The 141,158-nt window shown below is 50.7% G+C and overlaps 4 protein-coding genes across 6 annotated transcripts; 2 read left to right on the top strand and 2 right to left on the bottom strand.

Annotated features, from left to right (window-relative positions):
* The first annotated feature begins 1,327 nt into the window (after positions 1-1,327).
* Positions 1,328-9,228, top strand: Atg5 (autophagy protein 5). Its single transcript, XM_037224779.1, has 7 exons — positions 1,328-1,495; positions 3,614-3,792; positions 4,246-4,331; positions 5,054-5,164; positions 5,509-5,633; positions 6,459-6,671; positions 8,129-9,228. Exons 2-7 carry the CDS (start codon positions 3,637-3,639, stop codon positions 8,242-8,244), a joined length of 807 nt encoding a protein of 268 aa, XP_037080674.1. The 5' UTR covers positions 1,328-1,495; positions 3,614-3,636; the 3' UTR covers positions 8,245-9,228.
* Positions 9,229-20,498: 11,270 nt separating this feature from the next.
* Positions 20,499-29,718, top strand: LOC119101435 (pyrroline-5-carboxylate reductase 2). Of its 2 annotated transcripts, none has more exons than XM_037224772.1 (6): positions 20,499-20,829; positions 23,871-23,899; positions 25,452-25,634; positions 26,256-26,380; positions 26,812-27,065; positions 28,121-29,718. In XM_037224772.1, the coding sequence occupies exons 1-6, from the start codon at positions 20,763-20,765 to the stop codon at positions 28,231-28,233; spliced, it is 771 nt and encodes a 256-aa protein (XP_037080667.1). In that variant the 5' UTR covers positions 20,499-20,762; the 3' UTR covers positions 28,234-29,718. The 2 variants fall into 2 exon arrangements, with proteins under 2 accessions (XP_037080667.1, XP_037080666.1); XM_037224771.1 differs by lacking the exon at positions 23,871-23,899 and adding an exon at positions 24,058-24,131.
* Positions 29,719-30,596: 878 nt separating this feature from the next.
* LOC119100090 (protein RRP5 homolog) lies at positions 30,597-34,555 on the bottom strand. The gene is made up of 5 exons (XM_037223203.1): positions 34,469-34,555; positions 32,607-33,624; positions 31,227-32,558; positions 30,957-31,082; positions 30,597-30,785 (listed from the first exon to the last, which is right to left on the bottom strand). The coding sequence occupies exons 2-5, from the start codon at positions 33,618-33,620 to the stop codon at positions 30,597-30,599; spliced, it is 2,661 nt and encodes an 886-aa protein (XP_037079098.1). The 5' UTR covers positions 33,621-33,624; positions 34,469-34,555.
* An 11,042-nt stretch (positions 34,556-45,597) lies between these two features.
* DIP-beta (Dpr-interacting protein beta) lies at positions 45,598-118,730 on the bottom strand. Of its 2 annotated transcripts, XM_037224412.1 has the most exons (10): positions 118,620-118,730; positions 92,665-92,725; positions 77,996-78,102; positions 70,425-70,610; positions 69,954-70,140; positions 64,310-64,397; positions 63,746-63,786; positions 52,421-52,540; positions 49,189-49,359; positions 45,598-47,504 (listed from the first exon to the last, which is right to left on the bottom strand). In XM_037224412.1, the coding sequence occupies exons 2-10, from the start codon at positions 92,714-92,716 to the stop codon at positions 47,191-47,193; spliced, it is 1,266 nt and encodes a 421-aa protein (XP_037080307.1). In that variant the 5' UTR covers positions 92,717-92,725; positions 118,620-118,730; the 3' UTR covers positions 45,598-47,190. The 2 variants fall into 2 exon arrangements, with proteins under 2 accessions (XP_037080307.1, XP_037080308.1); XM_037224413.1 differs by lacking the exon at positions 118,620-118,730 and having other exon boundaries at positions 92,665-92,966.
* Between the last annotated feature and the right edge of the window lie 22,428 nt (positions 118,731-141,158).

Consider the following 141,158-nt stretch of genomic DNA (forward strand, 5'->3'; position numbering starts at 1 on the left):
TAATTCGCTGCCATTTACCTGTGCGCGTAACGATACGACAGTCCCTGCGACCGCTGGTGTCGTAATTGGCGCCTCGCGGACGGCACTGCGGGAGCGGTCGCACCAGAAGTCACCGATCACACGTCCACCGTTAACGCAGCCGTCGTCGTCGCAGCTACCGCTACCGCTAAAGCCGTCGCCGTCGCCGCCGCCGCCAAAAGAGGCGAGGCAGTCGCTGCCGCCACCGCTGCCACCGGAAACGAGGCAGCCGCCGCCGCCGCTGCCACCGGAGACGAGGCAGCCGCCGCCGCCGCCGCTGCCACCGGTGACGAGGCAGTCGCCGCCGCCGCCGCTGTCACCGGAGACGAGGCAGCCGCCGCCCCCGCCACCTGGACTGCTGTTGCCACTCGACGATATGGCTACGAACAGCTGTAGGGGCGGGAGATCCCGGCGCTCACAACGTATGCGCCCTGGTTGTTTGATACACTGGGCAGGCGCACCAGATTGCCTCACCGCCCGTTGAAGCACGCGACCCTCTCAGACCGGTCATGCGGACCTGTCTTGCGGCCCTGCACGAGAACGTGCTGTCCGGTACAAAGGTCCTGTGCAACCTGATGTTGGCGTGGCAGGGCTGAAACTCTGCTGCCGTGGGGTTGCATGAATCCACCGACCCTGCCATGCCTCGGCGAAACCCGTGACTCGGTGGTCCCGGCAACCCGGTGATGTACCGCCAGGTCACCACTGTAGCCAGTGGTCTTACAACATGCGGGCGGGCGAGCGGCCATCTGCACGTGAAGTGTTGCGTAGCTTCAGGGGACCGTGCGGCATGCGCTCATGTCAGGTGGGCTCGTCCAACCACAGCCATATGCGAAACAAGGCCACCCGGTCGGTCGCGCAGGCCGCGGCGCATGGGCCCAGCCGGTCATGAATTCACAACAAACGCCTTTCGGGGCAGCGTGGCGAATTAGGGCTTATCTGGGCGGTGTGGCAAGTCCGACGGTCGAGCGGTCACATTGCAAGACTCGAGGACTTGGGCCTCTCATTTTCCTTCTGCAGACCCTGGAGGCTACGTTCCTGGAGCAGCCTGGCCTAAATCACTTCTGAAAATTGGTTGGTTGATTAGTGGCAATAGCCTTTCGAACTCCGCTTTCAAATGACAGTTTAAGAACTCCCTAATGATGACCAAACCCAGGCCAATCGGCCAGTCAACCCTTACCTTGACAATAGTTGCAAATGCCCGCTTTCGCTCGATTATTGACGTTATGCGACGCCAGTCAGCTGCATACCAGTGACGTCACTAGGTCGCTGCTAGCAAAAGGATCTTTGTTGCCGTAAATTTTTGAGTTGTGATTTATTCATACCTTGCGATATGCGCTATGCGCTGGCCCGTGCGCAAGGCCTTGTTCACTAAATTTGTAGCGGTTTGTACGGTTCGCCAGTGGTGGTATGCGCTTTCCAGTTGAACTCTGAGTTAATTCGCTCAGATTGAGGAAAGTCGGACAGTTTCCATAAGCTGGTACGCCTTTATTCTATTTTGTCTGGACGTTATTCAAACACCATACGATCATCGAATCGGCATCCACAGTCTTTAACTTTGTTCTTTATTTCTTCACTTATTTTGCAGCGTTATGGTTTTACAGCTTAAGCTGGGTGCTGGTATGTGTGTAGGTCTTGTGTATGCCGCACATGTGCTCTCGCAGATAACCGTACTTTGTTCAACATGTGCTGTCTTGTGCTGGTGTACCTGCTAAATGTCATTACATACCTGAACCATTGATTATCAAGCAGTATGTGAACTTTGGTTTTGGCTCTTGGGGGAGAGAACAAAAATATTAAAACCATGGCTTGTAGTGAGAACAAAATAACAAGTAAATTTGCACTGCAATCATAGCTGGCACTAAAGAACATTCTTTGGCAGCAGATGGCAGCAAACACCTTGCTCTAGCAGGTCTCACTGATTGCCAAAGACCATTAACAATTGGCTGCTTGCAGTTCTTAAATTTTGTAGCTTCCTGATTAAGTGCTTCATTCCTAAGTCTCTGCTTGCACCTGCTGTATTTTTTAAGCTACGGAGCTGATGAAAAGTTGTTGATATTGATAATTCTTTTGTAAAGGCATCAGTCCCAGTAAGGGCTGATAGAAGCAGATGCTTAAAATGTTGTGCACCTGTTGCACCATTCTCCAGAGCATGTAGTGTTAAGTTTATGACCGAATTATCATGCAAGCCACAATATAAATAGGAGCATCTGGGGCATGGTAGCTAGTGCATCCACATTCTAGCCAAGGTGCAATCTTTCTCACCAAGAGGAAAGATTCTGGGGCAATGTGATACCTGCCTTAGCTTTTACTGACCTAGATGTACTTAACTTGGGAACAAGAATGCAGTTCCATATTTAGCTGGATAGAAAGCTAGCCCCTGCCCAACTTTGAGAAAAAAAGCTTGGTCAAAATCAGGGAGAACATGGTTTGCACCATTTCTTTGGGTGAAACATTTCTCTGCTCACCCGCTCCACAAAGTTAGGTGCAAAACTACACCACTTGGGACATCAGTCTGCTGCAGGTCATGGTACACATTGGTACCTAATGTTAAAAAAGAGCATTGCAATACAGGTACACCATTTTACATTCGAGGTACAGCCACAGCACAGTGCTGGTATATCTCCTGTGTGAAGAAAGAAGGTACTGGAGGGTTGTCATCGCAAGTGGGAACTGGATCCATCTCCTTGTGGATGATGGGATTTAGGAGTTTTGATATGTTGCGATTCTGTTCGTTGGTGACATGTGTGCCCCTGCATTGCATAGCGGACGCCCTGTTGCGGGTGCTCGTGTGTCCGGTAGAAGTGCAGTAGCGTTGGTTGGTCTTGATGTTGGTTGTGGATGAAGGTGTGGAACAGTGTCAGTTTATGTATGTCTCCACGACTTGATAGTGCTCCATCTTAAATTGTTCAACAGTGTGTGTGTGTGTGTGTGTGTCTCCACGACTTGATAGTGCTCCATCCTAAATTGTTCAACAGTGTGTGTGTGTGTGTGTGTGTGTGTGTGCGCGTGCGCGTGCGCGTGCGCGTGCGCGTGCGTGTGCGTGTGATGTAAAGTGCGCTATTGACTAGTCTGGATGCTCTGTGCTGTAGTCATGCAGGTCTAAGGGTGTCACTGGTTTTAAAATCATATATTATGTCACAATAGTCAAATGAAGGAAAAATGTACACTGTGTATATGCCATGTAGATATATCGAGGCAGAAGTCACGATGGCGGGTAGAGAGGCCCAATGGCCATTTTAGTTTTGGAGATGGTGTCACCAACATACTGATGGGTCGGGGGGGGAGGAAAGTCAGTAGATATCGTCAAACCAAGCTGTGTTGGGCTTGTAAGGCAAGGGATTCGTTGGCCATCAAAGGCCAGCTGTGAAGGGTCGTGTGTGTTTATCTTGATGAATGCTTGTTGAATTGTTTCCTTAACGTTGAACGTGATGGGCCAGTGTTTGCCGAGCTCTTATATGCTGCGTGAGTCGTGTTGGAGTGACACTTGTGTGGCCACGTGATTTCCGCCATGGTGCGCTGCAGCGTCGGCCGTGCTGGCATGGTGTCTCCTGTGGCGGGAGGGCCCGTCTGGACGTCATGCGTTGGTTCGCTGCAGGCGTGGTGAGCTGGGCCGCAGCCATGGCGGAGGACCGGCAGGTGTTGCGGGACGTCTGGGAGGGCCGCGTGCCGGTCTGCTTCCGCCTGGCTGACAGTGAGGTGCACACTGTGTCAGTGCCGGAGCCCTACTATCTGCTCGTGCCCAGGATGACCTACTTCCCACTGGTCATTGACAGGGTATGCACCATTGTTAAAATTGTCTGATTTCTGCTGATTTTAAAAGTGGTCAGTTCCTTCTGTTCCAAATTTAAGAGAACACGTTGCTTTGCTTCTGTATGGTTATGCCATCTGCTGATGGATATGTGGCTGTCTTTTTCACGGGTCACGGTCAGAAACCTATGGGGCTTTCGCGGAAACGTTTTGCTTATCTTCCCGTCTCAGGGGTGGCGCTAATTGACATAAGTCATGGTATCTATGACATGTAATTGGCATATATTCATAACACGTGCCAGCGGTTGTTCGGATATGCTGTGGCGCATGAGATTATGACACCTGGAAAAGATAAACCCCTCCTCGAGACCCGTGATGTGATCGCCGTCAGGACGAAGGCACATCGGCAGCGTTGGTTACAAATGTGTTCTTGAACGCCTACCCGGGTGATGTTCTGAGCTCCCGTGATGCGGTCGGCAGGTGCGCCGTCACTTCTCGCGGAGTGTCCACCCGGACCACCAGGGCAGCGACGTGTGGCTCGAGTGGGACGGTACCCCCCTCAAGTGGTGAGTATCTCACACGACGAGACGGCCAGCGTCATGGCGTAGGCCGCTGGCGTCCTCTGGAGCGACCTTTGCGTGAAACATATGCTTCATCCCCGACTTGGAATCGAACGCCGGTATCGCATAATATGCAAATGGCATGCAAATGGTTATTCCTTGTCATGCGTGCAGAAAAATTCATTTCAGCCAAGTTAGCTGGCATTTGTGCTCAGAAAGTTTTTAAGCCACCCTGGTTTTCTTCTTGTTGGTCATGGTGGTACGTGCCTGCCATCGAAAAAGTAATACAGTCTGAACATTTTCATTGTATGATTTCTGAGAACAGAACTTATGCTAGCCGTTGTTTGTCGTGAACTCTGACCCCATCAGTGGATCGTGAATTTCAAGTTTAAGGGCAGACTCGTGCGGCGAACGTTTGCTGTTCCGCAATGCTCGGCACGGTCCGTCTTGCGCTGTGACCTCGTCTGACCTTGAGCGGCCGTTAGTACAGACCGCAGGTCACTCCAGTCAGAGGCAAACTGTAGGTGCCAAGGCGACTTCAACCCACTCACCCCGCCGCAGCTGGGGTGGGAGACAGGGATTCCCACCGATCGAGCCGTGAGGGCGGACACGTTCCCGTCTATGCATTGTGTTCAGATCTGCTATGCTTGCCCCATGCTGGCGTGACCGGGACATGTGGGCCCGTGGGTGCGCGCCCTGGCCTGATGTCCGGATCACGGGACCTGCAGGCACCAGCCGGTGGGCCTGCAGTTTGACCTGCTGTGCACCGAGTCGGCGCTGCCCTGGCACCTGGCCGTCCACTTCACCAGCCACACGGACGAGGCGTGCGTCATGAAACGGTGCGTGCAGAATGCTCGTGCTGCCGGATCCAGGGGTCTCCGCCCCGGCACACATCCTGAGGGGACGGCACATCTGCTACCAGTTTGTCACGGCCCATGACTGACGTCATAAGAGCTTCCCAGGCCAATCAGCTGCCATGTCGATGGGACGGTGACGCGGAGTCGGCAATTGTTTGTATTTCATCATGTGACTTCCAGCTGATATTTTGTGCTCTAAGTGGAAGGCTGCGTACAACATCGTGAATCTAGGCTCATCTTATCAGATTCCAGCTCCCTTTGCATACGCCGGCCGGATAGTCCACCGATGTCGAGACCGATTACAGGACCAGGTTTTTCTGCCACAGGGAGGCGCTGGAATCTTTCTTCTTGTCATCGGTAAAGGAGGCCGACCAGCTGAAGCACAAGGGCGCTGTGATGTCGTCGCTGGGCAAGCGGGACCACAACCAGCTGTGGGCCGGCCTTGCCAGCGGTGGGTCCGGCGCGTGGCCTGCGTTGACTGACGGGTGTTAGCGTGCAGCGTGCGGGGCCGGCCGCCTTCGCGCCGTCTCGTCTCGGGCGGCTGTGTTCGTAGACAATAATGGGAAGGACACTATGAAGTGTTCTTTATGTCACTACTGCGCTTGAATTTCTCATTTGTTCACAATGGGATTCTACGGATGTGTCGTGACCTATGGGAGGCATCACAGCTCGCTGGGAACTATACACCGTCTGACTCCGGACTGCTTGGTCCTACCCCTCCTGGGGACGGGCCCTCCCAGGGAGGGGGGGGGGGGACCGGGCCCTCGGCCCTGTCGGCCCGACCGCGTCTCCGGCGCTTGGGGTCCTCCCCGGTGTCGGGCCGTCACTTTCCTCATCAACGCCGGGGAAGGCCTGGCGTCGGCTCGTCCCGTCCCGCCCTGACCTGACTGACCCCGTGGGCCTCCATGAGCTCGTCCCGCCCTGACCCGGCTGATCCCAGGGCCTCCGTGAGCTCGTCCCGCTCTGACCTGGCTGACTCCGGGGCCTCCGTCGGCTCATCCCGCCCTGACCCGGCTGACCTCGGGCCCCCGTCGGCTCGTCCCGCCCTGACCTGGCTGACCCCGGGGTCCTCCGTCGGCTCGTCCCGCCCTGACCTGGCTGACCCCGGAGGCCTCCGTCGACTCGTCCCGCCCTGACCTGGCTGACCCCGGGCCTCCGTCGGCTCGTCCCGCCCTGATCTGGCTGACCCCGGGCCTCCGTTGACCCGGCAGACCCCGGGCCCCCGTCGGCTCGTCCCGCCCTGACCTGACTGACCCCGGGCCTCGGTCGCCTGCAGACAAGTTCGACCAGTTCTGGTCGGTGAACCGCCGGCTGATGGAGGCTCCGCCGGAGGAGCGCTTCCGTAGTGTGCCGGTGCGCCTGTACCGGCCGGGCCAGCCGTACGTGCAGCGGCCGTACAGCCCGTGCGCGGAGGACGGCCAGCCGCACACCCTGCTCGACATGATCGGCCAGCTGGCGCCCGAGCTGGCGCCGGAGCTGGCGCGCGCAGGTCAGATCCGGTGGCTGCCTCCAGGGCTCCTCGATAACGCCATGTTGGTATGTTGATTGACGCCATGTTGATCACACACAGAGGGGAATTGTCGCCATAAGCACAGTTTGAAACGCGTTTTGGCAATATAGCCCACTGTTTGTGCTGTCGATTGTTATCCGGATAAGTCCTTTGGATGATCAATGGATACAGTTGGTTTGAATGCCTTCCGGGAACAGCTGCAATCTACTGCGGCATTCAGGCGCCTTTGGCTTTATATAAGCTGTACACTGACTCCAGGTACATAGGATGCTTCATTCGTCGTAGCGAAGATGGTTGGTCTTGAATCATATGTATTTCGGGGGGGGGGGGCTCCGCACGTCTTCCATTATTTCGAAATGTATTTTACAAAAAGCGTAATGCAGATATAACGATTATTATTATTATGCCGAATGCTAGATGACAGGCCGCAAAACGGCGACATGCCGTAATGGTTATCAACTAGATGGCGACACCTAAAAATTTAACCGTAACTTAACGTCTTTTTGCCTCGCCTCGTCTCGCCTCGCCGCCACGCCACGCCACGCCGCGCCGCGCCACGCCACGCCACGCCACGCCACGCCACGCCACGCCACGCCACGCCACGCCACGCCACGCCACGCCACGCCACGCCACGCCACGCCACGCCACGCCACGCCACCCACCACACCACGCCGTTCCACGCCGCGCTGCGCCACGCCCCGCCCCTCCTAGCCCCGCTCATTTCACCTCAACGGACCTCACCACATCGCCTCACCCCACCTTACATCACTTTGGACGTGTGATGTCGCAACGCGCAACTCATAACGTGCGATCTTTCTTGCATGTTGCCATTTTGCAATCCGGCATTTTAACGCGTTACCCTTTTAGCATGTCATCTTGCCCTTCACCATTTCCGCCTAGGCTCTTGCAGCATTTCGCCTGCTGGCCACCTTGGCAGATTGGTTTTTCGCACGCCGCTATGTGGCATTTGTCAGCGTGCGGCAAAAGGACCCTCGCCCACTTTGTGCCTCCCTTTTTTTCCGAGCGCTGTCTCAAAAAGCACCCCCGCCTCCCGCCGATTTAAAACGGTCTGGACTTGCACACACGTGTGTGATGGGCTGGGACGCTGGCGAGCCTGGTGTTGGTGGCGGAGCTGTCTCGGACCGCCAGACCAAGCTGCCCAGGCGTCGCGTAGTCGGTGTCGTTGGAGGAGGCTGCCTGATTTGTCGGCCTTGTCAGTGACGGACGCTTGGACACAGGCAATGGACTAAGTCAGGGGCGGTGTTGGTCGCAGCATAGCGTAGCGGGCTGTGTGTGTGTGTGGGGGGGGGGGGGGGGCGACGTGCGATGTGCAGTCTGACAGATGGGGCCGGTGCAGCGGAGCGCGAGCAGCGGGCGGAGCCCGGCTCCGAGCCCCGACTGTGGTAGGGTGCGCTGGTAACCGGCCGTGTCGGCAGGCTCGCCCCGCGTGATCCTGCACGGCATCACGCCGGCCCTAGAAACGCCCGTCCAGTGGCTGAGCCAGCACCTCAGCTACGCCGACAACTTCCTGCACATCGTGATCCTGGCGTAGCTGCGCGGGCGCCGCTGTGTGGAGCCGGCGGGGGACACTAGAAACGGGCCGCCGGCGCTCTGTCCGGCCCTGCTCCCAGCTGGGGCTGGAGGCACTGGCCGGGTGCACCGTCGGACATGCGACGCCCGCCACTGCGCAGGCGCGGGACGTTTGGCGTGCCTGATTTGTGTGAACCTTGAGCACGGGCAAACGAACGCTGGGCCGCCGGAGAAGCTAAACACTTGTTTTCGGTGATATGACTTCCGTTAAGGTATGCGTGTTTTGTTTCATGTTGCGGCGAAGTTTTAAACGACCATGAACGCAAGCGATAGTAAAATGATAGTCTTTGCAAGGAGCCTGTCCCGGAAGAGGGCTCGGGCCCCGAAGGAATTCCAACGTAGCGGAATGTATAGTGGCATACCAAAGCGGACGTCGCAATTGGACGTAATATATTTAGTGCTTAATTCGACCTATGTCCCGTAAAGCCCCTGAGGTCCCGTGCGATGTTGGGTGTCTGGTCATATGGTTCCGCCCAGGTTTGCCAACGTGTTCCGCAAACCACGTTTGTCGGCTTCCTGCCCTAGTTCTATCAGCCTAGGGTAGCACAACAATGTTGTATACCTTTCGTCCCCATTTTGCCATTTTGAAGGTAGTCCAAAGAAGTGAATGGCTGTTTTTGCTTGCGTTGCATGAATTTCTTATGAGCACGTCATCTCATGTTGGGACGTTTCTCTTTCAAACTAAGAGGAGCTGGGTTGCAAGCTGGTGGCTGGAATCCCTCAGCCTAAATACTACCCGCGACACTATTCCTCAGATACGGCTGGATCGCGTTTTGTCTAGCGGTCAGCGAAACCAATTTGTGTTTGGCTCCTTTTGTATGTGATTATCGCGATAACATATGAATACAACGGTGCATAGAAAAGGGGGCAATGCACGCGTGATTCCTGTACGCATATGTGTATGCGTAGTTTTATGTTACCACGTGAAACACTACTGTAAATATACTTTTGCTTATTAAACTGTTGGATATCACCGTGGGCTTTTCCTAAGTGCCGCATGACAGTCAACGCAATCAGTGCCATGCGTCAATGCGCTTTTCCTAATATTTGCCTAATAATCCACGCAAAATCAATGTAATTGTCCATTCAAACAACGAGGTGGCACGCTACGTTTGGCATTTACTATGAACATAACATCCGCGCAAGATAGCGGGTAGTTTTTTATCAAGGTGAACGCAACATCCGCGCAAGATAGCGGGTAGTTTTCTATCAGGGTGCGTGGAGCAGCGGGGCGAGCTCAGAGAAGCAAGAAACGGAGGATAACGCGGAGAGACGTACGTATATATGGTAGATAGATCAAAATTCTAAAATAAAAATTTATAGACAAAGGTAATGAGATGAAATAGATCAAACTTAATGGTAGGACATTGGTGCGCCCGCGCGGTCATACGCAGACAGCGGAGCACGGCAGCTCTACGCCGAGCATTGTATTTGACCCGGGCCCACGCGGTCATACGCAGACAGTTCCACGCAATGTTTGAAAAGCGTCGTGGAGGAGGTAGCTGGAGACCACCAAAGGCGTACATTTTCTGTGGGTGAAAAAAAAATTTCGAAAAAGTGCCAAGAAGCACCGGGACACGCACACAGCAGATACGAACAGTGCCGAAGTGAAGTGGTAAACACGCTTGCGTTATCGCCGTGCGTCCGGGAAACCAGCGGTGCGGGGTTCGATTCCCTGCGGTGCCCGCCCTTCCTGCCAGGGGGAAAGCCAGGCGCCGCGACATCGCCTCAGCGGCTGAGTGCGTCGTAAAGCCCCAATAACGATGCCATATCCGGCCATCCACAGGCCCCTCCACTCAAAGGTTGCAGTGTGGACTAGGGCTGGTAAAAGAGCATCTGCTGGTGCCGCCCGAATCTTTGCGGGCAACATCGTCCCTAGCAGTGTCACTCAGCATCATTTGACAATGAAGAACATGCCCAGAAGCGCAACAAGCTCTCGCCTCGATTGGCAATCACTGAAAGCCTCTCTCATCAGAGTCTTCATCATCAAAGTCTTCAGAAGAGCACGGCTGTGAACTACACCGAGTGATCTTCAGGGTGTCTATTTCAGCTCAATGCCCCATACAATGTAAAATACTCCCTGTACGCTCCACCTTCGGCTCGATTTCCCTCCCTCGGACGCGAAAAAAAAATGGCGTGGAATCTCGACAGCAGGGGCCGATGAACACATGCCAGAGTTTGAACCGGTGGCAGCTGGCACTCGGGGATAAAATCCAATATTAGGATCGCATCGAGGCCGTGTCCCAGACAAGAACCTTGTGCAACCAGCATGCTCTACACCATATCTTGGGCAGGCCTCAAAACCAGCGCGACACGTTGGGGCCACACAGAGCTTGCGTGGCCTAGAAAGCGCCTTTCGCCGCACCCCAGTAGTCGGCATACATCTGGCTAAACCGGTTTTCTGCGCTGCCTGAAAAAGAGGAATAAGTTGGGTTTCGGGTTGGGCTTGGGTTGAGGTGAAGGTGACTGCGAAAATGCTGGACGGGAGGTAGTGATATTGTGCTGGAAGAATGCTACATCGGGATCACGGACAGGTGGGATCACAGAAGTACCCAAAAGACAATACCGGTTATTTCACGTACATGTTTCTCGCTCAGCAAAATAATTGTCGATGGATACGGTCGCGAACCAAGGTACAAGACTGCTACATATTTTGACGAGCCGAGGTGTCCAAAGCTAAAGAGAGGGTTCCACATTTCTATCACTGAACTGAAGTAGCCATCTTGGGGGGCATTCTGGGCAGTCTACAGCCCAGCCCTTCTTAAAACCTGAATCCCTCCAAGGCTAAGAAAACTATTGTTATCGAGTCGTTCACATCAGGCGTTCGTCAGCAGAATTTCGATACATAACAGCCATCAATTGGCTCTCAATCATTGCTGTGCAAGGTGCGATGACGCAATCAAATAATGACAGGTGGAAAAGCATATTTACTCAGCGGAGAAGTGTTGTTGTCTAGAACATTCTTTTCCACTTAAAAGTATGTCATGGTTATAAGTCAGCTTATTCATCATATATGGAGTTCGTTTCAATATCTTCAACTGTAGCACATTTCCTGTATTTCTCGCCATTTAAACTATAACACATGTGTTTCCACTAACTTGGCGCAATTCAACTAGAGCTTAGTCTAGCTATCTCTTTTATCCTTTATAAAAATAACCTCGACATGACGTTTGATTCCAGCGCGCCGAAGGCGTGATATTTTGTTGTAGTTGGAAATCATGAGCTCGTCGCTGCAAATACCATGAACCATAATATTTGAGGAAAAACTGAGCAATTCAACCTTTTTAACGAAAGCATGCCGGTGCTTGGCGGTTTCAGGCAACTTAAGCCGCATATAAATTTTGACTGAACATTGACAGTCCTAAGCTATCTCGCACGTTCCATAATGGCCGAGGAACCCCTGTACTGCCGTCAGCTGCGCAGCCAGGGCCTTGGCAAGGGCACACAGGGTTGACATAGGGCTCTTCGATAGTGAAAGCCCCCCCCCCCCAAAAAAAAACATGGCCGGAAATGGCCGATTTCTTAGTTTGGTCACGTTCTCTTTTTACATATATTTTCATTTTATCTTCCATTACTGAAAATAAACCCACCAGCTATGACCAGAGCAATGCAGTCTGTGAACTGAAAACCGCACTAATATGTAATCAGCTGCTTGAAAAGATTGCATAACACAAAATCCCGGCGCTTTTCACTTCGCAACAGTTCAGCTAACTCTTTGCTATTCTATAGCACTCAGCAGTTTAGTCAGAATTTTATCTGGTCTCTACAGACATATTAAGGACACCGCGAACGTTGATTGCATGTCGAAATGTGCCAGCAATTTGTATGAGCATGGCGAACCATGTTTTCTTGGAAATGCTCAGCAATCCGTCAGAATCAAATTGCGACACAAATTACGTACCGTAATTTTGAACACGCGCACTCACACATCTTAGCAACGAGGACTTCGCTGCCCGGCGTTGCAGTCTCCATAGGTCGCTCAGTGTGATTGATGTGATCAGTGTGATCAGTGTGATAGCCGTGGTACAACGGTTGTACAACTGTAAAACAACGGTACAAAATCATACAAGCCGTGGCCAACAGTTGAACGAAAATGATGACGCTCCTGAAAAGCTCCCCTGAACGCCTCAAAATATCAAATCTTACATTTAGAATGTAGTCTGATCGTATATTTTACCTGTGCGACTTCTAGATTGATGATAGAAAGGATCGGCATTTAGGGCACCGCAAAGTGGTGTTAGAATCTGGTGGTGGAACTGGAAGAATGGGGAAGACTTCATTTTTTCGCGTTGCTGTAATTGTCAATCTGTCTAGAGGACAGCCTTGAAGTTGCAAAAACAGATACGTCCAGTCTAATCCTTTAGCGGCGCGAGTTAATCTTGGCATTCGGAGCCACCATTTCGTGACAGTCGTCGTTTCCGCGCGCACGGCGCCCTCCGCATGGTGTCGGTTGAAGTGGTCAACGTCGTTTGATTTTACGAAAGTTGCAACCCAGGCCATCGCTGTCCTTGTCTCCCTAGATCGCGGGCAGGCAAGCTCAAACATTTTGATGTAATTTGTTTCACTAGTCGACTCTGCAAATGAATGAACGTTCTCGGGCAAACATGGGTGGGCTTGTTCGTTTTTTAACTCATTTTGACCCCCACTCTATTCAGCACTAATAAGACTCCTCATTTCATCCTGGGTAAAATACCCCCTGAGTAGAACACTAGGGCACATATTGTTTCCGGTCAAGGGCTGAAAGGCCACTCCTTCCCACCACGGAGTGTCTTCCGGCTGCTATTCTGGGGACACGGGGTGGGATTCCCTGGTTGATCCGGAGGCCCTTAGAGGGATACATGATATCACATTTGTCCACCCCTTGGCGTGGGAGGCACTCCGACCGGCGCAGCCGACCTCGGATCAACGCAGGAACCCTCATTGACGCAACAGCATTCGTGATCGTCGCAGGTGGCCCAATAATTGCCACATAGTCTCCAGTTCGGCTTAACGGGCCCATGCTGGAATTGGTTTGGAGGGACAGCCGTTCGATGCTGGGAGCTTTGACTCGCACAGAACCCTTCCATGGTCCCAATGTGAGCCCTCCCCCCCTCCCCCATCGTAAGTTCTCATGAGTCCTTTCAATGTGAGAGGGCCCCGACCAACGTGAGATGCCCTCTGTCGTTCGGGGTCCCGTCCTCGCCCACGCGGGGCAAATGTTTCCCTGACCGAATCGAGGCTCCTTGTTGACACAGAACAGCCTGTCAGGCACTGTGGGCTTTGACCGATATAGGAGCCCTGCACTATTGCAGGAACCTGGACCGATGGAGATATCAGCTCGGTGTTGTCTCTGCTTGGAAACTGGGCCCCCAGAGCTCAGCTCGACGCGGAGACGAACCGAGCCCCCAGGGCACAGTTCGACGCGGAGACGAACTGGGTCCCCAGGGTTCAGCTCGACGCGGAGGCGGTTGTTCAGTGTTGGTGATTTCCCCAACCTGTGCAAGAGGCCCTTTAACTGACATTTGAGATCACGGCCATACGGGAAGGGATCCTTAATATGACCTTCAGTCAGGCTTTCGGGCCCTTCAGCCATCCAATGGGGCCCTTGATCTTTCATCTCAAGAACCATCGGCCTCTCTTCAGGCCTCCTAAAACACCGCTCTTAGCCGATTCGGGGCCACTTGCCGCCACAGGACTCATGTTAGCCTCCACAGGACCACTGCGACCCCTGACCCACACAGGGACCTCTCATTGTGTCAAGACCCCAAACATTGCGAATCGCGGGCCCGGCCTTGTTCCTGATTGGGAAATAGGCTCTCGGGTTCAGACTGACAGGAAGCCAATTGTTCGGTGTTACTGTTCTATAATCAACTTAGACACCCGTATTGTCTTAGGGGTCCTCAAACGGTCCAAGAGAACCTCTGACTTTTCGGATCACGATCCCACGGGCTGCGATTCTTTATGTGACCTAAAGCCAGTCCCTCGGGCCCTTATGCTCTCCAACCGGGTTCTTGATCATTGGTTCTGGTGGGCCTCCCGGGCCCCTTTCGGCCCTCATCAAACACTGTCATTGGTCGGCTTGGGGCCCACCACGAACACAGCATCCTCCGCTAGGCACTGTGGGCCCCTGATAGATAAAGGGGACTCGACCAGTGTAGATCGCTGGCCCGGCTTTTAAGCTGGTTGGGAAGTGGCCCTTCAGACCCACACCGATATGGAACGGGCTGCGCGGCACTGGTGGTGCCTGTCCAACATATACACTCACATAAACTCAGGGTGTCCCTGATCGGTGCAAAGGGCCCTCTGACCGCCATTTGAGAGTCTGTTTCCGGAGGTCGGGGCCCGAGCCCCTCGAGGCTCTTCGGACCTCCTCGCAGAATCTGGCCGACTCGGGACCCTTTCCCAACACAGACCCCCCCCCCCCCCCGTTAGCCGCTGTGGGCCCTGATAAGCGCTGGAACCCCAACTTATGCAAGTTGCATCGCATCAGCTATCTCAAGCGTCTGCAAGGCCATCAGCCACCCGAGAAGCTGACATACAATTCAGAGTGATGCAGCTGGAGACAGCTTAGCTGGAGCGTTGACTAGCCCAAGAAAGGGAGGAGCAAAACATGCAGATGCAGCGCAAGTTGCAAGAAGTGAGAGACGCCCAAGCCGCAGCTGAGTTACGCGCACAGCTTACTAAAGCTGCTGAAGATCAACGAGCTGAGACAAGAAGGACGACTTCACTGGGGAACTTGTTGATCGGGAAGCCCAAGGGGCTCATCCTGATCTAAGTGGGCAAAGGAGAGGTTCGAACAGACCTCAGCTTCTGACGTCCGTTGGTGCTTCGGTGCCTGTTGATCGGGGGACCCAAGGGGCCCGCCATGACCTGCATCCAAACCGCCCAATTCTGACCAGTGCCCTACCACCTGGCCCAGTCGGTAGCTCAGTGCATGTGAGCTGGGAGTCCCAAGGGGGACTCCCTTGCGCGTCTACGTTTTATCACAGCATCCCTCGTCTGTTCTTGTCCAAGTTTAGCGGGAACCAGCAGAGTGACCGAAGTGGTTTGCTCTGTTCAAAACACTTGTTCACGATCAAGCCTCCCTCACCTTGGCTGAAAAGATGTCACACCTGCAAGCTGCAGTGACGGGTCTTGCGCAGCATACCACAAGTGGTAAGTTGCATGATGGTAATTTGCATGATGATGGCCTGATGGCACTGGAGGACCGTTTCGGACACCCGGAGGACATTGTGCATGCCAACCTGCGAGACATATTCGCCTGTCCCGCACCAGCCTATCTCGATCCAGTGAGGATCGATTGTCTTCATGCCACTGTCCAATGCGCAGTCACCGTTTTTCAAAACCTGGCTTACCATGGTGATCTCCATGGTATCTCCAGACTAGCTCTATATCTCCATCTCCAGACTAGCCACAAAAACCCTAGGCGTGTGGTGGAGAAGCTTCCGTCAGAGTTGAAGCGAGTCTGGTGGAAGCACATCTTGAACTTGGATATACCTAGTCTTATGCATTTTGACGCCTGGTTGCGCAAACAGATGAGGGTAGCGCTCAACTGCAGACACGTGGCCGTGTCTGAAGAGCCAAAAAAGGCGGTAACTGAGAAGAAGCCTATGAGGCACATGCAGCCGTGGCAGGGTGAGAAGAAGGCAGTCGTGCGAACTACTCTGGTCACGGAGGCTATGACCGATGGCAAGATCTGTGCAAGCTGCAACGGGCAGCATGAAGTAAGAGTGTGTCCTGCCTTCCTGCGGATGACGGTCGACGACAGAGCCCATTTCACTGCCAGTTCTGGCTGCTGCTTTTTCTGCCTGAAGAAGGGACATAGTGTTCACAATTGGCACCCCACAAGGTCATGTGGTATCGATGGCTGCAAGATGAGGCACCAAGATGTGTTACATGAAAGCAGAAGGGTGGCCCTCCGGGCCAACCGTGAGATTTTGTGTCCAAAACCTGAAGGCAATCGTATGGTGCCCGCAGCCTCACTGGAGAGCGATGCTGTAACAACTCTTCTGCAGGCCGTACCGGCCACCATCATCGGCAGTCACGGTAAGTCCGTGAAAGTTCGTGCTTTACTTGACCCTGGCTCTCAGGCATCCCTGGTGTCAGAGAATGTGATGACACAGCTTGATCTTCGTCGAGACCAGCAAAGACTTCGGTTGCAAACTGTTGAAGGACATGGTTCTGGACACAGCTCGACGAAACTGGAGCTGGAGCTTGAGACATCATGGGACGATGGTACCAGGATTATAGTTCCCGAGGTCTTCTCGGTGAAAGATATCAACGTCACAGTCCCTCGACTCCAGAACAAGAAGCCCGAATGGAAGCACCTTCAGGACCTCGATCCATCAGACCGTGCAGGGAAGAAAGTGCAGCTTCTACTCGTTGCCGATGTGATCAAAGCTGTTCTTCAGTCGGAAGTAAGAAAATGCAAAGCGGTCAACCGGCGTGCATCAGAACCGCTTTTGGATGGATCCTAACTGGTTTCTTTAAACAGCTTCGTACCAGAGAGAAGGCACTAAATGATGTTCTTCAGCAAGATGACAGCTAGTGATGAGATGTCAGCAATGCTCCAAGAGTGGTGAAGCACAGAATCATTTGAGAGCAAGTTCGGTGATGCAGACGTCAGATCACAAGACAACATCAGAGCAGCTCAAATCATGGAAAGCACCACGCGAAGACTGGACAATAGATACGAGACGGGACTTTTATGGAAGAGTGACGACGTCACCTTGCCGAACAACAAGACAGTGGCAATCAACCGACTTGGGTCTCTGGAGAAAAACCTACCGCGCCAACCACAGAAAGCAGCAGCATGCAGAGAAGTGGAGTCCATGGTGAACGGACGACTTCTTACATACGTCAGGTCTGACGCCACTGATATCGAGTCGCTGACGCCGAATCACCTCCTGCTCGGATGTGCTAGCGTCAACATGTCACCAGGAGTTTTCCAGCCCAAGGAGATCAACAGCAGACGCTGCTGGCGTCAAGCCCAAGTCCTGGCAGACCACTTCTGGAAAAGGTGGAGACGAGAATACGTGCCTACACTGATGCATCTTCAGAGGTGGCTCCAGGACATCAGAAACCTTCGAGTGGGAGACATTTTATTGATGATGGAAGCAGATTTCCCACGAGGATTTTGGCCATTGGCTCGGGTCAAGAGAGCGTTCCCGGGGGCGGACGATATCGTTCTTTCTGTGGGGTTGAGGTCAGCGGGGGGGGGGGGGGCACTTACCAGCGCCCTGTCACCAAAGTATGCCTCTTGGAGGAGGCTGAGTAAAGGCATGCTGTATAAATCATTGAACGAGTTGAAATGCTACTTAGATGTGCTTGCATTGATTGTGGCTTTCCAGCCAACCATTCATGACTGGTTATCCTTTGTTTCCTTTCTTTGTTAAACCTTTCCATCTGATGACGATTTCAACATTCGTGGCGAATGAACACGCTGCAACGGATCGAGACATCGCCGATGACGTCCGGTCCGACCCTTGGCAGGTCGTGGTCGGCTTCGTGCCCCCTCGCAGGGACGGATAAGCCTACGTGTTCTGGCGACCTCAGATTACAGCGCTGATCTTCCAACGACTGATGTCGATTTGGGGGGTGCATCAGCGCTGGCGGGTCCGGTCCCGACGGGTCATGATGGACTGCGTGCTATCCTACAGCCGAGTACATACGGTGGGCACTTGCGGGCGTCTTTGAGCTCTACCTTTCCAGCGATCGCCGGCTGCTGTCGCCCGTTGGGGCACGGAATGGCCAGCGCGGTTCCCGGTATCTCGCCGGGTCTGCGGCCGTCGCTGCGCGTAGGTCGACTAGGGCTTCTGTTCGGGACCATGGCTGTGTTGCGAACGTGTCGCAGTGAACATGGTCTTGAGCAAGGGCGAGACTCCTTACACAGGAAATGATGCAGAGGTGTTTGCTGTGTTCGAAGATGTATTGTTGCGTTTGCTAACTGGAGTGCCCCCTCAACAGAGGTGTGCGCGGGGAACACCGGGGGAGGATGCTGCGTGCACAACGGTTGCGTCTGCGCGCTCTGTAGATGGCGTCCGAACAGAACGATAGATGGTGCAGCGACAAGGACTGCCGTCAAGTGGCGCCGCCTCGCTGCGCGGCCGTTAGTGTAGTTAAATGAACCCTTTTGCTTCGGGGTCAGATGACATGGCGAGTGGCGCGAAGTTTGATGTGCGCCGCTGGAAGCCGCCTGTTTCGTCAACGGCGATAGTAGGAACAGCTTTGAAAACAGCAAGTATGTAAGAGAAAATACAAATGTCTCAAAGCCCTTTTTCCGCCGACGGTGACACTAGGGCCGTTATAAGGTAAGACACGGAAACACTCAATGCTCAGCGGACCTCTACTTTGATCGAAGGCTCTCTCCCTTAGGTCTCATTCGCGGAGAACCCTTCACTCCTATCGAGGCTTGTGTTGTTAACCTGCCCGTGTGCTCTTGATCGCACAGGGGTATTGATTTATGGTCTTGGATAATTCCCTTTTGCTCAGAGGGCCCTGGGCTCTGGTCGGGGCCTTACATGGCAGCCTGCCGGGACACTACCGATCGTTTAAGGGGCCATCACGTTAGTCTTGGGTTCTTCTTGCTTGCTGTGAGGGCCCTATTCTTGCTGACAGGAGCCACTCTGTTGGCTTACAGCACCCATGATCGCTCAGGTTCCGTCCCTATTGGCCTTGGTGCCTTCGACATAGAGAAGCAGTCGAATATGCGCCGATGAATTTTTTACGCCCAATTGCCGAACGTAATTGTACATGCCGTCCGCGTCGTATATGTCACGTCCATTGGCTATTGAGTGTGTGACATTTATTATGCTAGTGCATCATTTTCTTGAATATTTTGAGTGCTAGGATATGTTGTACTCCTTTATAACAAAGGAACAATTCTGCATCAGTCATCAGCTATCGGTTGATTGAATCGTCCACCCAGCTAGCCGTAAATACATAGGCTCGGAATGAAGTCTATGCTTGGTCTTGATGGTTCTTAGCAGCTAAATCAAGTTTATTTTGCCTGTTGTTCGGAAACACTTAACATGAAAATCACGGAATTTAATATGACCTGTAGAAAATGGGTGAACTCTATGCGTGTGCATGCGTGGCACGCCTGGCTTTATAGGGCGGTGCACAGTAAGATGGGTTTTCATAATTATTAGATGAATGAGTATATTAACATATATATATATATATATATATATGTATGTATATATATATATATATATATATATATATATATATATATTATGTATATACATCATATGCAACTTGTCTTAAAATGTAATGAGCAAAATGCAGAAATCCTTTTTTTGGAGGGGCCCAAATTCCAGGTGGCCCCACAATGTCACGTACCCCCCCCCCCCCCCCTCGACGAAATCCTGAATCGGCCCCTGCCAGGCATAACATTTAAGAGCGACAACAACCTCCATCTCTACCTCCTCCACCGATCATCGGGCTTGCTTTCCAGAAAACAATTCCTGAAGTACGCGATGAGTTTGGCCCCTCCACTTTTCGAAACATTCCTAAGCCTATGCTGCTTGGGAAATAGGCCCTCAGGCCCCTGCCAACACGGAGCCGACTGTGTTTCTGATGGTGTCCGAACGACATATGGGCCCTTATCGACTCAGAAGGTCCCCGATTAGCGCGCAGGGCTGTCTAGGTGGCAGAGTGCCCGGCCCTGTGAGCAGGGGCCCTGAATCCACCGACCGGCTTTCGGGCGATTTGGATCTTCAAATCGGACCCTTAATTGGAGAAGGTCCCGAGAGGCCCGAAGGGCCCCTCAGAGCCTAGGAATGAGCGGGGACACATTAGTTCCATGTTCCACTTCTATCTGTATTACTGACTGGCGTCATCGCAGAAAATTTGGAACCGTAACTCGTGAAAAGAGATGCAAGAATGATGCCTGATATCGGTTTTGTAGCAACACAATCCTCGATATATGGATGGTCGCTGTGCCTGTCGCTGTCGCATCAAATGTATCTTTCAACATCTTTAGTTTAAAAGGGAGAAAGTCAGAATTACCATCGGGTGCGCAATGAATATCATGGCCGAAGTGGCTACCAGCCCCAAACTTTTCTATAAAGATAAATAGCTGACGGAGTTTCCAACATTCCCAAACTCTTCTCCTCTTTGTAAAGGTTTTTAGCTGGCATCAACTGGAAGCAGTCGCTGGACAACTTCATGTGGCGCACCGGGGTCATTTGTTTTGGAAAATTTCCACAGTGGAAATTTCCATTGGGGCCGCCGGTGTTACCCGGGGCGGGAGTTAGATGGGAATCGCGATAAACACGTGCGAGTACTTGTACCTGGCCTCGAAGTGCACCGGTGTATATCTTTCGGTGATGTGGACACGTGTGCATCGCTTTTTGTGCGCTTGTGAGCCATCATCTACTTTGGCTTTGAAGCAGTTTGTATTCAATAAGTGACGAGAATTGAGAAAGCACAGAAAGTTAGTCTAAGTCGGTATTTTTATCGAAAGATTGCTTGTTGGTCCAAGCTTCACTCGGCGAAATGAAGGTTGGATTTCTTGGTGCAGGAAAAATGGCACAAGCCCTTGCCAAGGGATTTGTTGCCGCAGGTAAGAATTCATGAATTGATGTTTATGCTAAGCCTCAACAAGTTTTTCCTTGGCTGCTGCAGTTCTATCAGTAAAATGTTATTGCTTTGGTAGCTACTTATTGTGAGGCAAGTACCACCAGAAGTCAGTAAGCAAAGTTGTCTATTGCTGGATGCTTATGTGACATCTGTGACATCAGTGAACTGAACCTGGAGCAGATACGTACTATACCTAGTGCACTGAATTATGAAATTAATCTGCTTGTGATGTTTTGGGGAGGCAGTTTGGCTTCACATTATCTTAGTGACAATAAATATTTGCGAGCTTCTCCCTGTAGGCTCCATAATTGATAATGCACATGGGTCTGTGTGCTTGAAATTTGTGATGCACATTGCTATGTAGGCTCTGAAATGGAAAACAACTATGCTGCTAACTTAGGGCTCACAGGTTTTTTTCTGTTTGTGACTGATAGTGTTGCCGGATACCTTTGCAACACCAGTATTATTTGGCACAATATGTATTTTCAAGTATGGCCTGACACTGTTGTAAGATATATAGCTGTGTACCAGTTATTATAGCCAGCTTAGCAACACATTTAGTTTTATTGTAGTTTCATGTGAGACATGATTATCAGTTTTGTAAGCTTCTCTAGTGTGTGTGAAACAGTTCAATCAGGTGAATGGAAAGACATAATCATTGAATTGCAGGCCAGTCCATATTTAATTTTTTATTTGAGCCAGTCAGTGTTTAATTTTTTCTATGCATGTTTTTGTGTAATCAGGGTTGGTACAGTTTTTGTACAGCATGGTTTAAATGTTATGGACAGCTGACATATATATCATAAGCCCTTTTAGTGGATGTGGGATAACTGAACCATTGTCAGATCCAAGACAAACATATGTGTGGTTCATTGAGCCAGTCTCATCAAATTGTGCTGTCCATCCCAAGAACTCAGTCAGTTAGAGAACCTGCCATCTGATTTACCATCTGTGATGGGATGAGTTCAACCTGCTTCCTAAGGTGTTCACCAAGCCCCAGCCCGGCCTATTCTGGCAGGGTCCGTATCATATTGAAGGGTGCTGTGGTCAGGGGGGTGATCAAGTCGGTGCTGTTCCCGTTGATTGGAGCTGCCATGACTCCCACAAGTATAAAATGTATAGTTTCACCCCCAAAATCATCCCAAGAGGTGATGTTGACAATGTTATCATGAGGTCCTACATGATGTACATCACATGAATGATAACAAATTTAACTGCAGCACCACAATCTACACATAGGACTGCACGGAGAACTGTTACATACACCGTAATGCGCCCTGTTTACGATCGCTATCATATGCTTTATTGTGCATTCACCGTCGCCGCCATGGTTCGAAGCGCAGGCCAGACCCGTTCTCACGCTGTGCGGGACACATCCGGTCATGCAGTGGAGTACTCTAATAGCTATCCATGAACAATCGCACGTCTGGTCCAAGGTGGGGATGGCGTCTATCCCAAGTGACGAGCTATGCACGGCGCCAGAGCACCTGTCATTCCGCGGCCTGCTGTAGTCTCCACACGGCGCCGGAGCAGATGTCCTTCTACGGTCCACTGTAGTCTCCACACGGCGCCGGAGCAGATGTCCTTCCCCGGTCCGCTGTAGTCTCCACACGGCGCCGGAGCAGATGTCCTTCTACGGTCCACTGTAATCTCCACACGGCGCCAGACCAGCTGTCATTTGCCGGCCCGCTGCAGCCTCCGTTCAGCGTCAGAGCAGCTGTCCTTTCCCGTTTCGCAGCAGTATCCACACGGCGCCGGGGCAGCTATCTCTGTGAAGATAAAGATGAAGGATGCGTAGTTTTTGGCCCAGAGCTTTGCTGTTTCATGCCTTGTGTGAAATAGCCACGGCGTTTAGAAATTGGGCGTTTTTTTAGTTCCCGTCGAAATGATAAGTTATCAATGTTCTTTTTGTATTTGCTGACGCTTTTGATCGTACAAAACTACGTGATCTTGCGGACACGATGGTAATAAAGAGCATTAACACGCGCCCGGGCGGCCCGCTGGATACCCTTCGCTCGGGTGGGGAGGTCAATCCCCCCCCTGAGACCTGGGGAACTAAGAGAGCCAGAGTCACGAAATTTACAGGGTGTGTTGAGCTGTACGTGAACTCACTTCGGGCAAAGTTTCAGGTTCGTAGGTCATGACCTTTGGGTCAAATGAGGTCAAACAAGGTCCAATTACAGGTTGGTCTTCAAAGTGCCCCCAGCACCTAGGTAACCGTTTCTGTGCAAAATTTCACATGCTCATTTAAAAATTGAGACCTTGTTTGACCTTTTGAAGGTTATGGTAACCAAAATCATACAAGCTGCTCTGGGTTTTGCATTTGAATAAGCGACAAAGATTGCGCTAAGCAGTATTTTCCAAAAAAAAACAAATGTTGACCTGGGTCATTTTAGGTCGGTGATCTATTCTGACCTCTAAATAATCCGTGGAAGATGTATTATACGGTTCCTTGCTATCAATAAATTTGAAATGAGCACCAGAAACTACATCATACAGCAAGCCCTAGGGTAATAAAACAGGCTGGTTTTGACCTTGGTCTTACTTTCATGCCTGACCTTAGGTCAGTTTAATTTGCTCATTCAGCTGTTGTGTGGCCTAAGAAAGCATCTCAGATATGTATGGCTTCGTCTAACACTCCGTTGTTGGATCAGATTGAACGATTCCCTGGAAATTGACTCCGCTGAAACCATGGCCTGCCTTTGACCTCCAATAGGTCAGCGACCTTACAAAGTATGCCTAAATTTTTTATGTAAAGCGATACGCTTTTTAATTTTCTATAGCTGTGCAAAATTTGGCGCGGATGCGTCTTGCCGTTCGGAAACCGTTCCGGGAAACCTTCAGGGGCAATTTGACCCCCCCCCCGAGCGCGCGTTTAGCCTTGCATAAATATACATTTATGCTGGCGTTTCTGTGAGAAATTGTCGTTGGATAGCTCTTATACATGCCTTTTTTGAGTATATTTTTACGTGCTTTTGAGTATTTTAGCATCAACTCGGGTTACTCTGAGATCTACATTTTCAGAGAAACTTCTCAATTGTTGCGTGATCATGGTGAGTGAACTATAGTGGGTTTTGTGCATTTTAAGCGCAAAGTATTGCTTTTGCACATCCGTACCTCATGTTAGCTCATTTAATGCCTGCTTAAAACTGAAAATATATTCGGTGATCCCCTGTTTTGCCCGTCACTGACATGTTCATGTTCCATCTAGGTTTAACCAAGGCAGAGAATGTCATAGCTAGCTGCCCAAAGAGTGATAATTACCTCTTGGAAGACATGAAGAAGGTATGTGCCGTTCTGATTTCTGGTGGTGGCTGTGTGGCTTCAGGTGGTTTGTGTTAGATACGTTACATTACAGCACGCAGCGCTCTCTGGGGACGCGCTGAACCGAGCACCTGCATGGTCGTGTTTAATCTGTTGCTTTCGCTGCTTTTAAACTGCATGCGCTCTAAGTGCCGTGGGGATGTGTAGCTTCGGGTACCAGGACACAGGCGAGGCCCCAGTGTAACTCTTGCAAGTTTGGGCTTGTCAGCTATCCCGGGCTCCGGGAAGAACGCGCAAGACGTGAACAAAAACGCCTTGGACGGCGTCGTGACGCGTTTCCACCCCGTACAGTAGTCCGCGTTCTTGGAGGTCTTGAATTGTATGTCATCATCGTGGGCCGGAGGGTGCTGGAGGCTCGTAAAAGCGCCGCATTCTTGCGAGAAAATGGCTCGAAATTTTCTGACTGTTGCCGATCTTGTCCTCCCATCCTAGTGATATGGCCTTTACGACCGCGATACTCGACATGAAGCACATCGTTTTGTGTGCCGTTTTGTGTGCTCGATCATGGGATAGCCCATCGTAAGCATTGGAGCGCAGTTTGCTATTAATTCCTCAGGACAGGGCGCCCCAAAAATATTCAGTTAAACCCATCGCTTGCTGTCGACCGCCCGTACCCATCCTCTCGCCGTGCTTCGGACCCAGATGGGGGCGGGCTCGCACCCAGCGTCACGTGATCACTGACTGGGGGCTCACGTGGCGCTCACGTGATCGTGATCGTATCTCACTCGGCGGCGCGACGTGTTCGGTGGACACCGGCCGCGGTGGAGGTTTTAACAGTTGGCAGCCCCGGGTCTCATCACACGGACGTGATAACGAGGGCCATTTGTCTGAGTGGCTACCGTACTGAACCCTGTGTGATGGGGGCTCCGGCCGCGGTGGAGGTTTCAACAGTTGGCAGCCCCGGGTCTCATCACACGGACGTGATAACGACGGTCCATTTGTTTGGGTGGCTACTGTATCCTGTGTGAAAGGTGGGCTTAATTTTCTGTAGCCTTCATGATACCACAGTGTTTGAGTGCGTGACATCTGAGTGCGAGTTGCGTTGATTAGTTTGTTGACCGCCACTCTGCTGAAAGCTGGCGGCCGTGTTCGGACGGTGTCTGTGCGTGCGGCGGCTGCCGCGGCCCGGATTCGGAGAGGGTATGGCCTGCGCTGCTTCGCAGTCGGTCCCGCTTAAGGGCGTCTGCCTGGGCGCGCCGCGGGACGGGCCGCGTCTGACCGGACGGGCCGCTCTGACCGGACCAGCCGCGCCTGACCGGACTGGCCGCGTCCCGCACACAGGACGTCTCCGGCTGCCGCACCACGCACGACAACCTGGAGGTGGTGGAGCAGTCGGACGTGGTGGTCATCGCCACCAAGCCGCCCGTGGTGCCCAAGGTGCTGCAGGAGGTCAACCCGGCCGTGCGGCCGCACAACCTCATGATGTCCATCGCCCTTGGCATCCCTATCAGGAACCTGGAGCAGGTCTGTCGCGGCGGCAGTGGACAGGTCGTCACCGCGCCAGGCTGGCGCTGTTGTCTCGGCTCGTGCCGGTGTTGATGTCATTTACGGTCGTTGTGTCTGACGTTGGTCCGATTCAAATGATCCATGTTAGCCGATTAAACAAAAAGACGTTTGGCTTCGTATAAGCTACCGATATACTACCAGCAAATCCTTTACATTTATCAGATATTTATCTAACGGGCGAGCTAACGTCTTAGTGTTACGTTGCCTTTTTAACTCACGTAGTAGTGCGTATTGAGAAATATATAACGGAGCGTATGAACCGATTTTGTAACCAACTGACGCTCTCTCTCTCTCTCTCTCTCTCTCTCTCTCTCTCTCTCTCTCTCTCTCTCTCTCTCTCTCTCTCTCTCTCTCTCTCTCTCTCTCTCTCTCTCTCTCTCTCTCTCTCTCTCTCTCTCTCTCTCGCTCTCGCTCTCGCTCTCGCTCTCGCTCTCGCTCTCGCTCTCGCTCTCGCTCTCGCTCTCGCTCTCGCTCTCGCTCTCGCTCTCGCTCTCGCTCTCGCTCTCGCTCTCGCTCTCGCTCTCGCTCTCGCTCTCTCGACGCTCGCGCCGTCCGACGCTTTGTTGCCCGTACCGTCAGATGTTGCCGCGCAAGACACGCGTAATACGCGTGATGCCCAACACGCCGTCACTGGTGAAGGCCGGCTGCACCGTCTACAGCTGCGGCACCAGCACGCTCGAGGACGACGGTCAGCTGGCCAAACGGTGCGACCCCGGTTAAGACAGCGAACGCGTTCCGACCACGGCACAGGCGTACGCTTGCTTTCTGACGTTCAGGTGGCGGCAGTGAAGCCCAGCGCTGGCAGCACAGGGATTAAACTGTCGCGTCTTAGATCTATTGTTCTTTGACATAGAAGATTACATGTTCTTTGTTCTTTGTTTATAAAAATGTTCTTTGACAGAAAAACGTTATTGTACTCCTCATGGTATGCTAAGGCATGTTTCATGTCATTTTCCTTCTTTCATTCGTCATTTTGTTTTTCCTCCACACCGTTTTTCTCTCGATGTGGTTGTTTAGTTGTTGATCCTGGAGCACATGTGTCCAAGATGAACTGCTCTTGGAGCACCACTCTTGGCAGTGCGCGCCGCAGCTAGATCTCCGTCTGGTCGGTTGATGCCGGCGGCCGCGTCTGCAGCTGTTTCTCGTCGGTGGGATACTGCGAGGAGGTGGCTGAGGTTCTGATCGACGCCGTGACCGGCCTGAGCGCCTCCGGGCCCGCCTACATCTACCTGATGATCGAGGCCCTGGCCGACGGCGGCGTCAAGATGGGCATCCCGCGGCCGCTGGCCTACAAGCTGGCGGCGCACACCCTCATCGGCGGCGCCCAAATGGTGCTGCAGACCGGCAAGCACCCGGGCGCGCTCAAGGACGACGTGTGTTCGCCGGCAGGTCAGTGTGTCGGCCGCGCTGGCTCACGGGCTCCAGCGGCCCCGGTCGCCCGGCCTCAGGAGGCCGTTTCGCTGACCCCGCGACCAGTCCTGTCTGGGGATGTCCGTTGATCGGGTTGGGTGCGTGACGTTCAGTGGACGGGCGGTCGGCACTTCGCTGGCGTGTTCGGTGCAGGCGGACCGTGGTGGATCCGTCCCGGGTCTGACCGGAGTGGATCTATCCCGGGTCTGACCGGAGTGAATCTGTCCCGGGTCTGACCGGAGTGAATCTGTCCCGGGTCTGACTAGAATGCACCCTTCCCGGGTCTGACCGGTGTGGATCCGTCCCGGGCCCGACTGGAGTGAGTCTGTCCCGAGTCTGGCCTGAGTGAATCTGTTCCGGGTCTGACTGGAATGCATCCGTCCCGGGTCTGACTGGAGTGAATCTGTCCCGGGTCTGACCGGAGTGAGTCTTTCCCGAGTCTGACCGGAGTGAATCCGTTCCGGGTCTGACTAGAATGCACCCTTCCCGGGTCTGACCGGTGTGGATCCGTCCCGGGCCCGACTGGAGTGAGTCTGTCCCGGGTCCAACCGGAATGAATCTGGCTCGGGTCTGACTGGAATGCACCCGTCCCGGGTCTGACCGGTGTGGATCGGTCCCGGGCCTGACCGAAGTGGTTCTGTCCCGGGCCTGACCGGAGTGAGTCCTGTCCCGGGTCGGACCGGTGTGGATCCGTTCCAGGCCTGATCGGTGTGTATCCGTCCCGGGCCTGATCGGTATGGATCCGTTCCGGGCCCGACTGGAGTGAATATTTCCCGGGCGTGTCGCGGCGATATGGCAAACCGATCTTCCCTGGTCAGTGGCCTGGCTCATCGCGTGATGTTGCACAACTCTCCCGCGCATATATATATATATATATATATATATATATATATATATATATATATAAAACAGTTGCAAACGATGTGGGTTGGGGCGTGTCCGCCGTATGCTGGGAGCCGTCCTGGGTAGGGAGACGGCGCGCCTGCGCCAGCCGACAGTACGCTTGTGTGACCGGCGCCGCGTCTGTGCGGCAGGCTGCACGATCGAGGCCATGTACTTCCTGGAGCGGTCTGGTGTGCGCGGAGCCATCATGGAGGCGGTGGTGTCGGCGGCGCTCAAGTCGAAGGAGACGGGTCAGCGAAACTGACCGCTCCGGCTCCAGCCCCGGCTCCGGCTCCAACACCGGCTCCGGCTCCGGCTCCGGCTCCGGCTCCGGCTCCGGCTCCGGCTCCGGCTCCGGCTCCGGCTCCGGCTCCGGCTCCAGCTCCGGCTTAGGCTCCAGCCAGCGGACCGGTCCGCGAGCTTGAAAAGAGGAAGGACGGAGCTGGCGGTGAAGGGAGCGCACCGGGGCGGCGGAAGGCGTCAGATGGAGCCGGAGTGAGGCCTGTAACGCAGTCAGGCCTGCTGAATGGCCTCAAATCTGGCGGCTGACCCGCGCTCGCTGGACCCGGGCCTTGCCAGTGGACAGCAATGCGTGGGACCACGGTCTGATCCGTTAGGGCAGCGCTGGGACCGCGCTGTGGGCGTGGTCTGTCAGAACGGTGCGGGGACAGCCAGATAGCGTGTTTGACTCTCCTTCATTTGGAGACATTGTTGCGAAGGATCAAGGTCATCTCGCGCATGCCTGCCTTCTTCAGATTTGCAAGCTTTACAAAGCGATCTGACCGCATGCCAAAGGGATGTGTTTTTGGGTTTGTCAGGCAGCTTTCTCGGCCAAAAGTTGTGATGCGCGTGTCTTCACGTGTTATTCGTGCCTTATCGGTCGTTTGAACCCGTAGGTGTGAAACGACGGATGCAGCGCTGCTGCGCTCAAAAAGGTGTAACATGGCGTACTTCTGCGTGTTGGTTTTGGGGAATCCTGTACAGTGTCTTGAGGCCGCTGGTGGAAGTGTCGAAAGTTGGAGGCCGGCCGTGCCGAAGGTGTCCCGCCGGCTGTGCTATGGCCGGGCGCGTGGGTGGCAGCCTCGCGCCGACCGTGGGACTCGGAGGGTGTGCGGGGATCGTGATCCGGCGTCCGCACGCCGCGCTGGACGTCTGCGTTCTGTGCAATAGGCGGCGAATGGCGACGTGGGTTGTCCATGCTGTCCACTAGGGGTGGCTTTTGCAGGTGCCAGGTCCAGTTGTGCACGGAGCTGTGAGTCGGTGCTTGGTGTTTTATAGAAAGACAGGAGTTCAAGTGTGTTGTGATCTTTTAAGACGGCATTGCTGACAATGCAACTCCAAGGAGCTCCGAATACGAACGCTAACGAAAAACCCTGAATTCATTAATCTACAAATCTACTATGCGAATTTCCGCGTGAAGAGGTCTAGTCAGAACCCACGCGCATGTGTCCGTCTGACTGCCAAACTCTATTTTTACATATTTTGCTTTTATTTGAATGCTATCTGGCCTGACTAACGCATGACCAAGGCGCACACCACTTACCATCGTCATACACACCAGCAAACTACGCAGGGCAGCCAACGTGTGCCGGGTGCGCCGGCGACGCCGAGTTATTCACCTTGCATGTTCGTCGGAAAGGCAACCCTTGATTAGGGAGGCCGGTCAGAAGCCCTTACCTTTGAGTTCGGTCTTGTGTGCGCTGCATTGCCCGTACAGTAGTGTTTGCCCAATATACCTTTGAACACCTGACTCTTGTTGCTTATTCCGTTTCAAAGAAACAAGCAGCCCCGGGGACGTTTCACTTGCAGATATTTTGTTTCGCGTAGTCGCATCCGCAAACAAGGCAGACAGCAGCGGGAGCCACGTTCACTGCTGCTCTGCGCCGCCGGCTCAGCTGGCGTCGGTCATCCCGAGTATGCGCTGAGCAGGACTGTTTTCAGGATGCACGAAGCTTCTAAGTCCCTTACTAGTGGTAATCCATCAAGCCGACGAACAGGTTCGGATACAGCGAAGCTGGTGGCGGGTTTCGGGACGGCGTCCAGCGCTGATCATCGGCTCAACCGATGTTTTCATCATGCACGTTATATATATATATATATATATATATATATATATATATATATATATATATATATATATATATATTAGTGGAAACATTGTTATTTGTCAGTCCAAAACACTTGCGTTCACCATTTTTGGCCGCTGTCGGCAAAACCATACCTACAAATTAATTCTCTCCCATGGACCGAGATCACCGGGCGTGGCTATGCACACAGGCGTCCAGTTTTGTCATACTTCTACTTACATCTGATCATGCCCATTTGCGCGTTACCACAGTCGTTTGGTTTCAATAGCTTACGTTTCGGAATAATTTTAGTTACCTACTGGCCAGGTCATCCCAAAGCGCAAGCCGTCTTGCTAGTACTTTCTAACGTAAGCATGGACATCCCGGATCACTATTTTATGGGTTAGCACCAGAAACGTGTCGGAACTAGAAATTACGGCAGGTACCCGAAAGTCGCGCCCGTGAATGAATAAAGTCCTCTTCATACAACACGTTTTATTCTCTCATGGTGCAGTTCAGTCGGTTGCGTCCGCACCGCACGCCAGCCGGACAGCCGAACCAGCTAGCTATCGTCCTCGAGAGTGAACCGGCTGTATCGGATAGAGGTGGCACTCTGCCGCTTCTTGGGCGTCGGCCGAGAGCTGGGCGATGCACGGCTCCTCTTCTTCCAGTGCTTGTCACGGGCTCGCACCTTCCTGGCCGGCTTCTTCGAGACCTTGGCCTTGCGCCGGCTGGCTTTGCCGGCGTCCGCCTGGTCCGCGAGGACGGCGAGGACGTGGCCGGCGCAGCTTTTGATGACGACCGGCACCACGTCGCCCGCGTCCGGCGGCGGCGCGCCGCTCGCCACGTCATTGATGCCGCGGCGGCCGGGTAAATGGACCAGGCAGGGCGGCGCCGGCGGCAGCAGCAGCGCCGTCCACACGTAGCCGCCGGCTGGGGCGGCCAACACGCGGGCCGAGTACCGCTGCCGCGGCGCCAGGTCGGCGCGGCCCGCGGCCGGCACGATCTCACAGCCGGTGACCAGACTGAGCTGGCCCGCCGGCGTCACCTGGACGACAGTGGCGACCACCTCGTCGCCGGGCCGCAGCGCACCGGCGGCCGGCAGCGCGCCTCGCCGGCCGTCCGGCAGGCAGACAGCGGCGCCGGCCGTCTCGACGGCCAACACGCGGCCGCTGACGCGCTCGCCGGGCGCCGGGCGCGCCGGCACCAGGGCGGCTAGCTCGCGCAGACAGCGGCGCAGGTAAGGTACGCCAGCTTTGTCGCGCCGCACGCTCAGCCGCGCCGACAGCCGCACAAAGCCGGTCTCGGGGTCCGGCCGGCTCGCCACCTCGGCTACCAGTGTGCGGTCCTGCAGCGCCGCCAGGCCAGTGGTGTCTGCCTGCCAGCCTTCACCGAGCGCCTGCGCCCGCATGCGGTACGCGGCGTCCAGCATTTGGCACGGGAACGCCACCAGCACGCCCTGTTCGTCAGCGCGCACCACGCAGCAGGGCAGCAGCAGACCGGGCACCAGGTCCTCGGGGCGCGTCGGGTATACGCCGCTCTTAACCGCCTCCAGTAGCAGCGGCTTAGCGGTCACGACCGCCTTCTTGCCAAACGAGTGCAGGCCGACGACCTCAAGGGCGTCGCCGTTCTTATAGCGGGCCAGCGCGGCGTCGGCGTGCTCGGGCACGTCGGTCAGGTGCGCGGCGGCCACCTCGGCGTGCTCGCCGTCGGCGGTGACCAGCTGGAGGCGGCCGGCGGCGCGGCCCGTCACGCGCACCGCCATCAGCCGACCGCGCCAGGTCCGGTCGGCGTCGTCACGCCGCGGACTGAGCGTGACGCGCCGCTCGCCAGTCGGTCCCTCGGCCGGCCGCACCTTGTGCACCTCACACTGCACGATCTGGCCCGGGAAATGGTCCTCGACAGCGCCGCGCAGGAACTGCACCGGCACGAAGCCGCTGAGGCCCGCGCAGCCGGTCATCACCAGGCCGCGCTCGGTCACCTTGGCAACGATCCAGTGGTGCAGCTGGCCGCGCCGCAGCGACGCCGGCTCGCTGGCCAGACTCAGCTCTCCGCTCACCAGGCGCGCTATGTGTGTGAGCACCAGCCGGCGGCCGGCCGGCTCCACCTGCACGACGCGGCACTTGAGTCGCTTGCCGTCCGGGAACATGGCCTGTAGGTTGCGGACGGGCACATTGGTGAGGTGGTGGATGGGGATGAAACCGACTGCGCCGCCGTCCAGTTCCACTTTGCAGCCGTGCTCGCCCAGCTCGAGCACGCGACACGAGACCTTCTGGCCGACGGCTAAGCTGGACGCCGCCACCGGCGCTTCCTTCTGGCGCTTCATTGAGGCGATGTAGACCTCGTCCATGGCGTCGTAGGCGAGCAGGAGGCAGCGCGCCGTCTCGCCGCGCCGCCAGCGGCCGGAGTCGCCGCGCGTGGCGTGCCAGATGGGCGCGAATGCCACTTGACTGCTGCCGTCCAGCAGCAGACGCACGCCCTGCGCGTCTGCGTCGAGCACCTGGGCCAGCAGCCGGGTTCCGGGCTGCTCGGCCAGCAGGCCGGCGTCGGGCGCCGGCGCCGGCAGCCGTGCCACGGCCGGCCGCAAGCTCAGGTAAACACGCCGCACCACCGGCAGCGTGTACAGCACGCGTGCATGGGCCACCGCGCCGGCGTTGTAGTCATCCGGGCAGTCGGCCGGCTCGTCCAGCTGCGTCTTGTAGACGAGGCCGCTGAACTGGCCGGGCAGGCCCACCTGCAGGCCTCCCGGCAGCGCCTTCTGCACGGTGACTGGCAGGCGGAGGCCGGGCAGCAGCGTCTGCCGTGTGAGCGCGCACTCTGCGGCCGGCTCGGCGGCGTTCAGCCGCGCCGGCTCGGCGCTCAGCGTCACCGTGTGCACGCCGTCTTGCGCGCGCACCGCGTCCACCACACACCAGAGCAGCTGGCCGGCCACCAGCGGTGCGCCGCCGCCCGCCGACGCCTTGGGCAGCACGGCGCGCGCGCCAGCCACGCCACAATCCATGTCGTACACGTGTTCCTCGTCGCTGCGGACGGCGCACTGCAGCGTCAGGCCGCGGCCCAGCGCCGATGCCGGCAGACCTCCGTTCACGTCAGACGGCTCGACCGACAGCGTGTTGCGCACCTTGTGTCCTGACTGATCTGTCTTGACCACAGCACAGTTGATGTACTGGCCAGCATTGAACAGACTGGCCAGGGGTGGTGCCAAGCTACCACCATTCTGCTGAGCTAGCAGCTTGCTGTACACACTAGATATATGTGTAACTGGCACAGCACCCACCAGATGGCAGGGCAGGCTGACCAGCAGCTGCAGCTCCTGCACCTCTCGGATCCTGCCCAGCAGCACCATGCCAGCCTCCAAATCATCCTGCCTCAGAGGGTCAACATGGGTGATTTCATCTTCATCCCTAGCAGTCCCTTTCTTATCACATACCTTTTCCTTTTTCTGCTTTGCTTTCTTTTGTTTCTTGGCCTTTTTGGGTGGCTGGTCATCAAAGAGCTTGTCCTCATTTGCCTTGTCTGCATTCAGATCATTTGCTTTCCTTTTGATCTTCCCTCCTCGGGGAAAGTACTGTTCTGATCCTTGCATGGTCCTGCAAATTAGAGGGCTGTGACCAAGTGCTCTAAAGCTGCAGCAGCAGTTGCAAACTAAAAACTAAAGGCATGCATTAAACTGCAGCATAACCTTTGAGGAACACACTTGAGTGAAGACCCAAGGATCTTATGATCGTGCCATCCCCAGATGTAATCATAGGAAATAGTCATTGCATTTTAATCTCAAATAGACCATTGCCCAGAATTTGACACTCACTCAGGTGTGCAGATCAGACAACACTTTCTGGCACTATAGGGCCTGATTTTATACTAACATCAGCAATGACAGATGAATTTGTTTGCAGACATAAACAAACAGAATGGAATGCTATCTTATAGCTGGGCATCACAAGAGGCAAGTAGAAACCTCCCTCAAACTATGTGTTTTCCAAGAAAAGCCTGGGCATCACAAGAGGCATGTAGTAACCTCCCTCAAACTATGTGTTTTCCCAGAAAAGCATCTCTTTTTAGGAAGAAGCTAGAAACTACTAGGACTACATGCAATCCTGCTTGCAGGTGCAATGTGCACCACAACTGGCACACTTGAAATTACTGGGAAATTAAATAAAAACTTAGGGACTACAACAGGTTGACGCATGGCACCTCAACCGAGCCCCATAATTGTATGCCAAGCTCGATCCAGACCAGCTCATGGCTTAACCCGAACTGTTACCTAATAGTATCAGTAACAATTAAGAAACCCAACAACCTGCTAAGAAACCGGCAAATAGTTTTAACAGCTGCGACCCCTACAGCAATGGCCTGACCCGCCTCACTCCAACCCACTTCTCACGACACGCACGACCGGTGTCTCCATGATCGAGGCATTATACTATCACCTACCACCACGGCCGGAGCCACCCACTCGCCCTCGCCTGCTATCTTCCTCACAACTGGCCGGGACGGTACAAACCACCTTCACCGCAACCACGAGGAGGAGAGATCACTTACACAGCGTTGGAAATGTCTCCAGAGAGGGGTATCTAAATGACTGACAAAACCTATCAACAGACCTATTCTCCAGGTCTATGGGACTGATTGTCGTGCAGTTTTCACTAATCATTGTGTTATAGGCTGTGATTAAGCGTTCTCAGCTTTTCAGCACATGGTGAACTTGGAGAACGTCAAAAATTGCCGAAAGTGCCGCTATCTAGAAAAGTAAGCTCGCTGAAAATCCATACTCAGACGTTATGCCACCGATCGCCACAGAATCTGCACCAATCGACGCGCCGCGGTTGATATCCTATCCCCTGAAGAAACTAACCATCGGCCTGCTCAAAGGTCACCAAAATTTCCAAACCAACAAAATCGGCTGCCGATTCGCCATGTTCCGACCAAGCGCGCAGCCAGAGCCTTGGTAAGTGGGAGAAAGGCGCAAGGTTGACAAAGGACTCCCTGATCGTGAAAAGGCTCCCCCCAAAAATCGTCGGATATGGTCCACTTATAAATGAGGACATTATTTCTATTGATATTCTGTCATTGTTTCCTTGCATAACTCGAACAGAAACCAGAAGACCCTACGATATAAATTGACCGAATTTTGCACTCAAGAAACTGAAGAAGCGATATGTTACACAGTTGCACAAAATGAATCGCCGGCGCTCTCCATTTCACAACGGTTCATCAGAGCTCAGAAGCCCGGTTTTGTGGCTGATTGGGAAGTGGGCACTCAGCCCATACCGACACGGAGCTGACTGTACGTTACTGGTGGTGCCTGACCAGCATATAAGCCCATATCGACTCACGGGTCCTCGATCAGCGCAAAGCCCCCTCCGACTGTCATTTGAGGACCTGTTCCGCAGGCCGGTGCCCCCGAATAGGACCCGACTAGCCCTTCGTGTCCTTCCTCATCGTGTCCATCCCATTATCGCCGCCAAATGTAGTGTCGTCCGCTCTCACAGCCCGACCAAACACTAAGTTAGGTGTTACCGTGAGTATTTTCCCAATACCTCGGTAGTAACAACAAAGCAATAATATAACGTCCGAGGCGTCCAAACACGTCACGCCCCCGCCACGCGCCACCTTGTCAAGGCCAACACTCTCGCGCGACTGCCACTTGCCTGGCGCGTAGGCTCCCTAAACAACTGTCATATACCACAAAGCCCTCTATTCGGGCCTGTATCGTCGGTTTCGGTGGGCCCTCCAGGTTCTTCCGGCCACCTTGAACACTGCCTCTGGCCGACTCAGGCACCGTACCAATACACAGCCCCCTTCAAGGCGATGTGGGGCCCTGGCCAATGCAAATCAATGGTGACTCCTGCTTTGTCCCTGTCTGGGGGATGGGCCCTCAGGCCATGCCACTACGGAGCCGACTGTGCGTATTGGTGGTGTCTTATCGACATATAGGCTCTGAGCGACCCATGGGCACCCTGATCAGCGCGCAAAGCCCCCTGGATTGCATTTAAGTGCCCCGTCCGCAGGGCCGGGCGCTTAAATGCACTGCGGGCCGACCCTGCGGGCCGAGCACGTGATTTGTCCACGTGGGATCACATGGGTCAATTTGATTCCCTGAGAGTTCCAAAACTAGTGAGCTTAAGACACCAGACTCACAGGGTGGGTTAGTCAGTGGCCTGTTTATTAACTCGCTTGTGCCAAAATTTGGGGTTCCTTGGCCATGGCCTTTGGGTTTAACAAAGTGAAACAACGTCTACCTTTTGATTGGTGTCCAAAGTGCCTCAGCTCTCCTCAAGCAGATGCCTTGACCCTAGATACCTGTTTTCAGCAAAGTCTCGAAGTGTCTTATTTTAGGTCGGTGACCTTTACCTATCATGGTGATGAAAACCCCACGAGATTGCTTCTATTTTGGCATTTGAATAAGCGTCACGGATTTCTCTACTGTGATATATTCCTAAAAGCTTCAAACCGCAAGTCAGTTTGCAAACAGCTTCATGCCACGAGCGCCTTCGAGGCCGATCGCCACGAAACCTTCACCAATTGATGCGTCATGGTGAATGCACAAAAATTTTCCGAAAATGGTAATCTTGGCACAGGTCATAGGTCACCTAAAGCTTCCCGAGGTGCCAAAATTGCCTGAGATAGGTCCATGCTCCGAGTCTACAGGGCTGATCCCACGAAATCTTCGTCAATCCATGCGCCACGGTCACTATCCTGTCCTTTCTAGAAGATGCCAAACCAGTCCTGACATATGATGACCAAGGCGGACCCACATGCGCAGCCTGCTTATTTCCATGTGAGAACAATTTGGGTGACCATCATGGTGTTCACATGGGGCTGACCGCGGTTTGCACTGTGGGTACCATATGGGCTCACGTTTCTTTAAACCACGTAATGTCCACAGGAGCGCCATCTGGGGCTGCTCATCTCCAACTCACGTGGTGTCAACGAGGGCACCGTATGATCCCACCCATCTATTTACCACGTTAGGACAACGTAGGCACACTGAGTGGTCGCACATGTGGGCTGACCGCGGTCAACAGACGATCCCGCAGTCTGTTGACCACGCTGAGCGTTTGAGTGCGGCATATGGAGCGCCCCGATGTACGTGAGATAGAAGATGTGCCTGCACCTTACATTTAACGCCCCGCGCGTTGTCCATACGGTCACGATCATATTACCTATCCGCTACGTGCAGTTTCTGGACACAACATGCGTTTCAAAAAGAACTACCTCCTTTATTGTCCGCAGCAATCAACAGCACTCAAGACGAAGCAGTAGCTCTGATGCACGTTGGTAAAGGTCTGATTGCGGCAAGACAGCACGTTTTGTTTCACTTTTCTTAAGCTCCCGACCACATCCCACAAAAGCAGTAGTTTTGTCTGTATTATGTACCGGATCTGTGTGGCAATCAGCGCATGATGTTTGTTCTATATGCGTGATAAAAAACACGTGAAATATTTAAACTTGGTATGATCAGGCACTGCACATGCCGGCATTGTGTGCATTCACATGCACACATATGCCCTTGATCACAGACCAGCCGCGCCAGGCACTACAGCAGCCCTCGCCTTTCGCAGCAACGGCCACCTCTGTGGCGGATGTTGACAGCCATTTCCCGATGCAGTACTGAATCGAGAAATGGATGTAAAGTGATGCGATCAAGACTTCTGGATTGCATCACTCTCAGGAAAACAGATCGGCGGGCCGCGTTTGACTGCAACTGGAAATCAACGACATGTGCCTTTTCCCTGTTACGTCACGCCCTCGTAACATGTATTGCTGCACTTCTGCATTACATACTACACCACCTACACCTCTGCATCAGATACTACACCATCTACACCTCTGCATTAGACACTACACCACCTACACCTCTGCATTAGATACTACACCACCTACACCTCTGCATCAGATACTACACCACCTACACCTCTGTATCAGATACTACACCACCTACACCTGCATTAGATACTACACCACCTACATCTCTGCATCAGATACGTGTTGCATTGATAACCGTGTGTTTAAATGACAGCCAATCACAATAATGGCGCCTGTCATTTGGCCCTGACACAGGCTCTCCAGAGGTTGGCTTGTAGGAAGTGCAAGATATAGGCTGTGACAATGAGTACATGTGCTGCTGTGGTTTTTGCCAATTAATTATGCATGTGCCTATTCAATATTGTATTTACGTAGAGCCTGTGCGTACCGCGAATTCGACCTTTACGACCTCAAATTGTTTCGGCAAATATGTAGGGCATATTATAGATGCACGGATCTAGGTATTCGGAAACTATAAAAGTGCAAAATGTTTTATATTGATGCATACCGACTGCGGTGACATTAATCAGTCAGGTTGACAAAGGGGTACACACCTGACGTCATGGCGAGCACATGGCCGTTTTCATATTGAAATTCCATGAATTTTTGACGGCGTAGTGCGCGAAAATGTTTTGTATATTTAAATACCTGGAAGCTGTTTTAAAAGTCATTCAAAACTCAAGCTGCCAAAGGCACATATGCCTAACGTCCTGTAAAAAGCACGTTACTGTTTTCAGAGTTGGATTTGATGCGTTAGCGACTGAATGGTATGCGACGGCACTTTCAGCAAACGCGAATATGAATCTCAGTCTCCGCTGCGCGGCGCCAGAGGCCGGACGCGCGCGAAAGACCGCTCCTGCTCCGGTGTCCGCCGGCTCCAGTGTCTAGTGTTACACACGGACCAACCGGCTGAGTGCTTGTGGCCTCATCCGAACGAGTGCTTCTGATTGTGCGTGCATCAGGGTGATTTGAACGAGTGTGCATGGGTGAAAGTGACACTTGAGCCATCTCCACGGGCGACGTGACCGGCGACGGGTGCGTGGCGGCGCTGGCCGGCAGTGATCGGCGGGGCGGTGAGCTCATCGTCCCGAGCTGCAGGCGTGCCGCGGCCCTTACTGTCCGTGTGTGCGATGCTCGGCAGTCATCCAGACCTCGAGTGAAGACGTGACGCTGCAGTCAGCACGTGTCCTGAACTGTTACGCTGCCTGATAGTGCTAGCGGTCTTTCGCCTGCTGGTGCTCGCCGCTGCGCCGGCCCCGGCCCCGACACGTACCTCACCCACCGCAGCCGCAGGCGGTGCGGGCTCAGCGGAGCACGATCAGCTGACCGAGCGAGTAGCGGCCACCCGACCTGCCCGACCCCGCCGCGCTACCGCCGGGTGGCCGGCTTACACGCGGCCGGCGACCCTGCCTGAGGCCGCGCCCCCGCCTGGCCGGCCGGCCGTCGCGACCAGAGGCGCACCCAGGCCCGCCCGGGGAGGGGTGCGCGGCCGTCGGCGGGGATCCAGGGGCGGACGGATCTGGAGGGTTCAAGCACGACCTGGCCAGCTGTACATTGCCAAACTCAATGTACAATCGGATGAAACCCAAGCTGCTGGAACTGCGACACGACATCGCGCAGCACGGCTATGGCGTGATCATACTTAGTGAGACGTGGCTCAAGCTATCTACGCATAACAGACTTATACCTGTGCCCGGCTACCAGCTTTTACCGGAGAGACAGACCTGATAACAAAGGGTTTGGCGGCGTGGCCGTGGCCGTACTAGTGAGAGAGTCGTGGGGGCGACTGGGGTGGACGGACCTGATCAGGTCGCAGCAGGCCCCAAACTGGAGTCGCCGCGGGCCCAGATCCGCGCTGGCTGTCGAAAAGTGATGGTGTGATCACTGTACCGGCCCCCGACACAGACGCAGGCTCGAGTCACTGTGGGCCTCGGTGAGCTGGAGCAGAAACTCCAGAACATCCTCACCTGTCACAGTGGACCCGTCATCATATCCGGTGACATCAACATCAACACCTGCAGCAGCAACGAGAGCACCGCGGCCAGCAGGTTCAGGGAGTTCCTCACAGCATACTCTCTGCAACAGCATATGAGCGGGCCCACGTTCCGGTCATCTGGCTCCACCATCGATTGTATTTATACAAACTGTGGTGTTGAGCGCGCCGGCACGCTGCACTGTGACTATAGTCCCCATGACTGATCACGTGTTCTAGTGCCGCTACCGGACCACCGACCTGCGCAGTGCTGCACTGACGGCCAGATGCTGGCACAAACTGGACTTGACGGAGGCGAATCGACGTCTCCAAAATGTGGACTGGGGCCCAGCGAACGGCAGTGTCGATCCCGGAGAGCAGTGGGACTATTTCCTTACAGCGACTCGTCCTAACGGAAACTACTAAAGACCTGATGGCCCGGCGGCGTGCCGCACTCCGTGATTATGACCGCGAGACGTACAGGGACCTAAACCGGCAGGTCAGGTCGGCAGTGCGTCGTAATACACGGGAGGAGATTGACAGGCGTGTACAGGGGGGGGGGGGGGGGGGGGTGATTGGGGGGGGGGGGGGGGGGGGGGGGGGGGTCGAGCTCGATGTGGCGCAGTGTGCAGCCTGTCGTCTCATCTAAGCAGCCAACCAGGTCCACACCAGATGCGGACGCGGACGACATTAACCGGTACTTCGCCAGCATTGGTACCGCGACCGCCCGCCAGGTGGACTCCTCGGGGCCGGAGCTGGCGGTACGCCTGCTGCGTGTGGCCACCGGCCGGTTCCAGGTACCGCCCGTTGCACCGGAGCAACTGCGACGCGTCATAGCCCGCATGCGTAACAGTACGTCGTGCGGCGTAGACGGATTGTGTATCCGGTTTTTCAAGCTGTGCATAGACGCTTTTTGTCCCGTGATCGCCCATATTGTTAATTCCAGCCTGACAGCCCATGTAGTTCCCGACTCCTGGAACCTGACAATAGTACACCCTATCCAAAAGACGCCAAAATCCACTGATCTTTCTAATTGCAGGCCTATCTTAATTTTACCGACTATCGCTAAGGTTACCAAACGTGTAGTTTGTGAGCAGCCTGTTTGTATATGTTACCTCTCATCACCTGTTCTCGTCTAGTCAACATGATTTTAGATCATATCACTCCTACTGACACGGCGCTTCTCACGGTAACCGACAAAGTTTTTGAGGCTATGGATCAAAGGGAAATCAGCCTTGTTATGCCTACGGATCTATCCAAGTGCTTTGATGTCATCCCACATGATGGACTCCTTAGAAAGCTCCAGCTGTACAATGTTGATGTACGTTGGTTTGCGAGCCACCTCCAAAACCACGTTCAGCAGGTTCTCGTCCGAAACCCAGGTGGCGTTCCCTTTCTGTCCACGGCATTGCACAACCCGATCAGGAACCTACCAGGGCTCAGCGCTCGGCCCGCTGCTATACAGCATTTACGCTAATGATATGCCGCTGTATGAGCATGACGCATGTATTGTGCAGTACGCGGACGACACGCAGGGTTTTAGTGAGTGGGAGGCCCGGTGACATTCAGTACGCTGATCACATCCTATGGAGCAACATCTTTCACACCTGTCCAAATGGTTTGACAAAAACGGAATGAAAATTAACGCACAAAAACACAGCTCATAGTCCTCGGCACGCGTCAAAATCTTCGAAACCTGCCACCGAATAGCATCAAATTTATGGGCGCCACTGTAGCCAGCTCTCATTCCGATCGAAGCCTGGGTGTTGCATTTGACCAGCGCATGACGTTCACTGCGCACACCAATGACGTCGTGCGGCGATGCACTGGCGTTCTTATCGGCCACAGCCACAGCCGGCACAGTCTGCCTCAAGCCACATTCATTACTCTAGTCCAGGGTTTAGTCATCTCACTCATCCGTTACTGCATCTGTGTGTACGGAACATGCAATGCTACTCAAACATCACGACTTCAGAAGCTGCTGAGCTTCGCAGCACGAGTCATCTCTGGGCGTCGGAAATATGATCATGTGAGCGATGTTTTACGAGATCTCGAGTGGATGTCTGCTGACATGTTCTGATATGATACATGGACACTTCTGGAACGTATCCTGGAAAGATCACAGCCGGAGTCGCTATCTGATCACCTTATCCATAGACGCCACTGCTCACCATCGCACAACGAGGCAGGATGATATGTTGCATGTGCCGGTGATCAGATCTGAATCGAGAAGGCGGCGTTTTGTTTGCCCTACCGTGACCGCCTACAACGCACTACCGCTGAATATTCGCGAGCTGAGCCTTCCACAATTCAAACGCGAGTTGCGTCGTTATATCCTGCAGCGGCAGATCAATAACGTGTAGCGACACCTACTTCAAATGACTTTAGCGAATGTGAGAGTGCGTTCTGCCTATGTGTGCCTGCGTGTGTACGTGTTTACGCGAGCCTCCCTGACCTACAGTGTTTTATTTCCATGACACGGGCTCTGTTATAGCCACATTCTGAGTGGAGTGAGCTTATGACGTTTAATAAATACGTAAATAAATAAATATACCAGTCACGGAGGCCGGGCGGCGTTCTCTGGTGGCGACAGCGAGCCGCCCCACCCTCTGTCCACCAGTCACGGAGGCCGGCTGGCGCTCTCAGGCTGTGCGCTGGGTGTCCTGCCGCCAGCGCCGCCACATCTCCTCCACACCGGCCAGCGGCTGGCAGATGTCGTCCGCACCGGCAAAGAGCGCTCGCCGTGTGGCAGGCAGATCAGCAGCAACGCGTCCACGTCGTCGCCGGCGCAGTGTCCGTGCTCCGGCAGCAGGCCAAGCGGTCGCTTGTACACGTCGGGCAGCCTCAGCGAGAGCGTCGTCGCGGCTTGTTCGCCGGCGGGAAGAGTGCCCACCGCGCCAGCAACGCAGCACGTTCTCACAGACCAGGCACGTGTCACCGGCCACGTGCTGGAACCTCACGGCGCGCCTATCACCCACGCGCGTGATCGTGTACTTGGTGTCCGTGTCACAATCGTCGCAGTGATCGAGCCGGCCCGACAGGAGCATAGGGCCATAAGCAAGTGGCAGAGAATTGGAAGCGCTCTAGACCAATGTGGAGGGCCCATAAGCATGCCGCGAGTGTGTCGGTAGATTGACCGAGACCCACGTAAAGGGCCCCTGAGCAGCCGAGAATACCCCAGCGGGTTAGCATATGGGGGGCCGGCTTTAGCCCACAGAGCCTTTCTGGCGAATGGAAAGAATCCGTGGTTGACAGGAGTGCCCCGGCACGATAGCAGGGAACGGCCCAGTGAAACCACAGAGCCCTCCGAACAAATGCAAAAAAAAAATCAAGGACGACGTGGAAGGCTCCGTAACGATCGGAATGACCTTGCAAATGGGCATATAGGCCCCCGGAAACAGCTTAGGGCCCCTAGACGGTGTAATGACAGCTGCAATTCCAAATTCACAACTTTTCAATCACTGAAATTGTTTTGACCTTTCGTGGGCCCTTCACTTCTGCTTGCAACTGTTATTGGGCGCCTGGAAATTCAGGGGTGTCCAATTTTGTTGTGTTCTGTATTAAAAAACTACACATGTTCGGCTGGCTACGGGCCCCCTCGGAGCCAATGGGTCTCATCGGGGCCCAATGGGGGGGGGGCCCAATGGGGGGCGTGGACCCATAGCCCCCTCTAGATCCGTCCCTGGCAGAGTGCAGCAACATATGGGAAAGTCTAACCGCACAGGCGGCCTTTTGCCTGACCCAGATCCTTCGCCCATCCAAGACTCTTCATTTGCGTGTGGCACTCACTTTAGCACTGAAACGTTTTCTGTATCAGGACGTTGATCAATTATCTCAATCTTAGGATTTTAGAATCATTTAATATTCATCTGAAAAGCTGGCATTAAATATGGTGAGGTCTGCATATCCTTTGCAAATTATAAGGTAGTCTTTTTCATTCGGAGTCAAAAGGATATTTCGTTACGTGTTTTTGTGTATTTTTCAATCTGTCGTATTTGGTCCTGTTCATGCACAAAGAGGTCGTGTTCATTTGTGTGACCGTGACTGTTGTCAGGCCGAGCGATGTCGGCTAAATGTTCTAATATTTCATTGTAACTTGATTGAAGTGGTATAGTTGTACTCGTCCTGATGATGATATGCATTGTGTAAAAACGTTGGAAAGTACATAAATGACATTGTTGACTGCTATCCTTGCCATAATGTTTTACTACTTCTTACTATCTGGGGATGTTCCATATGTGAGATTATCAGACGGTACCATAGCGAGGATTCTGTGCGTCGAGCGGGGAAATACTCCACCCTTCTAAAGCAAAAGAAGAAAACCGCCTTTGACGTTACGTTTCTCAAAAGTTGCGAAACGTTCAACATTTTTCCCAATTCTTGAGATTTAAGCTTCATAATAGGGCTCTCAAAAACCCGAAACTCCACCAGGGGCGGATCTAGCCTGGAGTTTTTTTGGGGGGGGAGGGGACAACCGTTCGTCGCCAGCTGGCTGGTGTGGGATTCGAGGTCCAGTGCATGGTGCCTCTCGCAAGTACCTAGTAGGGACACCATTCAAAACCGAAAAAACACCGAAATGCCTTTGAATCTGAAACAGAAGTTAAAACAAAACAGTTCAAACGGTTAAAGTTAGAACAGACGGTAAGTAGACGAAACTTTTATGAAGTTCTGGAAATGTTTTGGGGGAGCAAAATATACTCTCAGAGGTTTGGGGGGGAATGGCCCTGTGCCCCCTCCCCCCCAGGATCCGCCTATGAGTTCCACTGGTCATGACAAGATCAGCTTCTGAACCTAGAGCTTAGAGAGAATTGTAATGGGCATTTCTCACTTAATCGACGCATTAATATCTCGTTCGTTCAGCTGCACCAAACTTTGTCATTGCTTTAAATTTCACTTTCTCTAAAAGCATCCACTGAAGACAGTTAATGCATTCGTCAAGAAAACAGAAGATGTCCATAGAAAAAAACTACGAAATCTCGGCATACGCAATGAATTTTGACCTCTTGATCCCGATAATGTGATCTTCAACCTGTCCTCTAAATGTACATCTGGGCGTGTGAAGGTTCTTCTAGCTTTTGGCTCAGGCTTCAGGCTCCCGGTATGGAAGAAATATTTCTTTAAACGCTTCCTGTTTTGAAAAACTTGCTCGCGCACCGAGCGATTTACGTTGCCAGACCGCTTCAGCTTTGATAATGGTAAGCAACAGGTCAGTGTGCCCAGTTTTCGATATTTTCATGACAGTAAGCCTTCATAGAGGTTTTTATCAATTTTCTCTTGTAAATGCACACACACACCACACACACACACACACCACACACACACACACACACACACACACACACACACACACACACACACACCCACACACACACACACACACACACACACACACACACACACACACACACACACACACACACACACACACACACACACACACACACACACACACACACACACACACACACACACACACACACACACACACACACACACACACACACACACACACACACACACACACACACACACACACACACACACACAACACACAACACACACACACAACACACACACACACACACACACACACACACACATATATATATATATATATATATATATATATATATTTATATTTATATGTATATGCGCATGTTTGCCAGGTAGACGACCGGCGCCATTTGGAATATCTTGGTGCCAGTGGGCACTCCAATGTCATGAAGTGTAGGCATTTGTAGCGCTCGGGATAGATAAACTTGCGTACCAGGTACGTGCAGAGTTCGACGTGGGTGCCGTTTATTCCGACCATTATCGCACCGCGACAAAAAATCTCAAACGCGCACGTTCGCTCACGCACTCCACAGCACCTTACCAATAAATGCACGTAACAGCCAACTATGTCCGCCGTTTGGCTGTTCACTACAGGTCAATAACGCCGAACCATGTATCGGACCTTGCGGCGTAACACTCAAAACCGTACCCATTATTGTGGTCGGGCGGCCGGCCATCGACTGTCGAGTGACACCGAGCGCAACACCCTCACACTAGGTGGGAGGTAGGCCTGGTCGTCAGCCGGCGCCGCGACGCCGTCATCAGGCGTCTGTCACCCGTCATCAGAAGTCCGCCACCCGACTCCGGTGCGTCATCACTGCTCCATCGAGCCGCGCGCTGACGACACGCCACTGGTGCCCATGTGTAGACTAACACGCGCCGTTCAACCGATATGGTCACTTTTATCGCTTCCTCTAACGGCTACTAAAAGCAGGGTTTGAAGGAATGTTCCCAGCGCTTGCGCAGCCCGATCGACAGTGTGTTATAGTGATTTGCGGGAGCCGAAATGAGGCGTCCCTGTAGTCCGGTACTGAGCACAGGTGACACAGACGTATCTTATTGAGAAGCCTCTGATGGCATACGTGTTGCTGTTAGCCATGCATTCACCTAGCTGCATGGTCATCTTCTAACCTATCATACCCGTCACACGGGCAGGAGGAATACGCTCACCACGCCACTTCGATTTCCGGCGTGCAGGACAGCCATAACAGAGCAGGGTTTAGGCGGGGTCGCAGGGTCTGGTAGCGTGGGAAGTAAAATGAAGCGATAAACCATGGGTGCCTAACGAATGTGTCAGAATGTGTCTACAGTGCAGGCATAGCTGCCAGAGAAAAAGGCAATCAGTTAGGCCTGCGACGCCATCTGGGCTCTGGTTGGGTCTGTCATGTCCATGAACCAAACCTGCAGCAGCGAGCTTCACAAGCAGAGGAAACCTGCCGCTCGCCAGCGTCTCACACACCACGTGCCATCCATATTCCAACACAGCCGCTTACCATATGTCACAAATGCTACAGAAAAACGTAACCAACCATTGCCCGACGCAAGTACATCGATATATGTATGTATATGTATGTAATGGGGAAGCCCGATACAGGCGTGAGCTATGGGTGAGGCGAGGATATTTGCACCAACAGAAGTCACGCAGCATCCCAAACTGAACCACATCGGACAGCAATCGGCGCTCCTACCAGCTGTGCAGGTCGGTAGTTAGCATTGACTTTTGGGCGAGCCCAGCGCTTCTGAAGACGCATTGAAACATAACGGCTTCATGCAAGCAGTTACTTATATCTAACGGACACTAGATTCAAGGTAGATCACGTGGTAGTCAGGTTCTCACCGCAATAGCTCCGCACCGCGACTTTCGATAAAAGGTATTCAACCCCCGTGCGCGCGCCAACCGGCGCTTAATGTTCGTTTGAGTAGCGTAGCGACCCACCGCATTCATTTGGAAACATCAACTACAGACTGCGTGGGTAACCAGCCGGCTAGATATGTCGTCTGATTTGAATCAGCGCATCACGACTGGCGCGCCGGTTCGCGTTTAAGAGGTACGTGCCAGCGCCGAGTGCATCGCGCGTCCCAGCACTGCCAGCAACAGCGGATGGACAGCAGCGGCGGCGGTGGCGGCCCGCTGTGGCGCCACGCTCTTGGACAGTTCGGTGAGCACGACGCCCGTTCGCTCTGGGGCGCGCTCCTCGGGCCGGGCTGGCTCGTCCGTGCGGCCGTACAAGAAGTCCTCGTCGTCTCCAAATGGCGGCAAGTCGCCGCTCTGTTCGAACTCGGCCAGCTCATTCAGCAGGTCGCTGGGCTCGGTGAACACCTCCATGGGTCGTGCCGACGACGGCAGGTGGATCTCTGGAACAGGTGGATCACGCGTGAAAGGCCCGGACTTCAGAACCTCCAGTGGATCGGTCCCCACCAACATGGCCTTCGTCTCCGCATTACCCGGGCCGTGGCGACATTTTTAATGACGGTGTAATAATTCTCATGGCTAAGGTACGGCAATCTGATGCTTTTGTAACGACGTTAATTCCAAGCCGACGTAAAGACGAAATTTGGTTTTTTTCATGTTGGGATAACTATCAAGGACAGTTGGCTTGCTAACGCAACCCTTTTGATCCGTAAACCTGCATGGGAAGCGCCATATATGCAAAGATACAAGGAGCGACATTTAGCTCCGATAGACCTAATGTGCAGAAAATGCAATTTGGTGAGCCTGACCGCTGGATAATGCACAACCCATCCGTGGAAGGCGGAAATCCTGCATTGCGCATTCAAGCTCTAGGCACAAAGACACGGGCCGGTCGAATTTCAGTTTGCCTCAGGCGCCCAGGTCTGGTGTGGCCCGCAAAGCACAGCGCTGTTGTGAACAAACACGGCACTTCGGGGCCGGAAGCGACGCAGCACTCGGTCGGGGGCCACTTTTTCCTGGCCTGTGACGCAATCAGTCGCCGACCGCTGCGGTCGGTCGCACCAACCGCTAAGGCGCGGGAAGGTCGACCAGCATCCGCGGCAGCGCCCCAGCAACGTAGCTGTTGTCAAGAAACGGCTGCAACGCCACGAACAGTAGCCGAGCACAATAACGCACAAGACGGCTAGGTAAGGTTTTTGTAATGTCTGGTCACCCTGGCGCTAGGGAGGAATCGTCCATTGGCGGTGCAAGTGGGGCATATCTTGGGGACAGCTTTTATTTATGGCAGCTATGTGGGAGGCGTGAAAGACTAAGAAAAACACCGAAAGACCTGAAGGAGCTGTTTTTTCAATCCCGGTGTGCCCTGGTGCTTGACTATATACCATAGCATGCGACCCACAGTTACCCTAACTTAATGACCTTGAGTTCTGTAAAACGAAATGTTTTCGAGCTCGAAATTCGTGAGAACTTTACGTGGTACCAAAGATTTGTTTCACCCGATAATCAATGGACCTCAGCGTTGGTGATCTCAGTGTTGGTGAGACACCTGATCTCAGTGTTGGTGAGACACCATCCACTGCATCTGTGTTAGAGCTCACAGACTGATTATCACCTGCAAACTTTACTGAAAGCAGCTCTGGCTGCCAGCTGTTCACACAATGAGTCGTGGCCAGACAGCCTCTCTCAGCGCACGGCGTGGTCCGGCTCTGTGCCCCCAGCCGCCCGTGTCCTGACACGGCCTGACTCTGCGTCCCCTGCCGCCCGTGTCCTGACACGGCCTGATTCTGCGCCCCCTGTCGCCCGTGTCCCGGCGCGGCCCAGCTCCGTGCCCTCTGTCGCCCGTGTCCCGGCACGGCCCGACTCTGCGCCCCCGGTCGCCCTTGTCCCGACACGGCCCAGCTCTGTGCCCTCCGTCGCCCGTGTCCCGGCACGGCCCGACTCTGCGCCCCCGGTCGCCCGTGTCCCGACACGGCCCAGCTCTGTGCCCTCCGTCACCCGTGTCCCGACACGGCCCGACTGCGCCCCCTGTCACCCGTGTTCCGACACGGCCCGACTTTGCGCCCTCTGTCGCCCGTGTCCCGACACGACCCGACTCTGCGCCCCCTGTCGGGGTGTCCCGGCGCTTACTGTGCAGCGTGATGGCGCCCTCGGCCTCGCCCATCGAGTTCTTGGCGATGCAGTGGTAGGTGCCGAAGTCTCGCTCTGCCAGCCGACGGATGGCGAGACTCATGTTGTAGCGGTAGGGTGAGCTCTGGCTGCGCGACACCTGGTGCCGCGCGCCCGTCAGGATCATCTCGCCTGGCGGGTCACAGCGTCGGCTCGTCACTCTGGCAGTCGGCGGCGCACGCTGACCCGGTCACAGGCGACCACAGCCGCCTAGCGGGGCCGGTCACAGTACACGGATGCCATTAATCACACTGGACGGGTCACGTAGACAACCACTCCTCACAAACTGAACCAGCATATGTGCCGGAAAATGCTTAACTTTAGGCAGGGGTAGGTAAGGGGGAGGGGGGAGGCAGGGATGAAACAAGCTCGTAAGGTCCATCCCAGGATGATTCTGTCTTCCTCATTGTCTTTTCTTCTTATTTTACCGCTTTGCAAAAAAGGAAGCCCGCCCCTGTCACGTCTATGATTGAAGCACGTTCGCCGCCTTTGGTTTCTGCTCGTTGACGTGAATCAGACCGCTTCAGTCGCCGCGGTAAGCTGCCTTTTCATTTGCAGGGAAGCCGCTTTTCAACTCCAGTCTCTCTCTGGAATATGTCAGGGAGCCCACTGATGTCGCAAGATTGTTGAACGTCGGCTCGCATTGTCTGGCTAAACGAACTCCGATGTAGGTGTGCTGGGCAAGTCAGAACCAGATGCGAGAGCGCGGCGAGTGACGGGGGTAATGGCCGTGAGTGTATGAACGCAACACTAACTCTCGGTTAAACACTCAACAAGCGTATAAATTTTAAAGCCTCGGTTGTGCTTGTGTCGTGCCGCGGGCAGTAGAAATATCCCTCTGATGGGTGTTGTGCGGTTTATAGACACCCACGACTTGAATGGAAATTTTAGTCAAGATGTTGCCTTCCGAAGGAGCAAACTGACTCCTTTAATCTTGTATGATGAATCCTTTAATTTATGTTCTTTACCTTGTCTCAAGCTGAATCCGTTTTGAGGGAGAGGGGGGAAAGGTTCTGTAATGATGAATTCGCGCAGGCTTAGTAATCAAACAGCAAATTAAATGGAACGTTACATCTTCATGATGAGGCTACGAAAGGAAGCAAATGATCGGCCACATCCGATTTACACAATGATCTTGTCATCGTTTACCAAAACAGGAACTGAAGTCAAATTTTTGTTGTTATTTCGTTTTGGGTTCCTGTTCCTCTTACGCACACCACCTGCTGTGACGATACATAGGGCGGTGGAACGTCTCTCAAAGCTGTACACCGCGGCACATGAAGAACAAGGGGTTCTGTACTATCAGGCCACAGGCCTACAGGCTACGTTAAATGACACTGCCGTTAAGCACGACTTTCCAAGCGCAGAATGTAATTGGCGAGCAGATGTAGAGCCTCTTTTTACGCTGTCAACGACGGCACGTATATCGCATGTAATAATATGCAATCTTGTCGTGCCTAAATTCTGCAATCTCCAGCACTTTTCAAGAAACGCAGAGAGAAAGACCCAGTTTAGCCGCGCCCAGTCAATTCAACTTTCTTTTTTTCCGATTCCTCCCAAAAAAGAACTATACTCTTGAATGCAGCCCAAATCCTCCCTGACAATGGCACGGGCTTCACAACTGGAACAGTGCTACAAAATTCAGGGTGTTGTGTGGTCGTATGAGCCATAATTTTGTATATGCCACTGACAGGTAGCACTGAAAACCATGCTTCGGATGTCTTCGAAATGTAGGACTGATTGACCGAATGATTGAGCTTGCTTACATTACTGTTTTCCTGTAGCGCTGCTGACCTCGCTCGTGTTCTTCTCCCACAAACCAACGACAGTACAAACGAGTGCCCCGACATGCCACGTGACACAATACGCGATAGTGCCCCGACATGCCCGACATGCCACGCGGTCATTGGAAATCGACACCGACGTGCCCAAAGCCAGCTCATTTTTGCGGAGACGCCCAGTGAATGTAAACGATGCCAGACTAGGAACAGCCTGTAAGTGGAATCAAGGGAAGAATTTGTTTCAAAACCAGCTCACGCAGGAGATCGCCGGATGACACTTTCAACCGAGCAATGGCTGTTTTCATTCGAAAGAACGCAAGTAGATGATACATGTGGGCAAGACGACAGCGTCGCTGTCATAAATGGGACATGTATGACAGAAGACACACCATCGCTCCGATGCCTCTCATCGGCGTTTGGTACTCTCGAAGTCTTTTCCACAGACATGCCCTCTGTATTTACTGTGACATTTGGTATTGTGGCGTGGATGGTGGATTATTCGATGCCAGAACATCCCACCTTACCCAACAACGTCTCGCAGTGGATCTCCGCTTCCCGGCGTTTTTTCGCCCATCATCCTACCTGTCACGCCAGCGGGCCGCCGCGCCGCCTCATCTCCCCCTCCCTCTCCATCCGCTGCCGCCCCTCCCCGGCTCGCTCTCTATCTCCGCGGGCCCGGGTGGCCGCCTTTTTATGCGAGACTGGGCATGAGGCGGTCGGCCGAGCGGAAGTTTAATAAGTCGCGCCGGGTCCGGTTTATTCGTCTGTGAGGCCGGCCTGGTCGGCGACGGCAGGGCCGCCCAATAGCCGACGGATTTGCCAAACAACAGGCGCGCGCGGCACGGCGCGACGCGGCGCTGATCGACGGCCGCACGGCGGCAGGCGGCGCTGACCGGCGGCCGCTGCCGGCGGCGGGTGGCAGCGGTCGAGCTCCGGCCACCGCCGTCCCTTCATTTATTCCCTGTCGATAAGATTAGTGGGCCGCGGACGCTGCAGGATTCCACGACAAACATTCAGTCGGTCGGGGCACGGGGGCGGGCGAGAAACACGGGGATCGGCGGGGAAATCGCACGGCTGTTGGTCCCGGAGGGCTCGATGGCTCCGGTTACTGATGCGAGCCCGACCTCGGGGGAAAAACCAAGGGCGTCGGCCAACACTTCGAAATAGTGGGAAAGGATAACGGACAAATACGTATTCAACGACATCTGGAAGGGTGGAAGCATCGTCCCCTAGAGTTCCAACAGCAGACGGCGCACGGCTGCTATTACTGGTGTTCAAAGAGGTTAAAAGGCAGCATAAACGCATTAATGGCAGACAAATACATTTTCGCAACACCCCTTACAACATCATTCGGGGTGGTTCATAGTCGAGGGAATACAAATAGGCTTTTGATTGCGAGTTAGATGCGTTACCATTTTCTCGTGACCAGTAGAAGATGGCCTTGGGCGAAGCCTCCACACGACAGGCCATGCTGACCTCGCTGCCGACCGGCGCGCCGACCAGCCCGCTGGACACCTCCAGCATCGGCGGAACTGTGGACCAGACGGCGCACGGCTGAGTCACCAGCGTCGGCGGCCCCAACTCCAACGGCCCCTTCGCACCGTCAGATTGAGCTCTGATGCCTGATGTGAGGAGTTGCGGTCTCGCGGGCCAGGTATGGCGCGGCCTGATGAGACGAAAACTGCTCCCGGCGCGGCTCCGTTCTGGGCTGAACTGAGGGCGACTGCAGCGAGTCACCAGCCGTCCCTTCAGGGGACTCCAGGTGGGTCCCAGTGTCCGCACACAGGCTGACCACTATTGGCAGCTCGGGTCAAAGGACGTCACTCGCAGCTGTCATTAGCTGCTTGAAGGGTCCGCTGTGTAGAGATGGAAAACAGACACACTGAAGCGACAATGAGCGAACGCATCGGCCTCTCATTATACCTACATGGCGGCACCAACGCGCGATATTGTGGTAGGACTGTGCATGTAACAGCATCAGGCGAGTGCGACAACATCCGGTCACTTGGTGAGCTGTTGTGCCATTGTTGCGCTCTGGGCCAGGGGTGTCACTCTCTAAAATCTGTTTGAGGAGGGCGGGGGGGGGGGGGCTGAGCCGATAAAAATGATCTAATCTCCTCTATTTCATGGCTTCTCACCGGATTTTGCCCACTTTGACCAATGTCCGGCGGTGTGGGGGAGGTAAGTTGACTTCCTTCTTAGGTTTTCGAGCACAGCTAAAAAGCTTGCAGAAGCACCAACTTTTTGCTACCTGTTCATGCATAAATTTGGCGTCATTTATGCAAATATGAAGGTTTCATCTGTCAAGGTAAGCGACCTCAGTCAGGTCACGGAGGTCACCCTCTAAAAACAACTAAACCATAAATAGCCTTTTATGGGCTATTAGCCATTATTCATATGTTCTATAGTAATACAACGATAAAAGTACTAGTTTGTAGACTCCCATCTTTTAATAGGCGAGGGTGCTGACCTGAGGCAGGTCAGTTGTGACTGCTTTTTGTAAAAAGTGCAAATTTGTACGCATTTTTGTGTAGTTTTAGTGTTTGTACATGGGGCAAAAGCTACTAACTCACAGACAAAAGGATCATTGGCCACAGAACACATGGCCTTGGCCCTGGCCATGACCTATCTCCACGCGCGCCTCCTCCAAAACACATGCTAATATCAAGATAGGCAGCTTTACTAGGTAATTTTGGACACAGAACTCGAATATTCTGCTGCAAGCATGTCATGAAATCAATCTAGGGCATAATGAGGTCACAACAGGCCACATGAGGTTATCCAAGGTAAAATCAGGTCAGCCAAGGTCAATAAGTTTGGCGGCCAGTAGGCGCGCATGCAAACGCTGATTTGTCCACCACTTTGTGGTAGAGATTCGAAATGCAAATCGCGAAAAATGCATAGCGCCAAAATAATCTATCACAGTACCCTGCACATTATATTCGAGGGCGAATTGTACCGGCAAGGGGGGCTGGGCGACAAGCCGACCGAACCCTTGTCCGTGCTTCACGGCTAGTGCGAGACCACGCGGGATGTTGGGTGAGAGTAAAGAGCACACACCACGGAAAAACGTTGTACTGGGTACTTAGACCCGGTTAAATTTTTTCAATTTTTCAATTTCAATTCAATTTTTTGATTCCTTTCATTCAATTTTTTCTTCCATTTTTTTTCATTTCATTGGTTTATAAACTTGACCAAGGTAGACCTTAGCTGAACCCTAGGTCAGCCTTGAATAGAACGATGTGTCTAGGATACTTTTGTCCTATAGCTGCATCTAGTCAAATAAACGCAGTTGTGAAAGGAGCACATGGTGAAAGAAAACAAAAAAGCATCGATGGTTGTAGGCTACTGGTAGACAAACTTTGAACGGTGAACTGACCTGACCTGACCCTTGTGGGAGGAACAAAAATGATCGGAATAGGCTCCCTACAGCCATAACATTTACTCATATGCCTTCAACATCCGGCTTTATATTAACATACGTTTCAACTGCATCCATCAGAGGGACCGCTTTTGACATTTCGTGACCTCCGGTGAGTTCACACTGCACCTTAAGTAAAAAAAGATGGTGTGCATTTTTCATGGTTTCACCAGAACCTTACAACTGTACGCTTTTTTCTAGCACGACGTCTGGAAGTTGGAAATCTCGGGGAAAGTCAACCTAACCCAGGCCGGGCGCGGTTGTTTCAAACCCCGGCCGAACGTAAATTAATTTGGGTCCCTGAAGCCAAAGCAAGAAACAAACTTCGTTTAAGATTTGTTCGATTCCAAATTGGCTTATGCTGACTTGCTGTTTGAAGCCAATGTAAAGCCACATTTTCTAACAGCTTAGAAGTTTGAAATTGAGGACAATTTGTTAGGAAATTGTCCGGCTGTGATAAACAAAAATATGTGTTTTTTCGGTTGCCAATGGTGGCCCGAGGCGATATTTGGTTGAGCACACATCCAGCACCACCGCGGGCCACCTCTCGGTAGATTGAGAAACTACAGGTGAGTGCTGTCACACAGTCACTCCATGACTCTGTCAAACAATGGCGTCTTGAGTAGCATATATACTGAAAAGATAAATTTTGTTATCTAGAGCAGTCTTTCATTTAAAACTATAACCCTAGGCTTAAGTGAGCTTACTTCATTATAGCTGATGCTCCCTTTAATATTCTCAAATGTGGAACATTCCGTTTAACATGTCTCCGAGATGAAGGAACTGAAAATCAGCTTCCAAGACCGGGGAAGAAAAGGAAGAGTTGCACAGCACTTACTCTTAGCTCCCTGTTGCTGTAATTAGTGAGGATATCCTTGCATCCGCAGGCGAGTAAAAACGTCAGCGTCATATGTACCGGTAAAGTTTTGGACAACACGGCCTCATTTTTATCATTTTTTTTGTTGTAAATACCTCCTGAATGCCCTCGTTTCAAATGGAACAACTTGCCCATCCTGAGGTAAGTTGAAGCATGTGGTGGGGGAGGCTGAGCTCATGTTTTTTTTTGTCATAGAATAAGTTGCGTCGCTAGTATGTTGCGCACGGTGCGACATGTATACCAAATGCGCTCGTCTGCGCTAATTTCTATGATTCGTCGTGGTTGTCACATCACAAATTTATCTCCTTTATCAACCAATCTTCCTTCTACGAACACTGTGTTCCCGGTTTCGGTTGCGCAGGTAGACATCATGGGTCGACATAGGAGATGTAAATATCGGCTTGTTTTCTGGATGACAGTAAGTCATGGCAATGATAGTCAATCATGGGCAGGAAAGCGGCTCATGATATACTGTCGGTACATTGTCTTACTCATGCAACATGCCCCATGCACAACTGATGCAACATGTACCACCTGACATCCTGCAAGAAAGTTCGCGCCACTCCGAAATTCCTGTCAAACAGACGCCAGATGGTTTGCAGTATACACGACACATGAACTTCCCCACCACCCAGTACAGACGTCAGAGTGGGCTGGTTATGCCATTAGCCCTCATTCACACATTTAAGCCGATTGCTGGTTTTCAGCGACATGCAAAAACATCTTCGCCCCATCGCATCAACAGCGCGTTCATCCCAAGCCGTGTACACGTGTGCGCCCAGAATTATTTGAGAGACAGTGGAAGCTGCTGTGCGTCAGCTGAGTGACACAACACTGCCGTCCGTGGCATAGATATTTGGAGCAAATCGCCCTGACGCTACTTGGGTGTTATGCAACTCACCCCGCTCTTCCCTACCTACCCTACAAATGAGCTTTTCAGTCCAAGATTTGTCGGGTTTTGACCAAGATCTCAACTTCCCGTCTGACTCAAGGTGGCGTCGCTGGAATTAGTAACATCAGTTGAGTGCGTTGTAAATTCGTGAAGTTATAATCAAATTGTAAAATTGTCTAAGAACCTATCGCAAAATTGCATGGTTACTTAATCTTCTGTTGCATCGACTTGAAAGCTGTCCAAATAATTTTCTTTGCTGACAACCATGGTCTGGCTTTGACCCACCACAGGTCAGTTACCTAGAAAAATATGCCTCATTTTTTGCACAAGATCATAAGAAAGATCTGCTATTCAGTTTTTACAGGTAAACAAGTTTGGCGCAGCTGCGCCTCGCTGTTCGAGGGTGATTTTGAATAAAACGTAGGGGTTTTGATATTGCCCCCCAACCCCAGCCCACCCGGGCGCGTGACATCACTGGCAGTTACGTAGCGGCTAGCGAGAATACCTCCGATATTGACAAACTTGGCGGACACAACTAGATTTTCGTTCCAGCAGAATCTCCTCTGAATAAATTGTTGTCAGACCTCTGTGCATTCCCCCTCTTAGTCAGACGCAGCGTGCTGATGCTCCGCCATAATCAGATCTGCATCGGTAGACGAGCGTATGCCTTGATCAGCGGCTACAGAAGCGCGCACCCACTACATTCCGGTCGTGCGTAGCGTCGCGTGCATACTGAGTAAGGGCGCCGCCCCCGTCAATGTTCCCTGACCACCGCCGACACCTCCGACTATGTGCCCAGCCCGAAACAAGGCAAAACCAGTTCACGAGCCAACTGTTCTGGTGGTCTCACAAAAAAAAAATGCTGTCGATGCGCTGCATTACAAGATTTTGATATGAAGATCTTCATTTTACGCACCTAAAAAATATCCCATATCTGCGCACAAACTTCCGACACTTGACAGTCCAACCATAGTGGAATAATTTTTAACTCTACTATGGTCAAGGATGGTATCATCTGGCTGAAACCATCTCTGCCAGCCGGTCTTTACCGATTAAAACTAGCTGGCGGAAATCACCGATGACAAAAAATGTCGGAAACTGGAAAAACGCAAAGCAGCAAGACAAGTTGTAAGCAACAGCAACAACATTTCATCAATACAAATGAAACGTTAAGCATTGAAAAACAGCACGATTTACATCGAATGTCGACAGAGATGAAGGGTGTACTCGTGGCGACCCGGGCGACAAAGCTTCTGCCTGGATTCCGCTCGATCTGTCGTCAGCACGACTGTCAGCTCAAATGCGTGACGTCAAGCGTGCTGACGGCGCGTTCGGTATGTGGGCTGGCGGGAAAGTTTTTCAACTTACCTTCCTTTTTCCCTTTGCCTTATAACTACTTCAGACCACACACCAACCCAGGCTTAACGCCGACCATGGCACATTACCTATGAAATGATGCTTGGGAGTGTGGCTCCTGCCTCGGTAGTACCACCTGCAACTTGAGTGCTTCTTCCTAACTTCATTTCAATTAAATTCCTTCCATTCTCATTTTGAATGTTCACCCGGTTTTTGTGCAAATGAGCCCATCCTTTCATCGAACTCTCACTTGTACTGGAAACGCCGATGTTCAAAACGCGAAGCGCTTCATTCCTGTTCTCTGTCTTTTACGATTACTTTAACGCTATGAATTTAGGGGGAACGCAACAGCACACCACATTGATCACTGCCACTCACCTTTTCATAGATACTCCCGGCAGTTTAATTCCCTTCTTATCTTTCTTCCGTCGCATTCCCGAAAATAAGATACAGGAGTCCCCAACCCACTTAACTTAATCGTCCGTTGTCAGAGTGCTTTTTTAAAATCTGGTAGCTCTTTCTCTCAATGCTGACGGGCTAACAAAAAAAATCCTGACATCATCGTCAGCCGGCGCGTGACGTTACAGACAACGTGACGTGGTCACATGATGTGTCGTAGGGAGAATACTGGGCTGAGATTGGTGCTGGCAAATGTGCTGACGAAACAAAAATAATTTCAAATTCGGCTAGTCTTCGAATAGCCAACTTAAAGTCGCCTGCCAATAAGTCACCCGACCGAACTTTAGCCAGACCAGTCATTCAGTTTTCAGACATTTATCAACAAGCACATCCCAGCTTTATATGCTTCAAATGCATATCACAAAAGTGGTGCCGCATTAGACTGCGATCTCCGTGTGGCAGTACGTTACATCCAGTTACATGAACAACAGCAAACACCACACACGGATCATAACCAATGGTCATGTGGCCTTAGTTCAGACACAATTACAGCACATACACGTTATGTTCCGCTCGTGCTGTTGTTGCGTCAGTGAACGTTTTTGTGCTTTTGTTTCGCCGAGTAAGAAACACTTTAATCATAATATAACAACTGAAAATAGTAATGCCATGGCTTTCCAAATTTCTACAAGTGTATGCCAGTTTTAACCAGTCAAAACTGACAGAACCGGAACGTGACGGAAACTAGTTTCTCAGAGATTAAATGCCGAACCTGACTAACGCTCAATGCCGTCGGTGGGCTTCCAGAGCACGGTTTAGAATGGCAGGCGGCGCTAGCAATCCTTCGTTCTTTTACAAGTGCGGGTGAAACAGATTTCCGAGGTGTGCGAAACTCCGGATACCATGGCAGACCAGTCCAGTCCAGGTCGATCTCAGCACACACGTCATACCCCCTCTTCCGTAGACAGCTGGGTATTGATCCCGTGCAGGTGATCACCAGCTTGCGGGGCCCTGCGGGCGACTCTCCCCACAATCAGGCGGCAACCACCGGCGCACCACGCCATCTTTTATATTTCATCCTCCATTCATCGGCGCCGCGGCCAGCCGGCTCCCCGGGGCTCGACCGCACACTGTTATTGTAAATGAGCCGTCCAGGACCGTCTCTCGGAGCCAGGACTGCCCGGCCGACGCCGCGGGCCCGTGACCGATGCCAGGGCGCCGGCGGTGAAGACGTGCTCGCACGGCCGCCGGGCCGGCAGGGCCGACGTCACACACCTGACACTGGTGATGGCGTTCCTCTGGGATATGCAAACATGGAGGGCACAGGCGCTTTATATTTTTTTTCTTCTAAGCAGTACACAAAGTGTGTGTATGTGAAAGACTTAGAACTCGTAATGTTCTGTACCTAATGTTCTGCATTGCTTATGCCTTGAACACAACAGGCAACAACCCTTCATCACCAGTGGACTCCCATGTGTGTTCGGGGGGGGGGGGGGAGAACCGGGCGGCCATATCTAGACTCAGCAAGTGACAGTCTGCACTTCAATACCGGAACTAACACACAGGCATACTCACGGCTCGCCACAAGTATAGGGAGGTCCAGACATTAAGCCAATAAGCCATATCGGCCCACAGCATCGTCACACTCACGGCATTCGCAAGCCGAAGCCAATGCGAGAGGGTTTCTACTGATCATACCAGTGGTTCTACACCATCACGCACTCTGGCTAATCAACGCGGCCCAAATTCGGGTCGCTTCGGGTTCATTGGCCTCCGAAGAGCTGGCATCATCTGATCGTCAGACGCGGGCCTTGTCTCGGGGCGGAGAAGCGGCCTACTGTAGCCGGCTGTAGCGCCGGCGTGCGGTCACTGGCTTAGCTCCCGATGCTCCGGGCCACCTCTGCCGCCTGCGTCACCTTAATCCGGCGCGACCGCGACGACCGCCGCGCGCCGCACTCTCATCGGTTTCAATAAGTTTCCCATTTGGTCAAGCGGCTTACGCCGCCGTAATCTGCGCTGATCCGGGACGGCTTTTTTGCAACGGAGGCTGCCGCCACCCCACGCATTTCCGCGCACGTTCCGGTCGGGCCGCCGGCACTCGCACAAAGAAGCCATTTGCTGATGGAGGCCCCGAGCGCCGCCGGTTCACAGCGGCCGAAGGGGGACGGGGCGCCAGACGGTTGGCGCGCATGACGGGATGAACCCGGAACAGCCCACCCAGAGCTCTTAGTGGGATGTGCCGTGGCCATTTGTGGGCGCCTGGTGCAGGACTGTGGCGCTGACCCACCGTGCAGCATGCATGTGAGTCAAGTTTCCACTTTTCTTTGTCTTGAAATGGTGGCAAAATAGACTGAAATGGGTAAGAGATTCACAACGATCACAATGAATAATTTACTGGAATCATTCTCTTAAAAAGTCGCCGCCACAACCCAGAGAATGGAGGCTCCGACAGGGTCTAACATGGTGGGACCGAACACCTGTATCTGAGCGCCGGTTTAATCGGCTTACCAACCACATCTGCTTTGCTGGATTCACCCTTGTCCTGTCGCGTTTTTACGCTCGCACTTCTGCTTTAGAACACTTCCTTGAAATGGTTCATCACTGCCTTCATGAAAAAACGAGAACATTCTATCTCCGGTGACGGCATGTCCTGGAACGGGAACTTTAAAAGAATTATTGACGGCATTTGGCATTGGTCTGAAATACGCGGTAGCAAAGACACTCACATCACAGCCACCTACCGCTGGCTAAGTTCAGTGGTCCTTGGAGACTGCTAGCTGACTGCGTTATCAGTTACTAGAATGTGTTATAAAGCCCTTCTGTGCAGTTGGTGGAGGCGCTGTTGTCAGTTTCGGAAACAAGCAATCCGGGATATCATCATGACCTTACGTTCGGCTTAATTGTGGTATCGACACGATTGCGCACTGATCATAGAATAAGAGAAAAACAATACGTTTTTTCATTGGGCTGCATGACAGGGGACATAAGCTAAGTTGCTTGCTTTCCAAAAAACTCCTACCTACCACGCAGCCCTTTGCGGTGAAGGCAATAGCATTGTTCACTGTTTTTTTTCATAAAGGCCAGCCACACCACTCTTCTTTTCAGGGGCTTCGTCGTACTGCTAAGACACTATGTCGTACTGTTAAGACGCCATGTCGTACTGTTAAGCTAATGTTTTATGAGAAGTCGACAGGGTTCTTTCAGGTGATGTGCTTATGTGCACCACATGTGTGCCCACACCGTGGGCATGCATGTCTCCCTTTTAGTACAGACCGGCCCTTAGGCTCTTTGGGATCGACGATTAAGAGCGCGATTAGGGGGCCCGACGGGCCGGCCAGAGACTGCATTAAAGGACCTTGGCCCCCAAATGTCCATCAGAGGGCCTCTTGCGTCGATTGGGGGCCCTCGGTGCAAAGATGGCCTGACAGTCGATCCGCGACGATCAATTTCAAGTAGTCTGCCTGTGTCGGCCTAGGGTCCATTTCCAAAGCCGAAACCATGATTGGGCCCGCGATTGTCAGTCACAGGGCTTCATGCAGTGATCGGGGTCCCTGCGACAATGAGGGACCGCTGTGTTGTCAGGGGACCACAGTACGCCTAGCAGGGGACCCTATGTCGACAAAGGCCCCGAGTCGGCCAAGGATTCGTCTTCTGTATAGGGACACGAACGTGACCCCCCGGATGTCAGGAGCCTCTTAGGTTGGCCGGGCCCGCTAATAATGAAAGGAGTTAGGATAAATGACAACGAAAGTATCAATGATGAGACAGTAAAATGTCCCCCGGCCAGACACCGGCCCAGTAACACACGTGGCCCGGACAATCCCCCCCCCCCCCCACGATAAACCGAATTGAAGTCATCTGACGACTTTTGGACCCTCTGTGTCGGTCAGGGCCTTCCGCATCAGGGAGTTGACCGATGCATGATGCATCTCTCTACGGCCCGTCGTATCGACCAAAGGGTCCCAGCTTCCGTGTCTCCAGAGAAGTGCCCCGGGTGGCGGGCTGGAACGAAATCCACCTTAACCCCTGACCGGGAAATGCGATGACCCCTTCGTGTTCTTCTTGCAGGGCTCCCTGTCCGCGGAAAGTAAGGCGTCTACTTAGTGTTCCATCCACTGGGCACCCTGGACGAACACGTTCGTGAGCATGATGATAAAAACGAAGAAAACTGGACCCTCGAAAGAAACGGGCCAGATCTGATGATTTTTTCGGGAAGCGTTTTCACAAACGGCCCTTCATCAAGCTGTGTACCGCCCCCACCCCACCTTGTCTTCCCTGGTATAAGATTGAGCTTGCAGAATCTGAAATAAACCCTTCTTGGGCTCAAGTATTTCGGTTGGCCATTTACGGATCTGAAATGCCTACTTTATCGCTCTAAAGCTTGTCATTTCATGAATTAAAAGGGCCCTACTTGAGCCTACTATGGGCCCCTTCCAGACCTGAGAGGGCCATACCTGTGCTCACGAAGGGCTCCACCCAGGCCTGAGACAGGCCTCTTGAGTTTACGATGGGCCTGTTCTGGTCAGAGGCGGGCCCTTTTGAGTCTATTATGGGTTCATTTCAGAACGAAAAAGAGCCCTTCCCGTGTCAAGAACGGTTAAAGGAAATTTCCTGCCTCGAAAGTGAGCCTCCCCGGACCTGAGATGGGGTCTCTACGCTGACTTTGATGGCCCGCGGTAAGCTAATATCCTCCGCAAATCTCCGGAGCCTTATTTGGGTAAGGTGAACTTGCTAAAAAAAGATAGTTTTGGTCCTTACCTCATACCTGGGAGACAGTTTTCCCTGCGGTTATGCCACAACTGGATTTCTGAGCCTACGCTGGGCCCATTCCAGACTAGAGACGGGCGCTACCCTAGCCGAGAAAGTGAGATGGACGTGTTCTGAACCTAAAGTTCCCAATTTCTCAGCCTATACTAAGTCCACACTCCCTGCCTTACTCGAGACGAGCCGCTTTCAGCTTATGATCGACCCTTTCCAGACTTGAGAGGACCCTCTCAGAGCCTGCGATGGACCCTTTCCAGACTTGAGAGGACCCTCTCAGAGCCTACGATGGGCCCTTTTCAAGATCTGATACGAGCCACGTCCTGACCAGAAAGGATCCTCTACCGTGCCAGGCAGTGACATAGGTGTTTTTCCGACTTAACATGTACCATTTCCAGCCTGAGATGAGTCCTTCCCTGTCACGAAACGATTCCCTTCTAAGTTTAAGATAGGCCCTTTCCGGACCAGACCTGGACTCTCCAGCCCTACTTGGGTAACACAATAAGCAAGTACCGACACACACCCGATACCCCTTCTGCTCCGCCTGACATAGGTTGGGGGAGACATAAATATACCTTTTCCGCTAGCTCAAAAGATGGGGGAGGGCAGCCTATATCGCTGTTCCCCCTTTCCCTCCCCCAGATGCGCCACCACCGTTGAATCTTAATGCAGTTGTTAAAGCATATCATAACTTCGAGAGCTGCAAGATAATACGTTGTTAAGCCATCGTAAAACAAGCCAGGGTAACTTGAACTTTTAAATGAGCCATCATAAATTCTGGACACCTATCAGAACACACAACCCAGCTGAAATCCTATGCTGTAGTGAAAGTGGAGGCATTTGAGGCCCGCCCAATCATTGGTGCCATATTCATCGTAAGTGATCGCTTGAGAATTGCACCAGTATTTTGCAAAAGGCTATGTGGAAGTCACACACAGACACGCATGTTTCTGCTTGATTGTCCGCCGTAGTAAGCATGTGTCACTCAAACTGCATGCTTAGACACGGGACCAAACCAATTGGAGACTTACAGTTCACTGTTATCATGGTCCTCTTGCTAACAGGAGGTGGACTGCAACGACAGAGGCAGACGGTAAACGGCGCAGTCCGTAGAGATGCCAGCCAACTGAGCCGCGGCTGCATAGCAGTCTGCAGGCGCCATAAATAGACACAATGGATCAATCATCAGAGGGAAGTGCTTCAAGCGGCCGTGCATCTATTCACGAAGTTGAACCCATCAGGCGTATTTAGGTGGATCTGGTCCATGCAGGCGGTAGCCAGGAGCGGCAGCGCTGCCATGCTGAGAATGTGGACTTCGCGCGAGATGGTTACGGCAGGTAAACCCGCCCTCTTACGCGGTCGAATCGGTCTGGCCTTCAGGGCGTGACGACCATCCTGGGATTGGTGGCAGCAAACCACGCTGGACATTAAGGCGATGCTGTAGAGACAGCTGTGCGGAGGACCAGCCCCCACCATTCTCACGAGACGGGACAGGTCATCTAGAGTGGTACCGCCGCCGTGAACCAGTGCGACTCTCGCGTACCGCTCTGTGAGGGAGCGCACCGCACCGCCGCCGTCCGGCCAGGCGCACTCACATGCCGTTGTTGGCGATGCAGAGGTAGACGCCCATCTCCGAGCGGGTCACCCTGTCCAGCTGCAGCACCTCGCCGGAGAAGTTGGCCACTGAAGCGGGGGGTCGCCGGGTCAAGCCCGACGCCGTCGGCAGGGTCGGCCATGCGTAACCGCTCGCACCAGCACATGAGCAGCCGGTTAAGCATACAAACACTGATCAATGATGGGCTGCTGAATACATACCTGCTGACGATGCAGAGGGCTGCTACTCAAGCCCGCGCTCACGGACGCGCTCCGGACTGCGGCGCGAGGACCGTGGGTGTGCTGGCACGACATGCCCTCGTGTCATAACATCCGATAGCTCGACAGGGGATCAACATGGTCCAAACCCAGTAGTAAACATGCGTTCAAAGCCTGGACTGTACAGGACATATGGTGCGTGTTATATTTGTCACATTTTTGCCATCGTCAGAGCGATCATGCCTGCGCCGGCCCCCAAATGGAGGTGACGACTTCCTGCCTCTGGTGCTTCGGCGCACGACCACCTTCGGCCACCGTGTGCTTGACCGCGGGGCAGTACATCACGCTCGACGATGCGCTCCCTCCAGCTACCCCCCGCGTCAGCCTGGGAAGGTCGCTCGTCTCCGCAGCCCGCGGCGCGCCGTCCGGCTGCGTCCAGCGTTTCAGCCTGTCCAGGCGCGCGCCTTACCTGGAGCCTGAGCGGCGCCTGCAGGCCGAGCACGCCGCCGAATCACCCCCATCATCCGGGCCTAGCCAGATGCTATCGTCGCCCGGCCCGCTTTCAATAAGCGCCAGCCAAATTTATCACCCGATTTCTAAGCATCGCGGTGCGCGGCCGAGATTTTACATTTCAATGATTTTGTTGGCGCGCGCCACTTTTCTCAAGTGGGCACTGGCAGGTAAATGAAGTGGCCTTTCCGAGCTAGCGGCCGGTCAGCCAGCGTCCGGAGCCGTGGTCTGGACGCGGCGGCGTCGACGCGACTCGGTGGGACTCGACAAGAGTCGGCGCGAGTCAACATGACTCGGCACAAGCTGGCACGCCCCACGCGGATCGACACGGAACGCCCGCGGAAAAGCCACGCCCGCCGCGCAGATCTATGGCTGGCATTTGCATTTTCAAGATTTAAGCGATGTTAAACGTTGCGGAAAAATAAACAAGTCAATAGCACAGAGCGGTGGTCGGTTATTTAAACGGAACTGTTTTCAACGTTAGGGTGCGGTGTGACGTGCTGGTGAGGCGGGTGCGGATACAGGGAAGGTTAAATGCATGTACCGAGGGCATTGCTAATGAGCTTCACTGTGTATATAACGTCACATATCATTCAAGCAATCTGAATATTGCAGTTAAAGTGGGCGTTCCCCATTTCAGACATTTCAAAGATACTTGGCGAAAACTCAAGATCAGTTACGTCTAAAAATAGCACTGGGCAATGCCACTGCAGCACCATCAAAGTACAATAGGAGACTATTTTAATCATTTGGCGATTTAGAACCAGGCTGTCAACGTTTTATCACCGCACTGCATTTCTTTCTTCCTTGGTAACCCCCGAGTGTGACCCGAGACGCGACAACTGCAGTTGCCGCGATTGCCTTCATCATACCCATGAAAGAATCTGCTAGTGGTCATCGTAAGCTGTAACGGGCTAGAGGTACAACTTCTGAGCTGCTCTTACCCGCACATTACGGGCCTGCGGCTTAAAAGTGGCAGCTCTTTTGGTATGACTGAGATCGGCATGATTGGACGCTTGTGATTGGTACCGTAGGCGGTGAAGGCCATTTACCAAGCCCGAAGCATATTGGTTGAAGTTTGAACCAGTGCTTCACTATAGACATGGTGATAATCTATCTCCAAAAGCCAAAGAATACTGCGAAAAGGCCTTCGTGCTTTACGTCATAGGGGAGAAGTCAAGGTCATAGCATGACGTTTCGTGGAGTACGCGTGATGATATCCTCAGCTTCATACACAATCTTTTAGTATTTCAAGCTTTCGTAGCATTTGTTATGCAACTACTTTGACGAACTAATGTATTGCAAATGTTACAAAACACACACAGAAAAACAAGGCAAATTGGATGCATCACATAAACTTTGAAGCATTGAGCAGGTAGTGAATGGAAAGTTTTTCCACTGGAGCGGCTACTTCAAAGCAAGGTTTTGAGTTACTCCGAGGGATTTCAAGAAAACTGGCCTTGCCGATACAAAATCGGACAAGTCTGATCTAACAATAGGTAAAAACCCCGAATAGGTGGTGCACTCCCTTTAACGAATTTAAAATAATACCAGATGTAGTAAAACGAATAATATTTCATGCCTACAGAACAGCAGATACACTGGTTGAAGCCATAAGCCACTTAAGAACAAGCTCATCTCATTACGGTAGTGGACTCCAGCACTTGCAGCTTCGAAAATGTACTTATCTAAATCATTGGGCTTCTCCGAAAAAGCGCATAAGCAGTGCTTTGCGAACTGCGCGTGCTTTTTTTGCCGTGCAGAAGAATGGTTATGGAACTAATCTACCATTCAACTTAAGTAGAAAAGATCGAGATAAAATACGTTATGTAAAAGATAATGTGATTGATTTCCGTTGTTCACAAGGGCCAAGATGTCAATTTAGAATAGCTACCGATATCTCCGGTTTTCGTGGATCATTGTAGCTACACATCTAAAACGACCTCCTCAATGACATCTAATGCACGTTGCAAACCCATGAGATACCATTGTCTTTGTTTCTTCCCTTTACGCCTCCAATGGTTTTTCGTTAAACGTGCATCGCTGCAGACAAGCATTGAATTCAAAAAGCTGTTTATTTTAAGCCGTGTCATGCGCTCACGCATCTCAAGATGTCATCGTAAGATGCATCTGGTCCTTCTAAAGCACGGAGGTCCGCGTGCACTCTGTTTGCACTGTTCAGATTCTCCGAGACTGAAGAGCGCGGGACGAACGTTCTCAAATCACGCCACGCCTGCTCAGATCAATTACGAACCGCTGGAACTTCGACGGACGCGCCAAAGACACCTTAGAGACTTCGCAGGTCTTTATGGCACCCTAATCTTTGCTCAACGGATTTTCCATTAGAGCTAGGATGCCGATTCGCCGACGGGAGCAAATGTTTTTGTTGGCCGTGTGTGGCTGGGTCCATCGGGTGCCGTTGTTTGCAGTTCCGATCTCGATGTCATTGTGCGGAAATTCGCATGCCGAAAATGCCCCCGTAAAATACGGTCCTGAGCTTTTTTAAGTCTCGGGGTATCTTTAAAATTCATTAATTCCAGGCATTTCAGTCGTTTTTCACAAGCATAGACCTTACGTCAACAGCCTTACAAAGTCTAAAAAGCAAAGCAAATAAACACAGACTATCCAGTTTCCAATCCATCTCTATCAGACACAAGCACGCAATCGCATGCTTGTTGCACATAGCCCTCACCCTTTTCCCTTAAGAAAACATGAACAATGACCTGAGAGCTCGCAACGCCGAAAAAAAATTCTACAGCAAATCGGCGCGGTGTACACGGTGGTGTCGTCGATGCCGACGATCGAGAGCAGTCGGTGTCGTCGATGCCGACGATCGAGATCAGTCGGTGCCGGCGGCGACGGCGGCGCGTCGGCGACAGGCCACCGCGATTTATTCCCGATGCCCGCCAGATACAAACTTTGTGACATGAGCGATGGCGGCCGATTTGCATCTGTATGCGCCGCCCCGACACCTGGCCGCCGGCTGATGAACAGCTCTCCGCGCCGTCCGCAAACAGGCTAGTCGGGCAACCTCCCCGTCCTACCACGCGCGACGAGTCACGGAGGGGTGCCGGCGGCCCACAGCACTGCGCCTGATGAAGATGGGGGGGGGGGGGGACGGGTCAGTTGTCGGTGGGGCGGTAGCGACAGCTGGTCGCGCCGGTGTGTTCAGATCTTGAGAGCTGCCATTACGAAAAACGCGGCGGCCGAAACGCAGGAAGAGGAAGAAACTTCAATTTATCAGGGCGGGGAACAGGTCAATGACCACAGTGGAATGGCGCAGCTGGCTGCCACATCGTTCGACGGTTGGGAATTGTGCGAGAAAAACTACGGCGAAAGCTGTTTAGGGTTCGTGTGCAAGGGCCACGTGTATCCGATTTCAACATGCAAAAGACCCGAATGTCGCTTCAGTTGCAAAACATCACCACTCAAGGCTTGCAACAGCTTGTGGCTTTGAACCGTCACTAGAGTGACAACCACGGTGCAAGGCGACGTACATCATAAAGCTGAGTATGGTTAATGGCGCCTTCGCTGCGACAGAGAGCCATGACCGCATGGCAACCAAATTAGAGCTGCAGCGTCTGCACCGCTGGCCCCCAGTCGTCTTTCTCTCACGACAGCCTCAGTACCTCCTCACAAGAGCTATAGCCTGCCCTCTCAGCGTTGGTTTCCGCCGCTGTCGCCTCCCGTGAGAGCTAAAGCTTTCCTGCACGTGCCCTGCCGCTCCTGGGAGCGGAGCGCCGGCTCCGGCCGCCACCGGTTCTCTTGAGGGCCACATCACAGCACGAGAACTGCAGCTGGCCAGCAGGCGCTGGCTCCGGCGGCGCCGCGGTCTCTGGCCGCCGCAGGAGCCGGCTCATGTTTTACGAGCTAGCACATGATTGAATGGTGCCTGACGCAGGGACAGATTACAGCAGGGCCCGGGCCCGCCGGCCGGGCCGCCCCGCGCAAAGCCGCGGCGGTGTGCCGTCTCCGCTCGGCCGCGGTCTCCGACATTACGGCCCTGGTGGATGGGATACGGCAAGGGGATAATGCTGCCAGATGGTGATATGCCCGCATTCCGCGAGCAGGATACGACGCGACGGTCTGCCGGCGCGCACAGTGGCCGATATGACATGCAGTATGCCACTGGGCGTCTCATGAGTCGGTCACTGCCGCGAAATTCCACATCACTTGTCTCTACCAATCACTGGTCGCAACAACAAAGCACGCCGTGGCCCAGTGTGCATAAGGAGACTGTTTGGTGAGTCCGTGTTGTGAAACTTTCGTAATCAGAGTAGTAGAATGGATGCACGGCTACCATTGCTTTCTGGAGGCTTGATGCTGAACATATAATGTGTTCTGAGTTCTTATGTTGATAGTTTTCAACCTTTAATATGTCAACACGTATGGGTTAAACGGCGACAACGAGCACACATTGGGTATATTGCCAATACTCGAGACTTCAAAGCACAGCTTAAAATGTCGACCATTGAAAACATAACCAATGTTTGGGCGGCATGATAACGCCATTAACGATATACCGTCCTTCTGGTATGCTGAAGGTGGATGACTGTCAGCATAAGCACTCTAATCCCAGAGTGCCAAAACACCCGAATCCATTGTAGAGTATATAAATTTCATATCAATGTTGGGTAGGCCAATTTTTTATTAACTTGCAATTCGAGCGCGTCGTCTGTCAAAAGTTAACGTCGTCCTAAGAAGCTGCCGTCTTTGGGACAACGGCAAAGAGGGCGCTTAACGAGCATGACATGTGCATTTCTTAACAACCACTGTCATGACCATTTGCACTTTTCAGAAGCAATGTCAACGGCGCCACGCAGCCACTTCATCTGAGTGTAACAACCCTGAGAAGATAAACGGTCCAACACAGTGTTGAGCTTACAGCCCTTATGTTTCACAGCTGACGGCTGTTACCTTTGAGCTTGCGGCCCTGTCTGAGCACGATCTCCTGGCCGTCCTCGCGCTGCCAGCTAATCGTGGGCGGCGGGTGGCCGTTGGCCTTGCACTGAAGCCGTGCCGAGCCGCCCTCTGGGATGATGAGGTCACTACTCGTCTCCGACGTCACAATGTCGGGAGGCACCACCACCTCCAAGTGGCCGACCTGCGGGCCGGGCCAGGTGACGGGAGAGCCGGGCGGGGTACTGCACGACTGATGTGTCGAAGAAGGGCCTGTTGGTTATTCGAATGAACATGGGTTGCATGTCGTTACTCATAATAAAAATGCCATCATCGCCAACAGCTACTAACGATCATCGTGGTCGTGAGTTAGGGTGGTTCTGATATGGTAGCACTCAATGTCTCTGTTAACACGGCACTGATCCGGTGCCGCAAGGGATCTCTACTAACCCGGCGTCGTTAAGGGCCCATGCTGACCAAGCAACTGACCTGGTACCGCATGGGGTCCGTGTTGACCTGGCACATGTAGGGGCCTCTGTCGGACTGGCGCACATCCCGCAGAATGAGCGTCCACGTGTTGTGGTCGTTGTGTATCACCGTCAGCCGGTCAAAGTGCGTGATGACCTGGTTGTGGATCGCCAAGATCGCCTTGCTGTCCGATTTGATCCAGGCCACCTGCAAAGACAGCGGAAGGTTGATAAGAGTAGTGCATTCATGCGTTTTTTTTCAGGCACGATCGTTTGTGCGGCGCAGAGGTTATATAAAGAGCTCTTGGTTCTTTAGGTGACCTCTAACCTCTCGCTGAATCAAACATTCTCTTCCACGACAGCTGATAATGTCGATAAGCGTAGATGATGTGACCACGCCTCACTGCGTCAACGCCGTGACGTGGGAACGACCTCCTTGCATAACCAATAGTTCCCGATAATTTTTGGTCCTTTTTTAAAAGACCTTTTAGGATCACGGCCCTTGGGAGTTCGTTCATCATGGCTCCCCTGCAAGCCCCCTCCCTCCCCTCCGCGATGTGGGTGCAGCAGCAGGGGAGCGCGCCCCCCCCCCCTCCAGTGATCGGCCAGAGGCGCGATTGGCCCGGGGGCGCAGCGGCGGCGGCCGGCGGCGGCCGGCGGCGGGTCCGCTCTGATCAGCGACCGACCGCGGCCGGCGGCGGCACGGCCAGGATTGGCCGGCCGCCTGCCGCTGACGGGCGCCGGCCCCCGTCACGCCAAAGATGTTTTTGATAGCCGGCGGGGCCGACCGGTCAGAAAATAATTAAACCCTGCGGGGAACAATGGTGGCGCCGGCTGGCCCGCCGCGCCGCGCATGCCGCCGGCGCCCTGTTGCTGACGCACAGTGCGCCATCGGGGGAGCACCGTCGAGGGGAGAGCTGCTGGGCGGACGGCGCGGACGGGAGGGCCGTGAAAGCAGCCGTCTGGAGGGACATGCGGGATGTGGAGGAGATACGAGACACGGGCGACGTAAGAGACATGGGGATTTGGAAGTATGGGAGAGGAGAAAATGCTGATCTAAGAGATACCGACATCGAAATGGATGGTAGTTTGCAGGCAATAAAACTCCGGCACCATGGCTCGGTTTTTGTAGAGAGAACAAGAAAAATGCGATCTGAAAGATGAAAGAGCTGGGCGGTGACTCACGACCTTGGTTGCCTTGTCAGACGCATGGGCTATTCCGGGAAAGAGTGGGCGAAGTTCGCGGCAAGGTAGCGCAGTGCGCGAGGGCTGAGCCGACCATCGATGAACGTTCGCTGAGTCATCCCGGGTCCAATGTCCGAACAATGACGGCGGCTCAGTCAGATGCGCCACGAACGCACCGCCGCGCCAGTGTGACTACATTGCTGACAAATTGGCTGACTCAATAGTCTGCAGGCTGGACACAGCTCCGTGCAGAGAAATCGAATGACGCATCAAATAAAATGATGGTTTAAATTACTGGTCCTTCGAGGCTGACTCTAGCACTCCTATTCCCCTGGCGTTTTTACGTGCACGCGTGCATTTGATCGTGTGTCGTCTCGGTAGTTAACTACTTGTCCAAAGACACTCTGACGATGCCGTATCAGTCTTCAGCTGTCCCTTTTGTCTGCCCTTCTCTCGACTTCTTGCCGCCTTCCCTCCCCTTTCTTTGCATCCTCGCCGACACAGTACGCGAAATGCATCCACTTTGCGGTCTTTGTGTCCCCCAGCAGCCCCTAAACGCCGCAGCCGCAGCCATACGCCGGTCGTTGCCCGTACGCCGGCGGCCGTTTGCGAGATAGCCCGGCGCCCATAGATCTCGCGTGATCCGCTCCCCCGGGCAGGGGTTTGACTGGCTGCTGAGCAGTGGCCGTCGGACCCCTCCTCTTTGTCTCCGCGCCATTAACCGCGCTCGCGCCACTGTTTGTGTTACAAGAAAAATCAATCGACCGTTGCAAGCGCTGTTTGTTTAGATTTGGATGTTTTCCGAATCATCTCAGCCCCGTGAGCCCCGCACGGCGGTCGTTGTTTTTAGCAGGGACACGGAGACCGGCCACAAAGACCGCCGGCGCCAGCACTCCCCCGGCGCCGCCGCTGCCGCGCACAGCACGCTGTCACACAATCTCGGCTCGTCGCGTCCAAGCGTGACCGTGTGGCAGAGCCGCCGTCGCCAGCCGTGGCCAACGGCATGGCAAAGCCACTGGACTCGCACGCAACTAAACATGGTTTGTTTGTGAAGGTAGTGATTAGGAGTGCAAAGGCGCGCAAGAGCAGACTTGGCATTGCGGGAGTGGATGACGACATTAGTATTTCTTCAGACGCGGATGCGTACTAAACAAGCCGCTTCTTAGCACCTTTTGTTCCGCTGGCTAAACGAGGTGATTGCATATACACTAGTAATATAACTATGACACAACGCTGCATTATTTTTCTCTGCACGCCTGCATCGTTTTCTCATTTTCACCTGCACCGGTATGAATACGATCGTTGAGCAGAACCACCGCAGGCTGGCGAGTCTCGCCTTTGACGCAGCTGCTCTGAGTTTCTGCGTGAGGAGCTGGCAGTCAGGTTTGTTCGTGTGAAACAACTTCTGGGAACTTCGAGTGAATGGCTGGCCATTGCTCAAACAGAAGCGATATATATCTGCTGCCCTAACCGACCGCTTCGTCAAAAAGCCAGCGAAATTAATAATTTGGCAAATGGTCCGCTTCAGGAGTTAGCTGCTGAGCGTGCAGCTCGAGTGCGAAAACATCCAACAGATTGAGGGCGCCACCACGTCCACCGCGTACAACGCGGAGGCTCGCCGTACATCGACACTCGGAGGGGTGAGGGCGTACGCAGCCGTGTTGTTTAAACACGGACCGGGCCGAGGGCTGATTGGGTGCAATGGAAATTAATGAGAGGCGAATAAGGCGCAACCATTACACCCACGACGAAGAGTTATTGATGTCGGACCATTTTTTGCATTGTCCACCTACATGACTGAGCTGAAACAATAAGCGGTACAGCTCGCGAGCAGGGAAACACAAATCCTTGTCACGGAGAGTACAAACGTAAGCACTGACGCTAAGTTCATGGAGAGTTGTAATGTGTTGGTTGTTGGGAAAGCCAGAGCAGCATAGGACGTGTGCGAGCCGGGGGCCGAGCCTCAGCAGTATTACGCAACTACGTCCAGTCAAGTCGGGCCTCCCAGGCATCTGGCGGTCCGCTGCTCCGCCGGTCTGGGCAGGTTCCGGCACGTGCCTCGTGAGTCGGCCGCCTCCCGGTAAGTGGCGGCCCGGCCAGCGGCAGCACACCACGCCGATGCCGCGCCGCTGTCGACGTTTAATGGCGCTAACCGAATTACATCTGGCCGTCATACTTTGCCAGTCAGGTCTGGCCGCACAAAGGTTGGCCGCCATCTGGCCCCGGCGCCCGCCGACATAACGCAATTACTGGGCCGGGGAGCGGCCCCGGACCGGCCGCGAGCCGGGGCCGAGGGCCGCCCGGTCATGCGTGCTGCCGGGTGACTTGAGCGGCCGCACCGCTACCTGACGCAGCAATGACACCCGGTGGACAGGGGCGCGGAGCAGGAGCACGACAGCGGTGTCAGGCGGTGGCGGCGGACGGCAGCGGTGTCGGGCGAGGCCGCTGCTCGCGGGACGCAGCGGTAGAGCGTGGCGGCGTTATCGGGCGGTGACCGCGACTCGCAGGGAGCGGCGGTGGAGCACGGCGGCTGCGGTTCGCAGGGAGCGGCGACGGAGCACGGCGGCCGTGCCAACCAACAGCGGAGCACGGCGGCCGCGGTTCGCAGGGAGCGGCGACGGAGCACGGCGGCCGTGCCAGCCAACAGCGGAGCACGGCGGCCGCGGTTCGCAGGGAGCGGCGACGGAGCACGGCGGCGGTGTCGGGCAGTGGCCGCGGCTCGCAGGGCGTGCCGCCGCCCTTGGTCGGCCAGCTGCAGAACAAAGACTGCTGCACCGCGCTATCTCAATCAATTCGAGAGCGGTTCAGCGCACAGACCACCCCCGGTGAGCAGCTGAGCACGTGCGCGACGAAGAGGGCCGCGGTCACGTGGCGGGACGCGTCAGAAAGTGGCACCGCTGCAGTGACTGGCATACCTCTGTGGCTTGCCTACGTCTGTGTGTAGGGTCACAGGTAACAGGACTAGTCAGCTTAGAAAGCAGGCGGAGTGGGCGTTCCGACAAGATAACTGCATGACGCCATGAGCAGACGAGCCTGTAAACGACCATTTGATGACATCAGTCTCGGAGTTTATGATATGAAATGCTATAGGTAATTCCTAAAACAGCACACATGGATAACAGCGCTGTGCATCTATACGTTTGGTCTGCCTGAGCTGCATTTCCGATTATGACATCTCGACAACACAGCCTGCGACGTTTGAAGGGACGGGGTTCGCGCTCGCGCGGTTCGCTGCGAGGCAGCAGGGACCTGACGAGCTGTCCGAGCGCATTGGCCGTCTAATGACACTGCGACGACAAACACCGCCAGCCGAGACTCGGCCACTATTGGCAGATGGCGCTGTTTGAAGAGCTGCTGTTTGCTGTTTGGACAGCACGGGCAACTTTCAATCTCGGGTATCGGCGACCGATCACAGGGCCCAGCCGACGCTCGGCGCGTGGCTATCGATAACGACACAGCACGACGACGGGACCGGGATGAAGAGCCTCCGATATATTCTGTACCAGCATCAGATTAGTTTACGCCATTTGTTTTCAGAGGAGCCGAAAGAGACAAGGGAGTAAATAGGACAGGGGAACGTCGCAGAGCACAACTGCCTGTCACGACTCTCCCCGCCATTGTCAAAATGACGTAGAGTTGATCCGCAGTTTTCTTAAAATACAATATTTACCTTGTAGTATGGAACATCTTACTAAAACGCATTGCAATATGGCTCAAAATATGACTTTCTACCTCTTTTGAGCTGTGCGCTCCTAATAAAAATAGAGAGCTGGAAACATCGCGTCACAATAAATTCAAAGCATGGTATTGCTATGGAAATTTGAGCCGACATTGGCTAAATGTGACTTACTTTATGTTACCCCTACGCTCTTTAAAACACCCCTTTTTACCATTTTTTACCACTCATTATATTTAACCAATATACGCTACTGCTGCTGCAAAAGACTCACTCATGCTACCTAAGTTTTTATACAATCCCTGAGACGTACCTTCAGGTGGCGCTGGGTCTGGCTTAGATGGAGCTGAGCCTGGCAGATCACTAGCGGAAGACCCTGACTGGATTATCTACGTCGCTTGCGAGTATCTAGAAAACTTAACTCCGGACAGGCTTAACGCAAACATAGTATACATGTCAAGACCAATTATTTGTGCTGATCTCAGTGTGATCATCGATAATAAAATTAAAACTGACGGAAATATTGTTGCACAGCTTTTTTAACAGTTATACCAAAAATTAAACACGCATCAAGACTTCAAAATGCGCGCTAATATCATTTGTACCTGCCTGCAGTAACTAGCTTTCAATAGACGATGAAATTGGTTTTACCCCGAATCTAAAATAATATTTCGACCTGAGGAAAAGATGCGTGAAAAAATAAGTATTGTCTTCCCAAATCGTCCCAGACCTTTTTCGACTTTCCGTGACTTTTAGCGATTTGGGTTACGCAATGATTAGGCTAAGACCATTATCTCTGCATGACTATAGACACCTAAATAACGGATCATACGGTATCAAAAAATTGGAGGTACCTTGTAAGGTCGCTGACCTACGGCAGATCAAAGCCAGGCCGTGAATTCAGTGAAGTCAGTTTCAAGGAAATCGTTCAATCTGACGGAACAACGGAGTGTTAGACGAAGCCATACATCTGAGATCAATTCTCAGGCAACACAACAATTAAAGGATCAAATTCCATTGACCTAGAGTCTGATATGAAGGTTAGACCAAGGTTAAGACCAATCTGTTTTATTGCTCTAGGGCTTGCTGTATGGGGTAGTTTCTGGTGCTCATTTCGCATTTATTGATGCCAGGTACCGCCTTAGACATCTTCCATGGACTTCCCGTAGGTCAGAATAAGTCACTGATCTAGAAAGACCCAGGTCAGCGTTTCACTTTTAGGAACATGCTGCCTAGCTTAATCTTTGTCGCTTATTCAGATGCAAAACTCAGGGCAGTCTTGTATTATTTTGGTCACCATGACCTTCAAAAGGTCAAACAAAGTCACTGACCTTGAATGTATACGTGACCTTTTGCTTAGAACGGGTATCTAGGTTCTGAGGACACGTTGGAGACCAACTTGGAGTTTGACCTTCTTTGACCTTATTTGACCATAAGAAGATGACTTAGGAGGCTCAAACCTTGACCTAAGTGATTTTATTTACAGACCAAAATACCCTATAAATTTGGTGTGTCTAGCTCTCTTAGTTCCTGAGATCTAAGAGAAGTTAAGTTAACCTCCACCCGAGCGAAGGTTGCCAAACCGGCCACCCGGGCGTGTATTAACAGCTTTGTTTGGCAAAACAGACTTCGAATGAGATCGAATTGTTTATCAGAAAATGCAAAAACGCCACGGTACAAACCATTAGCACACTTTTTCAAGACATTGGGCATTGCTGCATCAGGTATTGCATGGCTCCGACTTCAGCAATTCATGTCACAGGAGTTATGCACATGCAGGAAATCAGTAACACATAAACATAGAGCCATACTAAACAACGACTGGTAAACATGCTTGATAGCTGGTTGCACATGCCTATCGGATTTAAGACAGGATCATCATAACCTCAAATACTTGAAACTACACTTTGCACCAGAGCAAATAATTGCCCAGCAATCTCGGACTATTGTACAACAATAATCTTTTGCGCACACAATTACGAACCCGGCGGCCACTCCTGTGCTCTGAGAATTAGGAGAAAAGCACGCCGCTGAGTAATTTCCTGTGACCTTAAAGAACCATTAATCTTATTAACTACCGCAGCTCTCAATTTGTTTTGCGCTCATTTTACTAAAACCAATAGACGTCAAATTATCCTCAGCCTATACAGCTGGGCCATATTTTAGTCAGAAGAACCGCTTTGTTAGGGTGACTTTGTTAAGTTAGCGTAGATACCAGCCTGACGCTCACTGCTGACGCGAGGACATCCGTGCAAGCCAAACACATAGATGATCAGTTTCGTGAACGGAGTCGAGTGTGGGCAGGAAAATTAAGTCAGCCCAGTGCGGTTCGTAAGTTCCTGCATCAGTGGAAACAGGTGTAACGTTACGCACTCAGATGCCAGTGGTGACGTCACTCACTCAGACGTCAGGGGTGACATCACTCACTCAGACGCCAGGAGTGACGCCACACACTCAGACGCCAGGGTGACGTCACTCACTCAGACACCAGGGATGACGTCACTCACTCAGACGCCAGGACGGAGGTCACTCACTCAGACACCAGGGATGACGTCACTCACTCAGACGCCAGGACGGAGGTCACTCACTCAGACGCCAGGACGGAAGTCACTCACTCAGACGCCAGCAACCCGGCCGGGCACAAGAGGCCGGCTCCCTTCGTGGTACTCGGCCCGGCGCAGACAGCTGGCGCAACGTCTGGGCTAATACGACGCCGCAGCTAATAGTCCCACCTTGTGTCCGCCCAGGTGATGAACGACGCATGTGAAGGTGGCCTCCCGGCCCTCAGGGACAGTGACGTTGCCCAGGGACTTGACGAAGACGGGCTTCAAGCCAGCCACTGCGCACGGTAGGACAGAGTTAGAGCCAGCGGGAGAGAGGTGTCGTCTGGCCGCCACAGGCATATTCGGCATCAGCACCCCGCGGCGTCAGGAGGGCCCGAGATGCTCCACTCATCAGCCGATCGCGGCGTAGTGATACTGGCTGTACACATGTCATAGCCATTGACGGGCCTGGTGACGAGAAGAAATTGGGTGAGACATTTGCAAAACATGACAAACTATTTTTGCCTGCGAAGCGCAAACAGACAGCCATTATCAGACCAGCGGTTTCCATTTCAGCTCCTAATCTAATGACATCATGCGACCAAAGGGTTCACGGTCAAACCACTGAAACAGTAATGTCGTTTGAATGAAACAACAATGCTGAACACTATGTTGCCTGTTCACTTAGAACATTCTCAATCAAGCCCAGCTATTCCAACGTAGCTACTGACATGACTATCGACATTTTGGCTTCTTCAGCTGCATTAAAAATATGTCGAACAGCGAAGCAAAACGTGTGATTACGGTCAGCAGTTGCCAGTTCATGATTTTTGGCGGCAAGCTTGGCATCCTTGGGCTTCGCCACGGAAAGGAACGTTGCTATTTATCAGTATCCGTTGACCCTACATCACAACGCGACATGAAACACTTAAAGTGCCCCGTAAGTACACCTTAAAGCCCTTGGTTTCCCATCCAAATTTTGACACCGTGGGGATGTCCTAGGAGGACAAGGGGCAAAGTTGCCAGGCCCTCTCCCCGTCCTGGGTGGTCCCCCTGGGAGGACAACGCGCAAAAGGATAGAATTTCAGCTGCGTTTTATTTAATGGGGTCGACAAGCTGTTAGCAGGAGCCAGAGTTATCTGCTCGTTCGACAAATAATCCAATGGTTACCTTATTGGGGGCTCCAGCGTTGTAGCGCGCCCTCGCCGCCAGACAAGTCGGAGATACAGATCTGCATTGGTATACTGCACCGCCCCACTCGGCGGTCGACCTGGTAGCCTATCCACTCAGGCGGATTGACAGGTGCGAAGCGAGTACGCAATGAACCAAGGTAATACATACCGAGTAGAGTCAAATTCAGTATAAAAACTGCAGTATTAAACTAGAAACACAACATATGTGCAAAGAAGACTAAATTTCTGGATTCCACTACAAATTTGACAGCCCGCAACTGAAGGTAGCGTGGCTCAGGTGCTATAAATGTAATGCATTCAAAATATAACTCAATGTTATGCACATAATTCAGACAAGAAAGTCTCGCAAAGATTTATGCTACAATGCACTAGCAGCATGCATTGGCTGTTAGAAAAGAATTCAGCGTATTTCGTATTCCACATTCCGTGTAACCAATTCCTTAAATTCATTTCTCCATTCTTAATTCCTCTTTATTCATTTGCCCACCGGTTTAAATATAAACGGATAAAGAAAGTATAAATCTCTTGGCTTCAAACATCCCACATTTTGACTAAAGATCGGTCACGTCACCAACTGAGTTACGGAGCGCGTGGCGCGAATGCCAGAAATTTCACGGCATATCGTGCACGAAAACTGACCCGGTACGCCTTGAGAGGTTGGCTTCTCTAAACAAACAATGGTCCATGGATCGGCTCAGGACAATTCGATAGCTTTCGTTTCGTGCCGGGTGACATTCGCTGCATAGCTTCGTAAGAAGTAGGCCCTTACGACACGAATCCTACGGCTTATAGGAAAAGTACGCCGTAGAGCGGTCGTGCTATCAACGCGCCTTGCTGAGAGCTGGCATCAAAACAGCATTGATTACATATCTGATTAAGTAGATCAAGCATGCAGAAAAATTAGACCTACAAGCAGCTTTTGCAACTCTATGTTTTGTAAAACGAGCACAGAAATTTACATCATGACATTCAGCTACTGAAACGTAGGTATTGTTGTGCAACAACCATATTGTCCCCTTTCCATTTATTTGTTTAACTGGTGGCACTGTAGCACTATGACCCACGTTAGTGGCAAACCATTGCTACGTGGTAACCTCCTGCACAACCCATACTTAAAGGGAATTGTCCACATATGAGGATATAAAAGCAAGCATCATATATGACAAAGACGCACTTACAACTATTGGTACACTTTTAAGTGGAAAAGACTGCGCTAGACGATACAATTTCTTTATTTAGTGACCATTATACTTAGTGTATCACTGCTTGACTGCGTCACTACGCCTTGTATGGTATTGATTGAGTGCGAATGGAATGCCGTTATATCTGGATATCGTGCTCATGAATGCCAGATATGATCGACTCGACATTCATATTTTTCTTGGCATTGATCGCCACATAGCCAACGAAATGGCAGGATTTGATACTATCATCATGGCGTCATGGATGCCTGATCAGTCTCGAAATAGCTTGCAAGAAATAGTCTGCACATCTTTGCAGTTGTGTAGCTCGCCAACTAGAGGGGTTTAGGCCTTAAGAAGGGCAGGGTTGTGGACTGCACTGAATGATCTCCAGGATCTATTTAGTCCAAAATTCCATAAAATGTGGATTACTTTCTTTCAGCCCAAAACTTTGCCGAATTGTTGCAGCATACGGGTAGAAACACTGCAAAAATAAACGGCAGCACCTGAATACAAATTAGACAATTTATCACATATTCACATTACCATGCTCCATTATCGTACGGAATATTACATACACGACCCATTCTCATACGCATGTAATTGAAATACATTTTTTATGAGGCGGAGGTGGTGTAAGGAATAAGCCACTCAGAGATGATTTACTCGATTTAATGTTCTTGAAGCATAAATATTTTTCTAGATAATTTCTTCAGAAATAACAAACATTAAAACAGGAAATAACATTCAACGAAACAGAGTAAATAAGCTATCACAACTGTTTGGAATGTTTCACCACCATGCTTGCTTCACCACTGGAGGCCTTGACAGATATGGTCTGCGGCCGGAGGCAGTGGGTGCGTTAAAGGTCAGGTGACGTGACGTAAGTGGGCAGTACGGCCGTGCCGATCGTGGCGGCATTTTACATTTTCACCATCAAGTTCTGCCGTCGACCTGAAGCTGCAAGATCGGATGGGAAGGGCCAGGGCTCACACAACAAGCAGTCTTTAGCGCGAGCTAACCTCAGAAATTCATCCATCTAAAAGTTTCGTGTGAAATATTTCAAAACGCGTGTGCTTTGCGAAACACCCCCAAAATCCGCATGAAGTGAAACATGTTGCAATAGGAGATTGAAAGCAACACTTGTGCTAGCTAAGTGCCGCAACTTGCTGAACATTGCAGTTGAAGTAATCGTTTTCAATGTCAGCATTTGTCCTGAACTTTAAAGCTACTTGGAGCTTCGAAGCTGCCTGAAGCTGACGTAAGATGCAAACCAAACCCAAACTTAATTACAGGGAATGTTTCATCTTTGCAGACATGAAAGCAAGCATTAAATATGATGAAATAAGCTTACTTATAAACATAAGTATGTTCTTAAGTGAAATATACTCCTCTGGACAACACAATTTATCCATATCGTAAATATTCCCGTCAATACGCCATCGTTTCACTGCCTCATGGCCGTTCGCGTAACAGCACTCACTCCCACTTTTTCAATTTTCCGAGAGACGGCAGCACGGGCTGGAAGTGTTCACGGGGCCAAATATCGTTACGTGCTCACGTTTTGGCTGTTTTTTTTCGTGGTTTTCTTGCATATTTATCCGAGTGTTTAATGTGTTTACCTGCATTCACACCCCCGTTATACCGTTATTCTAGGTTATTAAATTAAAAGTCTTATTTTCGTGATAACTAGGAAGAATGCATACATTCCTGTACTATCCACTAAGAAACGTAATTCGTGTTTGACATCCGACCCTCATACCATTCACTTGCGCTATCCTGAATCCTCATGATGTCCTGATTGGCCGGGGCGGGCTGCATGTCACGAGATTCGCCCTGAATCCTCGACCAGACCGTCTTATTCCTTTTCTTAGTTTATCCTGAATCCTCGACATGCCCTGCTCGTGACAGACAGATTGCATGGGTCAGCCACGGGACCGAGAGACCCCCTGGAGGAAGACCTCGACCGGGCGTCCTGTGCGGGCTCAGGCTCGGCGGTTGGCCGCCAGGCGCATAAAATCCTGCCTGACCGTTATCCATTCTCCTTCATCCCATAACCCCGAAATGATCATTTCTGGTCGAAAAGGATCTGAATCTAAGCATCCAAACATCCGCTGGTGTCAGAATTTAGCATGGCTCGCGAACGCCGGAAATGAACGACTCGACAATTATATTTTTCTTGCCTGAACGCTGCATGGCCAGCGGAATGGCGGGATTTGAATGACGTCATTATGGCGTCATGTACGCCTTGGTAACCTTGAAATAGCACGAAGAGTTCAGCACATCTACGCGCGCTTTTAACTCAAATTAGAGGGGTTTAGGTCTTTGGAGCAGCAGAACTGCACCAAGTGACGTTCAGGATGGCTTTTCCAGCTCAAAACCCCACACAAGTGTGGAACATCCTGTTTAACAAAAATTTTCCCCTAAACCCCCTGAGAGATGCCTAAAAACGAACAGAGGACCTGCGCCAGCACTATTATCTATACAAACGTTGTGATAGTTCTTAATCGCATCAAGCGTTCCCAGTATTGAGCAAAACCTAGTGTATCATCAACGTTGATTTCAGCTTCCGTCGTAAATGACGACACGCAAAATGCAAATTGCAAAACACCACAGCCCTGGACGAGGCCAGATGCCGGAGGAAGCTGAGCGGACGACATCTCAGGTGGCGCCGCCGTTAAGCCATGCCCGGCGGCCCGGACTCGGGGTGGGTTGGTGCCGTGTGGTGCGGCGGTTAAGCCAGGCCCGAGGGCCCGCACTCGGGTGGGTTGGTGCCGTGTGGTGCGACGGTTAAGCCAGGCCCGAGGGCCCGCACTCGGGGCGGGTTGGTGCCGTGTGGTGCGACGGTTAAGCCAGGCCCGGCGGCCCGGACTCGGGGCGGTTGGTGCCGTGTGGTGCCGCGGTTAAGCCGAGCCCCGAGGCCCGGACTCGGCGAGGCGTTCCAGCGCGCCGGTCAGCCATTCATCCTGGCACGGTCAGCGGGCCGACCGCGGCCGACTCAGGTATTAATGACGTCGGGCCGGCCGGCGTCAGGCGGCGCCGACATCAATCCGCCCCGGCCCAGAACACCGACAGCCGGTGCCGCCGAGACCGAGCCCTCGGCCGCTTAGAAGGCATTCTGGGCTGAATGCGCAGAGATTGCCTCTTGCGGGCCCCGGCACAGCGGTGGAGCTCGGTCGCAACATTGGCGGTCTCGGACTGCCACCGGGGCCGGCCGCACGCCGCGTTCGTGGAGTTGTGCAAGGGCCGGATGGAGGTCCGACCCGAGATGGGCTATGAGCTGAGACGTTTGCCAGCTTCCATGCTGTCCTGGAAATGCTGGGCTGAGCTCTTGTGACTGTCCGGTGTGGTGGTGTGGCTGAGGTCTCGTGCCTGCCCGGTGCGGTGGTGTGGCTGAGCTATCGTGCCTGTCTGGTATGATGGTGTGGGAAAACCCTCGGGTGAAACGTTCTCCCTGCGCGATAATTTCAACGCTGGCACGTTGACTGGAAAATCTGCGAAACTGGTAAAAATTGTAAAATGAGACAAGAGATTGTTTAAAGGGAATGAAGATGTTGAGGCAAGCATCAGATATGATGGGAAAGGTTCACTTGTCAACTATTGGTTTGCTCTTAACGCTGTAAAATTCTCCTACGACAATTTCATCAATCAGAAAACGTGCTCCACATTACATCATCGCTTGGTTGCGTCATATAGCGGATTTGTGACGCCTTTGCTACCTGTCATGAACCGGCAGTCAAACCTAATGAGTACCGTGAAACGCGCAATAACTTGGAAATGGCCGTGACGCAGGCCTTATGCTCGTGGCGGCGACGGTCGCAGGTGACTATCGGCTACACATGGGGATTTGGTTGTTGTTTTGAGTGTCTTCGTACAAGACATGGGCGGAGTTTTGTCGGATTGCTTGGCATACGCTACCTAGCAATTGCCAGCTTATTTGATAGATTAATGTTAACAAATAATGACAGATCATCGAAACCATCATAGGGTCATGACTCTCATACCGGTGTTTACCAAGGTCTGTTGTGGGTGTAAATACGGTGTTTGCGGCCCTCCATTGCATGCGGTGCTGTAATCCTAATGTCCTTTTCCTATAATGTGCACAGCACTTCCTTTCTTTATGCTTTGCAGTTGAAAATTCAGTTGCATCCCAAAACTATCAGAATGGTTCACCCATGCCAACAATTGATCGTCAAATCATTCATACTGTAAAAGTGGCGGGACAGGGCACTGTGAGTCTGTATGTAGCACTATTGTCTGATTAGATAATCGTGATGATTCACTGCCCTGGTCGCGATGCTGCCCTGTGTATTTTAATGTTTTGTTGTTTGTCGTTTCGATTGAATTTCTGAACTAAATAACAAAATGTTTGCATAACCTTTCGCTTTAGTGTTTGCAGTTCTTGATCATTTTTACACCATCTGCTTATGTTTTGCATCATCAGTATGGCGGTGTTTAAGCGAGGCCAAGGCCGAGGTCACCGTCACTGCTTACCCACCAATCAGATACATATCCCAGGTGGCATCTGGGTGAGCAACATTGGGCTGGTTGGTAACACTCGCCTCTACCCAGCTCAAGCCTATACCAACTATTCATGCCATCATAATTTGCTATTTTCATCACATGCCTGTTTACCATTACTGCCCTTTCCTTGGTTCACTATCCAGTATGTCTGCATGCAGACTTGAGTAACCTAAAATAATTTGAGCCGGCTGAGGGCCGACGTGCAGAATTTGGGATCCGATTCAGTTCGTGAACCGTAGCCGCTCCAACTCTTTTGATCCAGCCCAGTTCAGACTCGTCGGTTGCGTTGAACCACTTGGCTCCTGACTCACGCGGCTTGCAAAACGACCCAATTCAGTTTTGGCTCGTTGCCTTATTATCCACTCCCATATATACACACACATATATATATATATATATACATATATATATATATGCATATATATATATATACGTATCTATATATTTATATCTATATATATGTATATAATGGGACGTATATAGGCATATATATGATAATCTATATATATATATATATATATACATATCTCCCAGCATGGAAAGGAGGCAAAAAGTCTAGTAGCAAGTTCGCATTTTGAACCTTGCAGATGCAATGCAGCAAACAGTACCCTCCCTGTGACATGCTACCAAGCAGCTCTCTCAAGTCTCAGCTCTAAGTCAGCACATTCTATCTGGCACCTACGACTCAGATACATTAGTTATGTAGCACGAAACGTAAACTTGCTGTTTATTTCATTCAGTTTTGACAACAGCGTGCTTACAGCGGCTCAGATAGTGAACGAGAGGTCAGGTAAGGATAATTTCACTGTTGTGACAGTTGGCAATGCAGAATATGACCAGTGTTTAGATTTTGCAGGTCGCAGACAATCTTTCAATACTGTAGCATGATATAGGAATGAAGGATGCCTCTGCCATACGATATTATCTGGTTCATGGTCGAGCTTTGGCAAACTTTAGATCAAGATAGACAATATTATGCTTGCTGCTTAGAATCACAAAGCAAACTTTGTGCCGATTTCGCAAAAAATCTATAAATAATGTTGTATGCCCATTATCTCATCATCTGAAACGGCCTGTCAGTATGGGGTGCTGTGTTTTCTGACGTTACCATTTTACTTTTGATCCATATGGCATACTGACGCGGTAGTGCTAGAAAGATCAGCTTCCATACGATACAGATGGGACAACAGTGTTGGCCTTATTCTTCGGAGAAAAAAGAACAGGAGAGTGGAGATATAGTTGGGTTGATATTTCGGCAACATGCCTTTATCGAAACAGTAGCAGAAGTGGGTTGGTTTGATATTTTGGCAACATGCATTCATCGAAACAATACAATGCTTCTGCTATACGTGCTTATATTACGGGTTTTCATAAAGGCATGTTGCCGAAATACGAACCCAACTATATCCCCATTCTCCTGCTTTTTTCTCCGAGGAATAAGACTAATACTACTGTCTTATCTATGTGGATAACGTTCCTGGCTAATGCGCTGACCAACATACGTGACTCATTCGTACATTCGATTCGGCTCACCATCGTTGAAAGCGCCGTGTTTCCTAATGGGCCGACTCACCCCGCGGCTCGCACCAGAACGATCTGCTCGTAAGCCAATTCTCGATTCGTCTCGAGTCGAACACAATCAAGTCTGTCTACATGCATTATTCTTTGAAAACATTTTTTCAATGCTTTGGTTTTGGAGGATGCTGATTATATATATATATATATATATACACATGCATTTATATATATATATAAATGCATGTATATATATATATATATATATATATATATATATATATATATATATATATATATATATGCAAAACATTACGTCAGGCAAATGTGTACGCTATTTATGCTGTTCATATGGTGACTATTCTAGAAGTGGACCATGTCATGTCATGTCATGTCATGTTATCACTTCAATTGTCACCTGTCATCCTAAAACTTGCCCCACCCTGACCTGCAGAGCCGGGGCGGGGCCGAGGGCGGGGCCGGCGACCTGTATGGGGCCAGGTTCGGGACCGGAGCCGTGTCCAAAATAGCGAACAGGGTCCAACCGTGGGATATCTTGACACAGTTTGACAAAATTAGGTTTGACCGAATATCACCCGGATGAGAGAGACCCCAGTGCTGAAAATAAGAGCCGTTGCTCCATCGGGTTGCGGGAGTGCCGCTGCTGTGCGCCGGCTGCGGTCGCTGTCCGGTGTAGGAGCACCGCCGCTTCTCGCCGGCGGGCGGCCCCCCTCCTGCCGGCGGGCAGCCTCCTCCTTCCGACGTACGACCTCCTGCTGCCGACGTGCGACCTCCTGCTGCCGACGTCCGGCCTCCTGCTGTCGACGTCCGGCCTCTTGCCGGCGGGCGGCCCCCTCCTGCCGACGTGCGACCTCCTGCTGCCGACGTCCGGCCTCCTGCCGGTGGGCGGCCTCCTCCTGCCGGCGGACGGCCTCCTCCAGCCGGTGGGCGGCCTCCTCCTGCCGAAGTGCGGCCTCCTGCCGACGGGTGGCCTCCTGCCGGCGGGCGGCCTCCTCCTGCCGACGTGCGACCTCCTGCTACCGACGTGCGACCTCCTGCTGCCGACGTCCGGCCTCCTCCTGTCGGTGGGTGGGCGTCGCCTTGCGCAGAAGCTTCGTCGCTGCCGCCCAGTGCAGGAGCGCTGCCGTTGAGCGCTGGCCGGCGGCCGTCACCCAGCACATGACTGTCGCGGGTCGCTGTACACTATAGAAGCACCGCACTGGTCGCCGACCACAGCCGTCGGCTGGCACAGCAGCGCTGCCGCTGACTGCCGGCCCATACGGGAGCGATGCCGTTGGGCGCTGGCGGGCGGCCGTCGGCTGGCACGTGAGTGCCACTACTGTTACCGTCCGGCGTAGAGACACCGCCGCTGGTCGCCGACATCACGTGCTGCATGCGCCCCGTCCTTGGTGTACCCAATAACCCTGTCTCAATCACGTGCAGTTGCGTTCATATTCCAAATAAATGGTAGCGCACTTATTACATTCATTGTTGGATTATGCCATCGCATCTTGCACAAAATTGATTGGGAGCCGATTGACGGGCAGTATATATGGAAGTCGAGCTCACGAACGCCAGAGATGAGCGACTCGACAAGCTTTTTTGGCCTTTATCGCTGCACGGTGAACAGAATGACAGAATTTTAATATTGTTATGTACCACCATGGATGTCTGGTGACCTTGAAATAGTCTTCCCGAAATCGGTTTTCGCTCAGTCCCCGGTCACATAACCCGAATTTAACCCGAAAGGAAGAGAGTGGTCTAGTTGGGTCACAGGGGCTGTTGAGCCCGTTGGGCTCATCTTCGTTGTTGTATTGACCGCTTTTTATTCAAGTTAGCCCAAAATACGCGCACATTTCAATCATTTTGGTTTAAAAACGTGTTGTGAGCATTTACGCTTGGTGAAGCTTTGGCAATAGAATTCTTCAAAAACTTCGGCCCTATACGCTGAAATTTATAGCGACCGGTGGCACTTGGTGGCGTCGTTTTTACAATCTGGGAGCGGGTCACCCACGCGAACAGAGTTATAAGATTTCACGTCTCGCGGTCACCTCCGTTAACGCATCACTCGCGGTGCGCGCCTTCATCCGTGCAAATTCGCTAGAGCGCCGTAGCAAATGCCATAGCAGCGCACCAAAACCTTCGCGTTCGAAACACGCATTCAGCAGCGAAATCTGACTTTTAGCCAGTAACCTGTCGAAGTTTGGACCATTTGTGCAGCACCATCGCTAACGTCGCAAATGCATAAGCGACCATGCGTTTTTTGACTATGAGCAGAAACAGCACGTGAGATGACGGTGTTTGTATGACGCTCCTATGACGTCATGCATGCCTGAGTGACCTTGTAATAGCCTGCACATCTTCGCAGCCTTGAAGCTCAAGAACCAGAGGGTTTTAGGCCTTAAAGGGAGCATTTTACATTTGTATGGAGTTATGAACTGAAATAGCCATCTTGAAGATCATTCGGTGCTTTGGCTATTTGGTTATTTGGCTTAGAGCCTTTTTGACTATCATGATCCTTTCAGAGCTATGGGATGAAATAGAACGGACAACGGCGGAGCAGGACTACATGGGCCTAGGGGAACGGCCACCGAGCCTTAGCTTGCGCAAAGACCCTTCTGCAGGGAATGCGCCGGGCGCTCGGTCAGGGGTTCCCCCTCCAGGAGGCCTCTCAGCCCATTCGCGGTTGACGCATGCGGTCTGCCCTGGACAAGCGGGGCGTCGCGAGGATGCTGGATAAAGCAAGAAAGAGGATCAGAGGGTCGGAGGGCATTCGGTGCAATTCACAGCCCTGCCCTTCTCCCGACCCAACCCCCGCTTATTTCTTGGCTACACACCCGCGAAGATGTGCAGACTATTTCGAGGTTACCAGACATCCATGACGCCAAAATAATAATATTAAAATGCTGCCATTTCCTTAGCCATGCAAAGATGAAGACCAAAAAAAGCTTGCCGAGTCGCTCATGTCTGGCGTTCGTGAGCACGACTTCCAGACAAAATGGCCGTCAATCGGCTCTCAATCAATTCTGTGCAATAAGCGATGTCATAATCCAACAATGACGTAATGAGAAGAATATTTATTTAGCAGAGAAATTGGGCTGTGCAGAGGAGCCTCTTTTACTTAAATCTATACTAATAGTTAATAAGCAAATTTGGTTCATCACATCTGATGGTTGCTTTAATATCTTCAAACGTGGAACATTCTCTTCAAGCTTGTCAGATCTAGTACTGTTTACAAACCGCGTCCGAGCGGGCATCGAGGCCCCGAGGTGCGTCACTAAGATCGCATAATGCACGGTACTGTGGCCGCCACGTGTTTTTGTTTCGTTAAAATGCATTGAAGACATTTACATTCTAAGTGGCAAACCAAGATGGCGACCATGCTGCTGATGAATAATTTAGCTGTCCTTCTGCATACGACCCTCTCCAAATAAGCTTTATAAGAAAAGCGTGGCCACCAGCATATCTTTAAAGGAAGTGGTTCATAGCGGCGACACTTGTACGCTGACTTGCCTGGCGGCCACAGGTAAAGACGTTGGGAGATAGAGGGCGGCCGTTAATGGGGTGATGACCGCCAGCCACATCTCCAGCTATCAAGACAACGGAAACATCCGCGAGATGAAAAGATGGAACACCACCTGTGCGAAGAAGAAGACAAAGGTACGCGGACGTGGACGAAGAGGGCGAGCGTTCGAGATGGCTAGTCTTTGTAAGCGGTCGCGGCTGTCGTCATGTAGCTGTGCGGATGGGAACCCAAATTGTGTAGTGTTTGTGCACTGCTTGCCCTATCATTAGCAAAATTATCTGCACCAACACCCCTCACCGTCTCCATGACGACCATTGTTTGGATTCATAGCCGAAGGTTTTCTAACTCCGCCCTCTCTCTCTCTCTCTCTCTCTCTCTCCCTCTTTCTGAATTTTCGACGCGCGGAAACTTTGAGGCGTGACGCTACGGAAAAAGGCATCAGGGTTTCCCATCTTTAGCCCCGGTACTTCATTTTAATTTGCGAATGAAAATCCATTGAGGGAAGACTGGTCCTCAGTAATTTGTTTTAAAATACTTAGTCCCGGGCTTTTGACGACAATAGGTTCTAACATTACTCTGCAGCTGAAACCGGCGGCAAATGGCCAAGTTAGTTTAGATGACTATAAACCAAGGACTGCATTAGCAGACCTTAAGAAGACAAAAAATAAAATAAAACCCATGTTCTCACTATTGTAACACACGTGCAAAACAACTTCAAGGACCATCAGTGAGCACAATAAAAACTGAGCGATGTTGGAACACGTGAACTACTGCCCACTGCGTGCGCCGCCTCGAAACAGTACCGCCCAAACCAATGCCCGTCTGCAGATCAGGTACGGTGCGGGGGCCCGACGGACCAGACGACCCCATGCCGCATTGCTGGGGAGGGGGAGGGGCGCGGCCGAGGGCCGGCGCACCGCCGAGGGCAAATTAGCTGTGACAGACCGCGGCGGGGCAGCCCGATTATCGGGATGAAATTGATATGGCCGCCGAGCAGGGATCGGTCTCGACACGATTCATTTGGCTATCGACAGGGTAATGGAGGTCCGCGAAGGTCCGGCGACAGCTGCGAGATGGTAGCAAAGTGGCAAGGGAAAGCAAGACGGCAACGGAGGGAGGCAGCACAGAAGGGAGGGAAGAGGCAGGGGAGGTGGAGTTGGCTCATGACAGGTAGAAAGAAAGGTTAAAAGGGAGAGAAAGGCAAGCGCTAAATAGCATAAATGATGCAACTTTCCAGGCCACGAGCGTAAAAGCGTGAGCATATCATGTTGAGAACAGCAATTTTCTCGGACACATAAGTGGCAGATGAGGCCAAATTTAACGTTGCCACCAACCGAAAATGCGGTCACCGGTATACTGCCGACGCAGCGGAAGCACGTTGGCCTTGACGTAAGCAAGAACAGCCTTGGACTCCTGCACGGGTGCCGATTTGTATCCTTTTGTGAGGGCCCTGCTCCCCCCCCCCCATGTTGAGTTGGGCACCCCCGATGTTGGCTTGGCTCCCCCCAATGTTTTTGGTTGGAATACTACAAACAAACGATCTTATTTGATCTTTCTGCATAATGGTGTCTCGCACCACTCTCTTAACAAAAAGCCATGACTGCTTTCGCCATAAGATACAAATCGAATAGCTGAGCAGATGAAGGATGCAATGAGCTCCACATACCTAGCGCCATAAAACACGCAATAGTTTGTGAGGTTAAAGTGAAAAGGTCTCGAATGTAGGGATGACCTAAGTCCTTCATGGCTAACCCCTTCTCTGTCCCCCAAAACCAAAGGCGTGCCGCCTCCCATGACCACCATAGAAGAGCGCCATCGGCGCCCTAAGGGGGTCTCTAAAGGAGCGCTCTCACGTGCCGGTAGGAAGAGATGCTTGCGTCCAGTGCCTGCTCCTCGGGTTCGACCCTGCACGACTCCTATGCTGCTTAAATTGCAAACTTTTGTAAATAATACAAAGGTTAAAAACGTACATTGCTGCAATCAAAATAAAATGGGGTAAATCCGGTGCTAAAAGAATGGGTGGGGGAGGTATGTTGTCGGGCATTCGGTTCAGCCCCCAACAATCTACAAAAATTGGTAATCCTGGACTACTGGACCGTACTGGACTGGACTGGACTGGACTAGTTTTTTCGGCATTATAAGTTTAAACACTGCTAATACCATACTCGACTCCTAACCGTAAAAACTGCTGGAAACGTCGATAATGCGTCGAACATTTTCGACATATATACAAATGGTTACTTTAGATCTTAGTTTCACCAGCACCTTCTAGTAAATGAAAGGTCAATTGTTTTCAGCATAAAACCTCATAGATAGGTTCGATTGTTAGCGTTTCGGCGGGGCGGAAGAGTGTATGTCGTTTTTGCTTCTGGCAGTCAACAAACCTTATTGTCTTTTGCATAGCAAAGTATAGAAGCCAAACAATGCTTGTGAATGTTCTTTGAAGTCCGTAGAAATAATTAGTGTAGCATGGTGGCATAGTGAACATGCATACTTTGCTACATACAACTTTGGTTTGGATAGAAGACGGAAGGCCAGGCTAGAAGGGAATCCGCACGTTTTGTCTTCTACAGATACAGTTCAGGTTTCGTTCTGCTATGCACCTAGTAGATATTACCCAATACGGCGGAGAGAATGTAGTCTCTAGCACATGCCGTTAAACCAGGTGTTATACAACCGGCTGAAACTAATAAGGTCTTCGAACAGGTTCAGTGAATACCCCACAGCCACAGCCCGATATCCACAGAATGCGGTAAATGATCTATCCACCGATGCTGTCGGTGCTTCAAAATTTTCCTAACTGATGTTACAGTCCGTCAAAACTGATCACGACACTCTAGTTCTTCAGCAAGTTATTTTTCATCGGAGTTTGAAAATACGCTATCTTGGCCGAGATGCTTCACAGCAGATATCGCTTACCTGATGAGAGCAGAAAAAAGCAGTTGAGAACGAAGAGGTGAATCTTCCCCATAGCTCAGGCCTGAAAAAGAAGTCTGTTAACCTTCACTGATATATACTGAGGGCATCATTTTCAAACACTTTGTTACGAGATCATGTGATGATTCGTTCATTGACACTTCTAAAATTGTTCATCTTCATGATAATCTGTTCATCATTCATGGATAATAGTGTTCAATTAGCTCACCTTACCAGACATGAGCACGGTTTCCATTGCAGGTTCCTGGTTCCTCTAGTTCCCATAAACAACGAGATCCTGGATTGTCGTTCCTACTGCTTTTCGTAAAGCATAGCAGCTGGCTTCTGGGTTTCACTGGTTTCTTTTGCAAGCACTTGAACCTAATTCGTCGTGCTCACTGCTCTTTCCACAAGCTTCGCCGACTAGCTCGTGGTTCCCATTGCCAAGCATCAGCAGACTTTGGTTTTCGATTCTCACCGACTCCTTAACGAACACCCAGCCCTAGTTTCTAGCTTCCTTCATTATTTTTGTTATAAGCACGAGGTCCCGGCTCCTGTTTTTTTGGCACATGTCAGAGCTAGTCTTTTGAATTTCATTGGACCTTTGCAAACAGCCTCAGCAGCAGTTCTTTGGTAACAGTATACAATAGCAGACCTTGGTTCAGTTTCCATTGGATCACTCACAAAAGGCCATATACTGATTCCTAATTTTTCTTGGCATATCTACAAAAAACAGACCTGGTTACCATTTGGCAGTGCCTAACAGCTGCACAAATATTTGGTCTGAAATAATGGTATTGCATAAAGCATGCTGAGGTCTTTAGCAAAGACATTCTTGTCGTTAAATGCAAATGTTTTGGAGACAGCAACATTTTTCCACCAAATTTCAGGCAGATTATAGTTGCTGCGTAAGAAATCAAAAATTCGATGCCGGACAGCTGTAACCAAAAGAGTTGCATGACCCTAGGCTTCCACTTTACGAATTTTCCTGTTACCTCATGACCCGAGGTTCCTACCTTGAAGGCCTGAAGGTCCGTTTTAAGGCATCCTCCACACAAATCAAAGGGATGGCGACGCCTCTCCAGAATGTACAATTTTGGTCTGCGCATGGTCATTAATGGCATATACACGTATATTTTATATTCCGAGCGCAAGAAGTCCAGAACCGGACCCGACAGGCTGCTTACCCTGTTTGTCTCCCTCAATACTTTCGTTCATGGGACTTGACATCACTACTATCAACACATACATTACCATTACCCATGGTTTTTGTATAATATATATAGTCATAGCAAACTAACAGTTGTAGTTGTATAGTTATATATATATATATATATATATATATATATATATATATATATATATATATATATACAGACTAGTTATATAAGCCAAAACAAAGTTTCAGGTAAAATTATTGATCTTGCTGGTTTTCATGAGATCACTCTGAGCCAGATCTTTGTCTTAGCAAAATCCTCACAATAACTGCTTGCTGGGCACCGGCTCCTGCAGGATCTCTTGGCGCACTGCAAGTTAGATTGAACTACGATTGCAATGATCTTTTCATACTCTAGCCCATTCTTGCTTGACTTCGTGGTTAAGTGCCAAGCAGGATTCTGGTTCCTGTTAGTTCCCTACGCATAATTCATTGCGGGATCCTGGTTCCAGCTGGATCCTTAGCCTGGTTTCAGACCGGTTTAGAGGTTCTTTCTTATTACGGAGCCAAAAACCGACAACCGACAGAGGCCTTGTGAAGAAGGCTTTTGCGTGATGAACACTAATCATACGCATCAATGTATGGTTTCAGAGCGTGGGATGGACAAGACACAAAGGATTCGCAGTCAGCACCAAGCTCTAACAACAGCAACATCATTTCAAGTGGGCACAGTAATCGCCGCTAAAGTAGGCTACATAGTTGATAATTTGCTACTGCGAATTTCAGTGGCCAAACAATCATTTCATCTTCTTTCAGGGTGTTCGACAATGCTCCAAAACCAATCGCTTCGTGTCGAAAAACATAAGAGTAGGAGTTCATGGGGTTCATGGTGGTGCCTTACAAAAATGGCATGTAATTTTGCAGCAAGCAGAAGTTAAGCGTGTTGTAATCATTGGAGAGATTTGTCCAGCGACTACCTTAAGCCTTTAAGCCATGCTAAGAGACGACGTGATGATATGACTCGGCACATCAGCGGAAACCACCCACGTTATCATTTTTAAAGCCAGCGCCAGTTCCATCATTTCTGCAGCTCTAATTTCGCCCGTCCAGCCATTTTAATCCGCCAGTTCCCAGTGGAAATATTTCCAAAGTAAAGCGAAATGAAAAGTAATGAAAATATCCGAATACCTCCTCTCCAGGGTCGGGAAGTGGCCGGCGTCTGAGCGAGGCTGCCAGCGCCAGTTTGGCCACTAGGGGCAATCCTATCCACAACCTGGCGAACCTGCACCTTCATCAATCATGGCCAAAGCAAACGGTCTACCATCAAAGCCGTATTCAAACGGGTGGTCTGTGAGTTGCGGCGGGGCCGCTGAGGCCTTGCTCGCGGGCGGCAAGAGCGGGATTGGCGAGCGGCACGGTAAGACGGTGCGCCAATCATACAAATGGCTGCCGGCCGATCCTCCCTCGTATTGTTTGTTGGCTGCGTGCATCAAAGCGGTGTGTTTACCTTACTCTCGCGGAAAACTGGGCCCGGAAGGGAAAACAAATTGCTCATCGCGATGCAAAGTAGAGCGATGAGATATTTATGGCCGTCGAATTGCCGTGGCAAAAACTGGCCCCGGCCAGCCGGATGCTCGGGGCCTTTATTCGACGTGACATCCCAGGATTATTGTGTCATTCCCGGCCCCACCAGTAAAGGCTGGAATCATTTAGTCGAATGGCTTCGAGGAATTGACGCCAATTGCGACAGCTCGGTCTCGAATGATTTTGGTCTAACAATTCGGGGCGGTGTTATGGAAAAGTTGTCCTACTTTCTCGGTAGTATTGTCGAGAAAAGGGTCCATTACGTGCCGCGGAGCGGAGCAGCTGCGGCATACCCTGGTAGCGTTTTGTGAGCCCTGGTCTCTTATGTCGCGCCGGCAACGGACACCTTACCGCGTGGAGCCACGGGTCCCTTATCCCTAAAGAGAGTCAGAGTTCCGCTCCCTCTCTTATCCCGGGGAGCGACGCTGACTCCCTCCACTGATACAGCCCGCACCCTCACCCGCACGGCCCTTCAACTCCTCTGCTCTCCCGCAGCGAGCGGGAGCAATGAGCTCTTCTTTGGTGCGGCCGTTGGCGCCCATCTGTGCGCGCACTTACGCACCACTGTTTTGCACACACCCTCAATCAATTTACGGTTTCCTTATTTATCGCTGTCATCGGCTCAAGTGGGGTCATCATGGCCAATGAGGCCCGGCCGGCCGGGCCCGAGACGCCCGGAGCGCGAGCTGCCTGCTCCAGGCGGGACCACCGCGCGTAACGGCACGACTCTGTCGCAGGGTGCAGCGGACTGCCAGGCTCCACTGGGACTAGTGCTCAGAGCAGGGGCTCTGTCGAAACCCGCAGCTCAGTGCGGTGAAACTCGAGAGCGCTGAGATTTTTTTTACCAAGGAAGTCGTGAACCTGTTTATTTTTCGTGTGATTAACATTTGACAACTTAGGTTTATTCTCTTTGCGAACAAATTCCAAAAATTGAAGCAGCCAGAAAGCAATAGTTGGCGTTATACAAAATACACAATGCCTCAAAAAGCTACGCTTTGTTAGCTCCACCGGGTTCTCTGCAGAGGCAGATTCTACTCTCCCCACTGGCATTCTGCTTGCTGGCTTACTTCTCCTGAACCTTTCGCAACACAGGCATGACATTTTTAGGCTTAATGGACGCAGTAAGCTGTCAAACGATGCCACAAATTTCGTAATTTGCTCTCCTGATCCCCTATTAAAAAATGCTAAATTTGAATAGAGAAATAAAGATCTTTGTTGCGATAAATCGACTGGCGTTTTTTCAATCACCGTGTGACGAGCGCTTCACTGTACATCTGAGGAGTTTACCCTTCAGTGCATATTGATGCGAATGATGGATGATGTTGCGTTGGAGTGATGATCTTGTCACTTCGCTGCAATTATTCTTATTTTTGTGGGTGACTATGAACGACAATCAGAAATGTACAAAAGGTGGAGACATATACATGCTTATGTGCTTTAAGTACTTACTATACATTTGAGGCATTGTGAAGTTTAAGTACATACTTCACATTCTTTGAAGGAAAATATCGTTTTCATGCAATTCCTTTAGCGTGCAACAGGTAAACCACGTATATCCAACTACGAATAAGCTTTTTATATCAAATGATACCCTTCATAGACATTTCTTCAGCCCGTACTTTTAATTCACCCAAATTCTAAGAAAATACTAGGCCTGGCAATCAGCAATGTGCATTAGTCGAAGACGTTGGATGCCGGCTGCCCCATTATTGTTCACATCAGCGCTTTGTGGAGCAAGGTGTGCTTTAAAAATCGTTTATTCAAGGATCGTTGATCTTGGATCATGTTAACTTACCTGCACGCTCTGTAAGTATTGTAAGTATGCTTCGGGAGTGCTGTAAGTAAACTCCGTAAGTATTGCATATCTATGACCAGGGACGCTGCAAGGATATGGGAGTTTGATGGCGTCTGGGTTAGAGATATCACCGGATATTTTTGATAAGTTTTGAAAAGCTTCTTTAGGAAGAGATCTGACGCAACACCCACCCATAAAAGCATGTTTTTGCCATCAGCCAGCTAACCACAATTTTATCAATTTATGCGTCCTTACAAACACGTTTTTAAATCTCCGTGAGAAGCTTTTCATACAAATTCCTGATAAAGATGTGTGGTTAGAAAACAAACGTTGAAAATATCTTTTCTAGAGTTCATAAACATTTTTCACCGTAATCCATTGCAAAAACTGCAAGTGAAACGGCTTCCCCTAAAACTTAGCGATTATTATAATTATTTACGTAATATTTTTATGCGCTTGATCATTATTTACTTAGAGCTACTTGAAAAAAACATTCCTTTCGCGAAAAGTGGCCTGTGCTGCGGAATATCACGCAACAGAGCTTCGTTCAATATTGATATTCGTGCGTAAGATTTACAAGCATTGCAATGCTTCGGGTTTGCGTGCGAACGCGTGTGGAATCTTTAGAATAGCCAGTAAGCAGGAAAAGTACACCTTTTGAGTGACCCCTTTCTCCTCCTCGAGGCATCTCTCTCTCTTCTCTTCCTGTCACCACCGCGCCTAATTTCCTCTCTTGTGGCCAATTCGCTCCCCGGCAACGATGGTTCGCGCTGTGGACCGAGCCACCGCCGTCGGCAACATCGAATTGACCTGCTTAATATTCCTTGTAAGGCCAGCGGCCATATTTTTACGGCCACTGTATACTTTGCATGGATAATTCCGTCTATTGTTGTTGCCCGTTGAGAGGCCGGTCACGGAATAGTGTAATGGTTAACTGAATAAAGCGAGCGTCGGCGGCCGACTGCCGCGGACGCCGACTGGAGAAGCGAGGGGCGGGGGGGGGGGGGGAGGGCTAAACACTAACCCCGAGGGAGGCGGCGGCCGGGCGCGGCGGCGACACTGAATGAAATCCGCCACCGGCACGGTGCAAGACCGGTCAGTGGCCGTCTCTTGCAAACATAGCCTGTTGATTTCGTCATCCTACGGCTGAGCCGAGGTAAATAAAAGAAACTAGCGGGTGCATCAGACAATAAAACATTCAGCGGTGTTTGATGATACACATTTTGATTGTATGGTTATACGGATGCGCTGTACCACATTAGAGAATTAAAAGCATAACGGCAATGACATGAACTGCGTGACGAGTATCCGCGAAGCATAACGGCAATGACATGAACTGCGTGACGAGTATCCGCGAAGCATAACGGCAATGACATGAACTGCGTGACGAGTATCCGCGAAGCATAACGGCAATGAAATGAACTGCGTGGCAAGTATCCGCAAAGCGTTTACGCTCACAAATGTTCTGAATGTCTGTAATTTAAAGGGCGAGCGTGACAAAGACTCAATGCTGACTGCATCATGAAAAAGTAGGTAACATTTGCAACCAGTATAATGCATGGAAAAAGCACCTTTGGCTGCTCACTGTTTTCGGACGACTCGCCGTAATTATCTGTGGTAATTCTCATGGAAAGATTAAAAGACTGTTTAGGTTCATAACTTTTACTTGTGGTTAATAGTTTTACTCATACTTTCCTCTTGTATGATTGCTTCATTACTAGTCTGTAATGGCTGGTGGTTCTAATTATGCACAACACGGCATTAGTGACGACTTCTCTCTTTATGAAGCGGATCTTAGGTCAATCTAAACCCTTCTTAATCTGGAGACGACAGTACGTAACCCAATGGAACTTTGTGGATATGTGCACGGGAGGTGGACACTGATGGCCGTAAGAGCCTTTGTTTCAAGCGATCCCTACATTGCATCAATCAATGCACGAGAGCTTAAAAAAACACAAAGATTGTAAAAAGAAACGAACCAAAGCTTCGCCTCGAACCAGCTCAGACAACCTTCGCGCCGGCGTCGAATTCAGCCGTCACTCTCTTGGCAGCGCCAGACGATTATTTTGCATACCTGAAGGATGCTGCGCTTACGCCTCGCTAATTGAATTCCGGCCGAGACCAATAACCCCACCTCGGTAAAAGAAACCGCTCAAATTGCATACTTTTGATCTGCTTTGTTGAGGGTTTCAAGCTGGATGCAAAAGCGGACTTGTTTGTGTGTATTCCACGGGAAATCCGCTGGCATCAGCCAGAGGAAGGTCGTCCGCATTGCAGAGCAACAACTAGAAATTCTGCAATGGCCGAAATGTCCATCCATGTTCGTATACGATGCTTTTCCAGATGTATGAAGCGCATATCACCGGTGCTGTTCGTCGGTAAGAATGCACCCGCATCCCGGCAGAGTTGAATGGCTTAAAGCGAATGTTTCATGTTTGAAGATATTGAGATAGGCATCGACATGATGAAGCAGGCTCACTTACAACTATCGGTATGCGTTCTAAGTGGAAAAGACTGCTCTGGACAGCAAAATTCTCTGTTTAGCAAATGCGCTTTTCAATGCGTCATGGTTTGATAACGTCATCGTGCCATGCAAAACCTTGATTGAGAGCCCGTCGAAGGCCGTTATATCTGCAAATCGCCGTTACGAATGGCAGGTATGAACGCCTCGACAATCGTATTTTTATTGGTCTTGATCGCCGCATGGTTTGTCGAATGGCTGGATTTGAATGATGTTATTATGGCGTCATGAATGCCAGGGTGACTTTGGAATGCTCTCGGTACACGCTTCCCCATTTTCACGAGAGTGTGGCTCAGAAACTGGAGGGGCTCAGGTCTTAAAAGGGGCATAATTGTAAACAGCACCAAAATGTCTTCAAGATGGCAATATGGCAGATTCAACAACAAATCATTTAGTGACACACTGAAAGGGACACCGTTTATCATGCCGTGAAGGGAATGTCAGAAAAAACAATAGAGGAAGCGATAAATCTATCTATTTTGGAGGGAAATACACGTAAACTCTGGCCGAAAATATGCGCCAGCGCTGGCATTTTGTATAAAGTTACAAACAAAGCCCGCAGGCTTTGTGACTCTTAACGCCGACTAACCGAAAACTTCGGTGTATGTGGCCCGGCCCGGCCTGTCCCTTTTTGACGGTCGTAGTCTATCTGGTACACAAACGCAACGCCTAAAATCAAAATTATTGTGGCCAATACCCGCCCGAACTATGAACTTTTTCCCAAAACTTCCATCTCAGTTACTAAAAAAAGATAAAACTTTCAAAATGAATCCACCAGGTCGATAAAAATTGTCAAACCTTGACACAAAGCCAGTCGATATTTAATCAATGTCACTTATAAGAATGAATGGAGCTTAGGCATGCATGTTTGAAAATATTACTGAGCTGAGGCAACGTAAATGGAAAAAAAAGATCCCAACCGGATTGCTTGTATTCAACGGGAGCTTTTGGGACAATCTCTATTCTTTCTTCAGCCTTGGTCAGACATTGACGTTGATATTTATGAAAACAACCTAAGGCACGCATTAAGAAAAACCTAAAAAGGGCACATACAATTTAGCATGCCCATTCCTATCAGGCAACTAAAACAGAATAGATGGTCGGTTTTTATTCTAGTCGCAGATAGATAGACAGTTATCAAACAAACCAAATCAAACCAAAATCAATGACAAAGTTGATTTCGACAATGACAATGACAAACCATTGACAAAGAACAAATGCATTCACAATTGCGATAAGATTTCAATGCATTTCCTCTGAATGCTACCATATGCCACAAGATAAATGGCTGTCACTGCCATACCTCTTAAGCACAAGCATAGCTATTCCACATTTTGCAATCGATTCAAAAGCAACGCATACGTCATATCGCAGCATTGCCTGACGCCAAGCCGGCTTTCGAGCCCAGCAGTATGCATTTCCCCGAGCCGACTGCTTTCTTTCCTGTTCTAGTCCTATTATCTCAAAATTCAGCTTGTATTCAAAAGCTCTTCGCCGGTCGTTCTAGAAATAGACCTCCTTAATTTATACTGTTCTCCAATTGCCTCAAAATCTAAAGTTCCCCTTCCACCCACGCAATGCAAAGTCCTTTGTCCAGAGTGTGCTTCGATAGGCCCGAATAGTTTGGATGCGCATTCACTATCGCTGGTTGGTGTTCACTCCTTCTGTTCGTTTAGCTTCCATATGCCTCCCCCACATAAAACGTTCCTCATTCACATGTGTATCGGTAAATTATTCCTGACTTTTGGCCCGTTTTAACTTGTCATTAGGCCAACTAGGTAACTTCTAAGGTTTGCACACGGTGTGGTGTCTCCACGGGTGTGGGTATTTAAAAGCCTCTCCAGGACTCTCCAGAATTTACCAGCAAGTTCAGACACCCTTCAAGGTGTAGAGACAAGAAGAGACCTTCCTTAGGCTGATATTTGAAGCTTTACACATCGGACCTAACACCACCATCATTTTATGGGCTGCCTCAAGTACATGAACAGGAGATACCAGTACGGCCAATAGTATATGAACAGGAGATACCATTACGGCCAATAGTTGTCTTGATGGGTTCTGTCACTTTTGCTACATCCAAATAGTTGGCGCAACTCTTAAAGCCTCTGGTAGGAAACACAGAACACCATACCAAAAACTCTAAAGACTGTGGATTTCATTCACACATTTAAGACATCGGCAGATAAGATTATGGTATCATTTGATGTGGAGTCCCCGTTTGTATCAATTCCTATTGAAAAGGCTTGCAAAACGGAAGGAGCACGACTAATTGATGAAATGAGCAACGAGGACGGATCGTAAGGTGCCCGACGAGCATCGAGGCAACTGATTTTTTCCGACTTTTATTTATGTGCTTCAGTACCACTTACATCCAGGTCAACGGAAATTTCTATAAACAAACACGGGGAACAACATTAGGAGGTTCTGTCAGCGTGGTGGTATCCGGTTTGTTTGTGGAGAAGCTGGAACGACATGCACTGGACACTTATCCTCATGAGGTCAAGGTGTGGAGGAGGTGTGTTGAACCCTTTGTCGTGCTTAAAGAGCTCCATGTCCCAGAGCTCCTCGAACGTTTAAACAACACGTGCCTTGAGTTTAAATTCCCCAAAGAGATGGAGGCAATTGACTCTTGCTTTCCTCGGCGTTTTAATATTACGATCAGGAGGCGGCTGCATGAGCGCAGGAGTGTTAAGAAATGCATCGCACACGAATAAGTATTTGAACGTCGCATCACATCAAGGCAGTCAACACAAAGGGTCCATGGCTAGATCGCTCGTACAAAGAGCACAGGTGTTTCCATCAAGTCACGTCAAAATAAGAGAGAGGATTGGTGCACTGACGAAGCTTTGCAATTCAATAGCTACCCAAAATATTTTCTTAAAAAAGCTCATCAAAAACTTGATCATTGAAAAACTGTGAGCAATGAAAAATGCATCAGAAGACCAACGGCCATTCGTGACTTTACGTGATGTGAAAACAATGATAATACTAGAAAAGGGAAATGAGCAGTCGGTTTGGGGCAATATATACTTCAGGACCCGGTAGCGGGCTCCGAGTAAGGAGGTTTGCGCTCGTATGCGTTATCTTGGTTTGGTGCTGCAGCATACCTTATGCGTCGCCATTGAATCGATTCCAAAAGGTGGGATGACTAGGCGCATGCGTAAGAGGTACACACGGTGACCGCTAGTTGTCATGTGACATGGCAACATTTAAACGAAATAGAATACATCGTATCGAGATTGTGAGTGCATCGCATGCATGTTTCGTTAAGAGTTTACATTATTAATCTCCGCCTGAAATATAAAACTGGCCATCCAGTCTTCTTCCGTTGCCTTAGAAGGATTGGCATGTTAAATTGTTTGTGATCTTTTAAGGCTTTTCCTAATGCGTGCCGAAATTGTTTTCATGAATACATTGTCCGACCAAGGCTGAAGAAGAGATAGAGAATATTCCAGAAGCATCAGCTGAATGAAAGCAAGTGGTTGAAATATTTTTTTTTTCACATACGTACGTGGTAACACGCGGACAGTGCCCATCAGCGACCTCTGCTTGCTAAACTCGTGAAGCATATTTCAATAAGAGTCGCAACTTTCTCCACACTATCAACCTGCAGCCCGGCCCGCCCCGCTCAACAAGTGATCCAGCACGCAAAACCCGCTGTGCTACAACACTGGCCCGCCATTAACCCCCAATTTCTAAGTTATTGCAATATGCATTTTATCATTTCACCTAAATTTTCCACATCTACATTAAAACATGCATACAATGGCCTGAGAGCATCATCTAATACATAGCAATGTTTGGCTAAGACGAGCGATGCTGCTCAGGGGGCATATATCAAGAATTTCTCAAATACCGCAGTAGATATTTAACGCTGTGATGGTCGTTTTCAACTGCAAATGAGAAGGGAGAGTATGAAAAATGAATTTGTCTTTAACAAAAATGTACCAAAGATTCCACCCTTCTACTTCATTTCAATAGGCCACAGACCATTTCTTGTAAAATTGCATGCATCAACTGATAGCTTTGTACTGTTAGAGTAAAAAATGCTGAAAGCCATGATTCATGATTGATTGCCATGGAAAGATTCCTCAGTTCACTGAACTGTGCAAAACTCAAACAACATTCGACTGCGTCACAATCGCCGCAATTCCGCAAGTTGCACAGAGGAACCAAAGGCGGCCTCTTATATGGCGTTTGCTGTCCTGAAGTGGATACATCATGCAACAACAAGGATTTATCTATCACCTGAAAAGTATTTTAGCTACTTAGTACCCAGAGCTTTGGAGTAAGGGAAACCTCATAAATGGCAAACAGCTCCCACTGAGCTTCTAGGGATTGCATGGTATTCACCCAGGTTGTCAGACCTATCGCCGCAAATACAACTAAACTTCAATACAAATAAAACACTCCATCGCGGACAATGATGGTATGACTAATTGGGTTTGCTCCAGCAGAGTAAGATAACGTCATTGTCTAAATGCCAGCGCCCAAGGACCCGTTTGGGGAGGGGAGAATCTAATTCGATGCTCCTGATCAGATAACAAAACCAATCAGCGCGGGCCTACCGAGTACAATCAGGTCTCGTTGTCCCGGTACCAATCAATGCCACACAGTGCAACAAATCGATGTCTGCCGGCAATGTCGCACCATAACCTATTCAGATCTTGTGGAGAATGTCATCATGCACTGCACAAAGCACGAGTAAGACATGCCGACGCCAGATGTTCGACCGGCCAAAATGATGAGCAGATCAGCTCTGCGGAACCGGCGGCGTTCCTGCGGATGTCCGTTCAAACATAGAAACCTGCGGCCAAGCGCATCGATTATCGTATAATATTTTCCAGGCAGTTCGCTTTCACTAATGGAAGCAAGACAATGGAATCTAGGACAAATGAGACGGGCGGAGAATTTCGCTGACCACCTCGGCCGCCAGTGGCCGGCCGCCTTCCTTCCAGGCTCGGAAACAAATGAGACCCGCCACTGGACCGTTACGGAGATCGAATTTAAACCAGCCATTGTTGCTGCAGCAGCGTTAATTCGGCCCGACCACACCAATGAACCAACACGAGGGCATTTGGAAAATTGAGACAACGCATTGATTTGATTAGCGTGATCCATGTTGTAATCACGGCGCACCATCACGACCCACGCGAGGCGAAACAGCTCCAAACAGCCCCGCCCGCGCGCCGAACTCGCGCAACCGGCGCGCCAACTTGGCCGATTATGCGTGCCGGCTCCGGCCCGAGAGGGATGATGCGCTAACTAGGCACGATCGCTCGACAAAAGTTAATTGGCGTCGATGCGTGGCGGGGGATGAGAGGAGGGGGCGGGGGGAGGAAGGGAGCGACGGAAGTTGCATTAAAGGTACGTGCATGACTTAGCAGTCACTTGACGCGCTGTTGCCGGGGAGGGAAATGTTTGAACAGTGACGGTGGGAAAACTGTGAATCAAAGATCGAATTGATAATTAGCTTTGGTTCTCATGATATCGTCATGTTGCGCTGATTAAAAATGCGTCGGTTATTCCTCTCTGTAATGCAGCGGAGATAACTTACGTTCCTGCAGCACTGTGAGAATGTTTAAAACGTCCCAGAGCATTCTGAGGAAACTAAAAACCGCAACTGCTAGGATAAATAGATGAAGATGAGTCTTATGTTGAATGTTTTGGATGCGGTGGCGAGCCACGCATGCAAGCTGCATTTATAAAATATTTACCGTAGTCTGTTTTTGTGGATATGATCGAGCATAAGGCACGGCAGCAATATAGGTACACTTGGCTGAGCTCTTGTCCAGGGCGAGGAAGCTTTACTGCCTGAGGCACTGTCACAGAAATGTATGCCTGCTGAAGAGGTATAATCAAAAATAAAGTACAAATCAAAATGATTTTCATCGGAAACGTTTACTGCATTTATTAAGCTGGCTGCTTAGATGGAATGTTATACGTAGGACTTGCACTAATCTGCCCTTGGTGTAGTTGCGCGCCATGGCATTCTCTGGTCGCCGATATGGCCTATGACATGATTGCTCTTCAGCACAGTCCGCCGGTGTGAGCAGTTCAAAAAGCGCACAAATCCTTTGAGGAAACGCATATTTCATAAAACATGTAAGTGTAATCATTTTAACTAAATCATTTTATATCGCTGAAATAAAAGATCATCAGTCATAAGTCAGTATTCTAAAAAGACTGTGGTGGGATGCTGAAAACTGAAAAGCCAACCTGAAGCATGCCGCTTGTTTATGGCATTCTGCACTTGGAACAAAAAACACTTCTGTTAAACTGTGCACACACAAACACATACACACACACACACATATATATATATTATAAACATGCATGCTATTTATGAACGAGTCTCACGCTCACTGCAAACCCACAAAAAAGTAACAATGGTCTACTAACTCCAGCTTAGCAGCCTTTATTTTATTGCAGCAAAATAAAAAGAATACAGGGAACAAGTACAGGTTTTTGGCAAATATTCTCATCACAAGCCAAGGGGTGTCCCAGGATTTCACCAATGTGGGGAGACCATTTATCTCGCCGAGGCCTGGCAAAAGATTGTGAAGTAGAGGTTGGATAACGAGCTCATAATGGTGGTTAGGCCCCGGCCAAGGCTGGGTCTTCTTGGCTTGCCATCTCAATGCATCACAACGCATTGTCGGGTCATTTTCATGCATCTAGCTCGCGCGCCAGCTCAGGTGGACCCGATGTATTGCCAGGATCCAAACTATTTTGCGCATCCGCATTCCTCGCCGTATTCGCTGGTCTCCACCTGGTCCCGAGGGTAGGGCTCCTCTCTTTCCTTTCTCCCCGTTCCTCTCCTCCGTGACCGCCATGACACCCCTTAGGTCCCTCTGGCCGAGGCCCCGCGTGGCGGTAAGGCTCCTCCCTTTCCTTTCTGCCCGTTCCTCTCCTCCGTGACCGCCACGACACCCCTTAGGTCCCTCTGGCCGAGGCCGCGCGTGGCGGTAAGGCTCCGGTCGTCACCTCGCCCCGACCTCTCCCAGCACGCGGCCGGCCGCTGCTGAAAAATGCCGCCGGGACGCCTCGCCCTTCTCTCGACCGACTATGTTAATTTCTAATAGCACTCCAGGCCGTCCGTAGCGGCTACATTGGCCAATAAAAGCGCCCGATTGTGGGACCTAAGTTTCCGCAAACGTCGGCTGCGTAGTTAAATCGAGGCGTCCGTCCAGTGCCGGAAATTCCTGCGGCAAACGGCAGGGCAAACTGCAACAGAGGCCATCGCAATGGCTCTCCGATTTTTCCTGATTGCGTGAGCGCAGTGGCGCAGCGCGGAAGTGACGTTGCAGCGGCCTGGATCAGAACTCGTGGTGCTTTCGTCAGCAAAGGTTTTGCAAAGATGATGCTCGGAAATGCAAAGGATGCTGATGTTTGAGCATATTCATGTGTCTGTGACGGGGATAATGCCGAAAGCCTAATTAGAATGTTACGATTATTCTGATCAGCAAATTAGAAATGGAAAAGCTCTTCAGCAATGAATGGGGGCGCGCACGTGCAGGGATGAGATGCCTCTCAACTTGGACAGTTCGGCCTCTTATTTGACTTTGTCAGGCCTACGCTGAAACGCAATTAACGTATTGGATCAGCGACGTCTAATGACGGAGTGCTGTATTCTGATTGATGGGCTACATCAGACGCGCTTCATTCGCTATTCTCAGTCGTAGTCGCTGGGCAGAGTTAGCCTACGAATGGACACTCTAGCGGGTTTCAATGTGCGCAATCGTAATCAGGTCTACTGACTACAAGGCCAGTTTATTAAATAAGACGCAATGAAGCCACGAACCAGTTTACTTCCATCATACATCTGCCTTGCAGCTGTGCCAGCAATACTTTATTTTAAAAAGCTGAACAAATCACGTAAAAGCCATAGTTCAAAAGTCAGTTTGCTACAAATGTATGTTATCTGTCGTCGTAAAAACAAAATCGATATGCAAATTTCTGGATATTTCTAAATTTCACGGTACATAAGCTGTAACCGATTGCTATGTTGCCGGATGTGCAACCAGGCTTAAAGATGATTTACAAGGTGCTGTAACTGAACGATAGCCCCGCGGTATTACATATCACAAGGTTGAACCTGAACATTTTAAGGTCCGATGTAATATGCGTTGAAATGAGCTTGCTCAAGGTTGATTTTTGGCAGGAAAGGTTTGGGTGATGCATCCGAAAAAAACGGAAAAAGAGGTGGTGCAATAAAACGGCCAACGCCAATGACCATCTACACCAAGACGTGGACAGACCAAGCACACCAAGACGCCAAGACAAGAAAAAAAACTACGTCAAGACGTCTTGGGAACTGCGCGAAATGAGATCATGTAGCTGCAAAAGAGCCCCTTGACTTAGGGTGAGGGGTATTGTATCGTTGGCACCGACGGGCATGTGGCTTTTAACACAAATAGATTGTTTCGCAAAACACAGTGTACGCCTGAGCAGTGATCACTTAAGTTATTGCCTACCTTATAAGACATTTCATGAAACAATGGAAATAAGAAGGTTGAAGAGGGGATAAGAACGGTGCTTGAAGGAAGTGTAAACCAAAAGCAATGGTACACCATTGTGGTAAAATTGCAGCGCGCGCTATAGTATCCTGCTGATTGGCGGTGATATTTCTTTTGTAGTTTTGAAATAAGACACCGAGCAACGACAAACCTGATGACCTCCATGTCGCTTGGCATCAGAGTGCCCTCATCACATACCAGTATATATCATTTTAAGCTTTGATCTTAAACTGCAACAGTTTCCAGCTCCTTTCCAGCCCGGCAATAGCTCTGTCTTCTGGACGAACAATCGCGATGGCCCGGCAGTCACGTTGACAAATATGGCCCCACAAATTCATACCTACATCTTAACCACGGCTATGCAGCCGGCCGGCCGTGCAAGCGTGCGGCTGCAGACGCGCCTCCGTCGAGCCCGGGCCGACTGAAGGCTGGGGGAGTACATCACACACGCCTCTGCCGGGCTGCAGATCGGGCCTGAACATTGCCGACCGCCCCGGCGGCGGCGCGGCGGGCCGGCGCGGGCGGCGCGCCGTAAAACACGGCCTGCCATGACAGCCAATGAATTAATTCCGCCCAGCGCCGGATGTTTCTCGGGGTTTGTTGAGCGGTGCGGGCATTCTGGGCTGGAGACGGCCATCGGCGCGGCTTGATATCGATGGCACGGCTGATGACCTGTCCACCAGTGCGGCCCATCGCAGACTTCGGAGGCCGGCGGCCGACGGGCGACCGCGCAGGGGGGGGGGGGGGCTGCAGCGAAACCAGCGGAGCGGCGCTTCTGATCGGCACAGGCCGCGCTGCAGCGGGACCACCGGAGCGGCGCTTCTGACCAGCACAGGCCGGAGAGCAGCGGGACCACCGGAGCGGCGCTTCTGACCGGCACAGGCCGGAGAGCAGCGGGACCAGCTGAGCGATGTTTCTGACTGGCACAGGCCAGAGAGCAGCGGGACCAGCTGAGCGATGTTTTTGACCGGCGCAGGCCGGAGAGCAGCGGTACCAGCGGGGCGGCGCTTCTGACTAGCACAGGCCGGAGAGCAGCGGGACCACCGGAGCGGCACTTCTGACCAGCACAGGCCGGAGAGCAGCGGGACCACCGGAGCGGCGCTTCTGACCAGCACAGGCCGAAGAGCAGCGGGACCAGCGGGGCGGCACTTCTGACCAGTACAGGCCGGAGAGCAGCGGGACCAGCGGAGCGATGTTTTTGACCGGCACAGGCCGGAGAGCAGCAGGACCAGCGGGGCGGCGCTTCTGACCGGCACAGGCCGGAGAGCAGCGGGACCAGCGGGGCGGCGCTTCTGACCAGCACAGGCCGGAGAGCAGCGGGACCACCGGAGCGGCGCTTCTGACCAGCACAGGCCGGAGAGCAGCGGGACCAGCGGGGCGGCGCTTCTGACCAGCACAGGCCGGAGAGCAGCGGGACCACCGGAGCGGCGCTCCTGACCAGCACAGGCCGGAGCACAGCGGGACCAGCGGAGCGATGTTTTTGACCAGCACAGGCCGAAGAGCAGCGGGACCAGCGGGGCGGCACTTCTGACCAGTACAGGCCGGAGAGCAGCGGGACCACCGGAGCGGCGCTTCTGACCAGCACAGGCCGGAGCGCAGCGGGACCAGCGGGGCGGCACTTCTGACCAGTACAGGCCGGAGAGCAGCGGGACCAGCGGAGCGATGTTTTTGACCGGCACAGGCCGGAGAGCAGCAGGACCAGCGGGGCGGCGCTTCTGACCGGCACAGGCCGGAGAGCAGCGGGACCAGCGGGGCGGCGCTTCTGACTGGTGGGCACAGCTGCACAGCTGAGCGAGTAAGCACCATATTACGCGTCAAAAGCTATGCGTCAACAAAAAAAAACTTCCGTTATATCCGTAGTGTGACAGACGCGTTACGGCTTCTCCGCCAGAGGCCTCTGCCTGCCTATATGCAGCAATCCGTATGGTTGAGAGCGCTTGAGCTTACCAAATAAGATTCTTAAGCCTTTTTTCTAACTTGCGCTGAACAAAAACTGTGATTAAAAACACAGCTTACTACTCCAGTAACTACGGGAAAACGACAATGCTACCTTTTCGCACTAATTCTTCGTCTCGCAGCCCTGTAACAATATGACATCACAGGCTACATGATGCAGGAACCACTGGAGTGGTAGACGGAACCCGAACAGCGTTCACGTAAATCGGAAACTATATGCATATATATATATATATATATATATATATATATAATATTGCAACGCAAAACATGAACGATTTACCAAGATAACGATACCACATGCATTAGGGGATGTGGCAGCGTTTGACGTAGGTAATCGAAACTCACATTCCATTGGGCCCAGTCCCTTTAAACTAGAAAAATCCGCGGAACACAAGAGTTTGCTGGTTTGCGCCTGCATCATTAAAAACGCATACCCAACTGACATGTTCAGTTTATCATTAGAACTGAAGTTACCCCCGTTGGTATTTGGCACTTTAAGCGCATCCTGCTCATATCGCATCTTGAAAAAGGTAATCCCCGTCCGGGCTTAAGCCGCCACTTTTATATTTTGAATGCCTGCACCCGCCCAAAACCCAAGGTTGAAGGCCCACATCCGCCTTGCAGATATCCCCCCCCCCCCAAAGCCCGCACGGGCGCATCAACCTTATCTCGTATTCCAGGTACACCTACGTGACTTCAAAGCATTATTGGCGCCAAAACATGAAGCTGTAAAATGCCTAGAAAATGTTTATCCCTTCTTTTAAGTTTTTGTCATGGCTTATATCAATAGACCTTATATTAATTCCTGGCACACATACTCAGCCCGATCATCCTATAATCGTCAGCACAAGAATCTCCAAATCTACAAATATTCATTCATGCATATGTTTTTTTTTTATAAACTGACATTGAGTAAAGCTGTTGAATAACCTACATTCATTTCATAACTTGAAACTGTGAGTCGGTTTGGAGAGACTGCTGAAGAAATAAAACATGCAATTGCCGTTGTTATCCTTTTGTTATCGTTATTGTAACGTTATCCTGTTGGTTCTAGGTATAAGTCATCTTTGTCCTAGACAAAACCCTCTTGGTCCTTAAGAAGGCTTTTCAAAAGCAACAATCTGTACCTTGAAAGGCAATAAATCAAACAATTTCAGCCAGTACAAAAATACAAAACTCCAGACGGACCTTATATTTACCTGGGTGCATCTATGACTACAGCCTACAGATGACTACATTACAGTAACTAGGCATGAATGTAGGTATGCCTTTTGCACAAAACTAACATCCAAAGCCCAGAGTTAGTAGGTACTTTAAACTAGCCTAGATGTCAACTTCGCAAAGAAAGACCTGCATAAACAATGCAACATGGATGGTGTCATACATTAATTCATGTAATGGAAAGATGATCCAGAACAGTGTTCATGGCCAGCCCATCATGCACCACAGCAACATTATTTCCAGCTCCACAGACAGCAGGGGATACCTGAATGATGGGCGATTTGATTGCCTACGTCAAGTTGCGAAGCGTGCAGCTTAGTTACAAAATTGTTCTTGTAATTCTGCATTTTTGTTCCAAATGTCTTCAATATGAATGTACATCAAATGGCTTATGCTCACTAGCCTTGTCATCGTCGTGCATGCCACATGACATGTGTAAAAAGGTAGACGCAGTATTTGGTAACAGATGTGTGGGCCAAAATAACCCCAATCCCATTGCCCTAGAACAGCTAATGCCTCATTCTTACGTGCCTAACAAATACGAGCTCGTCCATGCGCCACGCAAGTAAACGCTATCTTGGGCGTCCGAGCTCCTTGAACAGCTGACAATCTTTCACGCCGATTTCGTCCTTCGATGCGCTTGATTTGAAACTTTGCTGGAAACGCTGGTATGGTTAGGAAACCGTGTTTTTCTGCGGTTTTCCTCTTGAAATACCAACTAAGTGCATGCGTATAGCAGAAAGAATTGCTAGCATTGCTTAATAAAGTTACCTATTTTGTAGATAAGGTTGGAGCTGCAGAGATTGCATTGGTTTGCTGTTATCGATTTTACAGACCTCTACCTAGATTGCGATGCAAGATCATGTTTCCAATTAAATCCAGGCATTGAGTAGTGCTTGCTGCCTGAGCATGTCCTGTGCAGTTGCCTCATTCAGCTGTGCCTGCAAGCCATTGAGTGTTTACATGTGACCTGTGTTCATTGTGACGTGTGATTTACTTCACAAATGGTGTGCAAAATCCAGGATGAAGTTTTGCCAAATGGTGATATGCCTGGGTAGGCTGAGCGGGGATAAATGGCTAAGCTTATTAAGTAATTGGGGACTGGAGCTGGAACCCACTTCCTGAGCGGGAAGGGACTTTCGTGACAGATTCTGCCACTAGTGTGGGATTAATTCAGAATGGTTCACGCTGTTGTGTTGATATTGCATCTGCTCAGAATGTAAAGTTCAGCGATTATACCAACTGTAGGTTTGACAGCCATTACGTCATGGTTGTCTACTCTTAAAGCTACAGTGTTATACCTCATACGTTCACGAAATGGTATGCATTGTTTAGGTAGGAAACTTTGTATTGAAATGTTACTCCCGTATTTCATCCTTTTTGCGCAAATAAATACTTCCTTTCCATTGGAATTAATTAGTTCTGACAGGCCTTTGTGAATTATGTATAAATTTCGGAATTAAAAACACGAGTAGGATAATTTTAGCAGTAAAATACCCACCACTGCCTGCCATGTGGTCTGCAATACCCGATAAAAGCCGTGCAGGCTTCGCAAGCCCGCGCCTTGGAGGCCTGCAGGCTCAAAAGTGACAGCACTAGTCCGAGCCCACCAAAGTCCAGCCGAGCCGGTGACGTCAGACACCCACTGTTATATCTGATGTCCAGCGCTGCAGCCCGGAGCCTGGGCACGCATAGGTCCACTGTTATATCTGATGGCCAGCGCTGCAGCCCTGAGCCTGGGCACGTATCAGTCCACTGTTATATCTGATGGCCAGCGTCGCAGCTCGGAGCCTGGGCACGTATCGGTCCACTGTTATACCTGATGGCCAGCGCCGCAGCGCGGAGCCTGGACACGTACCGGTCCACTGGAATATCTGATGTCCAGCGTCGCAGCCCGGAGCCTGGGCACGTATCAGTCCACTGTTATATCTGATGGCCAGCGCTGCAGCCCGGAGCCTGGACACGTATCAGTCCACTGTTATATCTGATGTCCAGCGCTGCAGCCCGGAGCCTGGGCACGTATCGGTCCACTGTTATATCTGATGTCCAGCGTCGCAGCCCGGAGCCTGGGCACGTATCGGTCCACTGTTATACCTGATGGCCAGCGCCGCAGCGCGGAGCCTGGACACGTATCGGTCCACTGTTGTATCTGATGTCCAGCATCGCAGCCCGGAGCCTGGGCACGTATCAGTCCACTGTAATATCTGATGGCCAGCGTCGCAGCCCGGAGCCTGGGCACGTATCAGTCCACTGTAATATCTGATGGCCAGCGTCGCAGCCCGGAGCCTGGGCACGTATCAGTCCACTGTTATATCTGATGTCCAGCGTCGCAGCCCGGAGCCTGGACACGTATCGGCCCGCTGGTGTATGAGCAACATCACGTGTCACGGGAAGGCCGCTACATTGCTGGCACGCTCAAACTTTTGCCAAGGTCCCTGACATTGAAGTCGCCCGCCGATTTCCTCCGCGCCGTAATTGGTTGTTCTATGGAGGAGGGGGAGGGGGAGGTGTGTGTGTGTGGGGGGGGGGGGGGGGGCATGGGCCCATCATTATCGATGTGACGAGTGTGTGACATTTTCAATCACTGACTGAACGTCCGTGGTCAGGAGAGCTACCATTCAACCTCGTCGTCGTCATCAGGTTCCCTTACGGCTTCAAATAAAAAAAAAAACAGACAGGATGAGCACGTCGTTTTTTAGTCAGACAAGGTGGGTTACATGGAATTGTGGCAAAGCATGGTCCTCAAGACCATCGCCGGTCAATACTACATTAGCTACTCCGAAGGCATGTCCTTTCAAAACATCTTGACGTCGATAATTGAAATCGCTGCAGGGCAACGTCTCCTGGCATTTACATTTCTGTGTCTCTTGGAACTAAGCAAAACACATCAGAAGCAAAGTAGTCGGAATGTTCCGTTTCAGGCCTGCTAAGCAAACGTGAGCTAGCACCATGCCTAATGCCGGGAATGCAACGGACACAGTCAGAGACCAATAGCATCCTCTAGACTAGAAATTGTCTTGTTGTAACTGGACGAACAACTGCTAAGCCAGTCCAACTAAGCGCGCTCAGGTGGCGATCGCACCGTCTCTCTACGTCTACATGCTCATAAACTAAGCGCGCTCAGGTGGCGATCGCACCGTCTCTCTACGTCTACATGCTCATAGTACGCGCCCGTAATGTTCGTGTTTATGAACTGGCGGTTCAACGGTTTACCAAGGTAAATCCACAGTGACTGATATCCTATTAGGATTGCAGTTTACAACGCTGTCGGATTCAGTCAGCTCAAACGGCCTGTGCTCTTCTGCGAAGGCATGTAACTAAACCCGCCAATTTAGTGCATTATTACGTCACAGGGAACCAAGCATTCGCTTGACAATACCCGTTTGATCATCTCACTGGCCTAGCGTGTGGCTGTTCACTGATCCACGTTTCTCAGAGGCGCCTGAGGACTGTCCCAAGGGCCGAGGACCAATCGCTGCAGTGAGTGCGCGTTCCTGCTAAGCAGTCAGCAGAGCGATGCTAAGCCAGTGTGAGTGACGCGCTCGGGACCCTTCAGAAGATTTCAACAAACACGGATATATACGAGTAGGTGAAAAAGAACCTTGCAGTTGACCTGAGTCACGTGACCGCACTCCAGTGCAGGCTCTCGGCTACACACTTCGTAACGCGCTAAGGTGAGCTGCTTCCCACTGCACCGTCCTCGTACCGAACAGCGCCGGGTGCAGTGGTCGTCGCGTGTCGGGCACTTAGCAGCGGAGGCGGCGGCGGTGCCGGGCACGCCGGGGCTGGTGTCCGGTTACCAGCGCGCAGTCGCCACCATGCCGAGCCGCCGCCGCCGCCACCCGCGCCCGTCACTGACACTTCACCGAGCGCCGCTCGGGGCCGGAGGCAGCCGCGGGCCGGCCAGACACGCGCTCCATGACAGCGGTGTGCAGGGAGGCCCCTGGTGGCCGCAGCTTTGTACCAGCTAGCGTGGTGGATGCCGGAGTTGTCGATGTCAGGCGTGTAACCGGGAGCTGATAAACGGCGGCCCTCGAGTGTTTGGGGCCCATGGCCTGCAAGAACGCTTTTGTCGTAATAAGCGAGACAAGGAACTTGTTAAGATTGTCCTCCCGCGTAGGAAGTATCAGTATGGTGCCCACAGAAGCCCCCAGAAATCTGCCAATGAAGCATGTGAAATGTCAAGGTCAGGCCGCACGCACCACAGGTCACTGCCCAATATCCGAGAGCATAATACTCTCACGGTGGAACCCGATCCGAAGATACAATGCCAAAACATGTGCGTCTGTTTCGTGAAAGACGCGGGAGGGCGACGAACGATTTATGTCACGAACATTAAATAAGGTAGAAGCGTATGTGTCGTTGTTCCTTCTCGTACAACGCACAATGCTCATCTGGCTACTTAACGGATTATTTTGTTAAGTAGCTTATATGATTTAACCGTTTTTCAAAGCTGCAAAAACCTTTGTTTCCTGTGATAACGCATGATAACATTCCTAATTCAACGAGTGTTCATCCGCCGATTTGTGGTTGGAGAAATTTACTGAGCTTGAATGGACTGGCCGGCCTTTTGTGACGCATCTAGTCATTTTCTCCTCGGGCCCAATGAAAAGCTCCTCCTTTTGGACAGCACAATACAACACTGATATCAAAGCGAGCTGAGCGCCATCGATTGGGACGCTTTGAACAAAGGCGAATGACAGCGGGATGCTCGCTGAAGCATGGGTTACAAAACGATCTGCATTTTTGGGTGCGAATCCTGATGCAGCTCACGCCAGTGCTCTATTTCACAGGATATGCTTCGGCTTCAAGTGTTATTATCATTTTTTCATCTAAGGGATGTGTGACGGTGGAGCAGCTCAGCTGGTGCAGTGAATGCAGCAGCTCGTGTTTATTTGTGGGTTTATGCCTCGTTTACCAGTTTGACAGATATTCGCGACTGTACCTTTACTGGCGGGATCGGTGGTATAAGAATGCAGTCCAAAGAAAGAAACCAACTACTTAAAGGAAATCTTTCGCCTTTGAAGATATTGAAGCAAGCATCAGATATAATGAAACAAGCTCACTTATAACTATTGGTATGATGCTCCAGGGGAAAAGGCTGCTCTAGACAGCATAATTCTGTGTTTAATAAATATGATCCTCAATGCGTCATGGTTTGATGATGTCATCATACCTTGCACAACACTGATTGAGAGTCAATGGCCGGCCGTTATATGTGGAAATCTCGCTCACTAATGCCAGGTATGAACCCCTCAACAGTTGTATCTTTCTTGGCCTTGATCGCCGCATGGTTTGTGGAATGATAGGATTTGAATGACGTTATTATGACGTCATGACTGCCAAGATGGCTTTGTAATGCTCTCCCCAAACATACCTTTCTTCATTTTTGCGGTCGTGTAGCTCAAAAGCTAGAGGGGCTTGGGTCCTAAGGCCAGGACTGTGAACAGCATCAAAAGGTGTTGAAGATGGCTATTTCAGTTCAAAACCCCGTATAAATGTGGAACACTCCATTTAACATAATAATTCCCATGTTGTAACAGCACGGCAATCTATTTAGGCCATTTGCCTTGTCCAAATGTCTTCCCCAAAGACGGCGTTCACCACGAGTAAGCGAAAGCAGGAAGTCTAAATGTCTTCTGACACAAGGAAACCGCTGCTTCAAGCCACTCAACTGTCGCGTGAAATCGAGACTAACACGCAAGCATAACACGTCTGGAGCTTACTCCCATGCAAGCCGCCAGTGGTGTTTACCCTGCCGCCGCCTGCACCCTGCGGACTGCCCCCCACAGAGTCGGAGGCCAGCCGGAGGCAACGACCTGCCCCGAGTCATGACCACAGCCGAGCGGCGACGGATTGTGAGCGGCCGGTCCGGGCCGCACCGGGCCGGCCGACTCTCCTCTGGCGGGCGGCCGCAAACCCGGCCGAAGCAACATAATGAGGAATTTTCTGCTTGACGGGCTTCTGTTTGGCTTCTGTCAATTTGAGTGCGGTGAAATATAAATTTAGTATGCAGTATTTTGATTGTGAAGCCGATCCTGAGGACGGCAGAGGAACCGAATGTATTTGAATTTGTCTTTTATGATAAAATCCGTTTTCCAGCTCGTTCCCATAACCGCAAGGGGATCATCACTGAAAAAGTGACAAAATATTTATGCTGACCTGGGATACTTGGATATTGTGGTGCGGAACACTTCGGAATGTGAAAGGTTCCCGACAACTAATGCTTGTGGTGTTGTGTGCTTGATCATTATGCGAATACCGGCCTCACGAAACACAGTAACGCCATGGCCCCGGAATTTCACTTGTAGGTGACAAGTGACTCAGTTTATTTGTAGAGAATGTCTACAGTAAATAAAGAGCATCATGCGTGCAGCTTTAAAGCCCGAGGGAGCGCTCATCTCTTCAATGCCTAGCCATGCTCCGCATTCGACGTCGGGCTCAAATTACTACAAACCGTGACAATTTCGATCTTTGAAAAAAATCCGAAAACTGTCGTCTCCCAACGAGCTTAATAAACTTCTTCATTTGACAGATAACGCTAACCTGCCCATCAATATTTGTAATGATTCAATTGTGCGGGCACAGGCCCGTACAATCTACCCTTGGTTCCCACAGGCATGATTGACGTTTATATTGAATGCGCTGTGGCTTAAACGTATAAAAAAGGCTCCATACAGTACTCAGCCAGATATCAACATAGGGAGGTAGCGCTCAGATAGCCCTGGATTAAAACGGTTTCGCAGATGATCAGTCACATTGCGATTTATTGCGGGTTTTCATGTTAATCTCTAAGGGGCTGGTGAGTGGTTGTTACTTTATTTTGTTTTTTAAATCCATCGCATTTTTCAAGAAAGAGGCTCAGCAACTGGTCCTGACCTCAGAGACGAATGGAGACCGTCCATTTCGAGTGAGAATGATATTCTGTCATCCATTATCAACTGCCAATAGGTTTCGATAAAGGCATTGCGTTCGGGAAACAATTATTCAAAACCGCCGACGCTGTACAGCGTCCAGGCTCCGTTGGGATCTGCATTTGCTGCATTAAAAACATACTGCCTACCTTATCATTGTTGCAGCAGATCGGAGCCTTACAGGAAGCCTTCGGACCAACGTGTCCGTCTCAACACAGCCCAGCCTGGGCCCGGGCCACCTTGCCCGAGGTTCACCCGACTTGACCGCCCTCGCAGTCAGCCGACCTACCTGGCGCGCCCCGGCCCGGCTCGGGTCAGTTCGGTTAGCGGCTGGTCGCAGGGGTCAGTCACGGGTCGGTCGGCACCACACTCTGTCCATGCCGGCCGCTACCTACGCCTCTCCCCGGCTCTCCCTCCGCGCGCCGCGGCCACCGGCGTTGAATGCGGCGCCTCCGCCGGTGGCCAGCCTGACGTCGCGCCCGCCAGGGGGCAGGCCGACCGCGCGCGGCACGAGGTGGGCGGGGCCGCACCGCTGGCAAAGGAGGCCGGCTGAGACCAATTGTAACAAGTTTTGCGCAGAATGATCGGCAAATTCGCCTTCAGCCATTCGCTTCAACATTTCTGAAATGGATGAATTCCTCCATCCAGCGTTTTTATTGAGCTGTTTGCGACGTACATGATTGATCATGTTCGGTGGTTACTACAATGAACAAAATGGCATAAAACATTGGCTTAAATTGCCATCCAGGCTGGCGTCCTCACGCGACAAAAAATGACTAGAAGCACTCTGCACCTTTGTCAGTATCACAATAATATGCACTGAACCAAATATGTACTACGGGTGCTGCTTTCTAAAATTGGTTGGTGGGGCTCAGCCGAAAAGGTTGACTTAACCTAAAACCTGACCTAAAACCTAACTTAACCTAAAACCCGAAAACCTGATTTCTCCAGGATTTCGGCAATTTGAACTTGTGTCCTTGGTGTTAGAATACAAAAACAGCTTTTTATATCTTTCGTAGAAAAGCCTCGCATTGCAAGCTAATGTGAACTGCCCTTTGTGAAAGCTTAGGATGGGATATCATTCACAGAAGAAAAAAAACATGTAAGTAAATCTTAGTAGGAGACCATGGATGACTACCACTGTCGCTGATCGTGTTGTATAAGCAACACAGCTACGATTATGCAACAGATACACTTGCGCCACTGTTGGGGTTAAGCATGTATTAATTTTATCAGGATAATGACCTTAAACTTTTAAAAGCTGCCGCATGCTGTCGTCAGTTGTTCTTTATCCCAATCCAGGCTTCATCATTTGAAAACTTACCAAACATTTTCATACTGACTTAACATATGAAGGAGTTAGTATAACCACATCATTAAAGGTCCTATAGGATACTATTGGGTCCAAACTGGCATGAAGCTAAAAGTGACGTGTTTAGGCATCTAATGCCGTGCGTTAAACAAAAAGATAATGCTCTTAGTGCTGCTAGTGCTGCGCTAAGAAAGTGCTGTTAGCGTTACTCTTCTTCGAATAACCAGGAAAGAAGAGAGATAGATGCATTAGCACGCGCCCGGATGGCCGGCTGGGTTATCCTTCGCTTGGGTGGGGGTCAGTTTGACCCCCCTAAAATCTCAGAAACTAAGAGAGTTACAGACACCAAATTCACAAGGTATATAGAGCTGTACGTAAACTCACCCAGGCCAAATTTTAAGGTTCCTAGGACTAAATCTTCAAGTCAAAAAAGGTCAAACGAGGAAGAGCTTCAGGTCGGTCTCCAAAGAGCCCCTAGAACCTAGATAACTGTTCTAAACAAAAGGTCACGTGCTCATCAAATGTCAGTGACCTTGCTAATCTTTTGAAGGCCATGGTGACCAAAATCATACAGCACCGCTTTGAGTTTTGCATTTGGATAAGCAACAAAGATTACGCTGGGCAGTATGCCCCTAAAAACAAAATGTTGACCTGGGTCATTCTAGGTCAATGACCTATTCTGACCTTTAAAAAGTTTATGGAAGGTGTGTAATGCAGCTCCTGTTATCAATAAATTCGAAATAAGCACAAGGTACTACCCCATACAGCAAACGCTAGAGGGTAAAAACATTCGAGAGGGGGTCAAGTTGACCCCCACCCGAACGCGTGTTAATATGTCGGCTGCATGCCTTGATAAATACGATTGTTGGCCGCAAATTCAATATTGCCGGCCAATCCCACAATATTTTTTTTTTATTTTTAAGCAGCGGGCCACAGTTAACACGTGAAAAGATGCGTAAACATGGAAATAAATTCCAGTAAACAGGCATCACCACCACACATCACTCATACATGCAAACGTCTTCAAGCTAGCACGCGCATGGACTTCCCGACACATCCTATTACCCTCCATGTTTTTTTTGGGGGGGGGGCGCAGTTTACACTCAATTTCATAAACCACGTTTTTTTGCGTGCAAGCCCTTGAACCTCGACTGACACAACTGACACCTATTACCTCCTTTCCCAGACACTGGTCCCGTGATGGAAGACATCACCGAACACATTTTTACTTTATTGTAAACACTAAGTTTAAATTAAATAAACATCATCTAACACGGAATGCTGGAAGATGTGTCCAAAACTAGTATGCTACCATGAAACTGCTCGGCTCAGAGCAAAGAACAAAAGCCGTCGATTTGCATTGATCAGCGAGATCCAACGTCGCACCGCAAATGCATTTACGAGTTCTCTTTAAAACCATTTACGCAACCGGAGCGAAAACAATTTGTACCTACCAGAGTAGTTTTTGAGAAACATTTCTGTGTGAATCCGAAATAAAGGATGAAATGAGGGATAAAGTACAAAAGAACACCAGATGGTTTCAAGAGTTGAGCCCTTTATAATAAAGGAGCCACCAAAATCCCTGCAGAACATTGCTGAGGAAGTCGACGTCACACAGCCTTATGAGCAATTCTGGAAAATGACCTCAAACTATTTTCCTGCAAAGTGACCAGCAACCAGAAGCCAGGAAAAGCCGGTAAACAGCTGCGGACGACATTTGCCACTTGGCTGGAGACCAAGGCATAAGCCGATCCCAGATTTCTGAATCGTGTCTGAATCAGCGACGAGGCCCACCTCTACCTGAATCGGACCGTTGGAACACAAGCTGTCAGATTTGGGCTGTGGATCTGCCAGGTACCGCCGCACGGCCTTAACCATTGGACGGCCTTCTCTTCCAGTGTGTAGACGGCTGCATGACCACCAACAGCGAGCTCGGCAGTACGTCGGCATGTTGGAGAGCTTCTGAATATAACTAGATCAGGGACCCAGGGACAAAATGAACAGCGTATGACCCCAGTGCGCCAGTGTGACTCTGAAAACCTCAGCAATCTGAAGAGGATCAGTACCCAAGTGGCGCGCCAAATCACACCTCACATGTACGCCAAGTTTACCGGTGAAGTGGAAAGGCGCCTTCCCACGAAAAAGAGATCACCTGGAGTAGGTGATGCAACGAGTTTCCTGAGTGATGACAAAGTGTTTATAATAAATGATACTCATACCCAAGGTCGGATGAGTTTTTCCATCAATACAGCTGTCAATGTGACATCATTTTTATGGTACGGGCAAGTGACGTCGGAACATATTTTTCTTTCCACCGTCTATTTTATTGTACGCGCAAGTGACGTCGGCACATATTTTTCTTTCCACCGTCTATTTCATGAGACCTGAGCATCCAGCATGCACGTCACGCTTGTTGACGTTTTAGATGTTGCTGGTTACCATCTAAGTTTCCCTGCCCGAAATACTAGATCCTGGGTACCACAGGCCGCCCCAGTTGGCAAAATACCCCAGGCAGTGTGAGTAACGGTCAGGCAATACAAAGGTTAGATGTTTTGGATCTGATCGCGGTTGCGTGTCGTCAAGTTTTCTGCTTGAGACTAGCAGAATGATCAAATGATTGAAATAATTGATCAATAATTAAAATAATGATCAAATATTGTATTCGGCCGAGCAGGTATCATCATCCTGTTCATGCAGTGATTGTATGCATCAGCTCAGATTCGAGGGTTTGGAACAGTATCATGCAATTTGTGTTCTGAAGTGATGGAATGCTACCAAAATATATAGAAACATCTGGGGAAATTCTGCCAAGTGCACATTGAATACATCAATTCTCGGACGAACCACGCAAATTGATTGATCGATTGTTGGTGTTATGAGATCGTGCCAACAAAGTCGATTTTGCAACTTATTGTGTCCATTTTCACCGCGGGGACGTTCAGACGGCAGCAGACAACACCCATACAGGAGCAAAGACGGTCAGATGATCTAAGATAGCCAGACTACCGCGTACCTGGGATGTGAGGGAGGCCTACTGACTTCGGGGCATAGCTGTCACGTCGGAGGTCGTTTTATTGTCCTGTGATCTCTTGACCTCCATGGCATCACACAAAACACTCTGGCATCAATGTCCTGCCACGACCCGTGGAGCTAGAATAACAGCGGCTATTTCGAGGTCTACACACCATGTCAAGCGTGCATGCAGGAGTGTAGTTTCCCACCCAATTCAGGGTCACTCAATCCTTTACCAGCTTTGGAAAGAACGTGGACCATATCCACGAAGAAACCCGCTTGCTGCCGGCAGATTTCGTCATTTTTCATTGTCCAGTCCCCAACTCATTTAACAAAACTGCGCGTTTGCGTGCATAGATTTACATGACGTTATGAGAGTCTCATGACCAAGTGCTCTTCTCGGAATCTGGGATTTTCTTTGCTGGTACCAGCCGACTCTACGGTATATTATTGCATAAAGTGTTTTCACGCGTTCTTCATATTTTGGAATGTGATGTATGCGCTTCATTTTGCAAGTAAATTCAGTGCAACCGTTACTCTTTTTTACGCAAGGTTATTGAGCCAGACAATTTCTGTTGCCAGGCATAATCAGAAAATCAATCTCCAGAAAATCATTTGAACTGTATGCAACCCAACATTTCTTCATTATTCTTATTTGAGCTATACGGTTCCGTGTTGCTACAAATAGTCGCTTACATTTTTTCCTAATCCTGAGTAGTTGCCCGCAAATGTATAGGATCGCTAGAACATTTGCTGCGCTGTTTTCACTTCGTTACAGTAGTTCATGAAAGCAGCTATTACTTACCTACTTTTCAACATAGCTTGCCAAGGCAAGCACAAAACTCTAAAGGCTATGTCTAAGTCCTAGCGACTATCACTGTGCACTCGTTCGAGACTGAGTCCGAGCCTTGGACTTTGAGATGCGGCGGGCATCACCAGCGGTCCCCGCCCGTCGCTGGTCAGGACCAGCGGTCCGCGTCCTTCGCTGGTCAGGACCAGCGGTCCGCGCCCGTCGCTGGCCAGGACCAGCGGTCCGCGCCCGTCGCTGGTCAGGCCAGCGCTGAGCGTACGCGAGGTCTGCACGCAGAGGTGGCCCTACCGGTGGGGGTGGGATGCATCCCCCATTAACCTTAAAGTTCAGCACGACGCCTGTGACGCTGCATAAAACACGAACCTGAAGTACGCCCCACCGCTCTAGCCCGACCCCCTCCCCCTGCCTGCTCAGCGGTCAGTCGGTGGAGCCACCCCTGGTCGTGTCGTCCTGTGCGGGGCGCTGAGAGGCGGTGCCGGCGGCGCTGGCGCCGCTCGGGGCGCCCGCTGACCTCCGCATAATCGTTTCATCAACTGCGTGGGCTCGGCGGCCCAATGGCCGAACGCAGGGCGTGCGGCGCGGCCAGCCAGCGGTGAGAGACGCCTCTCGACCAGAGGCTGGTCCGCGCCGTGCGTGGACGCAAGGCGGGTCATATGTGTCATGTGTGTCATGTGTCATATGGTCATATGTGTGTGTGTGTGTGTGTGTGTGTGTGTGTGTGTGTGTGTGTGTGTGTGTGTGTGTGTGTGTGTGTGTGTGTGTGTGTGTGTGTGTGTGTGTGTGTGTGTGTGTGTGTGTGTGTGTGTGTGTGTGTGTGTGTGTGTGTGTGTGTGTGTGTGTGTGTGTGTGTGTGTGTGTGTGTGTGTGTGTGTGTGTGCTCTTGTGTGCCGTGAAAACAGAGGAACAAATCCGGTTACACACCCAACAACCCGTCACTGCCGAGGTCCGGTACTCGCTACCGAGGTCCAAATGCCGGACCTCGGTTTTCAGAGGCCTTAAATTATATATTTAGTCTTGTTTGAACATGTTTATTCGATTTTCAGCTGGTCCTCGAAAAACGTAGTTATACGCATTTTTACTTCCGATTGTGTAAAGTGTGTTATCTTGGACGAACTGCGCGCGTGCGTGAGTTTTTCAGGTGGCAAGGTCACGTGGAAGAGAATAGAGATGAATAAGGAAATGCGAAATCACGCTGCTCCATGATATGGTCTCATCACTTGTAAGTTTTTTGCGTTTGGTATAAGCACTTAAATCACATTGAATCACGTTGAAACTGGTGATGAAAGATATTAATGTAAATTGTGTTAAGTCACATGGGATACGTAGCTCTATCGCCGCCATTGCGCGTTCTTGGAACGAGCGCGACGGTGGCATTGCGGTGTGCGGCCTCTCGGGCGAGAAGACTGGGCTTGCGTTGGATGCAAGTTATTGTCGTCCGGCAAGGTTTTAAAAAGTGAGTAGTAAATATTCGAAAGGGATTGGTGAACCCTGTTTACCGACAACTGTAGCTAATGGAGGACTGATCTGCCTTGATTGATTAGAGAATGGTGTGCTGATAAGGATAGTTGCTGACGTGGCAGACATTGTGTTAGCTTTTGAAGGTGGTTGAAGAGATTGACTTCAGCAATATTATGCAATTGTCTGGGTAGGTTTATCACGCTAGACCAGACGTTTGTCAGGGGGATGCTTGCAGTTTTTCTTATGCATTTGCAGTGGGTGTTGTATTACATTTTAAAAATGTTGCTGTTAGGTACTTACAGACATGTTCCCCAACCCCCTAGAACAACACGTTTTTAGAGGCTTTGGGCACCAATTTAGCCTTGAAGGGGAAATCATTACAAACATAAGTTTTCCATACATCGGAACCTTAGTGTGTGGTAGATACCAGAGCATAAAAGGGTATGTGCCACATTTGTATGGGTTTCAACTGAAATTAGCCATCTTGAAGATCATTCAGTATGTTGCACGGTCCTGCCATTCTTAAGCACCCTTCTAATTTTGTAAACCTTTCTAGTTTCTGATCTACACACCTGCAAAGGTGCGAATATTATTTCGTGGTGACTATTTCAAGGTCATGCAGGCACCCACAACGCGTAATGTCTTCAAATGCTGCCATTTCATTGGCCATGGGGCGATTAAGGCAAGCCATCATATGACCGTTGCGTCGTTCATATCCGGCTTTGTGAATACATTTTCAGACGTAACGGCCGTCGGTTGGCTCAAATCAATGTTGTGCAAGATTACGTAAGTTGTTCAGTGCATTAGCATTAGCAGAGGAGCATTTTTCACATAGCTAAGACAATATTAATAGCCTTATTCGTCGAAGAAAAACCGGGAGAATAAAGATATAGTTGAATTGATATTTCGGCAACATGCCTACATCGAAAAAGTAGCAGAAATAAATTCAAAATTGCCTGCTGGTAGCCCTACCCGATTTTTCAGCTTTTTTGGAAATAGAAAGCCAGTTTTTACAGGACACCAACTCTTAGAGGATTAAACAAAAAGTTATTACTAGCCGTTACCACGATGCGGTGCTTATCTAATAATTAGAATAGGCGACAATACGTGTACATGCAAACTAATTCAAGCAAGTAGGCGTCATGCATTACGCTTCATTCAAACATACAAACGAGTTGAGGTTAACAGGTATCACAGTCGCGCATCAATTAGACATGCAAGCGATTTCAACTGAACAGACATCGCACATCACGCGTCAGGCGTCACTTCACATGTTAACTATTTTAAGCTAGCACACATCGCATATAAAGGCACATATCATGTTCGCAAAATCGGCCAGGATGAGCTTTGTATGTTAAAATTTGGTCGCTGATTTTTGCAAGAATAGATTAAATTTCTATATCTATATCTATATCTATATCTATATCTAATCTATATCTATATATACACATGTAGATATATATATATATACATATATACATATATATATATATATATATATATACATATATATATATATATATAATATACATCACCAACGTCGGTTTGTTTGCGCGGGAATCACCGACGCTTTCATGAGCGTGGGGTCCGGCCGCTCACTGAACATAGCTTGTGGTAGCGGGTTTGGCTGCCACATCCGGCTCCGGGCCATAACGGTGTTGCCAAAAATCCATCGAGGGGACACTAAGCATGGTTCTGGTCTGCGCACTCCGGGCAGACCAAAATGCCTGCGAAGATACCTCGTCTGCGGGGGCTAGACAGACGAGTGTCTCGCAATGGCGTGGAGAAGCCCATCCGCAGCAAGGAGGGGTGTCGGTCTTCCAGCGTGTCACGTTGTCAAAAACAGTTACGGCGTTGGTGTGCATTTGGGCCGCCTCCCATCTGTTTCGCGGCCAGTATCACGGTGTGACGTCGGATAGTTTCAAATGCGATGGTCAGGTCAGCGGTTTGGTTGTCTGGTCTTTTTGTAATTTTTGTTGATGCATTCACATATAGCGTGCAATCACACTCACAATACGCACTCGATCCAAAATCATAAATCAAATATATCATAATGTTTGCATCATGGCGCACACTACCTTCGTCCTGCACTACCCGCGATATGGCAGTGATCAGAAAACTGTCCACTCTTACCAACCAGCAAGTAGACATACACTTGGGCTAGGGGGGCGTACTCGCCCGGGGGCTGGGAGGACGGTCTGTGGGCCACCGCCGCCTGTCTGTCGTAGTTTCGTCATTTCTTATTGATGCATTGTTTGAGCTTAGAGGCAATAAGCTTTTTACCACAACTCGTTTCGGTTATGCCTCGCTGTCTTACGACTGTTAACCGTATGGCGTGCATGGACAGCAAGGCATTGACAGGGCGTAGTAAGCCTAGGACATCAGGGCATGGACTCGCATTTGCCGCATGCGGTCAGCGATGATACTGGAACTGTTGCTCTTCTCTAAATCGATTCCCATCGCAGCTGTGCGTGCGTGGCTACAGGAATGAAGACAGGCACGCCATAGTTTGCCAACGGGCGCGCGTACCATGCATGAGGGCCGTCCGAATCACGGTAGCTGCTGATCGCGTTGACGATGAATGTTGGCGACTCTGCTGTTGTTGGCCTAATTTCAGGTTAAGTTCGGCTGCGTGGCTAGAGCTTAGTACGATTTATTGTTGTCTCCCTCTCTCCGCCCCCATCGCCGCCCCATCACTTCCTTCTTCTTGACGGCAGTGTATGTGCTCTAACAAGATGGGTAATATGTACGCGGACGGGAGGCCTGTGGCCTCCGATATTCATTCACGGATTTGCTGTGAACTGGAAAGTTATCTTTCGGGACACGACTATTGCACAGCTATTTTAATTCCACCACCCGTGAGCCATCAGCGTGGTGCATGCCCACGCTTCTGAACACAAGCACAACTTTCTTTCACGTGGGGGTCACAATCCTCTTCTGAACTGAAATTTCTCATATCTCACCCGTTTTCGGCTTTCCAGATTACTCCCCGAGAGCGACACTCGTTAAGGATGCGAGTATTTGAAGTTCCGCTTTCAAGCATTGGACGGCCTGCAAATTACCAATGGAGCCAAACTGTATGCATTTTCTAGATGATCTTAAATACTTAGCGGTATTCTAAAGATGTAGTTGTGCAGTGTGTAGTTCGTAGATTACGAAACAACGAAGCGAGAATGCAGTTGGCGTTCCGTTTTGGGTCAGTTATTTTGTTTTCCTTTTTCCATGTTTTAAAGTCGCTGTGCTTTATGCTCAGGATCGAAGCAAAATGTACAGGAGTAGGCTGCGATGTGATGCGTGTTGTATAAAACCAATAAACCAAAAATGGCATCTCTGTCTGCAAAGGGAAAAATCTGGACGAAGTCGACTACCTCAACAGCGCACCAATGGCAGAAGAGGACGGTCCGGAGGACATGGGTGAAGACGATTGTGTGGTGGAGGTCGCAAATATCCTACCTGGACAAAAAGCCAAGAGGGGGAGGGAGACTTGTTTCCGGAGGAGACATCTTCACATCGAGAGACTAACAATGACGCTCAGGAAAAAAATACCACTGGCAAAAAAGACGTATTGCCTGGTGCAATGCGGAAAAGGCAGCTGTGATGAGGCAGCTTGGCATGTTAGCCACATGGAGGTTTCTGGCCAAGCTGCATGCTTACGTGCCCTGTCAGCAGAAAATGCTCTGTCCTAGCGCTCATGGAGAGATGTTAAATCCATGTCCATAACGTGATTGTTAGAGCACGTCGTAAGGCGAAATGAGTCTCAGTGACTTACACATTAGATGTCGACTTCGTTCACGTTTGGATGATGCTCGCTAGTAAATTTCGCAACGACAAAAACGATCTCCTTGTTGTTGCTCCCGTTTATAGTAGCAATCTGTGTAGGTGGAGCTGATGAACGGTGAAAAAGCAGTGTTCACCAAGGGCAGTGTGGCGAGATTTGCAATTCTGGGCGGAAGATGACACCTAAGCACGGAAATAGACCCACCCCATTGGTAAAAATGCGTTATACCTGAATGTCAGTTTGGAAGCAAATTAGGTGTGTCATTCTCCTGTCGCATCTTTCCAATACAGGATTCAATGCAAATGCTTCTTTCTCTACGTCATTTTTGAGATCCGTTGGCAAATCTGACACCACTACACTTAACCAAAGCACACTTGTTACATTGGGAAGTGGTGGGCCACAGGGGCCTTTGACTAGTTTTTGAAGACTGGAATGGGCGCGTGGGCGTCGAGCACGAAATCTCGCATCAGCCAAACAGCCGACATGTTTATGAGGCAGCTCGTTTGGCTTCAGTGACTGACTGCAATGACTGTAACGACTGACTCATTTATTTTAGTGTTGCACGGTCCTCCTTCCTCGGTCAGCAACTGATTGCTACATCCCGCCGCACCATGGATTCCACTTGTATGAAGAAAGTGCATATGCGTAATTGTCACGTATATAAAAACCCAACACACGCAAGCCGTGGGAAAGGCACATTTAACAGGTAGCGTGAGCACGTGACTCACAGTTACACCAACAGCGAACCATTGACCCACACTCAGTCGCATAAGAGGCCATCATTAAGTAGACCGCTGCATTGACGCCGGCACAAGCCGTATCCCAAGAGCGGGCTACAAACTGTGTACCCCACCAATCGAGGCCGCCGCGCACTCGCGCCGCCAGTCACATCCACAGCATTAGAGGCTGTGTACTGTCGCCCTAAGACACCGGGGTTCGCGAGCAGGGTCGAGCAACATGGGCTTTGTATACTGACTGGAACGCCGACAGTGTAGAAGAGACTGTCTGAGTCACCTGCGAATGAGATGAGCGGCGGCTGCCCACCGAAGCACCTGAAACTGCAGTAGCTCGGTCAGCAGATAAACAGTTCCAGCAGCACCTCGAGTCAATTTTTCCACCGCTGTCTGGAGCGTCGCCTCCGTTGCCCGCTCCTCAGCCCCGGCCGCCCTCTGCTGCAACCGTTGCAACAGCAGAAGCTTCGGGAAAACCGCCGTCGAGTAGTGTGCCGCCGACCGGGTCATTGATGATGCTTTAGCACTGTTAGCACTATTAGTGCTAAAGGGTCATGGAAACCCAAAAGGCGTTGGTTGCCCTTTCTCCTACTCTTATCGGGCCGTTGGGGACGGAAAACATTTAGTGTCCCGGGTGTCCAGCCGTCGGGGCAAACACTCATCGGGTAGTTTAATGAACTGCAGTCATTTGTTATGCGGTCCGAGGCGATTCCACAGCATGGAGCCAATGTCGTATGGAAGTCGATGGAGCCAAAATCCGTTGGTGATATCAACCGGCCTGGGGAGGGCTTTTTCATGAAGAGTGTTCAGCAGGTATTAACATGGCGTATGCTACTATTTATCCGACTTGATTTAGACTTTAAGGGGACGACCGGAAAGTGTACCATGATAAAATAGAGTAAAACGATTTTTACATTATAGATGAATGATTTAAGCAGCAGAAAGCCTACAATCCGCCGTTATTTGCCTATATCTGAACGCAAACCAACAGCCTGACGCGCAAGCAGGAGCGCAGGGAGGGAAGGCCACAGGGGGCACGTTCCCCCTGCCTAAGGTTTCAGGGGACCCGAAGGGCTTCGGGATTTACGATTAAGGGCCTGATTTGAGGACCCAAAGGCCAGAAAGGTCGGCTGGAAGACTATTCAGAGCCCCGGCCGGCACAATGGGGCACTCCAATGCCAGCGATATTTTTGTTTGGGGGGGGGGGGGCTTTCACTATTGGGGAGCCCTTTATCAACCTTGTGCGTGCCCCTGGCCCATTGCCAAGGCTCTGGCTGCGCGCTTGTGCACAAGGTAGCATATTTATATCTGGCCGTGTTTGGTTTGTCGCCGTCATCTTTCAAAGGTGGCCGCGACACTGCTTTATGAGATGGTCGTTGCCTCGCGGATAAATTAACATGTTGGTTTCAAGCGATACATTTGTCGACAAATATCCAAAACAGACTGTTCGACATCGTCTCTCACCGGTAAAGGGGCCCTCAGTTTCCCAGCAACCCCCAAGGAGTCCTTCCGAATGATGTTCGAGGCCCCCGACCTGAGAGCCTTTGTCCCTTTGTCCTTAATTTCTAGGTGCAACTCCTGGTCCTCAATACACAGCTGAATATGACAGAAAAGTCACACACGGTCCTCTGTTATCACTATGTCCTCGGTATTTTCAATTGCCAGTGTAAGCTAAAGATGGCAGCTTTACCCCTCGAGCGACCCATCTTGTTCTTAAACGGCCAAATGGCTGCATGGCCCTCCAATTTGGCTGCGATGCCGCCATTCGTTCGGGTGGTTCTCGGTAGTGACGGCTGAGTCAGTTGTCCCGTAAGGCACGGCACACAAGTATGTATGTGTGTGTGTGTGTGTGTGTGTGTGTGTGTGTGTGTGTGTGTGTGTGTGTGTGTGTGTGTGTGTGCGTGCTCGAGACGCCCGCATTTTTGCACGCGGTACAATGACGCGTGGAGACTGAGCTATTTTTTTGCTCCCTCCATGAGCCTGAAGGACTTGACAAGCTGGGTAAAATAATAGGCACCAATCTCGAATGGGTAGTGAGGTGAGATGGACACAGAATGAGAAAGTTACGCGAATTGATATGGGTATGCGCACAGGCATGGTTATGGGAATAGGCAAGATATTTACAACATGCTTGGTAGATACTTCGAGAAATACCACGTATTTGTGTCTGTTTTCCTTCTCTCAGTAATGGTGTTTATGGCTACAAGCGTTCCAGGAACTTTCCATGACTTCAAAACCCTGTTGCTGAAAAATGTAAATAGGTGGGTAACGTGTGGGTACAATTGATCACGATTGGTAACAGGCGGGTATGGGTACAGCTCGATGAGCGTTGAAAATTGGGTGTAGGGATCGTACCCTTGATGGCCTCTCCATTGTCCCCCACCTGGTTGCAATATTCAGGGATACCTTGAGCACAAGCGCGTTGCAGTGGGTTGTTCCTACAAATGTTATGACAATTTGATTGCTCAGTTTGACCCCCCTTGATCTCAAAAATTTAAAACGCTAGAAACGTCAAACTCAACGGGTGGATCGACCTGTATGTAAAATCATTTTTGTCAAAATTCTAGGTTCCTTTGTGATAACCGTCGGGTCAAGTAAGATTAAACAATATCAAACTCAGGATTGGTGCCTTAAGTGCCCACAGAGTCTCTCATGCAACCGCCTTGAATCTAGATACCTGCTCTAGGCAAAAAGCACTGGTGTTTATTTGAGTTCGGTGACCCGGTTTACCCTTCAAAAGGCCATGGTGACCAAAATCTTATTATTCAAACAATTATTTAAACAAAAGTTAAAAATCTAGGTAAGGTGCTCTAAAAGTTTGACCTGGGCCAATTTGGATTAGTGACCTACTCTAACCTTTAAGCAGTCCATGTGAGATGTCTGTTGCGGTCTCTGTTATTTATTAATTAGAAATGAGCACCAGAGACTTCCACATACAGCACGTTCTCCAGTAAAAACGAAAACTAGTTTTGGCCTTCGTCTGACCATCACACCTGACCCCGCATCAATGAAATTTGTTTTAATCCTAAATTTAACGGTGTGATTGCTTTCGAAACTATCTCAGAGATGTACGACTTCGTCCGACACTCCGTTGCAGCACCAGATTGAATGACTCCCTAGAAATTGTCTTCGCTGACAGCCACAGTCTAAATTTGAACTGTCATAGGCCAGTGACCTAATTAGGTACATTCATTTTTTGTACCAAAATACTTGTTGTTCAATTGCCTACAGGTATGAAAAGTTCAGCGCGGTTACGCCGTGCCGTTCAAAAGTTATTCTATAAATCCAGGGGTTGGGAAATGGACCCCAAACGGAGCGCGTGTCAAAACTGTTCTCCTTCTTACGCATGCTGATATCGATATCTGCAATGCGCACCCAGCGCTTGTATTTTGGGCATCCTTAGTCCTGACCAGAGACCTACGTCACACGAGACGATACTGACCTGCTGTTTTAAATAACAATGGAGTCGTACGAGGGATGCAGCAAATATATGCCCTCACAGGAAGGCCTGTTGCGAAGACGCACGCAGGTTCACAAGGTTGCAAAGCTACTCGTGTCAACAAACAACATATTCTAGACCTATTTGCCTCAATTACGTTCTTTGTGCATTATGTTAGCATAAAAGGGCAGATACCCAATGACCACTTGGTGATTTGATGGCCGTGATATATGTTGGGAGCCCACCCATGACCGACCCAAAGCATCACCAACGACGAGAGCCACGGTAATGTCGCAAAGACTGCCTTTAGTTTGACGTTATACTTAAATGATCTATACGATAGGTCATAGATCTGTTAAATGTACATTTCGAATACCATCGGTGCGCAACACTAGCGAATTCATATTACACAAGCAGATATAGCGGCCTTATCATAAACACAAGTGGACACATCCATAGTTACAGCAAACCCATTGTAGCACATGCTACGAAGATGTACGTCGTAAGACGTGTCTGGCGCGTTGTAAGACGAACACCACACAAACCACGTAGGGCGGCAGCCCCCAAGTCAAGTGAAAGGGCTGCTTGAAGCCTGGGCGGTGAGGCGGCCTTTAACCAGATAGAAGGCACAGCATTTGCCGCATTCATTGAGGTGCTGAAATAACCGTTAATATAATGTTGTTTTATGTCATATGCTGCTGATTTGTTTCAGATGTTCTCTTGGTGTGGAGCACGCACGGCGCGCAAAAATATTGGTCCCAATTATGCAGTGGTACTACATTCCCCGACACCATTCTGTGCCGTAGTAGCAACTATTCATACTGACTCTTATTTCTAGAGATTAAGGTTATGGGCAAATTGTTTCAGTCAGATACATAACATGCGCAGTTTGCATTGCCATGTGACACGATGGTTTGCTGTAACTGTCGATGTGTTCACTTGCGTTTATGATATATTTCCTTCCTTCCCTTCTTTAGGACCTTCATATTCGCTCATGAATGATTCTGGCATTAGATATGATATTATTGCTAGTGCTGCGTATCGGTAGCATGAAAAAATTTACATTTGCCAGATTATGACTGATTATGTATGCAATTCTAGTGAAAGGTCAAACTGAAGGCAATCTTTTACGATATTACCGTGGTTCTCGCCGTTGGTGATGATTTGGGTCGGTCATTTGGGTGGGCTTCCAACATATATTACGGCCATCAAATCATCAGACAGCCAAATGCGTTTGCACTTTATGCTGGCATAAGGCAAAAATAATGCATTTGATGAAACCATTTTTGGAATACGCTGTTTGTTGACGTGCGTACAATCCCAACCTTGTGAATCTAAGTGCGTTTCCGCAACAGGTTTACCTGCGGGGACATATATTTGTTGCATCCTTCATACGACAACGGCGTTGTCTGTAACAACAGTACGTGCCGTCCCTTGCTGCGTAGATCACTGCTCAGGACTAAGGATGCCCCAAAGAATAAGCGCCAAAGCACATTTGTTGGTTTTTCATGTACACCGCAAGCAGGTAAAACGACATCGATTGAGGAAGGATCATATATTTGGAAGTGGGCATATCACACAACTGGACCTGCCTGATACAGGTCCAGTCGTGCCTGTATCATACGATCGCACCTGTGTTTGGGTCTTTGACGTTCCCAAAACATCGACCGGTCGAAAACGGTCCAAAATCAATGGTGCCCATCCCATTTCATCATTGCAGCGTAGTTTTATAAACTTGCGCAGCAGACTTGATTCCGCCACTTGTAGACTAATAACGAAATGATATTGCTGCATGACTGAGAAACTTTCGGAATTGTTTCAATCCCATTCTTGGTCAATCGCAACCATCCGCTGGCACATTTGGGAACGTAGAAGGTCCATTCCGGCCGTGCCCACCATGATAAAATGATCAGTGAAAAACCACATATGTGTTGGCCCTGCACGCAACCAATGCGGTGCCGCCGTTATGGAAAAAGCTTTTGGGCTGTTCAAAACGGCAAAATTTTCTCGTGCCCAATGCGCCAATTGGTTAACATTCAACTGTCTTGAATTTCTATTCCAGCTGTATCGACAGCGAATGTGTTCAGCGCATATAGTAATACATACGTTACATGCGTAGTGCATATAGGGTCACAGTAGGCTTGTTGTCAAAAGGCCCTTACAACAGAACAACACGAAACACCAAACTGCAGGGGCTGTAAATCCGAAGCGTTTCAACTGGGATATCAATTGATATAATAGGCGTGGTCAACACTAATGACCTCTTGCACGACTAAGTTAGTCTGAATCCGAAGGATGAGAGTGTAGTGTACCGGTCGGTCTGTTCTGGAATGCGTTGCGACGGACTTAAACGCGTGGACGTTGTGAACGGTGTACATCATGAACTGTGGACGTCTCGAACTGCGGTCATTATGTTGCGTACCCGTTCGGTTAGTTATTTCCACTGCGTCGTGATGGTGGTGTGAGAAAGTGCAGCTTTCTTTGGGATATTTGTTGCATTTACTCGTACACCCATTCCGGGCATTCGCATACGCATGGGTACTAACAATCTATTTGACTGAATGGGCGCCCGCATTTTTCGATTACTGGAAAACGTTCGGAACCAGATCGATGTCCCCCTATGCCTTGAAAACTCATTCATTTCCGACCCAAATATTTCCTCTTTGCGCCGGGGTGCAGCCGACCGGGGCCAGGTGACGTTGCGAAAGATTGACGGGTATTTTGGCGTTATGTCCAGGCGTTAAGGTCGCAGTTAGTTCGTGACAAAGATCACGCTTTTGCATTTTGATAAGCCGTCCCATTGCAAGGGTCCTTTTCTGGGAGCTCAGTTGTTAGAGCACTTGAATCGCAATCAGGAGATCCTGGTTCGAAAACAGTAACGCCAGGGAAAAAGTCGGGATGTGACGCGCACATGGCTGAAAGCCGAACATTCAGTGCTCGGGTTGTGACGCGCACATGGCTGAAAGCCACGCATTCAGTGCTCGGGTTGTGACACGCACATAGCTGAAATCCAAACATTCAGTGCTTCCCAGGGTTCATTAGGCCTGACATTGGCCGGAAAGTGAACTGGGAGAAACGTTGTGTTCATGCTAACGCGCCAGCTGAGGACGATAGTGCAAACGGTGAATCATTCGGGATGCTAAACCTCGTCTTAATCCGTCCGTAAGGCGATACATTCGGAACATTTGCCTGGCTTCCGTTTGTCACAAAAGATGGTCTCGCTGTCAGTAATACCCTTACAACAACGCGGCACGGAACTGCTGGAGACTCTAGATGATCTTGCTGTCGGTAGTACTCTTACAACAACGCGACACGGAACTGCAGGAGACTCTAGATGATCTTGCTGTCGGTAGTACTCTTACAACAACGCGACACGGAACTGCAGGAGACTCTAGATGATCTTGTTGTCGGTAGTACTCTTACAACAACGCGACACGGAACTGCAGGAGACTCTAGATGATCTTGTTGTCGGTAGTACTCTTACAACAACGCGACACGGAACTGCAGGAGACTCTAGATGATCTTGCTGTCGGTAGTACTCTTACAACAACGCGACACGGAACTGCAGGAGACTCTAGATGATCTTGTTGTCGGTGGTACTCTTACAACAACGCGACACGGAACTGCAGGAGACTCTAGATGATCTTGTTGTCGGTAGTACTCTTACAACAACGCGACACGGAACTACAGGAGACTCTAGGTGATCTTGCTGTCGGTAGTACTCTTACAACAACGCGACACGGAACTGCAGGAGACTCTAGATGATCTTGTTGTCGGTGGTACTCTTACAACAACGCGACACGAAACTGCAGGAGACTCTAGATGATCTTGTTGTCGGTAGTACTCTTACAACAACGCGACACGGAACTACAGGAGACTCTAGGTGATCTTGCTGTCGGTAGTACCCCTACAACAACGCGACACGGAACTGCTGGAGACTCTAGATGATCTTGCTGTCGGTAGTACCCTTACAACAACGCGACACGAAACTGCTGGAGACCCAAGTCCGAAACGATTGAAGCTAGACGCTTGATAAAAAAACGTGTTAACTACCATTCACTGCATGTGTTGCCAAATAGCGTCTAAATGCAAGAAATTGGGGTGTAAGGCACGGATCGATCTGTCATGGAACGTGTGGTATCTACTATGCTATATTGAATTTGTCGTTTTGAAGCTGCTTGGTGAAAGCTCCGCAGCCACGATCTCATTACAACACTGAATATATAAATTGTTTCGAATGGCTTCCTGCCAGCGGCATAGCTATGCAGTTCAAGGGCATAAAATGCCAAATTATGCAGTCGGTGATAGCACCCGTAATCTCCGCCCTGACCAGTGCTGTTTTGCGTTTGCCTGAGGCTAAAGAAAAACACGAATAAACTCTCACCCGCGTGGGCCGGCCAGGTTTTTTTTTGGGGGGGGGGGAACTGAATTCCTTGTTTCTTACACAATTTTCGAACGTTTCCAATTCGGTCCATCCAACCTTCAGAGTCTACTAAGGCGTTTCGCGCATTGAAGAATGTTGTTTTCAACGTCAGATAACGTTACACGCAAGTAGAACCGTGCCCGAGGATTGCTGTTGAAATTTGTAAAAGATCGCGTCTTGCTGAGTTGATTTGTACCCTGGTTCTATACCCCAATCAGATTCAGCTACACAAAACAAGGTCATGCGACATCATGGAGAGGGATCATATAATCTCAGTCTGGAGGTGGCATGCGGGAGATGAGTTTGGCGTTGGGTACTGATATATCCCTTGCCAGACGGCAGGTCATTAGAGTCGTTAGTGACTGAGGGTGGACACCACCTTGTCGCTGAATCCCGAATTTGTTATTAAAGACGTCGAACAAAATCGAGAGAAACATGTTAGATAGCTCGGCGCTCATTAAACCAGCCTCACTGGTGGGACACATTGAAGCGTAAACTTTCCAGAATATCTCATTGCACTTTGTAAACCAATGGGCATACCATCATGCTATGCATCTGACTCACCGACAACAAGTTGGCTGGAGCAAGCAATAACTGTAGCCGTGGCAGGCAATGCTTTGAGCTCCCTTTATGCTTCATAATTGACCCTAAACCCCACTCCCCCGCTCCCCACACACAAAACAGCTCCCTTTATGCTCCATGTTTAACCCTAAACCCCACTCCCCCGCTCCCCACACACAAAACAGCTCCCTTTATGCTCCATGCTTGACCCTAAACCACACTCCCCGCTCCCCACACACAAAACAGCTTCCTCGCAGCAGGTGGCGACTAGTCCGCGGCTCGTCACTGAGCGACTTCGACGCTTGAGAACATCGTCCTGACCAACCGATAGGCACATTCTCGTACAAGCGCCAGACTGTTCCCTCGCGCAGGACAGCTGTCAGCAGGTTGACGCGAATGAAATCGGCGCAAATAATCAGCTGATCGACCAACGCAGCCAATCGCGGAAGCACAGTTAGCCCCGCGGGCGGACTCATGACAAACTATCTTGTGGACATTATGAGCTGTAGACATTATGAAATGTGGACAATTTTTAGTGGAGACATGCAATAGTGAACAATATTGTTCGGACCCGTTTAGTAGGTTGCTTCAATGTCTGGGTCTTTACGAGGGAGACCGCAGTCTGAGTGAATCTTACTGGAGGAAATGTTAAATTTAAGGATCCGCCCCGTCTCGACTTGACACAGCCAGGTTGCCACGCTGTGTAGAGCTTACTAATAATCAACGGCTGTTTACATGCTTATGCACTTTTTAAAGCAAAAACGCCGTTATTTAAAGGTGTTCTGTGTGAGCTGTTGGGGTTTGCATGCAAACTGCTTGCGACACAAGCTCCTCTCGCGGCTCACGGTGTGTGTTACTGGTGATTTAGAGACCCATGTGTTTCATAACTGTAACACGGCTAGTTTTGCTGCCTCTCCTCTCTATCCCGTCTCAAGAACCGTCTGATTCCATAATCTGGACATGCTGGTTTGGGGCAACAACCTGACCACAAAGTGTCATGACTTGCAAGAGTAAAGCTTAAGAGTATTTTTAGATATGTAGTCCGTACGTTTTGATCGGCTTGATTTCTGTGATGAGCGGTGACGCCCTGCAGCACTAATGACGTGAGCTGTGACCCATTACCCAAGCGCCAGATACCGGGTCAACGGTGGAGTTTTGCCCCGAAAGATTAACGTGCGGCAGCGCTGCTCCCGGTCACTCCTGTCCTCTGACGTCATCTGAGCTGTCGCGCGACCGCTGCCAATGTCCTCTTGCCATCGCAGTCAGGGTAGATGGCGGACGCTTACAGAGGCTGGAACCCGCCCTGCCGCGGTTGGGCATATCGGACGGTAAACAAAGGGGTCCAGTCAACAGAGCTATCGGGACAGACAACTCTCAGTGGCAGACAGACGGTTTCCCCGACTGGGCGTCTAATGACCCACAATATCTCGCGCGACGGCAGCGCAAGCCTACCCTGCAACTTGAAGCAAATCACCTTGAAGGCAACCCGATTCGATACGGTCGGGCACCGTTCGAGGGCTCCGTTGTAGCGTCCAGGCGGCTTCCGTGCGCTGATGGCTAATATGTCCGTAGGGCCGCTCTACTGCCAGAGTCCAGTCGCGACTCTATCAGTCTGTGGTGGTCGGGGCGCTGCCTGGGGCGGTCGGGCGCCATTATCGTCAGCAATCGTTTGAGCCCTGCTTAGCTTAGCTCGCAGCTGGCTCCCGAAGGACGCCTGCCGCAGCTCGGTTCCGGCGCCATCTGACTGGCATCAATGACGCGTGAACTTACGGCTCGCTTTTGGTTTTGCCGCGATGGGAACACAGCTCGTAATATGACATTAGCCATCGGGTTTTGCACGGAAAGAAACGAGGGAAAGGTCGCGTTTGATTCACCTTCATCTCCTTCCATATATGGACTCACCATCACTGTGCGATCCACCAATAAATCATGTCAACAGTGGGTAAGCCTAGTTATGATAGTAGCATAGACATAGGCATAATGCATCGTTCCCTACGTGTGGATACATATGCGTATATGCATTTTTGTGTGAGTGGCATGAGTGCGTGTAGGGGAGTGTTTGAAGGTGTATATGCGTGATGTGTGGGAAAACTTGCACGCATGCCTGTGTCCGTATGTGCCGGTGTTGCCTGTTTGCATGCGTGGGTTACACACACGGGTGAGACGCATTTGCAGCCACATGCAACTTCATCATGGTGAGCACGGTAAAGACCGCGTTCAAGTTGGCAGCAGCACCTTTGTCAGCACCAATCATGGTCCAGTGTTCTCCCTACGTCACGTCACGTCACGTCACTACAAAGTGGCGTAGTTTGTGGGTATGCTCGATGGCTGACGCTGCTGCCATGCTGTTTTGTCAGCGGGCTAGCGTGGAGGTATAACGCTACCTGAATGTATGTATGACTCTGACAAAGAGACACAAGCTTGATGTGGCAGCTCTTGTGGTTGCGAATACGTTGGGTGGGGTAAGGGCACTGGTCTCCGATTTTGGGAGAAGGTGACGAAGAATGGATAAGACGGGAATTGGACTGCCAAGAGTGATCATGAAAAGGTGAGTAGCAGTGACTGGCGAGGTGTATGGTCGAGTTCCCCAGCAAATTGATAGCGTTAAAGTAATCGTAAAAGATGGAAAACAGAACCAAAATGCCCTGCGTCTCGAACGCAGGCTTTGTCAGTACAAGTAGTAATGTGGTGAAATGTTGGGATTCATGCCAGTACAGTAAACAATGAAGGACCTTTTCCACGAAGAAGGTTGAGTGAACACTTAAGATAAGAAAGGAAGAAATTTGAGTTAGGTGGGATTGCAAAGGAACACTTAACTTACGGGAGGGATAGACAATTTTGTAGGCAGTTTGTCATGGTCGGCGGTAAACAAGAGGCAGTGAGAGGTCCGTAGAGGTTAAAAAGTAGAGGAAAGAAGCAAAGTAAAATTTAAAAGTTGTCCGTCAGCCGTCACATTGAACGCTCCATCAACACACATGACGTCACGCATTCCAGCTGACAATCGTGCTGACGGCAGATCGAACAAGGCCAAAGTAAAGCAGGGCAAACTATTTATTTCTAGGAGACTGTGCTGCAGTGTACTGAATATGATAACAAGGGATGAGCCATCCAGAAGGTTCTGTGTGTAACGATGATTGTAAACCCGGTTTTTATCAAACGAAATGTCGTCTGCGGCAGCATTAGTTGACATCCGATTTAAGACTTCATGCTGCCATAAACAGTTAGAAAAACATATCTTCAGCAGGAAGTGGTGACTAAACGGGCATTTTCCTGACAGTGTATTTTTCATGCGGTTTCAAACGA

This window comes from Pollicipes pollicipes, unplaced genomic scaffold (assembly GCF_011947565.3).
Source record: "Pollicipes pollicipes isolate AB1234 unplaced genomic scaffold, Ppol_2.1 Scaffold_4881;HRSCAF=5763_pilon_pilon_pilon, whole genome shotgun sequence".
NCBI lineage: Eukaryota > Metazoa > Arthropoda > Thecostraca > Pollicipedomorpha > Pollicipedidae > Pollicipes > Pollicipes pollicipes.

What these genes read in the sequence shown, in the direction of transcription:
- Atg5 (XM_037224779.1), top strand. Translation starts at nt 3,637, where the DNA reads ATGGCGGAGGACCGGCAGGTGTTGCGGGACGTCTGGGAGGGCCGCGTG. An exon ending in TCCCACTGGTCATTGACAGG is followed by an intron (nt 3,793 to 4,245) that starts GTATGCACCATT and finishes TGCGGTCGGCAG; the next exon opens with GTGCGCCGTCACTTCTCGCG. An exon ending in GAGGCGTGCGTCATGAAACG is followed by an intron (nt 5,165 to 5,508) that starts GTGCGTGCAGAA and finishes TTTCTGCCACAG; the next exon opens with GGAGGCGCTGGAATCTTTCT.
- LOC119101435 (XM_037224771.1), top strand. Translation starts at nt 20,763, where the DNA reads ATGAAGGTTGGATTTCTTGGTGCAGGAAAAATGGCACAAGCCCTTGCC. An exon ending in TCTTGGAAGACATGAAGAAG is followed by an intron (nt 24,132 to 25,451) that starts GTATGTGCCGTT and finishes TCCCGCACACAG; the next exon opens with GACGTCTCCGGCTGCCGCAC. An exon ending in CGACGTGTGTTCGCCGGCAG is followed by an intron (nt 27,066 to 28,120) that starts GTCAGTGTGTCG and finishes TCTGTGCGGCAG; the next exon opens with GCTGCACGATCGAGGCCATG.
- LOC119100090 (XM_037223203.1), bottom strand. Translation starts at nt 33,620, where the DNA reads ATGCAAGGATCAGAACAGTACTTTCCCCGAGGAGGGAAGATCAAAAGG. An exon ending in CCCTGGTGCCGGCGCGCCCG is followed by an intron (nt 31,083 to 31,226) that starts GCGCCCGGCGAG and finishes ACTGTCGTCCAG; the next exon opens with GTGACGCCGGCGGGCCAGCT. An exon ending in CCGCCCCAGCCGGCGGCTAC is followed by an intron (nt 30,786 to 30,956) that starts GTGTGGACGGCG and finishes CTCGCGGACCAG; the next exon opens with GCGGACGCCGGCAAAGCCAG.
- DIP-beta (XM_037224412.1), bottom strand. Translation starts at nt 92,716, where the DNA reads ATGGGGAAGATTCACCTCTTCGTTCTCAACTGCTTTTTTCTGCTCTCA. An exon ending in ACAGGGCCGCAAGCTCAAAG is followed by an intron (nt 64,398 to 69,953) that starts GTAACAGCCGTC and finishes CCCCCGCTTCAG; the next exon opens with TGGCCAACTTCTCCGGCGAG. An exon ending in TGCATCGCCAACAACGGCAT is followed by an intron (nt 63,787 to 64,309) that starts GTGAGTGCGCCT and finishes CTGTCGTTGCAG; the next exon opens with TCCACCTCCTGTTAGCAAGA.